We start from the raw sequence: 120,468 nt of genomic DNA on the forward strand, positions 1-120,468 counted from the left end.
GTAATCTCAGACACCCCTACGAGTTTATCCAGAAATCTTCTAAACTGTAGTCAAACAAGCTGTAAACTCTTTTCATACCATAAGTCCTCAATTATAATATTACAGGCAGTACCCGGGATACGAACAAGTTCCATTTTCAAGTCTGTCTGTAAGTCGAATTTGTATGTAAGTCGGAACAGTTACGTACGGTTCACATCTAGCGTCAATTAGTCAAATGTTTGTCTCAGTATATAGTATATATTCTACCTAAAACATCTTAAATATAATAATACAGTAATAATAATAAATTGCAATGACACAAAACTTGGATTATTTTTATATTTATATATATGTGTGTGTGTGTAGGTATAAAAAACATTAAAGTAATTTCTTAAAGTAAACATCAAGGGAGGCTTGAACAGAGCTTTTCTTTTTCTCGTTATAAATGGCCTTGTAGCAGCTGAGGCCGTCGGTAACTATCCGGTAAACTTTGGTGAACCTCTCTGCATTAGGATCTTGCTCCTCTAACTTTGCCATCCCTGCTTCAATGAGACGAAAGGCTTCAGCTAACTCCTTTGTCAAAAACTTCTTGGGTTCTGGGGTTTCTAGGTCCCGGCCTTCTTCCTCAAATGCTATCATCTGCTGCTCCAGCTCCATAAGGTCCTCATTGGTCAGTTCTTCGGCATGGGATTCAAGCAAGTCTAAGACATCGTCTTCATTGATGTCTAACTGCAGTTGATTATTACCAATATCAACCACAGCTTGCCTGGCTTCGGCGATGTCCTCTGCTGTAAACCCCTTAAAACCATGTGCGAATTGGGGGCACAATTTGTTCCACACTCCTTTCATGTTGGTTGTCTTCACTTCCTCCCAAGAATCTGCAATGTTTTTGATGCCACCGTAGATGTTGTAATTCCTCCAGAACTCCTTTAAGGTCACTGCATCATCTTGGGTAGCCCTGACTGCTTGTGAGAAGGTCCGGCGTAAATAGTAAGCCTTAAAGGAGGCTATGACCCCCTGATCCATTGGCTGAAGTAGTGATGTGGTGTTGGGTGGTAAAAAGACGACCTTTACATTGAGGTGAAGGTCATCTCAAGTGCTTGGATGTCCGGGGGCGTTGTCAAGCACAAGGAGAATTTTGAAAGGAATCTTCTTGGCCAAGCAATAACATTCAGCAGCAGGAACAAAATAGTTCAGGAACCAATCTTCAAAGAGAGCTTTTGTTACCCAAGCCTTTGTGTTTGACTTCCAAATAACGGGAAGAGATGCCTTGATGATTTGGCTAAGTGCCCTCGGATTTAGGGAGCGATACGCAAGCATAGGCTTAAGCTTGCAATCCCGGATGCGTTACCACCAAGCAATAACGTTAGCCTATCCTTGGATGCCTTCTGCCCTGGAGCAGTTTTTTCCTTTTTTGAAATGTATGTCCTTTCAGGCATTTTTTCCAAAATAAGCCAGTCTCGTCTACATTAAATATTTGCTCAGGTACATAACCTCCCTCCTCAATAATTTTTTCCAACATTTCAGGAAACTCTCGCAGCACTTACATCGGCACTCGCTGCTTCACCTTGCGCTTTAACATTGTGTAAATTTACCCTCCCTCTGAAACGCTTGAACCAACCCCTACACGCAACAAATTCTTCATCACAAGCATCTTCACTTGCTGCACGTGCAGCTTTTAACTCACTGAAAAGGCTTTGAGCCTTTTCTTGCACTAAGCCAAGGCTAATAGGAATATTACGCTGATTTTGATCCTCTAACCAAATTACCAATAGCCTTTCCATTTCGATAATTAAACCACTGCGTTGCTTAGTGATAATTGTCGCTTTCATCGGGACAGAGCCTTTTACATGCTCCATTACTCTCCCCTTGTCCTTTATAATTGTCCTGATCGTTGACCGACTGTAGCCTAACGCTTTTCCAATGTTTGTTGGCGTTTCACCTCTGTCCGATCGCTTTATTATTTCCACTTTTGTTTCATTCGTGATCGTTTTCCTTTACTTCGATGCATCACCCTCACTTGCATCAGATTTACGCTTTGGAGCCATGATTACGAGGGTAAACACACAAAAATTTAAGTCAAAACACAACGCACACAACAGTGTTTATGCGATCCGACTTAAAATGGCGACGACGGCGTGGCGTTGTTCTCCCTCGGGCTGACGAACCGTTGAAAACGCGCAGTGCTTTGAGCATCGCGCAATGTAGTCCGCCCGTTCGTTAGTACGAACCATTGTATGTAACTCGATTTTAAAAAATAATAAGCTTTACGGAGGTCGGTACGTAAGTACGTGCGTTCGTAAGTCGGGCGTTCGTAACCCGGGGACTGCCTGTATCCTAAATTGATCCTCCACATTTTCCATTCTTTCTTCATTTGCCTTAAATTGGGTGCCGTCTGCTTTATTAAATGCCCTTTTCTACTTGTACTGCCAACTTTAATAATCTGTGTATCCGCACATCAAATATTGCCTGCTCCTTCACTCAATTTAATTATTTTCTTGCTATTTAAGATGTATTTTCTTTCCCTATTCTTACTTTCAAAAATGTCACATTCTCCTTCTTCATTGAACTCCCTCTGCCAGCTAAATGCAATTTGCTGCTGGCCATTCTAGCTTCACCTACAGTTTTTCACTATCATTCCAGGCTGAGAAATATATTTTTAACCTTAAGATCTATTGGCTTTCAGATATCTATGTGACCACATTCTCTTCAATTGCATGTGCTATTTTCATTGCCTTAAGTATCTTATGTGACACCTTAGCAAATGACAATCATAGAACAATTCTCTACCCACACTGTCACTTCTTCAGTGGTCAGTTAAGCACAAGCTCTCCATTGGAAATGAATGTTGACTGGCACCAGTTAGGTCACGTTCCTTCAAGTGCTTTGTAATTTCAGTTTGTATACTATAAATTTTAGTCATTTATTAACAACTGAATTAAGACTAAATGTTTGTAATTTCCTGCATGATATGCTTCCTCTTTTGAAGATGTGAGCCATATTTGCACCTCCCTAGTCATTTTGGGTAAGTGTTATCAAACCCATTGCAATGTTTCAGAATCCTCAGAGGTCAATCATCACAACTTGGTAACCTCTCTACTTTAACTTCAAGTAGCTTCTTTAGTAGCTTCTCGAGTAGAAATAAATTTTGGGTAAAAGACCACTGGTCCACTTACTTTACCATTTCAAAGCACATCTTGGTTTCTTTATTGTGATTTTGGAAATAACAACCTTTTGTCTTCTTTACAAGTAGAAATTCATCCAATCTTTTTAAAAAGTAGCTATGGTGTTCTGTTCTATTATTCCTGATTGTCATTTGTTGCACAATGCAATGGCACCTTACTAAAAAAAAATTCCTATTAATTTTTCACATCCTTGACTTCAACAGATGGTTCTGCAATTTTCCAGTTTTCCCTGAGTGAAAGTATTTGGAATCGCATCCATTTCCTTATTTTCCACACACAGTTTTACACTTCCATCTCTTAGCAGCTGTGCTATTGCCTTGATTGCCATATTATGACAACAATGCCTCGATGAAACCTTTTAGTTTCCTGTTAATTTTCCCTCATATTCCTTTTCATTCTCCATTTTAGCAGCTTTCCTCTTTTTTCATTCTTATCTCTTTCTGCTGTATTTTTAAATTGTAAAGTATTTCTAATTTTCCTATTCATCTGGAGAACCCTAGCATTTTACATATATATTTCTAAGCACACGCTAGATCTGTACTCATTCTATCTTGTGTTTAGATATTTCACATTGTTGATCTATGATTTTATTACCAATTTTTACTTCCTCTTTTGAAATATACATTGTTATTTTGAGGCAAGTATCATTGCCTTTGACTTCTTCCTTTTCTATCCTTTCACAGAATCCACTTCTATTGTGATCAATGTTTTCCAGATTTTCCACCTCTAGGCTTCCAGCTTTTTCCCTTTAGTGCCTGGGACCAATTGAAGTATTGGGCGGGATTTTGTGCATAACCCTCTGCTTGTTTCATGGCGGTGGGAGGCAACCTGATGATGGTGAGATCTTCCCGTCCACAGTTGCCTACGTAGTTTCCCATTGAATGCACCCCTTGCCGCCAGCAAACCCACAGCAGGGATATTCTGTCGGCGGGACCGGAAGACCCCACCAGTGTGAATGGCCAGAAATTTTCAGCACTTATTTCTTTCCTTCATAGAATAACAACACATTGGTTGGGACTTTGTGCTCCTGTTTGCATCAGGCATGAATAGTGACATGAGTGTAAAATATCGTGAGAGGCTCAAATCACGTTATACGTTGGCAGGAAGTCTCGTCGCGATTTGCCCCCTCTCTCTCCAATGACATAACGACATTCCTGACATTCAATGCCAGAAACCTCATGAGAATAAATTTAAATCCAATTATCAGACCTCTATGCCTGATTATTCCCCCCAGTTGCATTATCCATTGACATCCGCATGAGGATCCTGGCGTGAATTATGACTGGTCTCCCACATGGCATGCAGACCCTCTGGGGAGCTCAGTTGAATACATCACTTGGAGGGAAGAGGGTCACATCCAAATAGTACCTGGGGCAATGCCAGGGGGCAGTGCTGGGGACAGTGCCCAAGGGGTAGTGCCAAGGGGAGGGGGCTGTTGCATGTGGGGGTTGGTGGCGACACTCTATTTTTACTTTTGTAACGGGGCAGCCTTTAAAAAAGGATGGCCCGATCTTTAAAAGACTGATTTGCTGGCAGGGCAGGCTCATTCATAGCCTACCCTCCAACATGAGAACATGGAATCTGTCCCTTGGACTTTTTTTCAAAGTTCCTCACAATATGATGGAAAAAGTCGCTGATGGGGCTGATGGCTTCAACTCTGCTTTTCTTGCCCATTGCCATACTCTGGAATAAAATGGAAAAATTCCTCCCATTGACTATGATATATGGCAAAAAAAAATCCCTTTCCCACAACATATATTTTCTCTTTCTCAGACTACTATTGAGCAGAATTTTCACAAACATGACTCTTATTAATATTTCCACTTTGTCTACAAATTTCATACTCAATGTCCTTTGCACTGATTAACAGACTGTAAGATAAACCCAGTAATGCTACTCTTCAGCATAAGACAAACACAAACTTCATAAGATTATTATGTGTTGAGGACGGTTCTTTAATTTAGTTTGATAACAAGTCTGTGCGGCTCGGCTGCACAGAGGAAGAGAGGCCAAACTCAGGTGAGTTGCTGAGAAGGTGCAAGATATATACAGCTGTGGACAATGGCAAGAGCAGTTGTGCTGTCTTGGGTAGATAGTTAGGCCTGAATTCTTGAAGTCTTATCTACAAACCATTTCTGCAGGGCGTGGAATGGGGCAGGTTGCAAATCGCGCATCTGCGGTTCATGGAAGTAGCCACCTAAAAGAGCTGTTGCCTCCAGTCATGTTGAGTTTTCATCAGCTGGGAATGGGAAACAAGGAGTGCACTGATTTGACCTGGTAGGAGCAGGTCTAAACTTTGTGAAGGTGCTTGAATAGGGATGGTGCACACTTTTGGAGAGATAGCAGATGAAGTTCAATGCAGGGAAGTGTGAGGTGATTCATTTTGGTAGGAGGAACATCGAGAGTCAGCAAAAAATAAAGTATACAGTGGTAAAGGATGTACAGGAGCAGGGAGTCCTGGGTGTATTTGTGCACAAGTCATTGAAGTTTGCAGGACAGGTGTAGAGAGGTGGGGAGAGGCTTTATTAATAGTGCATAGAGTACAAGAGCAGGGAGGTTATGCTGAACTTACTACTGTAGAATCCTTACAGTGCAGAAGGAGGTCATTCGGCCCATTGAGTCTGCACCGACTCTCTGAAAGAGCATCCCCCTTCCCCTGCCCCTATCCCGTAACTTCACACATTTACCATGGCTAAACCAACTAACCTACACATCTTTGGACATTAAGGGGCAATTTAGCATAGCCAATCCACCAAAACTGCACTTCTTAGGAATATGGGAGGAAGCTGGAGCACCCAGAGGGAACCACACAGACAAGGGGAGAACATGCAAACTCCACACAGTTACCCAAGGCCGGAATCAAACCTGGGTCCCTGGCACTGTGAGGCAGCAGTGCTGACCACTGTGTTACCATACCACCCATTTGTATAGGACACTAGTCAGATCCCAGCTGGAATATTGTGTTCAGTTCTGGGTGCCACACTATAGGAATGATGTGAACACATTAGTGAGAATGTAGAAGAGGTTTACAAGATGGTTCCAGGTATGAGAAAACTTCAGTTATGAAGAATAATTAGAGAAGTTGGGACTGTTCTCCTTGGAGAAGGTTAAGATGAGATTTGATAGAGATGTTAAAGTTATGGGCGAGGTGGACATAATAGCGAGGGAGAAACAGATGATTTTGTTGAGGGACAATTAATTCAAAAGCATCCAGCAAACTCTGAAAGCAGTAAAACCCATAAATATCTGGGTGTTTGCCGGAAAAGATTTTTAGTTGCAGTTTGGACCTGGTGAAGTTTGCAGCTCACTGACACATATCTGAAGTAAATGGAAGTTAACTAGGCCTGTGCTATAAGCAGAGTAAAACAATAACTTCATTATTGACAACATGGAAGGCAGGTAAGACCTAATCTCAGTTCGAATCTTGTGAGGAACAGAAGCTGGAAGATTGCCCAGTTTGATGTGAGTTGGAGAATGTATAGTGGGTCCTGACAGTGTCTTATTGCAAAAGTAAGTAACCAGCAGATTAGCTTGGAAGTATTGAAAAAGTAATCAAAACAAGAGACTGGGGACACCACAGCCAAGAGATCTGAATTAAAGTTTTACCTCTGAGAACAGCTGGAGCGAGGAGAATTCTCCAGAGATCTGTGCTATCCTTCTTTGTGGTCCCTACAGAAGTAAATAACTTTAAGATTGATGTGTCTTTTAAGAGAATCGTTGAGGGAAGTAAGAAGTAAATCTGAGTCTGTAATATACATAGGTTATAAACTATAGTCTTAACTTGCATTTGCTTTGTTTAATTTGTTTTATATACAGTAAAGTTGATACTTTATTACTAAAGATAAATTTTGTAATGAGGTTCTGTTGGCTAAAACGTGGTGTTCAGATTTCTATTTAAATGTTAACAACCCCTAACTGGATCATAACAATTGACTCATGATTTTTGCTTCAGGCAATGATTATATTACCTCTATAATTTTATAACATTGATGAACAGATATTGCATATGGCTTGATTGTTTTTCACCTTTTATTACCTCCTCACATCCTTTTACTTTTTTGTTTTGCTATCTTTCCATGTTCAATTTGTATCTGCTTCCTTTATATCTTATTACACCCATGAGTTGTTTTCTCACAGATCTCTATCATGCATGCAAATTTGGCCACAACACTTGATTACACCTCAGAAATAATTTATTGGCCATGAAGCTGATGTTGTAAAAGACTTAATAGAAACGCTCTTACTTTCTTTCAACATGACAGACATTGTAAATGAAAGCAAATACTAGGAATATTCTTAACAGTTTCTGCTTCTACTTCAGACTTTTCCCTTTTAAAAATGTTATTGCATTTCCTGAGTTTATTTATTAGTGTCACAAATTGGCTTACATTAACACTGCAATGAAGTTACTGTGAAAATCCCATGGTTGCCACACCCTGGTGCCTGTTCGGATACACTGAGGGAGAATTTAGCAGGCTATTGCACCTAACCAGCACGCCTTTCGGACTGTGGGAGGAAAGCAGATTACCCAGAGGAAACCCACGCAGACACGAGGAGAACATGCAAACTCTGCACAAAGAGTGACCCAAGCCGGGAATCGAACCAGGTTCCCTGGCACTGTGAGGCAGCAGTGCTAACCACCGTGCCACCATGTCACCTGATTTTTTTTGTATGTATCTTGTTCCTGTTGAAGCATGCTATATCATTATATCTGCCCAGTTTTCTAAAATGACTGACCTGGTCCATGCGTGCATGTTTTTATAGGTGTTTATCAGACAAGAGACCAGGACAACAAGCAGTGATGCCATAAATAATCTTATTTGGTATTATTCGCTAATGTGAAGTGAAAGACACCAAAATCCCAGAGGACCATAGGTTGCTCTTCCCCATTTTGAGAGAGAGAGAGAGATGACTGATGGCGAGTTAACCTGATGGTCACTGCACCTCAGGCAAGGGGTAAGGCTGAGGAGGCGAAGCCTTCATGGATGACGGGTCCTCTTGTTCTATCGAGGCACTTCTTTCTGAGTGCAAAGGTCGCCTGAGACATTGACCGAAATGTTCAGTCCTTGTTCGCGGCTGGGATTTTCTGGTGATGCTGAAAGTGAATGAAGCTTTGGCTGGAACTCCAAATTTTCCGTTCTCTCTCGCAACGGATCCCGTCACACGCAATACGGGAGAATCCCACCCACTGGGGAAAAATTTTTTCTTCACCGGTGGGGATGAAGTATCACGCTCCAAAGAAATTGGCTATGTTTAAAGGCTGTGATGTGTTAACATGACTGTTCCTGCTCTAAGCTTAGCACTTTATTGTGGCTCGTTCAAAACTGATTGCAATACCTTTATCGCTTTTCCATTAATTAGGGCAGAGTCCTCCCATCCTGCACGTGGCGGATTTGATTATGGGCGGGATTAGAGAACCGAGCGGGGGCCAAAAAGACAGAAACCCATTGGTGCAAAAATGCGGGGGGTGGGGGGGATGATTCATCCATTCATCCATTTTTATCATCTTTCTTTCTCAGTTCCATTTTTCCATCTCTCCATTCCCGCTCTCCATCTTGTCCCCCGCTCCCTTTCAGGGCAACTTTCTTAACCATCTGTATCTCTGCTCTGCCATTCACACATTCTGATCACTTTTAGCACCTTTCTCAGCCTTCTGCATCCTCATTTACATTTCCTTTGTCCAATTACAGCTCCCCCCTCGTATAAACCTCTTCTGATTTTCTTTGCTCTTAGCTCTGACAAAGGATCATTCAGATTCAAAACATTGGCTCTATTCTCTCTCCACAGATGCTGTCAGACCTGCTGAGATTTTCCAGCATTTTTAGTTTTTGCTTCAGATTCCAGCATCCGCAGTATTTTGCTTTTATCCGTACTAGGTTGTTGGGAGAAGCCAATCTCCACTTCCCCACCGGAGAAATCCCTATCCTCCCCTGTAATCTCAGCTGCAGCCTCCTTGAATTCGATGATAATGAGAATCTCTGCCATCCCTCCCCCCAGACTAGACTCACTCTCGTTTTTCGTGTGTCAGCTTTCCCTGCATGAAGACATAAGGCATGTGATCAGTGGGGATAGAGCAGAGGTAGTGTGCTGAACAGCCCCCAAAAGGACCAGAGGATGCAGAGTGAGCAACATGATAGATGGGATGATGGTGATGTGCAAGTCTCCATAAGAGAATGAGACCACTGCCAATGGATGTGAGAGATCCATGAAGAAAGTAGTCATCTGAGTACATGATGTCATGACGAGAGGTTGATGTTGGTGGGAGTTGAAAGATGACTTAAGAGATAATTCATCCACTTCCTGCACTGCATGATGCTTCAGGCATGATTGCCAGCCGCGCTGACCTTCTGGGCCTCCCAGGCTGGAGAGGTGACATTTGGGTGTTTCTTGGAGTCATCCCTGGGGCAAAGGATATGTCTTTGCACCCAAATTCCATGGACCAGGGAGTCATGGGCCTGGTGGCTGAAGCAGAATACTACCTTTTTCTTCTGGCTGGATTCCATCTCAGGGAGTCTCCTGGTGACATTTGGGCTGGAGAGAGTGATATGTGTGTGTTGCATGAGCATTTAAATATGGCGCCCAGACCTTTGATTCCCTGGCTGATGAATCAGCTCCTGACTCACTGGGTGATTCAGAGAGATACTCACTCATGCATAAGTAATGAGGATTCAAACGATGGCTGAGTCGTATTATTGCTAGACTATGAATCCAGAAACTCAGTTCCTGTTCTGGGGACCCAGGTTTGAATCCCACCATGGCAGATGGTGGAATTTGAATTCAATCAAAAATATCTGGAATTAAGAATCTACTGATGACCATGAAACCATTGTCAATTGTTGCAAAAACTCATCTGGTTCACTAGGAAAGGAAATCTGCCTTCCTTACCTGGTCTGGCCTACATGTGACTGCAGAGCCACAGATATGTGGTGGACTCTCAACTGTCGTCTGAAATGACCTAGCAAACCATTCATTTTCAAGGGCAACCAGGGATGGGCAATAAATGCTGGCCAGCCAGCGACGCCTATGTCCCACAAATGAACGAAAAAAAGCAGGGAATTGGGCACGAGTTACCGCCATTCTGGCCAGCGGGAAACATGCCACCAGAACTGCCCACCATCGTACTCAGGCCTTAAAATGGAGAATCTGCCCCCACCATGCAAACAAATTAAAATGCTTGTAAATATCATTAATATGTACTTGACAATGCAGGACCACAGCAACCAAGAGGAGCACAAAGAGTTAGATCAGTTGAGGAGGATGCCTCTCACGTACTGACATCCATGCAGCCTGTGATGGATGAAAGTACGCCTGTATGATCCTTCTCGCCTGATTTTCACCTTCCTGTGCTGTCTGGGCAGTGACTTATTCTGAAATTCTAAGATGAAAAATCTGCCCCTTACACAACGACAAAGAGGACTTACCAAACATTTGGAGTCTGGAGTTAATGGCCCAGATCTTCCAATCAGCATGATCTTAATGATGTTATTAATCCATTTGAAATAAATGGGCTAATTCTGGGTTTTAAAATAACACAGATCTGAAAAACCACACCATTAAGCTCATGGTTAGCAGCTTAATATGTGTATCAGTGGCATTAATGTAGATGCATTTTGATAAGCTCCTTGAGTGTCCTTTACTTGCAGTCGGACTGAACTCAGAAAATGCACACTGAACAACATGATGCTGAACTACCAGTTCACGAAAATGGGAGTGAGATTAATTCTTGTTTAATGTATTTGAAAGAGTAATTTCACCTTCTCTGCTTCTCATGTAACCTGCATTCATAATTAAATTAAAATAGATCTTAAATATTAATTACTGTTCATGTAACTACATTTTTATTATCTGCCAGATCAGTACAGTAATCTAGAAATATAAATTGCATCAATGCGCAGCTATCGAAACTAAATAAAGCATCAGTTTGTGTTGAAAATACACATTAATCAAAAATTTCCTTGGTGCTATTTCGACTTACCTGGTTAATGAAATATTAAGTACAATCAAATCAATGAAAGTACTCCAAATTAAACAGAATATTAAAACTGCAAGCAAACATGATGAATTGGTACACATTAAATTTAGCATTTTCTATATATTCCTGTCAGTTAACATTAAACTAATTGCAATATATTTCAAAATTGATGTGCACTGAGAGACTGCTTTGAAAAAATTAAATGGTGAATGATTCAGGTTACCAAAAATGCTTTCATTCCAATCTACTCACACTCTTTAAAGTTTAAAGTTTATTTATCCGTGTTACAAGTAGGTTTACATTAACACTGCAATGAAATTACTGTGAAAATCCCCTAGCTGCCACACTCCGGCGTCCGTTCGGGTATACTGAGGGAGAATTTAGCATGGCCAATGCACCAAACCAGTACATCTTTCAGACTGTGGAAGGAAACCGGAGCACCCAGAGGAAACCCACGCAGACACAGGGAGAACGTGCAGACTCTGCACAGACAGTGACCCAAGCCAGCAATCGAGCCCTGGTCTCTGGTGCCGTGAGGCAACAGTGCTAACCACGCTGTCACTGTGCCACCCACTACCTTGCACCTTAATCCCATCTCTTTCCACAAACACATCTAATTGTCCACTGAAATAATTTATATTGTCTGCTCTGATGCTTTGCTTGATAACAATTAACCTAATTTTCCAAGAATATGCTGCCAGCGGGGACCTTACTCACTGATGATACACATTGAACGATATCAGGAAACATGCCCATGTTCCTCCAATACACAATGCCAGCAGGTTAGCTTTTCCCACTGTCTCCCTGCATTTTTATAATTATCATTATAAGTCTCCTACTCCTTGGCTAAAGACATTGATTCCCATTGTGGGCGAGTTTAGGACCAGAGGGCATAATCTCAGAGTAAAGGGTGACCTATTTAAGACAGAGATAAGGAGGGATTTCACCTCTCAGAGGGTAGTGAATCTGTGGATTTTAGCCCAGAGGGCAGTGGAGGCGAGGTCATTAGGTATTCTCAAGGCTGATTTTTAAACAGTAAGGGAATCAAGGGTTATGGGGATAAGACGGGTAAGTGGAGTTGAGGATTATCATTTCAGATCAGTCATGGGCCGGGATTCTCCCAAAAAAAACTAAGTACCCAATGGGCAGGAAAACGACAGTATCTCCGGCCCATTTTTGGGTGTACTTACCTGAATGACTCTCCGACAATCTGAGCAATACAGAGTGCCATAGCATGATCCACTCTGAAAAGTGGTGGGCAGGGCCTATTCCTGCCCGTGATGCTGGCGGCATAGTGCTGAGCGGACCGCTGTGCATGCGCCGAATTGTCAGTGCGGAGATCGGTGCATGGGGACTGGCCCCCCCAACACCAGTCTCCCGATCGCTGGCCTTCCTGATCCACCCCCCATCGTTGGCCTTCCCCACTCCCCGATTTCCAGTGTGGAGCTGATTGTGCTAAATAAAAGCACCTGGGAGACTCACAACAGGCGTCTCCTTGCCATGATCTCATTGAATGGCGGAGCAGACTTGATAGGCTGAATGGCCGACTTCTATTCCTACATTTTGGGCCCTACTTTACCATTTTGATTCTAAGTGCTGGGTGGATTTGAGTCTGGGACTGTTTCATTTGGGCTGCCAGCCCTCCAGCGCCTGGTTGGTGTTCCTTGGCGTGCTCTTCCTCTTCTTCCTCCTCCTCCTCCTCCTCTTCCTGCTGGTCATCCTCCCCAGAGGCGCCCAGCTGTTCAGCCTCCATGTCCTCCTCCTCCTCCAATAGGTCACCTCTCTGTTGAGCCAGACAGCACATGACTACTATGTGGGAAGAGATCACAGCACTGCATTGGAGGGCCCTGCCAGATTGGTCAAGGCACTAGAATCGTATTTTGAGAAGCCCAATGTACCTCTCCACTATCGCACGGGTGGCTAAATGGGCCTCATTTAGCGGGTCTCCGCCTCAGTCACAGGCTTCCACACAGACGTCATCAGCCATGTCCGAAGCGGGTAACCCATAGCACCCAGGAACCACCCCCGCAGCCTGGGCTCCTCCTCAAATGCCTCCGGGATGTCCGAGCTCCTGACAATGAAGCTGTTGTGAACACTACCTGGATGTCTTGCGCAGACATGCATAATGTTCATGTTATGGTCGCACACAAGTTGAACGTTCAGGGAGTGGAACCCCTTTCTGTTGATGAATCTTCGCAGATTCTGTAGGGGGGTCTTGAGAGTGATGTGTGTGCAGTTGATGGCCTCCTGTACGTTAGGCATCCCTGCAATGGCTGCATCCCTGCAGCCTGGGCTTTCTGATGGGCCTGGTCCAGGTTAAATTTGATGTACTGCCCAGCCCGGGCACACAGGGCTTCTGTGACCGGCTTGACACAGGTGTGCACAGCTGATTGGGAGATGCCACAGACATCTCCACTAGGGGTCTAGAAGGAGCCGGTCACATAAAAGTGGACCTAGGTGCCAGATCCTGCAACAGGTTGCACAGGTGTTGCACTGTCTCCTTTTGGAGGCGGAGACATCAGCAGCACACGGTGTCTGACATCTGTTCAAATGACCCTTGTGCACGGAACTGCCGGGGTTTCTGCTCCCTCCTTCTCCTGCGCCTCCCTCTGGGTGAATGGAGGCCACCTCCTGCCTTAGTGACCGTCTCCCTCTACTACTGCAAGTGGTAAGACCAGGGCCTCCTGTGCCCACAATTCTTCCTCCAGCTCCTCCTCCTCAGCTCCAGCAGCAACCAAAAGAACAGCAAGATTGATTGGTTGTATCGCAAAAGCCATCTCGTCACTCTGGGAGGGAGGGAGGATGGAAGAGAACACATGTAGAGGTTAAGGAACATTGCTTGTCCCTAACACATCAACAGTCACAGCCCACCCCCCCCAATTTCCTCAGCCACATGCTCCACACAATCACAGCCACCCCCAATTCTCCCAGCCACATGCTCACCACAATCACAGCTCCTTGCGAAGCTGAGAGGCTGCAGCAGTGCAATTTACAAGGTCTTTGTGCACATCCTTCAGTTGGAAGTGAGCTGAGTGCACTAGGACCCAGCAGCACCACAGGACCCGATGTCAGTGCTGAAACCCGGGTCCATGCTGCAAGTTGAACATCGGAGACCCTGCTGAGCAACAGCCCCTCCCACCCTCTCGCAGAAAGAAAATGGCTGCAACAAAAGGACACCCGTGAGTAGCAGAGAGCCATCGGACGCTACGCACTTACCTTCTCACTAATCCTGACTGATGGAGCGCCCGAATCGGACTTTTATGGAGCATGTCTGCTTTGCGCTGATTCTGGATTGGCAAATGCAGTTGTAAAGGGGGAAGTGCTGGTAAAATTGCGCGTACAGCCCATGAATTCAATTTAAATGCATTTAAATGGCCATTTCGCCCATTTCGGGCGCGGTTCCGATTGTGCCCATTGTTGGGCCTTGGTAAAGGGGGAACCGGCGCGGAGGCGGGCGCGGATCGTGCTACTCGCCTCACGTCCGACTTTATCAAGTTTTCGTACCCGAAAATGGGTGCAACTTGATGGTAAAATCGGGCCCCTTGTGTTCTTCTGGTCTTATTACTCCCAATGTTCTGACTTGATTTGCATCCATTGATATTTGTAACCTCAACATATTAAACTATTTGTTTGGATCCTTGCAGGATCCTTTTAAATATTGGAGCTGAACTGGACTGATGTGGGATGTCATCACACCCACTCACATTAATTAGTTAGCAAACCCTGAGGCCAGATGCAAATGCAATGACTGAGTTAAAAAGTCATTCATAAATGTGCCTGCTGAGATGTTCATGTTCCTGATGCACTGCAGGCACCCCCTCTGTGAGTGGGTCAGTAAGTTAAAATTCAGCCCAGCATTTCATTGCAATGACCGGATGACCCAAGATGTTAATTCTGTTCCTCTCCTCACAGATCTGCTGCCAGATCTGCTCAATATTTTTGAGCATTTAGTTTAAATTATGCATTATTTTCAGTCTTTATGTTAAATTTACAAATCTATATTTACAGGATGTCCCTCGGCTCTTTTCTATGTAATAAATTCTGTTAAGTATTTTGTTCTTCTTCTAAGCTTTTCTGAAATATGTAATTATAAAATTATTTTGGTCACATTTTCATTAGTCTGTGTCCCCATCATCATAAAGATTCTTAAATGTGCATTGTGTATTCACTACTATTTGAAGAGCATCTAATTTGGTTAGGTAATTATCCTTTGCTATTTGTACATTTACTGGCATTGCCATTGGTGGAATTTGACTTAGACAGGCTCTTGTTTCCTTCCTAAGCAATATGATAGTGAGATTAACTGGTTAATAACCCAGAATCCAGCTTCCCAATACCATTAAGGATCCAATGTTTTTCTTGACCCCTTTGTGTATTGCATATTTGTTTGAATGGGAAAATGTGTTATTAACAATTATTATGTTATTAACAATATTACATTACATACACTTCTTGATTTATTTCCAACTTGTACTTCATAGAATCCCTACAGTGCAGAAGGAGACCATTTGGCTCATCAAGTCTGCACCAACCCCAATTTCACCTGGGCCCTATCCTCATAACCCCATATTAATTCCTTGCAGGCCTGACACTAAGATGCAATTTAGCATGGCCATTCAACCTAACCTGCACACCTTTGGAGTGTGGGAGGAAACCGGAGACAAGGGGAGAAAGTGCAAACTCCACACAGACAGTGACTTGAGGCCGGAATTGAACCTGCGTCCCTGGCGCTGTGAAGCAGCAGTGCTAACCACTGTGCCACCTTTGTGATTGTACTTTACCCCTTCTTTTTGAATGCTTTGCACATCTGAATGATCTCTCCTTAACCTCATACTACTCCTTACATCCTTGCTATACCACTCAAGACCTCTGTTGTTTTGCTTCAGTGAAATGAATTTTTCATAACATTATCCTCACTAACTTAGTGAAGCAGGATCTTCCAGTACCCCGACAACCCCTTGACTCAACCCTTCACCCATGATGTAACTGCAGTTGTTTCATTGGCAGGGAAATCTGAACAGTGTGTTTTTCTTTCAATGACAACACTACAGCGAGAGCTACTGATAGAGGATCTTACCAATGCAGCTGTGTTCATCTTCCGAAATGATGTAAGGGTCAGAGCAGACACACATGTAATTTCCTTTGGTGTTCACACAGGTTGCAGAGCTGTGACATGCAGGCCTTGTAGCATCTTCACATTCATTAATATCTACAATAAGGAAACATATCACAAGTATTATAAATACATAAAACATAACGCTCACATCTGCTTTCTCAGATGCCTCACTGCTATCTCCCGCTCCCACCATCAGTCAATAGAGTAGAGACTGTCTCGGCTGCTTTTATTTTTTCAACAACTGCCTTTAAATCTTGGTCTGCGCTGCTCATCTAAGATGAAATATGTGAATGCAACCTGGTGCTGTCTTTATCCCCACCTCTAATCTTAAATATTACTCTGCCATCATCATAATCTATTCAATCACCCCAGTCAGCAATATGTTAAATTCTGCCACTGTAGATAGGCACATTTACATATCAGTTCAGACTGTCACTTGATCAAAGCTTTCTTGCTCAAAATTGGGAGAAATGATGAAAAATTGATTTTCTGTGATTTGTTAATTTGACAGGGACTTGGGACTGAACCCAGGATCTTCTGGTTTATATACCTCACATGCTTTTACCAACTAGGCCATGAGGGGGAGATACTAACTCTTCTATTTAGTCTTGAGCAGAGTTGCCATCCTCATCTGATCCATACTGCTTCAAAATCTTAAGTAATATAAGTACAATTCTAAAAGGATGCAGACGCAGATGGACCTGGGTGCACATGTGCATTAGTCATTGAAGGTGGCAGGACAGGTTGAGAGAGTGATTAATAAAGCGTACAGGATCCTAGACTTTATTGATAGGGGAATAGAGTCAAGGAGATTATGTTGAACTTAGAGAAGACATTAATCTTGAGTTGGAGAATTGTGTCCAGTTCTGGATGTCACACTTTAGGAAGGATGTAAAGGCACTGAAGAGGGGAAAGAGTCACAAGAATGGTTCCAAGTACGAGAACTTGAGTTATATTAAGGGTGATTGAAAAAGGTCGGACTGTTTTCCATGGAGAATAAAAGGTTGAAAGGAGATTTGATAAAGATATTCAAAATCAAAAGGGGTCTTGACAGAAGAAAAAGGAAAAAACTGTTCCAACTCATCAAAGAATCAAGAACAAGAGAGCACAGATTTAAAATAATTGGCAAATAAAGGAAAAGTAACATGAGAAAAAACATGGGGGTAATTTTACCAAACAAACTTCTCAGCATTGAATTTGTGTAAAAACTGGAGTAAATCCCACTGGTTTTTCCAGCGGGAGTTTCAAAATGAATCTCCCACACTCCGTGCACTGCAGAGTGCACTAGTGTAAAGCCCGTTGAAAATCAGTGGGCGGGGCCTATTCCTACTGGAGAGGCCGGCAGCACAGCGCTGATCTGTCAGCGCCGAGCTCGGCGCAGGTGCAGTAGCCCATGTCTTCTGGCTTCCTGATTGCTGGCCAGCTTAATTGCTGGCCAGCCCCATGACTCCCGCATTGCCGCTGTACGACCCACCCACGGCCCGATCGCTGGCCCCCCCGAACATGCACGGGCCAGCCTTGACCCCTCTCCCCCCCAACCCCTGCAACTCCGAACTCTCGATCCCCCACCACCCACCACCAGCAGCCCCGCCCCCACTCCCCAGCAGGCTGCCCCGGCTCCACCTCAATGGCCAGCCCCGATCGCTGGCCTCTCCCTCACTCTGTCACCGCTGACTGCAGAGTGGCAGCGGGACCCCGCAACCCCAACGATCACCCCCCCCCCCCAGAGACCCCATCAGGCCCCACCCCCATCAGGCCCTGCCCTATGCCCAGTGGGCAGTGCCAAGTTGCCCTCTAGGCATTGGCACTTTGCCCCTTAGGCAGTGCCAGAGGGTCCAGACTGGCACTGCCAAGGTGGCAATACCCATAGGGTACCTCCCTGGCACCAACCCTCTGGGGGGCCTCGATTGCCCCCCCTTCACTCCAGTGGGGTCAGGCAGCCTGCTCCCCGTAAGTGGGAAGTTATACTAAACCCCGCTGGTGTGAACGGGGGCAGGGGGAGAGGCTAACGGGCCTGGAGATTTCAGTATCGGGACTGTTAATGCTATTTAAATTGAATGCAAATTAGAATTTGCATATACTATACAGCTCCACGCCGATCTCCGGCACAATGCCGACAGTGCCGGAAATCTAGCTGCTGGAGACGCGAGGAGGCCGTGCCACCCAGCAGGGAGCCCATGAAACAGCCTCTGTTAGAGTCTCCTGGCCCACTGTGCTACATACTAAAGCAGCGCAGTGGGCTGGGAGAATCACCCCCATATTCTTGCAGTGAATGCTTAAGGTCTGCAATGCACTGCCCGAGAGTGTGGTGGAGGCAGTTTCAATCAAAGCATTCAAACAGAAATTAGACTGTTGTCTGAAAAGGAAGAATGTGCAGGGGTATGGGGAGAAGATGGGAGAATGACACAATGGGAATTCCTCCTTTGAAGAGCTGGTGCAGACACAGTCTGCTGAACCACCTCCTTCTGCACTGTAACAATTGTGTGATATTGAATGATTATCGAAGGAGTGGAGCTGAACTCTGTACAATCATCAACGTCCAACTTTACGGCAGAAAGAAGTTAATCGATGGAGCAGCTAGAATCAGTTGGGTCAAGTACATTTCAGTGATGAGGTCCAACATAGCCAAACACCCCTTTCTCTGAGCTCCTTCACCTCCGTCACATTTGCTCTGATGATGCCACGTTCCAAAGTGGTGCTTCTAATATGTGCTCCTTTTTCCTCAATCGTGGATTCCCATCAACAGTTGTCAACCGGGCCCTCAACAGCGTGCAATCCATCTTCCGCGCCATGACCTTCACCCCCTCCCCTCCCTCCCAGAACAGGGATAGAGTCCCCCCTGTTCTCACATTTCACCCCGCCAGCCTCCGCATGCAAAGCATAATCCTCCGCCATTTTCGCCAACTCCAGCATGATACCACCACCAAACACACCTTCCCTTCACTCCCTCTGTCTGCAGAGGCCGTTCCCTCTGGGATAACCCAGTCCACTCCTCCACTGTACCCAACACCTCTCCTGTCACTCATGGCACCTTCCCATGCAATCGCAGAAGGTGTAACACCTGTCCCTTTACCTCTTCTATGCTCACCATCCAAGGCCCAAAACATTCATTCCAGATTAAGCAGTGTTTCACTTGCACCTCTTTCAATTTGGTCTATTCCATTCACTGCTCCCGATGTGGTCTCCTCTATATCAGAGAGACCAAGCGTAGACTGGGTGATCGCTTTGCTGAGCACCTTCGGTCTGTGCGTAGTCAGGACCCTGACCTTCCGGCTGCTTGCCATTTTAACCCACGATCCTGCTCCCATGCCCACATGTCTGTCCTTGGCCTGCTGCAATGTTCCAGTGAAGCTCAACACAAACTGGAGGAACAGCATCTCATCTTCCAGCCAGACACTTTACAGCCTTCCGGTCTCAACATCGAATTCAACAACTTCAGGTGATTTGCTCTACCCCAGCTCGGTCCCCTTTGTTTTCATTCTATTTTATTTAATTTTTTACTGTTCGCTACCTTTTATTTCTTTATGGTCTTTCCTGATTTTTCTTTCCCACCCCCACTCTTTTCTTTCCTCTACTTCATCCCCCTTCCCTTATCTTTTCTCCCCCCCCCCCCCGACCGCTTACCCTTTTCTACATTCTACCTCTGTCCCATTTCCCCCTCCTCCTCCCCCAACATCTCCATCTGTTACAGCTTACAGCTTGTGGTGAACCATAGATGGTTACCACTATGGGTACTTGTATATATGTTACTCTCGTTGCTGTTGGGGTTAGGGTTGTTGGGTGTTCCACCTGTTATTACTGTTTATGTGGTACACTCCGTTCGGCTCCGCCCAGGACTCCGCCTTCTTACAGGAGTATAAAGGTCACTGCTATTTCCTAGTAGTCTTTAGTCTGGGATAATATTGTTGAGTAGTGTGCTCCTATTTGTAGTGAATAAAAGCCTTTATTCCCGGGTACGTTCTAGCCTCCCGTGTGAATCAATCGCGCATCACAGCTTCTCTGCCGTTTGGCCATCCACACCCTTTATTGTCTCTGTGGACTGCTATTAGCAGTCTTTTCCTTTGGTTTATATGGCTTTGATTCATCTTTCATTCCCTCTCCCTGCAGTATAAATAAATATCTCCCACTTTCTATGCCTTTTAGCTTTGACGAAAGGTCATCTGGACTTGAAACGTCAAACTTTTCTCTCTCGGCCTTTTGGCTAAAATCAAATGTAGCATCAACATGCTACTTGGTTGAAGTCATGAGATTACATTGTGGCTTCATTTGAAGCAATTTTTAAAAGCGGCATCTCGGCCTTTTGGCTAAGATGCAAATGAGATTGAGCTTTGGAGGAGGTGCAATGCTTACTCCAATCTGCTTGGATCATGTAGATCAAGCTCAAGACAGGAGGTGAGAGCCCTGTCTTGTCAGCTTGGATCGGGAATGTCTCACTTGTTGAGACTCTGAATTGGACTTTGATTAGATTGAATTGGATATATAAACAAAAAAAAATCTTTTCTCTCCTTACAGATGCTGCCAGACCCGCTGAGATTTCCCAACGTTTTCTCTTTTGGTTTCAGATTCCAACATCCGCAGTAATTTGCTTTTATTTTTGCCAAACAGCTGCTTTGTGTCAGGTATCACTCCAGCTGCTAGAGAACATTTCCTTTAGACTTCCATTCACTTCTGGTTTTGTTCCTATGCTCAGTTGACCGCTGCTTTGATGTTGAGGATAGCTGTTCCCATTGCTCTTGCATTAAGCGCTGAAATCCATGTTCAGATCAAAGTTGTGACGGTAATTGGAGCCGAGCAGTTCTGACAGAAACGAAACTAAGCACTGATAAGAGGGTTACTGCTGAGCATATCCTTGATGGCACTATGATGACTCCTATTACAGAAAAATTAATAATAGTGTGGTAATTAGCTGGCTTAGATTTATCTTGTTTTTCTAGCTAGGGCATATATTTCACATTGTTGGGTAACTGTTAATGTTCTATCTATACAGGAACAAATTTGATTAGGGGAACATAGGGAATGGGAGAAAGAGTAGACTTTATGACATCTCAAGCCTGCTCTGCCATTCAACAAGATTTTCTACCTCAATGCCATTTTCCCCCACTTACACCATAGGGCGGCACGGTAGCACAGTGGTTAGCATTGCTGCTTCACAGCTCCAGGGTCCCAGGTTCGATTCCCAGCTCGGGTCACTGTCTGTGTGGAGTTTGCACGTTCTCCTCGTGTCTGCTTGGGTTTCCTCCGGGTCCTGGGATGCGTAGGTTAGAGGGATTAGTGGGTAAACATGTGGGGGTAGGGCCTGGGTGGGATTGTGGTCGGTGCAGACTCGATGGGCCGAATGGCCTCCTTCTGCACTGTAGGGTTTCTATGATTTCTATGATTTCTATCCCTTGATATCTAGAAATATATCCGTTTGTGTCTTAAATTTACTTCTCCTCACAGCAGGATTTGAACTCATGTTGCTGGAGCATTAAACTGCGTTTATGGATTACTGGTCAGTGGTATTACCACGATGCTACGATGCCTCTCATCTGATCCACCGGATTTCAGCACTATAGTTTTACTGTTCTAGAGTGCAAAATCTTTGTTGCGTCCAGTGCAGTTCCAAATGGTTAAACTTAATTGGTTGATTCCTGGGGCTGGGTTTTCACGATGGAGGTGGGAACTGTGAGTTGGAACAAGTTCTGCATGCGATCCCACCTCTGTCTTGAGACTGTCCACAAATGGAAACTTCTGAAGGTACTAGGCCCTAAGAGGCCAAGAGGTGGGCCTGGCACCTTGAAGTGCTGTGGAGGCAGGCTGAGTCCAGAGCAGACAGGGTAAAAGCCCTGCTTCCATTCCCAAAAAGCATTTGCTTGGTGCTTTTGAGGCAATCAGTGGCTCACTTGTATATAAGTTTAGTCTTCTGACCACTTCAAACCTCCTCACCAAAACCCCTCATCTTATCCTCTCATTCTCCTTGCTCTCACGTACTTGTCACCCTCACTCTTTATCCACTTGATGTACAGAACTCAGAAACCCTATTATAATATTTGGAAGCCATTGAATAGCCCATAAAGCTCCCGAAGTAAACTAACAGATTCTTCATACCAACTGAGTCAAGCGCTTGTAAAATGATTGGGTGGTTGAATTGCAGTCAAGGAACCATAAAACTGCCTGAGTAAACAGACTTCAACAGCTATCTCAACAGATGTCTCGAGGAAATAGGAAGCAATAGAAAAAGATTATATATTTACATTTGGTTATCACAGTAGGCGACCCTTTTAATCATGTGGACTGTACTCTACCTTTTTATTTATTAGATGAACTCTTCTTTGACACATCTGAAGACATTTCTGCATTAACAATGTTATTGTTTTACTTGACAGCTTGCCTCTTGGTAGAAGTAACAATCTGGCAAACAAATTCTTTAAAAAGTAGTCACAACTTCTAATCACAGCACTGTCATAATTCACCTTACTGAGCACAGGTACAACTCATGCTACAGCATGTAATGATGAACTGTGAAGGAGTAAAAATCATTTCACTTACCTTTTAAACTCTTCCCACCTCTAATCCATGCTTCTTGCCCCCTATGCAGCTGGCATAAACTCAATTGCTGCTGATGTTCTGCCGTCACTGTGAAAAATTAAAGAACTTACCCCGGATGAGCACTCAATGAGCCCACAACGCTGTCAGTTGCATATTCCATAGGAGCGAATGGATTCTAAGACCCATTCCCTCATCCACCATTGTGGAAGTGGCTAAGCAAGGGGAATGGACGTGTGACCTGCTTAATGGCCATTACTTTTTCTTGGTCCCTGCATCTGTTTGAAGATCTGGTTCTGACCTTTCTGATGGTAGGAATCTGAGGAGGAGTGTCCACTTGGCATTTTGAGTCTGAAAATGCTTTTAAGTGCATTTGCTTCCAGTGCATGGACTCCATCACAGTTTAGGATGTAAATGCTCATGAATTAACCCCAGATCAGATGGTTTCATGGTGTTAAGAATCTTTGTGCATTACAACAAATAGTGTTGCTTGATTTTGACATTGTAAGAGAGTTGTACAATATTAAGGAGAAAAACATGAACTGTAGAAAACTAATCAAATAATCAAACAAACACAATTACTGATGGTCCATTTTGTATTTCAGTGAACAACATTCAATCATTTCCCCCACCATTTTTTACTTTATTGAAATGCAATATTGCAGACTTTGCTCTAGTTGGGCATGGATCATTGTATCAATAAAACACATTGTAATTTATTCAAAGTGAAATCCTTTAAAAATTTGAGTAAGAAAAATAGGACTGAAAAGAGCAATTATCATTAATATGTAATTCTGCCAATTAAAAATAACTCAAGGTGAAATCAGATTAAAGCAATGTTAAGATACAGAAATGATGCAACAATTGTTTGTTCCACATGTCTGAATACCTTCAAAACTTAATGATCTTAATCATTACCTTTGCAGACTGGTGGATCACTGCTCCATCCCTTGAAACTGCAGGTTAACTCCTCTGGTCCAAACAGGTGAAATCCATGATGGCAAATATATGAAACAGTGGATAGTCCAGAACTGGTGCATAGCACATACGTTCCATCTTCTATTGGTGGGGGAGGCCCACATGATCCAACTAAAAGCATAGTGATGGAGATATCAAATATAGCAAGAAAATTCATCTCATAATTCTTCTAACAAATTGTTCTAACATGATCCTCATTCGCCGTTTTTAATCTGGTCTTACTCTTAACGTGTTCAGTTTTGACCTTTGTGGCTGTAATATTTTCTTCACTCCTGCCTATGGTTTATAAAATCAATGAACTTTTCTTTTAATATCTTCTTGAAATTAGTATTTTTAATAACACAAATAAATGTATAGTTTACAAATTAGTAAACGTCTGTTGATCAGCTCATTTCTGGCATTCATGTTAAAAATCAGTGTATCAAATTAATGTTAAAACGTTACAATTTCCATAAGCATTATAATAACATGTACTGCACAGATGATAATGTCATCTCTCAATCTTTGACATTCTTATTTGTGTAAAACAGCACAGTGGTTAGCACTGCTGCCTCACAGCGCCAGGGGCCTGGGTTCGATTCCCGGCTTGAATTTCTGTCTGTGTGGTGTCTGCAGGTTCTCCCAATGTCTGTGTGGGTTTCCTCCGGGTTTCCCCCACAGTCTGAAAGACATGCTGGTTAGATGTATTGGCCATGCTAAATTCTCCCTCAGTGTACCCGAGCAGGCGTCGGAGTGTGGCGACTAAGGGATTTTCACAGTAACTTCATTGCAGTGTTAATATAAGCCTACTTGTGACACGAATAAAGAAACTTGAATTAAAACCAGGAAAGAGCTGTTAGTAAAAAAACTCATTGATGCCTCCCAGAGAAAGAGCAGACCCAAGGAGTAAGATCATCACGGGCACATTAAGGCTTGAATGATTATTTATATCCAATAATGTGGGCAAAAAATCCACCTGTCTTTTTCAGTGTACATATGGTAGATAAAGTCTTGATGATTAGAGTCTGATCTGCACATTTAAAGTGGACCTAACTACCTTGGTGCCCCTGCTACCACAATGTTAAATCTGTTAGAGCAGGATGAGAAAGAAAAGGCTAACTCCCCTGCTCCAGTCTCGTGACGGGAGCTAAAATAAATTGGCAATAATATTGAACAACTATGAGGCGGACAGTACCTCAGTGGAGAATTTTCCTAAGCAACACGGAGTAGAGGTCTACCCACGGAGGTTAAAGGCAATTGGGACACAAAAGAATGGTCGCTACAGCAGATTCTAGTCAAAGGAATATTACGCCTCTTTTTGAAACAGTGACCAGGAATCCTGAATGGTATCTTGTCTCTCTGGTATCTCGGTGCACGACATCATGGAGCGAGTGAAAAAGTTCTGTGAATGGAGAGAGAGGGCAGCCAGTGCCATAAGAAGAATTATGACAAAGATGGAAGTATGCTTGAGGTTCTGCAAAGGGATTTTAAGAAGTTTAACCGGAAGCTTGAAAAATAAGACCTCAAGAGTGTTGTAAACTTCTCTGGCTTTATAGTCATAGAATGCATTGTCAATACATGATCCCATTGTATGCTCAATTTTCCACCAACTGATCAGCTGGACTTTCTCTGCCTTTGCGACATTTATTACAGCATGGCAGGCAATCTTGGGGTCTGTAATAGCGAGATATAAGAGTCAATTACCTTGTTGTGGATTTTCATGCCATGCCTGAAGGTTCAATCCAGGAACTTGATCACAAGGTACAAAACTGTGCGGGAACTGCCCTAATCGGAAAGCATCTAAGGGCACCTCAGAGATTGCAGTGTTGTCACAAATGACACGGGACAACGAATGTCGGGAAAGTTCATGCTTCTGAGCTGATGTGAAGACACCAGGGTTTTCCCACCAAAACCTATGGAGCAGAGAGCAGGTTCCATTACATTATCGGCACAGTGCAGGAGTGAATACAAGTCCCTTTTTATTTCCCAGAATTTCAATTGACAACAGAAATCCCAAGCACCAAACTCAAACACCTGACTATCATCCGAATCCTGGGATTATTTTCAAACCACCTAGTCTCCTGTTACTTTCATAACTGCCAGACGAGAAAGTTATTAATTTCATGTTGCAACCTCATGACAGACGTTGAGTAGCACTTCTGGTTATGTGAGCGGCACTAACGGTTGTGGCCGTTTCGCAGGGAGGCTTATAATGATTTATAAAACAATCATTGAACATTGACGTGCACTGACACACAAGATTGAACTACTGGCAAAAGAATAGGAGAAGGGTGATGATCTCTGCAGGGAGCTGTCAGTAGAGGAAGAAAAGGTTACCAGATACCTAAACATATGGTGCACTGCATCATTTTGAGAAACTCCATTGTTACAAAGCCTCAATACTGAATGTTGCTGTAAGATCAGCAGAAACCAGATACATTAAAATGCAAGCAGAAGCAAATTGATTAGGGATACGTTCTTAAACAACACTTCAGTTGAGGAGAAATAAAATATCTATAAAAGTATAATCCTGAGCTGGAAGTTACACAAAGAATGATTAATACGTGGAATGTAGTTGCAGTTAAAATAGTGGAAGTGAAAACACTGGGATTACATGAAAAATAACTGTGTATAATACTCAGAGAACTTAAAGGTATTTCTTAATGACTCAATTAATGTGGGATGTATCTGTAATTATATTGCTTCTTGCGGCTAAGAAAAAGTAAGGATACAGTATAATATAATAAAATATATTACATACATATATATGATCTAAAGAATATATTTATACGATGCTTTTCATGCCTCACAGTGCTGCAAAGAACTTAACAGCCCCATGAATTGCTTTTCAAATGTAGTTACATTTTTCATGAGATTACACTTGCTCTGGCAACACACTAAAATTGTAAGGAATGAATCACAGGAAATAATAATAGATTTTTCTGTTGTCTGCAGCACATTTCCCAGATTTTATTTGATTACATATGCTGAATAGGTGATTGGAAAAGGCAGACCCAGTGATTGTCTGAAAATGATTTTTACGCTTCAGGACTATGAGAGTTGTGAGTTGGTTGTCTTGATGAAGCTTATTGCTTGGGCTCAGAGTAAGATCAACCAGTTTGGTGGCCAGTGCCAGCCTTTATGCAGGATCTGGGAAGGTTGGGAATGGAAGCTATTGGGTAGGGGGAGGGGGAGCGGGTTGTTTGTGGGACAATGGGGCTGACAAGGTGGGCAGAACTGTGGTGCAGCCAGAAGTACTTCATTGTCCACTGCCATCACATTCAGGTAAGTTTAAAAATGTTTCCTTAACTTTGGTGCAAAATTGTGCTCCCTCTCGTGGGGCGGCACGGTAGCACAGTGGTTAGCACTGCTGCTTCACAGCTCCGGGGACCTGGGTTCGATTCCCGGCTTGGGTCACTGTCTGTGTGGAGTTTGCACATTCTCCTCGTGTCTGCGTGGGTTTCCTCCGGGTGCTCCGGTTTCCTCCCACAGTCCAAAGATGTGTGGGTTAGGTTGATTGGCCATGCTTAAATTGCCCCTTAGTGTCCTGGGATGCGTAGGTTAGAGGGATTGGTGGGTAAAATATGTAGGGATATGGGGGTAGGGCCTGGGTGGGATTGTGGTCAGTGCAGACTCGATGGGCCGAATGGCCTCTTTCTGTACTGTAGGATTTCTATGATTTCTCTCCAGGTGTGAGCATAACTGGAGAAGACAAGCAGGCAATTGGGTCAAACTTAACCCCTACCTGCTGCCTAGACCTGTTTATGGTCCCATTGGCCAGGCCCAGGAGCAGACTAACAAGGAGGTCTTCCACCCTGCCCCGCCTCCACGCCAGGCAGTCAAAGATCAAAAGCATGAGGCTAAAGTGTAAGCAAAACTTGAGGAGCAGTCCCCTAAGATAGTGAAACAGGCACCACAGCCTTAAGTTTTTTTTAATACTATTTGACTATGAGTATACCACATGAACAAAATAAACTAATTAACTGATAAACCACTCCTTAAAGTGGCACTGCAAGAAAACCATTAAAAGAAAATTAGCAAATTAAAATAAAATGTGATTTTGGGTGGAGATAATGCATTGCAGTCCCTGCAGAAGGCCTCCAGCATACCAGTGGCCACTGTGTACTTCCTCTCTAATGCCGACATAACTGTGGAAGAGGGGGCAGGCAATTGTGTCGAGTGACCCTCTCAACTGTACACTACAAGCGTTTTTGTAGGGGCACAAGTAATTATCTGATGAGTGCCCCAGATCTTAAATTTTTTCTTTGCTCTCAAAAGGCAAACTTTAGAGTGCTTCATAGTTCTTCATTCCAATCTGCAGAACTGAAAAGATGAAGAGTGACTTGCAAATCAGGTGTAGAGTGAGTAACAACAGGCATCAGCAAACTGTAGATCATATATGTTTGAAGGTGTTTGCTTTGTATCACCCAGACAGGACAGTTGTAGTCATATCATCCGAAAGCAAACTCAGAGTTGTGATGAAGTTTCTTGAACATCCAAATCTTCAGAGCACAATCCACAAAGTCTTGTGATTTACCGAGTCAATTGTTTTGCTCAGGTGATGAGTGCATGAGGAGTTCTGGACATTGTTCTCAACATTATTGTTGGATTAGTTTGGCAAAAAACCATGGGTGGAACGTTCGCATGATTTGTCAGTGTTAGGCACAGACTGGAAATCGGCATGTATCTCTCCAAATGCACAGCTGAGTTTTCAGACCAGATCTTCAGCCACTCTGACAAAAAAATCTGGGGGTGCAATTAATACCTTCAGGTTGACAGGACAGGGCCTAGAGCTGGCAAGGCTGGCTCCACAGAGATCCGGGTTCCATCATTAAACGGTACTTCGATTAGCTAGCCTCTCCCATCTCGCCAGAGTATTTCATTCCAGCGGGGTTTACAGTAGGTCCCCACTTTCGGGGAACTAGCGGGACAACTCTGCTGGAGCAGAGGGGGGGAAATCGGGACCTCCAGGTGGTCGAGCGGTGAGAGGTGGTGCCCTGGGCATGAGCACCCTGGCAGTGCCAGCTTGTGCCCTCTGGCACTGCCCATTGGGGATGGGGCAGTGCCAAGTGGATGGGGCCTACAGGGGGGCAATCAGTGGGGGTGGGGGGTCCTGCTGCCCCTCTGCATGGGGATTGGTGGGGACAGGAGGGTGGCCAGTGATTGGGGCTGGCTGGGGGCTGGTCACCTGGGGAGGGAGTCTGCCATGGGGTGGGGAGGGGACTGGAGATCAGGGCGGTCTAGGACAGGGGCGCGGGAATGGTCGAGCAGGCTGTGATTGGACCATGGTGGGGTTGGGGGGCAGCACAGCGGGTGTCCCGGGCTGGCCAGTGATCGAGCTGGCCAGCAAGCAGGAGGCTAACAGTTCGGAGCCACTGCGTATGTGCAGTGTTCCACTGATTTCAGCCTTCCGGGTGGGAATAGGCCCCACTGCTTGAAATCTAATGAGATTCATGCTGGTCGCCTCTGCATTGCAAAGTGTGGGGGAGATTCTAGTCTGAACTCCCACTGAAAAAAACAGTGTGACTTACTCCAGTTTTCCCGCAAGTTCGACACTTTTTGGGAGAATTCCGCCCATACTATCCCATGTCCCTGTCTTTCCTGTCCTTGTGTCTTTTAAGTTAAAAAGGTATGATTTCAATCTTTCCATTTCTTTATTGCTTTCTAGCTTTGCTCACTCTTTCAATCTTACATAACTATCTTTATGCTTTGATCTTTAACTCAGGTCTTCTTTGTAGCTCCCCTCTGATTACCACACTGGTAAATGAGCTGTGGCTCTACTATTTTCAATTCTCACTAAATCCCCTGTTTTCCACATCCCACATGAAAGGCAAAATGTAAAGGTAAACTATTGTTATTGAAAGTGTTGGTGGAATATTGGCTGCATTACAAACAATGTCTACAGTCATACTTAAAAAAATGCTCCATTGTCTGTGAAGTGCTTCGAGACGTCCTGAGGTAAAAAATGCTGGCCTGAATCATCAGGATTGTGAGTGTTTGGTGTCCATCATCTAGAGAGGCATCAGGCAAGACATCCCCGCCGACTCCAGGCAGGCCTGCTGCCATTTCGCGCTCAATTGAGTATTGATTGGCAGTAGCCAAGTCCTTTGTATGCACTTGGACGAAGCTCCACCTTGGAGAGATGTCGGCTGATCAGATTGTTCGAAAGCTCTCCAGCCTACACAGTTGCGGCACTGCAGTGGCCAGAAAAGAGCCTGAGGCTAAATCCTGGGAGCTCTGGAAAGTACCAGGGGTCCCTGAGAGGGGGGGGGGGGGGCAGTCGGGAGTGCCCTGGGGGGGGGGGGGGGGTGTGCAAGGACGCAATCTCACTGTAGATCAGTTAGGGGGAATGGCGGGGGCGGAGGGTGGCAATGGCAGGGGAAGGGGGGGTAGTGGCGGGGACGAGGGAGGCCGGAGATGGAGGGCCGGAGCACTCCGATCCCCAAGGGGAGGGAACCTCCAGTCAGAAGGAACCTTCCAGGGAACCATAAGACTCTGACCACTATACTTGCGGGTTCTTTCCTTTCTTTCAGGCACTGGCTGACTTGCTGCACACATTGAGCATTTATTATTTTCCCTAAGTCATATCAGTTATACTCTTCACAATTTACAATTTGTATTTTCAATTTAATTTCATCTCCTTGCTCTGCATGTGTTGCAATAAACGGTGTCTTTGTTAACTACTAACATATCCCCGCCCACTAGAAAAAAATAGCATTCCTTTGACCTTCAGGGCTGATTTTTACTGATGTAGGTTATTGTTCTTAGCATAGCACTTTCACAGCACTTGAAATATTTTGCTTTGGGCTGGTAACTATGGCAACAGCGTGTAAATGGGGTCACTCAAAACTATTTTCGGAGAACACTGATCAAACTGGAACGTTTGAAAGTCTCTATGTAGTCAGTGACATGGGACATCTGAAGGTCAATTGTCCCTTCAGTTATAATAGGTTGCATTCGTTTTGTCTTAGTTTTAGTTTAACTGATTCAAACATTTGACATTATTACCATGAAATAAATCTATTAGCAAGGCTGCATATCACTAATACTAGGTTGGAGATTCGATAGTAATGCAGCCCAACTAAAATAATGCCTGTATTATGCACTTTCTTATAGAGTTCTTCTATGGTTTCTGACATTAAAGGTACTACCATGAAGATCTCAAGATTATATATTGACCTCAAAACCAGAAATGACCCCGTTCCTCTTTCACATATAACTTATGACCAGCTCCAAAAAAGGAATCCAATCCTCTTTTTCATTTTTGTTACTCAGCTTTGTTTTTCCGTATGTACATGTGAGTACCGCATGATCTAATATTTCTGGTCAGACAAAATGATTTGTAATCTGTGGAACTTTTTCTCAACAATCTTAAAAACGGCTAGTTTTACTGCAGTCCAATTTTTAATCTCTTCCCCTGAAATTGCAGGCACTACAACCCATCACTGTCAGGTAAGTGAGCAATCACCAATGTTTGTGCCAAAGAAAAGTTCCAAAAATAATGTTAAACTTACATCCTTTGAAAGTAACGCAAATAATTACTGGGAAAAGTAATGTGGTTTTCAGTGTTCTCTGCTTTTGTTTAGTGCTATTTGTTCTGCTCCATAGTGCTTGATTAATCTGTGTTAAGATGGTTAATAATATTAGACCAGACATTTACCAGAATAGTTTGAGCTAACAGCCTGTGTATGCGAGTGGATTGGGAAGGAACAACGTAATATAAAACTTACCTATCGCCTTCTCTTAAAGCTTTCATTTGTTTTCCAATTAAACAGGCAAATAATGGGCCAATTCTGGCTCCAGGGAGAAAATCTTCTGCCAAACCACCAAGCCAGATGTCAATGTTGTTTGGATGCCCATAGAGATCCATTATCTTTTCGACTAAGTCTAAATCAGATATTGCTTTCCTTAAATTGGCTTTAGTTTCTAATCTTTCCAGTTCACAGAATTCCCTCCAGTCATTGTATCCTAGAAGTAAAGTCATGCATTCTCTGTTAGTTTAGGAAGTCAACAATAAACTCTAGTCCTGAAATTATCCTGTAATGGCTTAATGTGTCTATCTGTGATTCCTTGATGCATTATTTTAACAGGTGCATTAACATTATGAACAAGTCATTGCATTCACTAAGTAGCAGAGAGAGGAATTTCAAAGATAGTGATGGTACATCACAATGTAATTCCAATGCCTCTGCATTGATCGTTAGTTCATTAATGCCATTCAATTTCAACTAAATATGCAGCCATGTATATGATGGATATAAGCACCATCTCATCCAAGGCATTTAAATGGGTCCCCTTTCAAAACTACTTTCAACAAAGTTAAATGTCATCTGTTGAAAGAATCACTCATATCATGGGCACTAAAGAGGTAGAGACCAGAAAGCCGTGGTGACAAGTTGTTTTACAGACTGCAGGGGAATGTGCAATGGTGCCCCTTCCCACCCCCCACAGGCTTTGGTTTTACAACCACTGGCTCTTTTTTGATACATTAGTAACCTTGGCTTGGGTATAGGGGCGTAAGCTCAAAGTTTGCAGATGACACAAAAGTCAGAAATATGGGAGGCAGTAAGAAGGGTAATAACAGATTTCAGGAAGATCTAGATCTAGACAGACTGGTAAAATGGGCAGGCACATGGCAGATGCAAATTTAATGCAGAAAAGTATAAAGTGATATGTTTTGGCAGAAAGAGTGAGGAAAGGCAGTATGTAGTAAATAGTGTAATTTTACAGAGGCTCCAGGAACATAGAGATATTGGAGTGGATTACATAAATCTTTGAAGGTGATAAGTTAAGAAGGTTCTCATAAAAGAATATGGTGTCCTTAGCTTTATTAATAGAACAATAGACTACAAAATATATGAAGTTATAATAAGTCCTGATAATTGCTAGTTAGTGCCTCAAAGGTGTACCGCATTCAATTCTGGGAATCCAATTCACTTTAGGAAGATCTCAAAGAGAATACAGAGGAAAATTATTGGAATGATATTGGGGTTGTTCTACTTCTGTTATGTGGAGACTTTAGACAATCAATGGTTGTGTTGCTATAGAGGGAGTGCAATGAAGGTTTACCACACTGACTTCTGGGATGGCAGGTCTGTCATATGAGGAGAGACTAAGTTGGTTAGGATTCTATTCATTGGAGTTCAGAAGAGTGAGAGGGGATCTCATTGAAATTTATAAAATTCTAACAGGATTAGACAGGGTAGATTCAGAAAGAATGCTCCTGATGGCGGTGGGGGAGTCCAGAACTAGGGGTCACAGTTTGAGGATAAGGGGTAAACCTTTTAGAACTGAGGTGAGGAGAAATATTTTCACCCTGAGAGTGGTGAGTGTGTGGAATTCACTATCACAAAATGTAGTTGAGGCCAAAATGTCTGATTTCAAGAAGCAATTAGATATAGCTCTAAGGGCTAAAGAGGTCAAAGGATATGGGGGGAAGGGGGGATCTGGATATTGATTATGATGATCAGTCATGATCAAAATGAATCGTGGAGCAGGCTCGAAGGGCCAAATGGCCTACTCCTGCTTCTAGTTTCTATATTTCTATGCTTAGAACAGAGAAGGAAGTGTGCATATCATTGCAGTGATGCCTTCACCTAACTTAGTCCCACACTCTGGAGTTTCCATTTTAGACTCTCCTCCTTTCTTCCACTTTAAAAGACACTAATTAAACAATAATACTTTGACCAAACTTCGAGTCAACTCTAAAATCCCTGGTGATTTGATAGAGGTGTTTGAAATCATGAAGAGTATCGATAAAGTAAATGAGGAGAAGCTGTTTCCAGTGGCAGAGGGCTGTTAAGCAAGGGACACAAATCTAATCTAATTTACAAAAGGACTGGAGGCAAGATTGAAGAAATTGTTAAATGGAGCGAATTATTAAGAGCTGGAAAGCTCTGCCTGAAAGGGTTAATGTGGAAGCAGATTCAATAATTACTTTCATAAAGGCAATTGGATAAATATTTAAAGGGGACACATGACATGACAATGGGGAAAGGGCAGGAAAATTGGAATAATTGAATCTCTCTTTCAAAGAGTCAGCATGGGTTGAATGACAACTTCCTGTATCGTTTAATGATTCCGTGGTTAACATCTCATAAAAATACAGGATCCCTACAGTGCAGAACGAGACCATTCAACCCATTGAGTCAGCACTGACTCTCCGACAGAGCATCTTATCCAGACCCTATTCCCATAACCCCTTGTATTTAACCCGCTAATTCCCCTAACCTACACATCTTGGGACATTAAGGGGTGATTTAGCACAGCCAATCCACCTAACCTGCGCATCATTGGGGAGGAAACCACAGCACCCAGAGAAAACACACGCAGGCACAGGGGGAATGTGCAAACTCCACACAGGCAGTGACCCAAGGCCGGAATTGAACCCGGGTCCCTGGTGCTGTGAGGCAGCAGTGCCACAGTGCCAAATGCTCCTGCCTCTTTCACGATTGAGTTCCAATCAGCACTATCCAGGTCTATTTGAAAATCAGAATGGACAGGAGCTTGGCAGAAGTTGGCATTTTAAACAAACACTTTATTTTGGTGTTGTGACCACCCAATTTTAAGTGCAAATAGCGGCAATGACACAAAAACCAATACAAGCTAATTTTCCATCTGGGGTATTTTGGTATAAATAATTAATGCACTCCCCCCCACCCCGCTGTGTGATTTTTTTTTTTGCTGGAGGCCAGAATCCATTTAACATAAACAGATGAACGGTTGAAATGAAATAAGGCGCACTGAATAATTTAGTACATGCCTGCAGAACACTTGTACCACAATAGTGCCAGTTGAAAAATAAGTCCCGTTACATTTTAGGTTACTAATTGGCTATTAATTAGTTGCTGAGTGGACTTAAAACATAGACAGAAATGTTAACCATTGAGAAAGAAGATTTCATGGTTGCACCATTTCATTTGCACCAAATCATTTGCACCATATCATTTGTCCTGAAAAGAGAAGTTGTTACTTTAAAGGAGTTCCCTTGAAGACCTCACCGGCTCTGATGTTTCGGACAGTGTGTGGCAGGCAGAATATAGAAACATAGAAACATAGAAAAACTACAGCACAATACAGGCCCTTCAGCCCACAAAGTTGTGTCGAACATGTCCCTACCTTAGCGATTACTAGGCTTACCTTTAACCCTCTATCTTACTAAGTTCCATGTACTTATCTAAAAGTCTCTTAAAAGACACTATCGAATCTGCCTCCAACACCGTTGCTGGCAGCCCATTTTACCCTCTGAGTGAAAAACTTACCCCTGACATCTCCTCTGTACCTACTCCCCAGCACCTTAAACCTGTGTCCTCTTGTGGCAACCATTTCAGCCCTAGGAAAAAGCCTCTGACTGTCCACTCGATCAATATCTCTCAACATCTTATACACCTCTATCAGGTCACCCCTCATTCTCCGTCTCTCCAAGGAGAAAAGGCCGAGCTCACTCAACCTATCCTCATAAGGCATGCTCCTCAACCAAGCCAACATCCTTGTAAATCTCCTCTGCACCCTTTCTATGGCTTCCACATCCTTCCTGTAATGAGGTGACCAGAACTGAGCGCAGTACTCCAAGTGGGGTCTGACCAGGGTCTTATATAGCTGCAACATTATCTCACGACTCCTAAACTCAATTCCTCAATTGATGAAGGCCAGTACACCATACGCCTTCTTAACCACAGCTTCAATCTGCACAGCTGCTTTGAGCATCCTATGAACTCGGACCCCAAGATCCTTCTGATCTTTCACACTGCCAAGAGTCCTACCATTAATATTATATTCCGTCATCCTATTTGACCTGCCAAAATGAACCACCTCACACTTAACTGGGTTGAACTCCATCTGCCACTTCTCCGCCCAGTCTTGTATCCTTTCAATGTCTCGCTGCAACTTCTGACATTCCTCCACACTATCCACAACACCTCCAACCTTTGTGTCATCAGCAAACTTACCAACCCATCCCTCCACTTCCTCATCCAGGTCATTTATAAAAATCACAAAGAGTAAGGGTCCCAGAACAGATCCCTGGGGCACTCCACTGGTGACCGATCTCCATGCAGAATATGACCCATCTATAACCACTCTTTGCCTTCTGTGGGCAAGCCAGTTCTGGATCCACAAAGCAATGTCCCCTTGGATCCCATGCCCCCTCACTTTCTCAATAAGCCTTGCATGGGGCACCTTATCAAATGCCTTGCTGAAGTCCATATATACTACATCTACTGCCCTTCCTTCATCAATGTGTTTAGTCACATCCTCAAAAAATTCAATCAGGCTCGTGAGGCATGATCTGCCTTTTACAAAGCCATGCTGACTATTCTTAATCATATTGTACCTCTCCAAATGTTCATAAATCCTGCCTCTCAGGATCTTCTCCATCAACTTACCAACCACTGAACTTAGACTCACTGGTCTATAATTTCCAGGGCTATTTCTACTCCCTTTCTTGAATAAAGGAACAACATCCGCAATCCTCCGGATCCTCTCCTGTCTCTATTGATGATGCAAAGATCATCGCTTTAATTAAAGATCATTTCTTTAATCCTGCCTGCCAAGGCCTTCTCATGACCCCTCCTGGCTCTCCTAATTTCCTTCTTAAGATCCTTCCTATTAGCCGTATACTCTTCTAGATCTCTAACATTACCTAGCTCTCTGAACCTCTTGTAAGCTTTTCTTTTCTTGACTAGATTCATTACAGCCTTTGTATACCACGGTTTCTGTAACCTATCATAACTTCCCTGTCTCATTGGAATGTTGCTATGCAGAACTCCAGACAAATATTCCCTGAAAATTTGCCACATTTCTTCCGTACATTTCCCTGAGGAAACCTCTTTCCAATTTAAGCCTCCAATTTCCTGCCTGATAGCCTGAAATATGCAGCCTGAAATGTCAAGGCTTACCATTCCTTTTCAGGAACGCTTTTAAGTTAATGATTGCTCTTTTTGGTGTAACCATAAAATCGTTTTACTCAATGTTACCTTGAAAATCTTCAAACAGTTTTTAATATTAATCAAATTTGCAAGGTGCAACCGCACAGGGGTTTCAGTTACCAGGAAGTCCGTGGTCACGTCCTCGTTGCAGATTGAGCGATGCCAGATCCAATGCCACAGCACTTGTCAGAGTAAATAGTTTCTCTGTCAGCTCTTCAATCATCATTTGATCCGATGTCTGCAGTTTTGCTGGCTTTGCCAGCAGACCCCTGAACAAGGGATTGAGACCACCTACCAATCACAACAGAAATACTGATTTAATTAGTAGCCTGTTGTGAGCATGATGTGACATTGGTTTAACCTTCATAACAACTAAGATATTCACCTTCTTTAATGATTCTCCAAGGCTGGAAAAAGGTGTTATGCAGATTTATGCTCAGGTACTTGGGATGCTCCTTATAATTTTCATCAAATCTTTGTATCTTAGGACTGATAGTGGCATGACCAAAACGGAAAGCTGCAGTTGCAAACACATTGGATAACGTGGGATTCAGTGCTTCATTGTATCCATTATATTTTCCAAGCAACTGATCAAAAGCTTGATAGCCGAGGATTTTTGGAATGTAGTCTCTCATTGTAAGGATCTGCAGCAAATACAGTAAAACCCTCCTGTGAATAATGGTTGGAGGAATGGTAGAACTAGATAGAGCCATGCACATCGTTTTTGAATCAGAAAAGATAAGAGCATTATGCCAGGAAGGACCTTTTATTATTAGACACGTAATTGCAAATATTGGACTTGTCAATAGCTAGAGAGCTTTCAAATACTGCACAGTAGCAAGTAATGACAGGGCCTTTGAAGCTTCATTGAAATATTATCAATAACAGTAAATAGTCAGAAAGCCATCACTGGCTCTTTGCCATGTTAGGTCCATATAGCTAATGATACAAATCTGCAGTGTTTCTGTCTTTGTTCATTTCTCTCATTGTTGAGTGTGAGCCCTCACTGTGCATAAATTGGCTGCAGTGTTCCCCTTTCACAACACTTTTACTGCATTAGCTGTGAGTGCTTTGAGTCTTCTCAAGATCAGTAAAGGCTTTCATACACGCAAATTCTTTAGTGCTTTCTTCCTGGCTTAGGTGTTAGATCACCAGCAACCCGATTATTTCAATGGCGGAGGTTGGCTGGAGATAAACTTGAAGTCAACAGTGTTGCTGTGTTGGGCCTGAGTTTGCAGAGGCAGTTTTCCTCTATTACTGTGAGGTACGGGTTCCAAATCTGTGGATATGTTTGCTGGGATAATAAGAGAAATGAGCAGTTGCCTTAAAATTGCTGCTTTGATGTCTTATGCCCTATTGCATGTGACCTGTGGCAGGGATGTGCTAAAAAAGCAATTGATGTATATTTTAATGAAATGATTGAAAAAAAGCAGCATAGATTTAGGTGGTCCCTTCCTGACAGGTAGCCCTTTAATAGCTCTAAACCTGTATAAGTTAGTGTTAGGTGAGAGCAAGGTGGCAGCATCAATCCCTCAGCTGAATAATGTTTTTGTGATGGGCAAATTTTTCATACGTTCTGAGTGAATGTTACATTTTTTTATATTTTACGATATTTCTCTGTATTCAACATCACTCCTATGGGAATTTTTGTGTGCTTTTTGCTCAGTATTCCAAATGATACTATTTACTGCTGTTATTCATAGACCAATATGAATTTTGACAACTCAATTTGCTGAATAAAAGTGATTCTGAAGTCATATTCAACTCAAAACATTAACACTGTTTCTCTCTCTACTGATGCTGCCAGATCTGCTGGATAAATTCAGCACTTTCTGTTTTTATTTCAATTTGCTTGAAAGAAAGTCTCTAAAGAATGATAAACCTCTAACTAGAATTAGAATTAGGCAGTGGCACAGTGGCTAGTACTGCTGCTTCACAGTACCAAGTACCCAGGCTTGATTCCCAGCTTGGGTCACTGTCTGTGTGGAGTCTGCATGTTCTCCCCGTGTCTGCGTGGGTTTCCTCCGGGTGCTCCGGTTTCCTTCCACAGTCTGAAAGACGTGCTGGTGAGATGCAATGGCTATGCTAAATTCTCCTGAACAGGCACTGGAGTGTGGCAACTAGGGGATTTTCACAGTAACTTTGTTGCAGTGTTAATGTAAGCCTACTTGTGGCACGAATAAATAAACTTTAAATCTTAGGATTCTTGGATTGCCAGCCTTACTTCAAGACATTTCTGAGATGTCATCAGGCCCCCTGTGTGGAGTTTTCAAATGTCAGTGGTAAATATGGGATTTTTTTGTGTTTCTTGCTTGGTATTCCAAATGTTCCTATTTACTATTCACTTCATATACTAATATGAATTTGGACAACTCAATTAAACAGGAGCCAGGGTTGTGCAAGCATATGTAATTGCATTTGACCAGTATGAGGATTGAACCCACAACCGTGGCATTATTAGCACAATTCTATTACTATCTGAGCTAGTGAACCTCACACCTGTAGGCCTAGAATCTTTATAAAATCTAGATAGATGCAATACGACCTAAGTGTTGATAGGGACCACTGTCATTCTACTCTAGCTTAAAGTATAATCACACACTGCCACATGATCTCCTTGTCTTTGGAAGAATATACCTTTGATCAGGTCGCAGCTGAGATATGAACCAACACATTAAATTAAACGAGAAAATGCACAGTATGCAGTAAATTTATAAATTACCTTTTTATATCACGTCAAAATGTCTAAAAGAACTAAGCTACTTTTGCACTGTCAGCGTTGAACTGAATCTATATGAACAATATTTTCTGTATCATTTGCTTGACATACACTATCACAAAGTCACTGAATTACATCATAGCAAATTAACAAGTTAATTTGTTAAAATATTCCTGTGCTAGACTATGTCCCACTTGCTCATCATTCCCCTCACAGTTGACCTAAACTGGTTTCCTGTCCCGCAATGTTTCCAAATCTCTCCACGACCTTGCACTTCCCAACCTGTACAAAATCTATGGAATGCTGTCCGTCAACCCTCCAACTCTCGATTTCTCTATTCCTATTTAAAAACCATTTTAACTTGGGCTTTAGCTGTCATTGCAAATTTATATCCAATGGCACAGCACCAGTTCATATTATTCCTCTCTCAAATGTCTAGAAACATTTAGTACATTAAAGACATGTACAAATGCATTTCATTGTTAAGAAACCGACAGCGTTTTGAACACTTTCAGCCCTGTTACTTTTGCATTTCTGCCCTCTTTAGTCAGGTTGAAAGTTACTGCTTTGAATTAATTTTTCTTCATTTTTAATCTCATGGGATAGATTTTCAGCTGATCTCTCATGTGTAGAAAATTGAAAGAAAGAGTGAAAACTTGCCAAAAAATGGCAGTGTGTTGGTTCCAGTGTGAAAAATGTAGGCCGGGATTCTCCCCCCAAAAATTCTAAAGTCCTCAATTTGCGTGAAAACAGGAGTAACCCCCACCGATTTTTTGAGCGTAATTTTCAGATTGAATCTCCCACACTCTGAGCACTACAGAGTGCCCTGGTAAGATTCCCTCTGAAAATCAGGGCAAGGACTATTCCCACTGGAGAGGCTGCAACACAGCGTTGAGCAAGCCACTGCGCATGCGCCAATCTGTAAGTGCCGAGATTGGCGCGTGCACAGTGGCCCCGCATCATCGGCCTCCCAATCACTGGCCAGCCCTGCAAACCCCATTGCTGGCCTCCGAACCCCCCCTGACCCCCACCCAATTTCTAGCCTCCTGGACGTGTCCGGACCAGCCCTGATGTCCCACCTGTCCTGGCGCCAGTCCCAATTTCCCCGACCCCTGGCCAGACCTGATATCCCTGACCCCCCGCTCCCCATCGGCATTCCTGACCTCTCCCCACCACTGCCGGTGCCCCCCTCCCCCTCCCCCTCCACCGCTGCTGGCAACCCCAACCCTGCAGCCCCAACCCCCCGACAGCCCAGGCAACCCCACCCCCCCTCCTGCCAGCCCAATGGCCAGCCCAATCACCATCCTCCTTTCCTCTGCCCACAATCCTAGTGCAGAGTGGCAGCGGGTCACCCCCTCCTCCACTGAATGCCCCTCAATAGACCATGCCCCGTCGGCACTGCCCAATGCCCGGTGGGCATTGCCAGTTTGCCCCTTGGGCAGTACCAGGGGGCCTAAGGGGCACTCCCGATGGCCTCTCTTCACTCCAGCGGGGTTGGGCCGTCTGATCCCCATTACTGGGGAGCTGTTGTAAACCCCGCTGGAGTGAAACACTCCCAGCGGAGTGGGGGGAGAGGCTACCGTGCTCGGAGATTTCAGTCCCAGGCCTGCTAATCATATGGAAATCCCAATTCCCGATTTTGTTAATGTGGTGAACCATCGTTGGTTCCCACTGGATAGTACTGAGCCAGGGTCTGGCCAGTACTACAAGGATGTAGATATGTTACTGTTGGGTTGTGCTACTTGTTGCTGTTGGGGTTAGGGTGGGGTTGTTATACCTTTGTACTGTAGTGTTGTGGTACATCCCAGTCGGGCTCCGCCTCCTGGGAGAGGTATAAAAGTCCCTGCTCTGGCCGGGACCCCTTCAGTCTGGGATAGTGTATATAATTACTGACTGCTTCATTACAGTAAATAAAAGCCTTTTATTTACCGAGCATCTGGCCTCGTGTTTGAGAAGCGCATCAATTTTATTTACTGTTGTTAAACTCTCGTCGAAGAAAAAAAAAGAGAGTATGGAGCAGATCCTGAAGCCGGAACGCCTTACACTAGATCCACTTGCGGTGGGCGCTTCTAACACCTTCGACCACTGGCTGAAGTGCTTCGAAGACTACCTGGCAGCCTCCGCAGCGGTCACCACAGATGATGACAGACTCCGGGTCCTCCATGCGAGGGTAAGCGACACTGTCTACCTCGCGATCCGTGCGGCCACCGATTATACTAAGGCCCTCGAGCTTCTGAAGAAGCGTTATATCAAACCACCCAATGAAATACACGCTCGTTACCTCCTAGCCACTCGACGACGGCAGTCTGGCGAAACGATGGAGGAATATGCGAACGAGCTCCTACAGCTAGCCAGGGGCTGTAACTGCAAAGCTGTGTCGGCTGAGCAGAGCATGAATGACCTCGCCCGAGATGCGTTTGTGGCGGGAGTCGGATCGTCGTACATTCGACTTAAACTACCGGAGAAGGGTAACCTTAACCTTACCCAGGCAATCGAGCTAGCGGAGATGCTCGAGACGGCCTCCAAAAGCTTAGTATTATATCCGGAGGACCATGTGGAGACAACGTGGCAGGAGCAGTCGCCAATCCCTCCTCGTCCCTCGGGTTCGAAATGCTGCGTAATGGCGTGCTCACACTCGGGCCAGACGACGGCAGCAGCTCCGGGCGGCCCGCGGTGCTACTTCTGTGGGGGAGTGAAGCATACTCGGCAACGGTGTCCCGCTAAGGCTGTGTTGTGCACTGCATGCGGTAAGAAAGGGCACTATTCGAAAGTGTGCCGATCTAAACCTAGGAACGGCAGTGCGGCCTGCGATTCTTCAGAGCTCGGGTTTTCGTCGTCGAAGTCATCGAGGGGTTCGTCCACGTGCGAGGCCAGGACGACGCCGTTACGGTCGACGGAGTCGGAGGTGTGTGACCACCAGGGGTCGCTGAGTTTGGCGCCATCACCCACGTGCGACTCATGGGAGCGGCCATGTTGGTCGACACTGACCGCGAACGACCAGCAGGGGTCCTCCTCATCGATTTCAGCTGCCCGCAGTGGCGCTCATGAACCAACGGTGGCGTCAATCATCCTGGACCAGGCCAAGCCTCATAGACTTGACAAATCTATGATGAATATCCAGGTAAATGACCACGTGATTTATTGTCTGTTTGACAGTGGGAGCACTGAGAGCTTTATCCACCCAGACACTGTGAAGCGGTGTGGACTCCAGATTCAACCTGCCAAACAGACAATCTCTATGGCTTCGGGGTCCCGGTCTGTCACCGTGCTAGGGAGTTGCGTGGTAACTTTGAAGGTGCAAGGCACAGTTTACGAGCGTTTCAAGTTCCTAGTGTTGCCGTATCTTTGTGCGCCAATATTTCTCGGACTAAACTTCATGGTCCACTTGAGGAGTGTAACCCTACAGTACGGTGGGCCACTCCCTTCACTGGCAGTGGGAAAACAGCAGCAGCCTCCAAATTGCCCAACGCGCCCCGCCTGTAGCCTCTCGACGCTGAAGATCACCACACCCTCCTTGTTCCAGAATCTTGTGCCAGGCTGCAAGCCCATCGCGACTAAAAGTAGGCGTTACAGCTCTGAGGATCGGATCTTCATTAGATCTGAGGTTCAGCGGCTCCTCAAAGAAAGGATCATACAACCCAGCGCTAGTCCGTGGAGAGCGCAGGTCGTGGTGGTCAAGAGCGGGAACAAACCCCGGATGGTCATTGACTACAGTCAGACCATTAATCGATATACGCAGCTGGATGCGTATCCTCTCCCGCGCATATCTGATATGGTCAATCAGATTGCGCAGTACCGGGTGTTCTCCACCATAGACCTCAAGTCTGCCTACCACCAACTTCCCATTCGCCCAGAGGACCGACAATACACGGCCTTTGAGGCGGATGGTCGCTTGTATCACTTTCTCAGGGTTCCCTTTGGTGTCACCAATGGGGTCTCGGTCTTCCAGCGTGCTATGGACCGAATGGTGGACCAGAACGGGCTGCGGGCTACCTTCCCGTACCTGGATAATGTCACCATCTGCGGCCATGACCAGCAGGACCATGACACAAATCTCCTGAACTTCCTACGCACTGCATCTCGCCTGAACTTGACCTACAACAGGGAGAAGTGTGTGTTTCGTACGCGCCGTTTAGCCATCCTGGGATACGAGGTGGAAAACGGGGTCATTGGCCCTGATCCAGACCGTATGCGCCCCCTTTCTGAACTTCCCTTGCCTGCTAGTGCAAAAGCACTGAGAAGATGCTTAGGCTTCTTCTCTTATTATGCGCAGTGGGTTCCCAATTACGCGGACAAAGCCCGTCCGCTCATTAAGTCCACGACTTTTCCCCTAACACCAGAGGCCTGATTGGCCTTCGATAAATTGAAAGCCGACATCGTGAAAGCTACGATGCACGCTGTTGACGAGTCCATCCCCTTTCAGGTGGAGAGCGATGCATCTGATTTCGCCCTGGCCGCCACACTTAACCAGGCGGGCAGGCCCGTCGCCTTTTTTTCCCGCACCCTCCAATGCCCCGAAATTCGGCATTCAGCGGTGGAAAAGGAGGCCCAGGCCATTGGGGAGGCCGTCAGGCACTGGCGCCATTACTTGGCGGGAAAACGGTTCACCCTGATCACGGACCAGCGGTCCGTGGCGTTCATGTTTAACAACACGCAGAGGGGCAAGATCAAGAATGACAAGATCTTGCGGTGGAGAATTGAACTCTCCACCTATAACTACGACATCATGTACCGTCCAGGGAAACTCAATGAGCCCTCGGATGCCCTCTTGCATGGAACATGCGCCAGTATACAGGAGGACCGTTTGCAGGCTCTCCATAATGACCTATGCCATCCTGGGGTCACTCGGCTCTACCACTTTATAAAAGCCCGCAACCTGCCTTACTCGGTGGAGGACGTCAGGTCAGTAACAAGAAGCTGTCGGGTTTGCGCGGAATGCAAACCGCACTTTTACCGACCTGACCGGGCACATTTAGTCAAGGCCACTCGTCCCTTCGAGAGACTGAGTGTCGATTTTAAGGGCCCCCTTCCCTCAACAGATCGGAATGTGTACTTCCTCAGTATCATTGACGAGTACTCTCGGTTCCCTTTTGTTGTTCCCTGCTCTGATACATCCGCTGCCACGGTTATCAAGGCATTCCGTGATCTCTTTACCCTGTTCGGGTACCCCGGCTACATCCATAGCGACAGGGGCTCGTCGTTCATGAGCGATGACTTGAGGCAATTCCTGCTCTCATACGGGATTGCCTCTAGTAGGACCACGAGCTACAACCCTAGGGGTAACGGACAGGTGGAACGTGAGAATGCTACAGTCTGGAAGGCTGTCTTACTGGCGTTGAAGTCAAAAGGTCTTCCAGTCTCCCGTTGGCAAGAGGTGCTCCCTGATGCGCTCCATTCTATTCGCTCCCTCCTGTGTACGGCAACCAATGCTACTCCCCACGAGAGGATGTTCTCATTCCCTCGGAAGTCTTCCTCGGGGACCTCATTACCGTCTTGGTTGACGTACTCAGGACCCGTCCTCCTGCGGCGACATGTAAGGGCCCGCAAGTCCGACCCGTTGGTCGAACAGGTCCATCTCCTCCACGCCAACCCTCAGTATGCCTATGTGGCATACCCTGACGGGCGAGAGGACACGGTCTCGATCCGAGACCTCGCGCCAGCAGGGGATGTAGCAACCCCTGTCGCTCCCATACCCCCTGTTACAAACCCTTTATCTCTTGTTTCTCCCCCGGACATGGCACGGGCAGCATCGGGACCATTGCTTAACCCTTTTACTCCCGTGTACAGCTTGCCTGAGCCCAGAAGATGGTCGCCACTGCAGGGCGTGTCAGGATCCCATGGACGACCGTCACCTCAGGGTCAACCGGCCTGTGAGTCCATGGAAGAACAGCTGGACGCCGCCTTGGGGAGAACGCCACCGCAAGTGCCTACACCGGTGTCACCTCCGGTATTGAGGAGGTCACAACGATGGTGCGATCCCCCTGACCGTCTGAACTTATAGACTGATGACACTTTATTCTGTTTTGTACCCCGCCGGCCTTTGTTCTCAAAGGAGGGGTGAATGTGGTGAACCATCGCTGGTTCCCACTGGATAGTACTGAGCCAGGGTCTGGCCAGTACTACAAGGATGTACATATGTTACTGTTGGGTTGTGCTACTTGTTGCTGTTGGGGTTAGGGTGGGGTTGTTACACCTTTGTACTGTAGTGTTGTGGTACATCCCAGTCGGGCTCCGCCTCCTGGGAGAGGTATAAAAGTCCCTGCTCTGGCCGGGACCCCTTCAGTCTGGGATAGTGTATATAATTATTGGCTGCTTCATTACAGTAAATAAAAGCCTTTTATTTACCGAGCCTCTGGCCTCGTGTTTGAGAAGCGCATCAGTTATCCGTGCTGATTTCCGGTGACATGTTCTTTCAGGCAGTCAGTGCAGACCTGATGGGCCAAATGGACTCCTTCTGCACTGTAGGGGTTCCATGGTTCTCAGTAAGGGTGACAATGTAACTATCACTGATTGTCAGAAAAACCTATCTGGTTCACTAACGTCCTTTAGGGAAGGAAATCTGCTGCCCTAACCTGGTCTGGCCTACATGTGACTCCAGACCCACAGCAATGTGGGCGACCTCTGAAATAGCTTAGCAAGCCACTCAGTTCAAGGGCAATGAGGGATGGGCAACAAATGCTGGCCCAGCATTGCCCACATCCTATAAAAGGTAAAGAAAAGAAAACAATAATCTCTAATACAGAGAGGGATGTCTATGGTCCATTGTGCACAATGATTCATTGCCAATAACGAGCAGCCGATCCACAAAACCAGTTTTATACGCTGGTGATAAGATGAAACTCCAGTTAAATGTCTCGGCACGGTCATTGCAACATGTGGCATAAAAATAGTGAAATGCCAGAAATAAATGGAAAAACATTAATTGCCATGATCCAAGCCTGAACACATTTAGAAACATAGAAACATAGAAAAACTATAGCACAAACAGGCCCTTCGGCCCACAAGTTGTGCCGAACACATCCCTACCTTCTATACCTACCTATAACCCTCCATCCTATTACGCTCCATGTACTCATCCAGGAGTCTCTTAAAAGACCCTATTGAGTTCGCCTCCACCACCACTGACGGCAGCCGATTCCACTCGCCCACCACCGTGTGTGAAAAACTTACCCCTAACATTTCCCTGTACCTACCCCCCAGCACCCTAAACCTGTGTCCTCTCGTAGCAGACATTTCCACCCTGGGAAAAAGCCTCTGAGAGTCCACCCGATCTATGCCTCTCAACATCTTACACACCTCTATTAGGTCTCCTCTCATCCTTCGTCTCTTCAAGGAGACAAGACCGAGCTCCCTCAGCCTATCCTCATAAGGCACACCACTCAATCCAGGTAACATCCTTGTAAATCTCCTCTGCACCCTTTCAATCTTTTCCACATCCTTCCGAGGCGACCAGAACTGAGCACAGTACTCCAAGTGGGGTCTGACGAGGGTCTTATATAGCTGCATCATTATCCCCGCACTCCTAAACTCAATCCCTCGATTGGTAAAGGCCAGCACACCATACGCCTTCTTAACCACCTCCTCCACCTGCGGGGCCGATTTCAGAGTCCTATGGACCCGGCCCCCAAGGTCCTTCTGATCCTCTACAGTACTAAGAGTCTTTCCCTTTATATTGTACTCCTTCATCCCATTTGACCTACCAAAATGGACCACGATGCATTTATCTGGGCTGAAGTCCATCTGCCACTTGTCCGCCCACTCTTGCATCCTATCTATGTCCCTCTGTAACTTCTGACAACCCTCCAGACTATCCACAACCCCAGCAACCTTCGTGTCGTCGGCAAACTTACCAACCCATCCCTCCGCTTCCTCATCCAGGTCATTTATGAAAGTGACAAACAGCAAGGGTCCCAGAACAGATCCCTGGGGCACACCACTGGTGACCGACCTCCATTTAGAAAAAGACCCATCTATACCCACTCTCTGCCTCCTTTGGGCAAGCCAGTTCTGGATCCACCGGGCAGCAGCCCCTTGGATCCCATGCCCTCTCACTTTTTCTAGAAGCCTTGCATGGGGGACCTTATCGAACGCCTTGCTAAAATCCATATAAACCACATCTACTGCCTTCCCTTCGTCAATGTGTTTAGTCACATTTTCGAAGAACTCCACCAGGCTCGTAAGGCACGATCCGCCCTTGACAAAGCCATGCTGAGTATTCTTGAGCATACTAAACCTCTCTAAATGCTCATATATCCTGTCCCTCAGGATCTTCTCCATCAGTTTATCAACCATTGAGGTTAGACTCACCGGTCGGTAATTACCTGGGCTATCCCTATTCCCCTTCTTGAAAATAGGAACCACATCCGCAATCCTCCAATCCTCCGGCACCTCTCCCGTCTCCATCGACGACACAACGATCATCGCCAGAGGCTCTGCAATCTCTTCCCTCGCCTCCCACAGTAACCTGGGGTACATCCCATCCGGACCCGGCGACTTATCTATCTTGATGCCATTCAAAGATTCCAGCACAACCTCTTTCTTAAAGTCCACATACTCAATCCTTTCAGTCCACCGCACGCCCGCAGTACATCCACCCAGGTCCTTCTCCTCTGCGAAAACCGAGGCAAAATACTCATTGAGCACCTCTGCCATTTCTACTGGTTCCGTGCAGACTTTCCCGCCTCACCTTTTATAGGCCCTATTCCGTCACGTCTCATCCTTTTACTCTTCACATATTTATAGAACGCCTTGGGGTTCTCCTTAATCCTACCTGCCAAGGCCTTCTCGTGACCCCTTCTGGCTCTCCTAATTTCCTTCTTTAATCCCTTCCTGCAAGCCGTATACTCTTCTAAATCCCTATCTTCGCCAAGCTCTTTGAGCCTTTTGTACGCTTTCCTTTTCTTCTCAACTAGGTCCCGCACAGCTTTCGTGCACCACGGTTCTTTTAACCGACCAACACCTCCCTGTCTGCTCGGAACGTTGTCCTGTAGAACTCTAGACAGACGTTCCTTGAAAAACTGCCACCTCTCTTCAGTACATTTCCCCGAGAATACCTCCTTCCAATTTACTCCTCTAATTTGCTGTCTAATGTCTTCATATTTCCCCTTACTCCATATAAACACTTTCCTAGCTTGCCTGATCCTCTCTTTTTCCAATGCAAGCCTAAAGGAGATAGAGTTATGATCGCTATCCCCAAGATGCTCTCCCACTGAGAGATCTGACACCTGTCCAGATTCATTGGTCAGTATCAGATCAAGTACAGCCCCTTCCAATCCCCTTACCCTAGGGATATTCTAATTATTTAGTGAAATAATGTTAAGTAATATTTTAGTAAATGGTGGCTTCATAATTACATACCAAGTCCAAGATCAGCCTGTCCTAATTGGCTGAGTAACCACAGACAGCAAAGGCATTAATTCCAATATTAAGTTGCAAAGCTTTAAGTCAACATCACACCAGTATACTGAAGAGGAAATCACTGGCCATTATGAAGGTAACTTAGCATTCCATTTCTGAAATGGAATAGTGAAGACAGTATAATGATAGTTCATGGAATGTATCTTATGGGAAATTTAGTAGAATCTGGATTTTAGCATGAGAAGAGCTGAAGATAACATGGGATCTTATGTCTTGAAACGGCACATTGTACGTGTAGCAGGCAATAGGGATAAGAATGCTGTATCTTGGAATTCCCAAAGCAGGGATTCCTCCTCACTAACCGCTGGCTTTGCTGACTCTGTTGGGATTTGTAAGCTCAGGCAATTGGAATAGAGTAGGTAGCTGTCTCTGCTGGTATCAGTGCAGCTAAAGGTGCAGTAAGGGGAGGAGATGGCCTAGTGATGTTATTGCTGGACTGTTAATCCAGAAACTAAGCTAATGTTCTGGGGACCCAGGTTTGAATCCACCACGGCAGAAGGTGGAATTTGAATTCAATAAAAAATATTCAGAATTAAAAGTCTACTGATGCCCATGAAACCATTGTTGATTGTTGGAAAAACCCATCTGGTTCGCTAATGTCCGTTAGGGAAGGAAATCTGCTGTCCTTACCTGGTCTGGCCTACATATGACTCCAGAGCCACAGCAATGTGGTTGACTCTCAACTGCCCTCTGAAATGGCCTAGCAAGCCACTCAGTTGTATCAATCGCTACAAAGCCTCAACAAAGAAATGAAACTGGACCACGTGGCATCGATGTAGGCACCCACAAAGACAATGGCAAAACAAACAGCCCTGTCGACCCTGCAAAGTCCTGCTTACCAACATCTGGGGGCGAGTGCCAAAATTAGGAGAGCTGTCTCACAGATTGGTGAAGCAACAGCCTGACATAGTCATTCTTATGGAATCATATCTTACAGATAACACCCCAGACACCACCATTACCGTGCCTGGATATGTCCTGTCCCAGTGGCAAGCCAGACCCACCAGATTTTCGACACAGTGGTATACAGTCAGAAGGTAGTTTCACTGGGAGTCCTCAACATCAACTCCATCAACTTCAGGTTAAACATAGGCAAGGAAACCTCTTACTGGTTATCACATACCGTCCTCCTTCGGCTTTTGAATGAGTACTTCTCCATGTTCCTCCTTGGAGGAAGCACTGAGGATGGCAAAGGTGCAAAATGTACTCTGGATGGGGGATTTCAATGTCCATCACCGTGAGTGGCTCGGCAGCAGCACTACTGATTGAGCTGGTCGGGTACTAAAGGATATAGAGGAGTGGCACATTGACACAATGGTTAGCACTGCTGCCTCACAATGCCAGGGACCCAGGTTCGATTCCCAGCTTGGGTCACTGTCTGTGCGGAGTCTGCACATTCTCCCCGTGTCTGCGTGGATGTCCTTCGGATGCTCCGGTTTCCTCCCACCATCTGAAAGACGTACTGGTTAAGTGCATTGGCCATGCTAAATTCTCCCTCAGTGTACCCAAAACAGGCGCAGGAGTGTGGTGACTAGGGGATTTTCACAGTAACTTCATTGCAGTGTTAATGTAAGCCTACTTGTGACACTAATAAATAATCTTCGGGGCAGCACGGTGGCACAGTTGTTACCACTGCTGCCCCACAGCGCTAGGGACCCAGGTTCAATTCCGGTCTCGGGTCGCTGTCTGTGTGGAGTTTGCACATTCTCTCCGGGTCTGCGTGGGTTTCCTCCGGGTGCTCCGATTTCCTCCCACAATCCAAAGATGTGTGGGTTAGGTTGATTGGCCATGCTAAATTGACCCTAGTGTCAGGGGTATTAGCAGGGTATATTAGCAGGGCTTGTGGGCAGTGCACACTTGATGGGCCGAATGGCCTTCTTCTGTACTGTAGGGATTCTATGATATAACTGCTTGACTGGTTCTGCAGCAGGTGGTGGACGAACCACCAAGAGGAAATAACATACTTGACCTCATCCTTACCAATCTGCCAGCTGCAGATGCATCTGTCCATTACAATATCAGTAAGAGTGACCACCGCACAGTCCTTGCGGAGATGAAGTCCCGCCTTCACATTGAGAATAACCTCCATCGTGTTGTGTGGCACTATCAGCGTGCTAAATGATTCAGACTTCGAACCGATCTAGCAACTCAAGGCTGGGAATCCATGAGGCGCTGTGGGCCATCAACATCAATGGAACTATACTCCAGCACCATCTGCAATCTCATGTTCTGGCATATCCCCCACTCAACCATTACCATCCGCCAGGGATCAACCCTGGTTCAATGGGGAGTGCAGGAGGGCATGCCAGGAGCAGCATCAGGCATACCTAAAAATGAGGTGTCAACCGGTGAAGCTATCAAACAGGACTACGCGCATGCCAAACAGCATAAATAGCAAGTGATAGACAGAGCTAAACGATCCCACAAATCAGATCTAAGCTCTGCAGTCCTGCCACAACCAGTCGTGAATGGTGGTGGACAATTAAACAACTCACTGGAGGAAGAGGCTCCACAAAAAGAACAAAGAAAATTACAGCACAGGAACAGGCCCTTTGGCCCTCCAAGCCTGCACCGACCATGCTGCCCGACTGAACTAAAAGCCCCTACCCTTCCGGGGACCATATCCGTCTATTCCCTTCCTATTCATATATTTGTCAAGACAGCCCTTAGAAGTCACTATCGTATCTGCTTCCACTACTTCCCCTGGCAGCGAGTTCCAGGCACCCACCACCCTCTGTGTAAAAACTTGCCTCGTACATCTCCTTTAAAACTTGCCCCTCGCACCTTAAACCTATGCCCCCTGGTAATTGACTCTTCCACCCGAGGAAAAAGCTTCTGACTATCCACTCTGTCCATGCTCCTCATAATCTTGTCGACTTCTATCAGGTCACTCCTCAACCTCCGTCGCTCCAGTGAGAACAAACCAAGTTTCTCCAACCTCTCCTCATAACTAATGCCCTCCATACCAGGCAACATCCTGGTTAATCTTTTCTGTACCCTCTCCAAAGCCTCCACATCCTTCTGGTAGTGTGGCGACCAGAATTGAACACTATATTCCAAGTGCGGCCTAACAAAGGTTCTATAAATCTGCAACATGGCTTGCCAATTTTTAAACTCAGTGCCCCAGCTGATGAAGGCAAGCATGCCGTATGCCTTCTTGACTATCTTCTCCAACTGCGTTGCCTCTTTCAGTGACCTGTGTACCTGTACACCCAGATCCCTCTGCCTTTCAATATTCTTAAGGATCCTGCCATTTACTGTATATTTCCCATCTATATTAGACCTTCCAAAATGCATTACCTCACATTTGTCCAGATTAAACTCCATCTGCCATCTCTCCGCCCAAGTCTCCAACTGATCTATATCCTGCTGTATCCTTTGACGGTCCTCATCGCTATCCGCAATTCCACCAACCTTTGTATCGTCTGCAAACTTACTAATTAAACCAGTTACATTTTCCTCCAAATCATTTATATATATTACAAACAGGAAAGGTCCCAGCTCTGATCCCCATCCTCAATGATGAAAGAGCCCAGCACATCAGTGCAAAAGATAAGACTGAAGTATTTGCAGCAATCTTCAGCCAGAAGTGCCAGTGGATGATCCATCTCGGCCTCCTCCAGTGGTCCCCAGCATCTCAGATGCTAGTCTCTAACCAATTCAATTCACCCCATGGGATATCAAGAATTGGTGGGAGGCACTGGATACTGCAAAGACAATGGGTATTGATAACATTTCAGCAAAAGTACTGAAACTTGTGCTCCAGAACATGCCGCTCCCTTAGTCAAGCTCTTCCAGTACAGTTACAACACTGGCATTTACTCGACAATGTGGAAAATTGCCCAGGTATGTCCTGTGCACAAAAAGCAGGACAAATTCAACCCAGCCAATTACAGCACAATCAGTCTACTCTCGATCAACAATAAAGTGGTGGAAGGAATCAGTGCCAACAAGCAGCACCTGATCAGTGATGCCCAGTTTGGGTTTCGTCAGGGTCACTCAGCTCCTGATCTCATTACAGCCTTGGTTCGAACATGGATAAAAGAGCTGAATTCCAGGGGTGAGGTGAGAGTGACTGCACTTGCATTCAACCAAGTGTGGCATCAAGGAGAAGTAGCAAAACTGGAATCAGTGGATATCAGGGGGCAAACTCTTCACTGGTTGGAGTCGTACCTGGTACAAAGGAAGATGGCTGTGGTTGTGGAGGGTCAGTCATCTCCGCTCCAGGACATCTCTGCAGGAGTCCCTCAGGATTGTGTCCTAGGCCCAACAATCTTCAGCTGCTTCATCAATGACCTTCCCTCCGTCATAAGGTCAAAAGTGGGGATGTTTGTTGATGATTGCACAATGTTCAGCACCATTCGCAAATCCTCAGATACAGAAGCAGTCCAACGTTCAAATGCAACAAGATCTGGACAATATCCAGGCTTGGGCTGACAGGAAGCAAATAACATTTGCGCCACACAAATGCCAGGCAATGACCATCACCAATAGAAACACTCTAACCATCGCCCCTGGACATTCAATGGTGTAACCCTCACTGAATCCCCCACTGTCAACATCCTTGGGGTTACCATTGACCAGAAACTCAACTGGACACACCAGATAAACACAGTGGCTACAAGAGCAGGTCAGAGGCTAGGAATACTGCGGCGAGTAACTCACCTCCTGATTCCCCAAAGCCTGTCCACTATCTACAAGGCACAAGTCAGGAGTGTGATGTAAAACTCCCCACTTGCCTGGATGGGTCCAGTTCCAACAACACTCAAAAAGCTTGATACCATCCAGGACAAAGGAGCCCGCTTGATTGGCACCACATCCATAAACACCCACTCCCTCCACCTCCTCAGTGGCAGCAGTGTGTACTATCTACAAGATACATTGCAGCAATTCATCAAAGATCCTTAGACAGTACCCTTCAAACCCATGACCAGTTCCATTTCGAAGGACAAGGGCAGCAGATAAATGGGAACACCACCCTCTACAAGTTCCTCTCCAAGCCACTTGCCATCCTGATTTGGAAATATATCGCCGTTCCTTCGCAGTTGCTGAGTCAAAATCCTGAAATTCCCTCCCTAACGGCATTATGGGCCAACCCACAGCACATGGAATGCAGCAATTCAAGAAGGCAGCTCACCACCACTTCTCAAGGGCAATGAGGGATGGGCAATAAATGCTGGCCAGTCAGCGATGCCCATGTCCCACGAATGAATAAAAAAATAAAGCTAAAGAGTTAGCTTTTACCTAAAGGGCATGTCTTGAAATCAGCAGGACTGGCTGCAGAACCTTTGTGGGAAGATCGGTCGCTCCCTGTTTCAAAGGAGGCCTCTTTCCATATCCTTTGTGATCCTTTGCTGTTATGAATATGGACTTTACTTGGCCACTTCCACTGCAGGATCGCACTTTGTGTCTATTTCATATGATTGTCCAGTCCATCATGTAAACCAGCCTCCCATCCATTGATTCTGTCTACACTTCCCGCAGCCTCGGAAAAGCAGCCAGCATAATTAAGGACTCCACGCACCCCGGACACTCTCTCTTCCACCTTCTTCCGTCGGGAAAAAGATACAAAAGTCTGAGGTCACGTTCCAACCGACTCAAGAACAGCTTCTTCCCTGCTGCTGTCAGACTTTTGAATAGACCTACCTCGCGTTAAGTTGATCTTTCCCTACACCCTAGCTATGACTGTAACGCTACATTCTGCACTCTGTTATTTCCTTCTCTATGAACGTATGCATATCTGTATAGCGTGCAAGAAATAATACTTTTCACCGTATGCTAATACATCTGACAATAATAAATCAAATCAACTCAAAGTTTGGTCAGCTCTCTGGAGACATGATTGAATGGCATTCTGGTGGGTGATGCCAGCCAGTCAATCTCACCTTTTTTTTCTGACAAGAGAGGTCGCCTGCCCCGATTCCTCCTCAAGTACCAGTGCTGATCCAATGGGATGGTAATGGAGAATCATTGGGATTTCATTACCCCAAGTTTGACTACCCAATTTCTGCCCAGCTCATTTATTTTAAGCTCTGAATCTGCCTTAGACATGGTTGGGTATTTGGGGGCCAATATCTACCATGAACAATCCCTGTAACAACCTTTAAAAATGTAGAAATAATGAATTTACTAACCTGGTGCAAAGCGCCAATGATTTTACGTGCCTCTTGGTATATGGTTTCTGAATTCCAGTGAGGGTTTATCCTGTGTAAGGCTTTTGCTAAACGATTATGTTCACGCATCCATAATGTGTGCATTGAAGCAAGAGTAAGAACTTCATTTGCTCGACTTTCTCCTGCCAGGAAACATTCTATTCTTTCATTCTGAGTAACATTAGGCTCTTGTACACATGGAGATGGTACCTGATCAACAAAAGGCAACAGTTCATGGTTGCCATCCTTGTATTTTGTGTTGGTGAGAAGGAGGCCCTCCTTACTTGAATGATCCCTTAGCTTTTTCTCATGGACCGGAGTGCTCCCATAGACAGTTGAGGCATCAATAAAGGAAGTTACTGCATTAATCTGTTGCCGCGAGTTCAGGCTTGACAGAGTTTCAAAGGTCGTTCCTTGATCTCCAGTTCCACAAGTAGGTGAGGAACGATAGAATGTGATACATTCATTTGTTTTGAAACGGGGATCACTTTGAAGTATCTGATGAATATTAAAATATGACAAGATTAAAAATATCATCTCTACTCTGCTTTTATAGCTTCCAGTCAATAAATCAAAGAAATTGCAACATCACATACTGTGGGTCTATATTTAAAGATCACCTTTTAGGTCCTCTGTCTATCTACAGCAATTACCTAATCTCAGCTGGAATCTTGACAGAACCACAAATAATTTACAATGCAGAAGGAGGGCATTCACCCTTTGTAGCTGGGTTGGCGGTTTGCAAAAGCAATCAAAAACCAATCATATAATCTTACTCGAGCCCCATTTACCTGTATTTTCCTCTGCATCAAATGTTTACCCACTCTTTTAAAAGTTGTGATGTTGCTGCATTAAAGAGCCATTGTGGTAAAGAAAATCATGCTCAAACAATTCACCACATGAACATGTTCTCCTTACTCTATCCTCATATGCTTAGTGAAAATGTTAATAAGATGTTGATTGATGTCCTCCCACTCGTACAGAGGGCATTTTTTTTCCATAAAAACCTTTCATAAGTGCAAATACATCTCTTAAATCAGCTCTGTTCTTGTTGAAATATTCCAGTATCTCAATTCTTTGTTCTTAACTAGACTTTCTTACACATAGAATGACCTTTGGTGCATGCTCTTTATTCCTTAAATTTTATGTCCTTTCTATAATGGGCACTCAAAATTGCATTCAGTACTTCAGATGTGGTTGAACCATTGCCTTGTACAGGTAGTAAGTGAGCAGCTTCAATTTAAACATACATTTAGGGACACTTGGCTATAAATATCATTGGAATTCAGTCTCTGAGGCTATGGAAGGGGATTTCCAACCAGCTAATAAGATTTATAGGCAGAATATAGTCTTTTAGAGGACAAGGAATCAGTTAAGAATTAAATGATTATTGGACAAGCTAACACAAACAGCTTACACATATGTGAATGCAGTAAATGAATCAAAACAAATAATAATGATTTTAAATCATTCAGGTCAGCAATCATTGGTATTTTAAATGTATTTCAATGTAATATATGCTTTAGTCAAGTAAAGTTACTAAAAGGCATGGTGGTTGGAGTCAATAGTTTAAAACCAAAGGTCTGGGAACAGGTTAGTCAGCAAGTCTAATCAGGTAGCTTTCCTAACACAACATTATGAATAAATGTATTCATTTCCCAGACACAAAATAGATATGAGCCTGGACACAGGAATATATGTCTATTCAACTTAGCAGTGGGCCAGTGGGAACGTGCATTGCGGTAGCGTCTGCCATTACCAAGTGACAGGGAGTTAGTTAGTGCCAAAGGGGAGACTACGTCCGGAATCAGCTGGACGAATAAGATATATAAAAATAAGATAGGGGTGGCATGGTGACACAATGGTTAGCACTGCTGCTTCACAGTGCCAGGAACCCAGGTTCAATTCCGGCCTCAGGTCACTGTCTGTGTGAAGTTTGCATATTCTCCCTGTGTCTGCGTGGGTTTCCTCCGGGTGCTCAGGTTTCCTCCCACAGTCCAAAAGATGTGCTGGTCATGTGGATTGACCATGCTAAATTGATCCTAGTGTCAGGGGGACCAGCAGGGTAAATGTGTGCGTTTACGGGAATAGGGCCTGAATAGGATTGTTGTTGGTGCAGACTCGATGGGCCAAATGGCCTCCTTCTGTACTGTAGGGATTCTATGATTATACCATGCCATTAAGTATCTTATGATTGGCTGAGGTACTTGACAGAGATTTGTATTGATATATAATTGTTAAATGGAATTGATGTTAAGCTAATGAAAGGTGGAATTATTGATTATGAAAAAGTATAATTGATCTTTATTTGACTTTGTAATTCAGTTCTTTTGGAGAGGTTTTGTCACCCTTTCCTTAGAGCTACTTAACCCTTTGTGAGACTCCGGTCTGTTTGTATTGTATTGTCTTGTGTTTTCATGTTCTATGTTAAATGAATTTGTTACGTCTTTTGCAGAGATATTTGCCTTGCAAGTTTTGAATTGTCTTAGTTTAAGACATAAATTGGCCACCTCTTGAAATTTCCCCACAACAGAGGCCCGGCCCTTTAATGCAAAAAAAATCCACTATTGATGATGCTAAATAATTATTTTCTCTATCCCTTAACTGTGCTAGGAGACAGGACTGTAGGGAATCATTGAGGTCAGCAATCATTGGAAGAGGGAAGACTTGAAATGATTCTGCAGTTCAAAGTAAAAGCCATTCGGAACGTTTTCTTCAAGCCCATCCAAAATCTCTATCTCAAAAATGCTCAAGAGGGCATCAAGGATTGGGACAGTGATATCCTTGGTGCAGATCCATGGTCAAATCTCAAATAACCAAATTCAAATATTTCTCGACTGTTGCCCATAATCTAAAAGAGTGCAATGGTCTGTTAAAATTCCACAATACCTTTATTGGAAAACAGGGATTCAGATTCTGGCAGATGTTTCGACAGTCAACTCCTCCCATGAAAGTTGCTTGACTGGTGCTCTGAGGTGTGAATGCAAAATCATGGTCAATATATTGACCCCATTCAACTAGGATATGCGAATATAGGTGATCTTCTGTCATATTTGTCTTACTGGATGTACGTAGAATTCTGTTGGTTATATCTCGGACCTGTCAGAGAAATAAACTGTTTAATATAGAGACTGGGACACACCAGTTTACCACTGGCATAAAATGGCTGATAAAATGTGCATTATGTGAAATGGATTGAGCCTGAGTTCAAAGCTCAGGCAGGCACTTCACTTAGGCAGCTTTCCAGAATAAAAATGACGAGATACTTCTCAGAATAGGCTTGTTGGAAGAGACCATTGTCCACCTCCTAGTGGAATGTGCCTTTGCAAAGAAGGTCTGGAGAGAGATGTGACTTTTTTTGTTGAGCTTCATCCCAAGCAGCTCCGTGACGCAGGACTCTGTGCTCTATGGGCTGTCCCCAGGGACACACTCCGAGACAAATATCAGCTGTTGTTGGAGGATTATCAACTCTCGGAAAGACGCTCTTTGGTCTGCCTGAAACTTGTTGGTCTTTCGGTGTAAAGAATTGGCTTCAACCAAAAATTGCAGACTGGCACATTCTAAAGCCCATTACTATGTGCTGAGGAATGCACTAAAGGTTGGGGCAGCTGCTGCGGAGGCACAATGGAGACGGTTGCCGTCTAAGATATTTCAACATTAGTGAACTGAAGGGAGGGGAATTGTATAGAACCCTTCAGGCTGTACGGCTCATGTTGAATGTGTACAGTAAATATCACAATTATATTGAAACACCTCAGAGTCCAACTTGAATACACTTGCACCATTTGTAATGTCTGTAACGTTTCCTTGACTGTATTGAAGCACCTCAAAGTGCAACATGATATATGTAAGGAACATTAATATTGCACTTTGTGTGATGGCCACTTTGAAATATTTGTAATGTTCTTTCAGATATCTTACAAATAAAGTATATATTTGCAATAAAAAAGTGATATAAGGAGAAAGAACTGGGGTTGTCTGTCATGAAACAAAATAGATGCTTAAAGCAGAGTGAGCAGCAGAATAGATTAGATTGTAATGCACAATGTGATTGCGAAACTGTAAGAATTAATATGATTAACAGTGGACACATGAGTTGAAGGATACTGAGGAAAATACTGAGGTGGAGTAACTAAATGTTGCAAGGTATCAAGGGGTGTATAAATTATCACTGAGAGAAAATCCAGTTATGGCTAACTTCTCACCAACAATGGCACTGAACATCAAGAAGAGTCAAGTTTCATCGCTGCAATTCTATTTGGTATATAAAGTGCGAGCAATTCATTATAGGTTAGGAGTTTAGGCTTAGGATCTTGAAGATTAATTTCAAAGCATCTCAAGTTCCATCCACTGGGTTGTCCAGGTGGAAGCAACATGAATATTTGCTGTTGCTGAAGCTGAACCTTGCACTTCATCATACAGTATTAAATCTGTTGCAACTTGAAGGTGAGTGGGAAAGCGAATTGCGTGGAGGACGCGGAAAGTCTGCAGAGAGATTTGGATAGGCTGAGCGAGTGGGCGAGGATCTGGCAGATGGAATATAACGTTAGCAAATGTGAGGTTATCCACTTTGGAAGAAATAATAGTAAATTGGAATATTATTTAAATGGAGAAAAATTACATCGTGCGATTGTGCAGAGGGACCTGGGGGTCCTTGTGCACGAATCGCAAAAACTCAGTCTGCAGGTGCAGCAGGTGATCAAGAAGGCGAATGGAATGTTGGCCTTTATCGCGAGGGGGATAGAATATAAAAGCAGGGAGGTCTTGCTGCAACTGTACAAGGCACTGGTGAGGCCGCAACTGGAGTACTGTGTGCAGATTTGGTCCCCTTATTTGCGAAAGGATATATTGGCCTTGGAGGGAGTGCAGAGAAGGTTCACCAGGTTGATACCGGAGATGAGGGGTGTAGCTTATGAGGAGAGATTAAACAGATTGGGTCTGTACTCGTTGGAGTTTAGAAGGATGAGGGGTGATCATATAGAGACATATAAGACAATGAAGGGGCTGGATAGGGTAGAGGTGGAGAGATTCTTCCCACTTAGAAGGGAAACCAGAACTAGAGGGCACAGCCTCAAAATAAGGGGGGGGGCCGGTTCAGAACAGAGTTGAGGGGGAACTTCTTCTCTCAGAGGGTAGTGAATCTCTGGAATTCTCTGCCCATTGAAGTGGTGGAGGCTTCCTCGTTGAATATGTTTAAATCACGGGTAGATAGTTTTCTGATCGATAAGGGAATTAGGGGATATGGGGAGCAGGCGGGTAAGTGGAACTGATTCGCTTCAGATCAGCCATGATCTTGTTGAATGGCGGGGCAGGCTCGAAGGGCCAGATGGCCTACTCCTGCTCCTATTTCTTATGTTCTTATGTTCTTAACTAGATACTCTCACACTTAGTAATTAATAAGCCAAGATGTTGACAAAGGATTTGCTTCCAGGAACTATCCCTTACATTATATTATAAAGCCAATTTAATACAAATGAATTGGAAATCGATAATTCTTGTTCAAACAAAACAAAATTAAAACCCACGATGATTACAGCTTGGCCTATTGTTATAGTAAAAATTCTTCCAATGTTTAATTTGAACCATATTTATGCATGGACTGGAATAGTAAAGAATTGAAGAATCCATTCAATGCCCCTTAAGATGATTAACACATCTGCTTAGTAGTGAAAGCTATGGTGAAGCACTCGTATCTCACAGAAAAAAAGTCAACGGGCGGGATTCTCCGGCTACACTCGCCACAAAACCAGAAAATCCCACCCGAGGTCAATGGACCTTTGCGTGCACCCCCTGTCCCGCTACGATTCCCATGGTAAGCGGGGTGGGAGAATTCCCCCCAACATTTATTACCCAATTAACTTCTTTTTATCCTTTCCCCTGTTGAAGACTCAGGCTATAAAATGGTTTCACAGGTCTTGTCCCTCCACCTCAAGCAAGTGATCACTTCTCACACACAAATTTTATCAAAGTCTTTGAGCATTTGGGCAAGGTGAGGTGGAGTAGAGTGATGGGCCATCACAGCCAAATATAATTCTATTCTCATCTGAACGCACACGTTTTAGCAAGAATCTCCAGATAGTGACCATGAGGGGGACATTCCTGTCTGATTATCGCCTCCTCTGCATGTGGGTTTACTGAGGCTGACTATCATGCTTTTATCTCCATCTTAACTGAGATCAGCAAACTTAGTGAAGTCAAAGGCCACATCACAGCTCAGTTCTGTTCATTGTGGAGCCTTCACTCATCAAATGTTTGCAGTGGAAACCCCAACACCGCAAATCTCCGATCGCGTTCTTGGCTGGGATTCTCCAGGGCCGCTGCAACAAAAGGAGTTTTGGCTGAGCATCAAATTCTCCATTGTCGGTCACAGAATCCCGCCCCAATTCTTTACACACTATCCTCCTAAAGCACAAATTGGGCATTTTCAATGAGGACACAGTGACTGCCCATTACAAGGACTGATTTTGGAGGTGGGATGCATTATTTTCCTGAACATTATTATTTTGTTTGATTGTGCAACTAAAAAGAGGGCATTGAAGAATAAAATGATACCCTGTCTGCTTTACAGGATTGAACACTACAATTCTTAATGTTGGCAGGCACTCATGCTCTATGTGTCTGTCAGTTCCACTGATGATGCAGAATTGATATCCGGGCCCGAAAGCTACACTTATCCCTGCCAGATTTATGGATTCACTTGCTGACGCAGACCATTGAGGTGGGCTAAACTGAATTGCCAAGGCATCTAGCAGACTGAATCACTCATTCTAGTAGCCATCATTATGGCTCTGAAATTAATACGAAAGCCTCTTTCCAGCAAGTTGTGGGATTGGGGGGTGCACAGTTGGTGATGAATGGAATTGCTGGGAGGGAGGGAGGGGAGGGACCAGTAGTCAATTCGGGGAGTGACCCAGACTCAATTGTATCAATGCATTTTGACTTGCGGGACTCACATCTCCGAGCTGTGCAGTGGATGGGGTAGTGTGCCCAATCTCAGCTTTATTTAAAGTGAAAGTGCACACATGGAGATGTTCAGGATGAATGATCGGAATAGAGCAAGGACGCTCCCCAGATTCAGTGATGCTTTGCTGGAATTACTGCAAGGAGCAGTCAGGAGGAGAAGGGCCTTGCCTTTCCCCAGGACTGCAAAGAAGAGACCGACAGCTATCCCAAGGAGGCATGCTGGAAGGTAAGTGAGGAAGGGAGCAGTGGGACTGTTATGCTCAAGGTATGGATGCAGCCGAAGAAGAAATTTAAAGACCTAACCAGGTTAGGAAGAGATACTAAAAGAGAAAATGCTGGAAAATCTCAGCAGGTCTAGCAACATCTGTGAGGAGAGAAAAGAGCTGACATTTCGAATCGCTTTGTCAAACCACTTAGGAAGAGAAACTTACTGCTTCACCTAATCCCATGATCAAAGCCCTGCCCTTTCATTCTATCTTGCTAAGTCATCACATCACTCCTCACATCCATCCAGCTTTCAGCAGCAGTCAGACCAGCTTCTCTTTCTATGCACATCCTACCTCCTCATGTGTCCAGCCTCCATTGTCACTCACTCCACTCCTCACACAATGTGATATACCTGCCTGAGCATCACCTTCACTTACCTTCCAGCAGGTCAAACCTCATCTTCACTCACTCACACATCTGTAACTGTACCTCACATAAGAGAAGGCAGCACAAATGCAAGAGTGAGGAGGAAGACCAGGTATGGAGCACCTCAAATTGTTGAGCAAATTGATGCAAAACGAGGATGCCCTGGAAACAAATAGCACATAAGTAACCAGAAACTGAACTGAGCTAACCATTTTTGTTTACTCATTTACAGGAGGTGGGCATCGCTGGCTAGATCAGCTTTTATTACCCATCCCTTGTTGCCCTTCAGAATATGGTGGTGAACTGCCTTCTTGAACAGCTGCAGTCCCTGTGGATGTACATAGTAGGCTTACATTAACACTGCAATGAAATTACTGTGAAACTCCCTCAGTCGCCATACTCCGGCCCTGTTCGGAAACACTGAGGGAGAATTTAGCATGGCCAATGCATCTAACCATCATGTCTTTCTGACTGTGGGTGGAAACTGGAGCACCCGGAGAAAACCCAAGCAGCCACGGGAGAATGTGCAGATTCCTCACAGACAGTGACCCAAGCCGGGAATTGAACTCGGGTCTGCGCTGTGAGGCAGCAGTGATCTTACCTCCGTTTCCTTGGCCATCCTCCTATGCAATAGTAAACTTAGACTACTATAATGATATTTTCCAGGAGGCTTCGTTGGTAGAACAAAATAAGTTTGTTTACAAGGATTTTGCATGAGCTGCATGCTTGCATCTAACCCATAGCAAAACCTACATTAAGGAAAAACTCATTCCCTTGGAGAGATTGCCCACTCAAGGTCTTGATTGCTTGTTCAGATCTTGTGAACCTTACTCTGTTCTGTTGCTCTTAAAGGGACAATCACCACAGCTACACACAGTTATTTTGGTGCAAAGCAAAGGCAATTTGCAAAGACATTACTAACATCTCCTGAGGATGTTAATTGCATCAATATCTACCTGACTGCCTGCAATAATTAAATCATTGATTTTGCTGAGTCAATTTCTTGTTGGCACCTAAATGTGCTTCCATTAAATCCGAAATGGACACAATGGAACTGGACTGCTATCTTGATTAAATATTTATTTTAATTAATCTCTTGTCTGCTCCCCACCTATCAGTTCTTGGTGGTTGAAATTCTGCATTTCTCACCCCCAATATATCAATCTCGGGAAATAGCTTGCATTTGAAAGTAGTTTCCAAACAATAAAATTTCCCTTTAGTTTCACAATATCTAACTACTTAACATGTGAATGCTGCTGACATAATTGGGCAGAATTGACCTGGTAGAGTTATCAAGCCTAATGGGTGTGAAGGTACTGCATACACATTTGCTACTTAAGTGGGATCTCTAAAGCACTGTGTGATCAATGCCTGCATTAAGTCATGCACTGAAACTCAAAATCCAGATGGCATTGTATAATATTCTGCATCACTAATATCCTGTTTCACATTTGTGTGCAGAGACCCTGAAGGTTGCTCACCGGCAGACGTGCCAATGTTTTGCTCCGTTAAGTAAATGTAACCTTTAGGCACCAATACCCACTGGCACATTGTTGTCCTGGAACCGATTTGCATGCATTGAGGACACTGTCAAAGGAAGTTTAGTAAAAATAGCAGAGCCATTGAGTTCTGATTGCCTTCCTGAACTTTCTCAGGTGACCCCAATCATTAGATTGGGCAAGTGGCAAAGAGCTGCCCAATGCATCTCAGTGATAGATCAATTAATCATTGGGTGCTTAACATCCGATTGTCTAAGACCTACATTAGGTTTGCTGTGAATACACAGAGTGTGGTAACTAAGGTTGGTAAGCTGCAGGTGCAGAGAGCTAAGTGAGAATATGATGATGTGGCCATAATAGAGACCTGGCTCAAAAAAGAGCCTCTCTGTTGTTGTGAAAATGGCAGAAGGGTCCCAAATCCAGAAGTCCCATCCCCAAACACGACACCTAAAGTTTCTGCAAGGAAGAGAATGGACCCGGGTCGGGATTTGTGCATGGGCATATCTTGGAGGCAGCTGCCTTCACTCATGTATGATTTTGGGGTTAGATGTTTCAGAAAGCTAATGTGTGCAGATCTGATAGGAGCAGGTCTGAAATTTTGGATTTATTTGGGCAGGGTGAAAAGGGTGGTGAGGTCAGGTCAGGCTGGTTGGGGGTGGGTGGAGAGGAAGTTTGGAGGGAGTCAGAGTGTTGGGAGGAGGGGCGTTGAAGAATACGAGGTCTGAGGGTTGGGGGGAGTCGGAGGTTGGGGGTGTGAATGTGGCTGCTTTATTCCTGTCTAACATTCATGCGAGTCAGAACTATCCAAAGTCCCAAACTGTAACTCAGTGTTGGAGATTTTATCTGAGGTTTCCAGATGCAAGGAAATTACACTCGGAATTTGAAACTTCTTGAGCTACCCCAATGGGGTCCTTGTATTGGGATTTTTGAAGGGTCCACAGTGCCTCATCAGGGATGCCTCTGGGATATGGCCACCTGGAGACCAGAAGATCTGGGCCATGCTTTCAGGAATGAGGGTCTTCATGTACATGAACTGATTGGAGAAGCCAGGGCTGCTCTCTGAGAAAAGAGAAGAGAAGATTAAGAAGAGATGTGAGATGTTCACAATTATGAGAGATCTGGCCAGAGTAGATAAAGAGAAACTCTTCCTTTGGCCGAAGGATCAAGAATCAGAGGACACTGATTTAAGTTAGTTGGCAAATTGCGACGTGAGGAAAAATCATTTTATGTAGTGAGTGGTTGGGATTAGAAATTTTCTGGCCCTTCCTGCCAGTGGGATTTTCCAGTCCTGTCTATGGTGACCCCTCACGGCGCCTTCCCCGATGACAGAGGGTGCACTGAATGCAAAACCCCGTTGGCATCTGCAGGACCGGAAGATCTCATCGCTGGCTAATGCAGGCCTCCTCCGACACTGGAAAATATCCCGCTGGGCTGGAAAATCCTGCCCACTGTCTGAGAGTATGTTAGAAGCAGATTCAATCGAAGCCTGCAAAAGTAAATTGGATAATTTTCTGAAGATAAAATAATGGCAGGCTGCAAGTAAAAAGGATGGAGAGGGAGTAATTTATTGTTGGACAGAACCTGCATGCTCATAGCTGAATGGACTCCTGTGCTTTAACCATTCTATGATTCAGATAAGCATGAGTAGTGTCCACAAAAGTGAGACAAGAATGATTATGGTGACAGAGCGATGATAGCAGGTGTGGAGTAAGAGATGGATTGCCTGTCAGGTAATAGTTTTATCTTCCATGATTCTATGACATGTGGTCCAGCACATGAAGCTTCCACTAGAGATGCTGAAAACCTAAGTTTACCTCAAAGTAAACTGGAAAGTAACTTAGAAATCTCTTGAATAGCAAAGATAAACCAACATATAAATTGAAATTGTAATGTACCTTCAATGTACATAGAACCATGGAATCCCTACAGTGCAGAAAAACGAAATCCAGCACATTAAGTCTGCACTGACTCTCCAAAAGAGCATCCCACCCAAGTTCCACCATATCCCCATAACCTCTTACATTTACAATGGCCTATCCACCTAACCTGCACGTGTTTAGACTGTGGGAGGAAACAAGAACATCTGGAGGAAACCCACGCAGAGCGTATTATAAATGGCTTGGTGTGTTAATCTGTATGTTAGCAACCTCAGCTCAAGTACAAGTTTTGTATAGAATTACAAAATTCAGATAATATCTGCAAAAAAATCTCCTGAAATAGCCAGTTGGGCAGGTAGTTTACAAGTCCTGCTGGCTGCTTGTTTGATAATGAACTATTCCCAAGTTAAAACAGAAACAAAATTCACTCTGAGCTTGCTGTCAATGTTGACAAAAACATAAATACTTCCTGCATTACTGCAAGCTGCACTCACTGTATCTGGGACAGTGATTTTCCCATGACAAGAATAATAGAAAAGGAAGTCAACTATTTCAGTTAGCTTTCTTTAATGCATTTTTCCTTTGGTAATTTTTCTCTGCTGACAAGTGTAATAAGTAATTATCCCCATGCTCTGTTAGATCAGTTAAAGAAATTAGCCATGGCAACTGTTGATAAGGACAGTGGCCTTTTGTAGGAGCTGTAATAATTGTGTAGATTGGAGAAGATCAGCTATCAATGTCAGCTCAACTGTATTTTATGATTAAAAGCCATAAGATTTTGGGGTTTTGCCTTTTTATTGCTATAAATCTTGCAAATTAAGCTGGCCGAATAATTTGAACAAACTTCATCTATGAGAGAAATAGAAATCTATTGTTTTATTGATATAAATGAAATTCCCAGTACATAGTATGTTCAGCAGTAAAGATCAGTTGAGAAACTAATAAAGCAGAACAATTGCCGACATCAAATTTTTATTTCATTCAAGAAAGGATTTTTTCTTTCAGTTTTTGAGTTATTTCAGCTATGATCTACAGAACTTGCCCTTTACATCTTACATGGAACCCTAGGTTACCATGGTCACTAGGAATAAAAGGTCATATGCTTCACCATTTTTCAAAGGCTGTCTTTGCCCATTCTCTCAAATGTAACATTTGCTAAAAGCATTTTTAACCATTTAATTACTGAATACTGGACTACCTTTTTCAACACTCTGGATTTGATTTCTTTTTGTATCCTGTGCACCCTGAATATATGAAACCACACCAGATTCCAAGTGGTCCAGTTTCCTCCTTCATTTCAAACACCTTCCCCTGTAACACACCTCGCACTGATGATCAAATAAAACCAATAACAAGATCTCAGTGTTCTCAACTTCCATTCTTCTTGTAGTGCAAATCTCTACAGAGAATTCCATCAAGATCCTTGAAAGACCATATGGAACAACAAGGGCAGCAGGTGCATGGGAACACCAACACCTGGAAGTTCCCTTCCAAGCTCCCCACCATTCTGGCCATCAAATATATCGCCGCTCCTTCACTGTTGCTGGGTCAAATTCCTAAAACTTCCTCCCTAACAGCATTGTGAATATATGTACACCACATGGACTGCAACAGTTCAAGAAGGCAGCTCACCACCACCTTTAAAAGGGCAATCAGAGATGGGCAATAAATGCTGGCCAAGACAGCGAAGCCCACATCCCTCAAATGAATTATTTTTTAAAATTAGTATCGCCTAAACATTACTCCCATCTTCCTCCTTTAACCTTTTCAACTTTGGTATTACCCCATGCTCTTACATGTGTAGCAGGATTTTCTGGCCGCGCTCACCCCAAGATCGGAAAATCCCACCTGAGGTCAACGGAACTTTGCATGATTCCCGTGGCGGGTGGGACGGGAAAATTCCACCCTTAGTCTCTCACATTGGCTTTTAAGTCAAAAATTTAGTTTTAGTTTGTACTTTTAATAATGGACCAGAAATTGAACACTGAATCCTAAAGGTACTGGTTAAGATTGGTATCCACTAAGAGCAACAGAGAGTCAGCAAATCTGAACTTTATTGTTTATCTTTACGTTTTGCTATGGATAACAGAGAGCTGGACAATTACTGTGATATTGCAACCACTTTTTATAATGGAATCAACCATCACTCTGACCATTGTTGACAGAAGGTGACTGGAGGATTTTGAGATCACAAGAAGGACTGTCTTATAATGAGGCAACCGGCATTATGGGGGTGATTCTCCCAGCCAGGAGAGATAAGGGAGGCCATTTAGCGGGCTCTCCGCTGGGCACCACGGCCTCCACGTGTCTTCAGGGACAGGATTTCTGGAGTCATCAGCACAGCGTCGGATTCGGCGCAGAGCTGATTTAAATATTAAAATTTGGATTTTAATATCATTAGCAGGCCCGGGATTGAAGTCTCCTGGCCTGCAAGCCTCTTCTCTTTTTCTCCCTTCCCTCCCTCCCCCCCCACACTCTGCCAGAGGTGTGGGGGGGGGGGGTGGGAAAGAACTCCAGCAGGGTTTACAACAGCTCCCCACTAACGGGGAACCAGCAGCCCAACCCTGCTGGAGTGAAGGGAGGCCATTGATGCCCCCTCAGGAGGAGGGATGGGGGGGTGACCCTGGAGAATTACCAGCCTGTCAGTGCCAGCCTGGCCCCCTGGCACTGCCCAAGGGGGATCTTGGCACTGCCCACTAGGCATTGGCAGTGCCAAGGGGGTGGGGCCTATTGGAGCAAGGCCTTTAAGGGCAATTGGTGGGGGTGGAGATTCCTGCCACTCTGCACTTGGGATCAGTGGATTGTGGGCAGAGGGAGAGAAGTGGATAGTCAGGTGCTAGTTGGGGGGGGGGAGAGACATTGGGGCTGGTCCAGGAGGCCAGCAATTGGGGGGTCGGGGGTATCAGGAAGCCAGTGATGTGGGGTCACAGGGCTGGCCCGCGATTGGACTGGCCAGCGATTGGGAGGCCGGCATGCGGAGATCTCTGTGCTGACAGATCGGCGCATGCGCAGTGGCCCGCTCAGCACTATGCTGCCGGCCTCCCAGCGAGAAGAGGCACTGCCCCCAGATTTTCAGTGTGAATCTCTCTGAGGCACTCTGTGATGCACAGAGTGTGGGAGATTCATTTTGAAAATCCCACTATAAAAACAGTGGAAATAACTCACATTTTTACGCAAATTCAGCACTTAGAATTATTTTGGCAGAATCACCCCCTATATCTTAGGAGGGAAATTTGATACGGCTCTTCAGGGGGGTTTAAACTAATTTGTCAGGGGAGTGGGAAAAGGAGTTGTAGTCCAGAAGTCAGTGAGGGTGGTGAGGTATTGGGGAAGGTATCAGGGTCAAGGGTGGGTACCGGTAGACAGGAAGGTGGGTTGAAGTGTGTCTACTTCAATGCAAGGAGCATCTGGAACAAGGTAGATGAACTTGGGGTGTGGATTGGTACTTGGGACTACGATGTTGTGGCCATTACGGAGACGTGGGTAGAACAAGGACAGGAATGGTTGTTGGACGTTCTGGGGTATAGATGTTTCACTAAGTGTAGGGAAGCTGGTAAATGAGGTGGAGGAGTGGCATTGTTAATCAAAGATTGTAATAGAGATGCGGAGGAAGAAATTGCTAAGCAGATTCTGGATATGTGTAGGGGTCACAGGGTAGTTGTCATGGGGGACTTTAACTTTCCAAATATTGATTGGAACCTTTGTAGGTCAAATAGTTCGGATGGGGCAGTTTTTGTGCAGTGTGTGCAGGAGGTTTCCTGACACAATATGTGGATAGGCCGACAAGAGGTGAGGCCACATTGGATTTGGTACTGGGAAATGAACCGGGCCAAGTGTTAGATTTGGTTGTGGGAGAGCACTTTGGAGATAGTGACCACAATTCGGTGTCTTTTGTTATTGCAATGGAGAGGGATAGGGCCGTACGGCAGGGCAAGCTTTACAATTGGGGGAGAGGTAATTATGATGCGATTAGGCAAGAATTAGGGGGCATAAGTTGGGAACAGAAACTGTCAGGGAAAGGAACTAATGAAAAGTGGAACTTTTTCAAGGAACAAATACTGGATGTCCTTGATAGGTATGTCCCTGTCAGGCAGGGAGGAAATGGCCGAGTGAGGGAACCATGGTTCATGAAAGAGGTGGAATGTCTTGTGAAAAGGAAGAGGGAAGTTTATGTAGGGATGAGGAAACAAGGTTCAGATGGCTCGATTGAGGGTTACAAGTTAGCAAGGAATGAGCTGAAAAAGGGGCTTAGGAGAGCTAGGAGGGGACACGAGAAGTCCTTGGCGGGTCGGATCAAGGAAAACCCCAAGGCTTTTTACTCTTATGTGAGGAATAAAAGAATGACCAGGGTGAGGTTAGGGCCGGTCAAGGACAGTAGTGGGAACTTGTGTATGGAGTCAGTAGAGATAGGCGAGGTGATGAATGAATACTTTTCTTCAGTGTTCACCAAGGAGAGGGGCCATGTTTTTGAGGAAGAGAAGGTGTTACAGGCTAATAGGCTGGAGGAAATAGATGTTCGGAGGGAGGATGTCCTGGCAGTTTTGAATAAACTGAAGGTCGATAAGTCCCCTGGGCCTGATGAAATGTATCCTAGGATTCTTTGGGAGGCAAAGGATGAGATTGCAGAGCCTTTGGCTTTGATCTTTGGGTCCTCGCTGTCCACGGGGATGGTGCCAGAGGACTGGAGAATGGCGAATGTTGTTCCTCTGTTTAAGAAAGGGAATAGAAATGACCCTGGTAATTATAGACCGGTTAGTCTTACTTCGGTGGTTGGTAAATTGATGGAAAAGGTCCTTAGAGATGGGATTTACGACCATTTAGAAAGATGCGGATTAATCCGGGATAGTCAGCACAGATTCGTGAAGGGCAAGTCGTGCCTCACAAATTTGATAGAATTTTTTGAGGAGGTAACTAGGTGTGTTGATGAAGGTCGGGCAGTTGATGTCATATACATGGATTTTAGTAAGGCGTTTGATAAGGTCCCCCATGGTCGGCTTATGATGAAAGTGAGGAGGTGTGGGATAGAGGGAAAGTTGGCCGATTGGATAGGTAACTGGCTGTCTGATCGAAGACAGAGGGTGGTGGTGGATGGAAAATTTTCGGATTGGAGGCAGGTTGCTAGCGGAGTGCCGCAGGGATCAGTGCTTGGTTCTCTGCTCTTTGTGATTTTTATTAATGACTTAGAGGAGGGGGCTGAAGGGTGGATCAGTAAATTTGCTGATGACACCAAGATTGGTGGAGTAGTGGATGAGGTGGAGGGCTGTTGTCGGCTGCAAAGAGACATAGATAGGATGCAAAGCTGGGCTGAAAAATGGCAAATGGAGTTTAACCCTGATAACTGTGAGGTGATTCATTTTGGTAGGACTAATTTAAATGTGGATTACAGGGTCAAAGGTAGGGTTCTGAAGACTGTGGAGGAACAGAGAGATCTTGGGGTCCATATCCACAGACCTCTAAAGGTTGCCACTCAAGTGGATAGAGCTGTGAAGAAGGCCTATAGTGTGTTAGCTTTTATTAACAGGGGGTTGGAGTTTAAGAGCCGTGGGGTTATGCTGCAACTGTACAGGACCTTGGTGAGACCACATTTGGAATATTGTGTGCAGTTCTGGTCACCTCACTATAAGAAGGATGTGGAAGCGCTGGAAAGAGTGCAGAGGAGATTTACCAGGATGCTGCCTGGTTTGGAGGGTAGGTCTTATGAGGAAAGGTTGAGGGAGCTAGGGCTGTTCTCTCTGGAGCGGAGGAGGCTGAGGGGAGACTTAATAGAGGTTTATAAAATGATGAAGGGGATAGATAGAGTGAATGTTGAAAGACTATTTCCTCGGGTGGATGGAGCTATTACAAGGGGGCATAACTACAGGGTTCGTGGTGGGAGATATAGGAAGGATATCAGAGGTAGGTTCTTTACGCAGAGAGTGGTTGGGGTGTGGAATGGACTGCCTGCAGTGATAGTGGAGTCAGACACTTTAGGAACATTTAAGCGGTTATTGGATAGGCACATGGAGCACACCAGGATGATAGGGAGCGGGATAGCTTGATCTTGGTTTCAGATAAAGCTCGGCACAACATCGTGGGCCGAAGGGCCTGTTCTGTGCTGTACTGTTCTATGTTCTATAGACTTCTAGCTTAGAACTTTCAGTGTTCAGGTCCAACAACAACATTCAAGAGAGCCTACCATTAACTTTCATTCACACTATTTTAAGTGTTGACTGTTCAGAAGCTTCTGTACAAAAGTGTTATTGTGAAACACTTCACATCAGTACCAATTAAAAACAAAATTACAGCACATGCAGAGGTGATCTCTATTTTAGCTAATGCTGGGTATTTCAGTGAATGTGTTACTATACAATTTCTGCCTCATCACTAAGAATATGATTCTCCTTTAAACAGAAAACATTTTTATTTTCTGATCAGTCTTTTCTGAGCTAAGCAAAGAGTTTGTTGAACAGGACAGTACTTACAAGCGGTAACTTAAACCCTCTGTACAAGTGTTCAGGATTCCATCCTTTAGGTTGGCTGAATCCATCCTCATAATCTGGTGGAAGCCATCGTGCAAGAGCAATATTTGAGGTTCCCCACCTGGGATTATTTCTAAAAGAGAATGCAGAAAATGATGACTAACTCGTGAGGGTACAAGTCATTTTTATAACTATCAAGTAATTTATTCTCAAAGAATTCCTGGTTATTTATGGAAGTAACCTTTTTCCAGCCACTAAACTGCATTGTGATTGCTTTCGCTGAGAATAGAAATGTTGCAAAGGGAGTGATGAAACTGTGCATTCAGCCAGTGGTAGATTTTCTGGCTTAGTCACTATACTTAGTTCAGTGTCAGCATCACTGTGAATTACCAGAACAAAGAAAAGTACAGCACAGGAACAGGTCCTTTGGCATTCCAAGCCCACACCAATCATGATGCCCTAATTAAACTAAAAAAAACCTTCTGCCTTTACTCAGACCATATCCCCCTATTCATGTACCCATCCAGATGCCTCTTAAATATTGCTAATGTGCCTGCTTCCACCACTTCCTTTGGTAGCGCATTCCAGGCACCCACCACTCTCATAAAGGAGATGGCACTCCTTTTTACAAAGATTTTTTTTAAGATTGTCAGATGGAAAAGGTTTGTATTGTAGGACATCACCAAAGAGCAAGATAAAAAGGTAATTTAAGCACCAGTAATTAGATGACATCAAACTAGTTGATTTCAGGGAAAAGGATGTGCATCATAACTGGATATGGTAAGGCAACAGTTATGCTTCTGGGCTAGTAATCTGGATGGCTAAATTACCCGAGTTCGAACACTACCATGGCGGTTTGAGAATTTGAATTCAGTTTTCTAAAACAAAAACCTGGATGTAAAAAGCTGATACCAGTAATGTGATCACAAAGCTGTTGGACTGTCGTAAAAACAGGTAGAAAAGAAACCTGCCATTTTGGTCTACATGTGACTCCTGTCCCGCACCAGAGGTTCAAGGTGGGCACATCTTGGCAGTTATGCTAAGGTGCACATTTCCCAATTTTTGGCACCACAGTCTTCACTTGTTTGCTCAAATATTTGTTCTTTTTGAATTGTTATTTCAGAGCCTTGCTAATCAGATGCAAGACCTTTCCTAATATAAACTCTATGGACAGAACTTCACGCTTCCCCCCTTGTCCCACTTCCCTGACGGTTATGAGATGGCAAGGGAGGGGATGACACTGGGGCACCTTCCTCTTCAGGCACAGTGACCTCTGAACCACAGTTCCCCCACCAGCCTATCCCCCAAGACCCCAACTGCTGCCCTTGCGACCAGATGTTCCTGTACCCTCCTAACCCAGGAAACCCTGCCACTTATCTGTCCTCCAGGTCCTGGGGCAGAGTTCTAGGCAGCTCCCAGGAGTGCCTTTCCCAGCCACTGCAGAGCTGTTCCCGGCGGCACTGGAGAGCTGTCAGTCAACCAGTTAGTCAATAGTTCTCCAAGGTGACACTCTCGATAAAGGACAGAAGTGATCCCCACCAACTCTTCCAGCTCCCGCCATCCTAAAAATTCAGGCACATGGCCCTTTGCTAATATTAGGGCTGAAGTGATCACTTGTGCTTCTCCTCAGCTAAACTCTTGATAGATGTCCACTTTAATACTTCTAGTCCCAGTTAATTCAATTTTTCAATGCATTAATTGCTTAATCTCACCTCAGATTTGTAATTATAACACACTTGATATTTTGTTATAAGTTATGTGAATTATATTCTCTCTGCTATTTTCTCCCATCCTCACCTGAAGTCACTGGGGGGAGGAGGAGGCGCGGGGGGAATAACACAGATCAAGGAAGCTAAACTGTGCATTCCTCACATTCAAATCATATCCCATTACTGTGTGTATTAGTCAATTTGTTCACTATAAGCGATCACCACAGCTTGGGTTTAATAGAGATGATCTCATTTAATGTCTCGGTTCATTCTTTTGGGTTTCTTTCTGGGATGAGGTAGCAGACTTGGCCAAGTCTTTAAGGTTTATTTAGTTTTTAGATGGTTAGCTCAAAATGAGTCAAATTGATTTGGAATCTTTGTGTAAAGGAGACTGCTGGTGACACTTGGATAGATGATCAACAAATAAAAATTGATACCTTCTGCAAAAACATTTATGGATTTGATTTACTCTTCTGACAGAATGGTACTTACATGCCCAGATACATGACTGGTGAGGTTGGAAAAAGAATACTTGTAGGGAATTGAGGGAGAAAAAAAGAGGAAGGTAGAATAAAACTGTTAGCATGAACTTGTTCAAAGCTATCGGGATCTGTGGGACAAGCAGCAAAGTAGACTGACATCAGGTCTATGTTTATCTGGATCTTAACAGATTGCAATCTACTTTTCTAGACTATCTTATGCTCACTGCTGCTCTGCCGCAAATGTTGACTCCAGGATGGAGTTAAGTTCTACGGGAATTGATAGCTTCTAGTACTTTCAAGTGACCGTAGGAGCTTTGGCAAAGAATGTTAGCCGACTATCAGCAATTCATTAAGCTATTACTATTCTTCTGGGTGCACATTGAATATACAGATGGCAAAGCTGAGCCATCAATAAAATGGATCGCATTACTGCATGTGCATTGTCAAGAAGCCCACTGAACAAAATTAGATGCATCATCTCTGGCATTGGCTGAAAGTTGAACCCAAAACGCTGCTCACCTTACATAATTGTCCCATTCATTGGATACCTTGCGGAGGAGAGCAATGTTACATTTTTTTCCAACATCCCTTTTCCTCAATTCAGCCAAACTAAGTGGGTAAGTGAACGTAAACAAAATGGATTTCCCAAAATGTAATGTAATCCATTTTATTGATAGCTCAGCACTGCCATCTGTATACTCAATGTGCATCCAGAGGAATAGCAATAGCTGAATGAATTGTTGATCGTTATCATCTTGTGGGTCTCTTGTCGAAACCAAAGCAATATAAATAACCTACAGTGGAGCCCCTGAATTTGCGAGTAGCTTTTACAAATATGGTGCTTTTTCCCCGCTGTTGAATATTACAGCTCTGCATTGTTAACAACCAAAAGGCAAGGTTGTTGGATTTATTTAAAAACAATGCCTTTCAGAACCCCCAGGGCATTCCAAAGTGTTTTACAACCAATTAAGTACTTTTGAAATGTAGATGGCGTTGGAATGCAGAAAGCAGAGCAGCCAATCTGCACACAGCAATATGTGCCCTCAGCAGAATGGAGATAAATGACCAGATAATTTGACTGACTGATACTTGTTGAGGGAGAGCCAGAGGGTGGTGAATCTATGGAAGTCATTGTCACTGAGGGCTGTGGAGGCCAGGTCATTGAGTACATTTAAAATAGAGATAGATAGGTTCTTGATTGGTAAAGGGATCAAAGGTTACGGGAAAAAGGTGGGAGAATGGGCTTAAGAAACTTATTAGCCATGATTGAATGATGTAGCAGACTCGATGGGCCAAATAATCAAATTCTGCTTTTATAGCTTATGCTCTAATGGATAAATATTGGTCAGGATATGGGAAAGAACTAAAGTAATGCCATGGAATCTTGTACATCCACTGAGAGTGATGCTTGATTTAAATTTGCAGACAGTGGCTCTGATAGTGCAGCACGCATTTCGCACTGCACTGCAATATTAGCTTCAATGTTGTGCTCATTTCTCTGGAGTAAGGTTTGAACCAACGACTATCTGATTTACTGCGCCATGTCTGACATCCTAAAAACATTGCAACTAATTTGAGTTTCACTTCTGGATGCCTCTTTATTTCCTGGTTTACTGGTGGCTTCCCTCATTAAACCACCTTCATTCACAGTAATGTAAAGAAAACAAATAATGGTGGCTACCCACAGCTAATTTTTTGTGGTCCCTTGACATTAGTTTTGGGTCCTTCATTGTGAGTGTTTTCTATCATCAAAAAATCACCATGTTTTGGATTGTGAGGAACAAGAGATAGGTTAAGGTATTTAATCTTAATGACAATGGTGGAGGGTGGCACAGTAGTAGAGTGGTTAGCACTGCTGCCTCACAGTGCTAGGGACCCAGGTTCAATTCCTGACTTGGGACACTGACTTTGCAGAGTCTGCACGTTCTCCCCGTGTTTACGTTGGTTTCCTCCAGGTGCTCCTGTTTCCTCCCACAGTCCAAAAGATATGCTGGTTAGGTGCATTGGCCATGCATTAGGGGATTTTCACAATAACTTCATTGCAGTGTTAATGTAAGCCTGCTTGTGACACTAATAAATACATTTTAAAACTTCAAAAGATATTTGTAAAACAACTGCAAGAGTTAGACACCTGGAGCATTAGAATTCTAATAAAGTTGCGAATAATGTGCTGTTATCTCAATGAAAACATCCAAACAGAATAATAAACCAGGACAACAATTTCAGTAAATGAAGATGTTTTCAGTAACCTGTTGTTGCAGGTTCCATTAATCAATCTGTATTTTTTGGCCAAACAACTGTTGGAGCAGGTTAGAGGCTGCATGTGAAGTGCACATCCTGATGTGGTTGCAAGAGCATTCAAGACTTCTGGTGAAAGGAGATCTAAGACAAAATGGAAATTAAAAAAGTGCTGTAAATAAGTGATTCAGGAGAATGTGAAATCAATAAAATTTATTGTTAGATAACAAAGGCAAATTCCCATTGGGAAAATAAAGAGGCCTCATTTTGCATGTTTTCTGGCAAAATGTCTTTCAACAGATAAATTGAAAGTTTGCTGATACGTTTTCTTCAGCTTTCTGAAACTAAGATACTGAATTTTGAACAGATTTTTGGGAGACAGTTCTTCTAGAAGGTGAGCCTGCCTAGAAAATGATGGGCCAGAAAATTGATAACACCATGCAGATGTTCAGGTGCCAAACAATGAAGCCTCAAATATATATATATATATATACATTTATGTGAACTGCACATTCATTATGAGCTGGAAATGTATTCATGGAATCATTGAATCCCTTCAGTGCAGAAGGAGGCCATTTGGCCCATCAAACCTGTACCGACAACAATCCCACCCGGGCCCTATCCCCCAACCCCATGTATTTACCTTGCTAATCCCCCTGACACTAAGGGCAGAAATTTATGAGACTGATTCTAAGTTTACAGCTAGCGTGAAAATAGGAGAGTTCCTGGTCCATTTTTTGGGTGGGTTTTCACACCCAATCTTATGCAGTTAGTCATTGAAAAAATGGTGTCGATTGTTTTGAGCTGGTGCAGGCAGTGGGCTGGGCTTAATTCACCAGCCAGCCTATAGAGGGAGCTACTGTACCTTTGCAGACCTCTGATGCTGCACATGCGCAATTGTAACAGCAGGGGCCTGACAGACAGAGACAGAGTTGTCAGGCCCCTGCTACTGCAGGCAGCCTCAACCAGCTCCTCCCTCCCCACCGCAATTGTGGGGGCCCGCGGCTGATTGCAAGCCCAATAATGCACAGGCATCTAACCACCGCCACCCTACCTGCCACCCAAACCGATCGGGGTCCCCCTCCCATCCCAATCATTCCCATTGCAGAGTGGCAGCAGGCCCCCTCAATTGGGCTGCCTCCTTCATGCCCTGCCCCCATAAGCCCCATCCCATAGGCACTGCCCCCTTTCATGCACCACCCCATAGGCCCCACCCCTTCAGATCCCACTCCCATAGGCCCCACCCTTCCAGCCCCACCCCCAGAGGCTCTACCCCCTGCCATTGCCTAGATGTCCAGTGGGCATTCCCAGGTACCAGGCTGGCAGTGCCAAGATACCAGTGTGGCACTGCCAGGCTGGCATTGCCCAGGGGGCACCCCCCTTTGCCCTTGGCCTCCCCGGGGCCCTCAATGTTCTTTGGTTCCACCAGCAAGGCCAACATAACTGTTCCCTGTTCATGGGGAGCAGGTGTTTTCCTCGCCAAAGAGTACCTCACCTGGGTAGGCCTTAAAGCAAGTGAGCCTGGACGATTGAACGCAGGGCTCACTAAACACTTCGAAAATAGAATTCAAATATATTTAAGTATATTATTCAGCCTCGCTGGAAATCCAGCTCTCATAAAGTCATGAGAGTCGAGAAATCAGGCGTGGACCTGATGTTTCAGCTCTTGTGTGATTTTATCGGCTCGCTCCGCCCATCGGTGGGAGAGTTCATGATCCATTTTTACGGCCCAATCTTATGCACTTATACATTGAAAAAAATGGGGTAGACTGTTTCTTGCCTAAGAGTCAATTTAGCATGGTCAATCCACCCAACCCACATATCTTTGGACTGTGGGAGGAAACCAAAGCACCCAGAGGAAACCCACGCAATCACGGGGAGAACGTGCAAACTCCACACAGTCACCCACGGCCAGAATTGAACACAGGTCCCTGGCGCTGTAAGGCAGCAGTGTTAATCACTGTGTTAACCACTGTGCCACCCTCCGACTTCGGTATGGATAAAAAACACAGGTATTTAATCCAAGTCCAGTGCCTGAAACAGAAAATGGTAAGTTTGCTCATTAAATAATAATGGGCCTAATATCTGTTTGAGACCATGTCTGTTGTATTGGGTTTTCTGAAGCTGACAATGCTGATGCCAATTGCCTTCAGAAAATGCATGTCCATAAAGACACTGCTGGAGGGTGCCATCCAAAAGAGTTCCTTGAACATGGGACTGGGGTGGTGGGGGGGGGTAAGATCTGACGAGGGACATGATCACTACCCTCCCTGTCCCTCTGCACATCTTGTAACTGTTCACCTTTCCTGAACTGCTGGAAACTCTGGCGTTAAATATCCACAACTCACCGCTTCAACCTCATTGAGGCCTGAGGTCTAACATTAAGGGCATGTTGAGCCTCACCATTCAGGTACCTGGGCTATCACCTTTGCTTGCTGGTTGCCCCTTTTAGGATGGGGGTTAACTTATACTCTCTAAAGTGCTCATAACAGAGCTAATGCAATTAAAATAGCACAATACAGAAACCTTGCTGGAACACTCTTATTGCTAAAGTAGCAAGGCTACTTTAGCCAGAGCGATAATATGCATTTGTAAGAAAAAGGTTCACGTCTAATTCACTCCAAATATTATAAAAGCTGTATTATTTACCATCAACACAATTAACAATGACTATTTCTCCTCTGTTTTCCAGCATACCATTCATCCAAGCTCTGAGTGTGAATATATGGTTAAACACAGTTGATGAATTAGTCTATTTCTGTTGTCAGCAGCAACAAATTGCGGAATACTGACCATAACAATGAGCAACCTTTCAGCTGTGTCCTCATTCTAATAAATCTATCAGTCTTTCCGACTGGAATGAGGACAAGTAACTAATTACAGTTGATGCGATTCTATTCAACCCTTGCAAACTGCACTCATTACAGACAAAGTATGCTCCAGGTAGTACTGTTTAAGAGTTTGTGCAGCACTGGGTAGACATGATCGACTGCCAAGAACGGAGGCTCTGTTATTCATTAATATCTGCTATCTTGAGGGATCAGATTTATTGATAGCAATAATCTATCTACTAATTGGACTTAGATACTGCCAAGGATGCTGCAGATTAATATAAAGTACACGATTAGCAATGGTACATTCAGATCTTGGTGTCATGCTATGTAATAAAACCCTTTGATGTTTCCCCATCAGTAAACTACCTGCAGCACAGTTACACCAGCAGAATTATTATTACTGATAATAGAGATTTGATGAGATTCTGCAACTGCCTAATGTAAGTGATAAATCATTTGGTCACTCTCAAGTAATCAACTGTACCAACGCTGTTAACCTGTTGGCAAATGTATTTTCAAATAACTTTGCAGTGAAAATAACTAACCCATGGGAGAATCCACAGGGAACTGGAAGGGACATTTAAATAGGTAGTGCACTCTTTAAATACTCTGGCACTCTTTCCAATGGTTTGTTTAATGGAATTTCTAAAGATTTTGCTATGTTTTATTAAACGAGCTGACAGAGTGGATGTGGCACATGATCCTGCTCACAGAACCACAGAATTGTTGCAGTGCAGAAGGAAGCCATTCTGCCATAGTGTTCGGCTCTCTGAATGAGCAATCTATCCAATACAGTTCCCCTGCTTTCTCCCCATATTCCCTGCTCATTCTCCCTTTTCAGATGATAGTCCAATTCCATTTTGAATGCTTCGATTGATTGTGCCTTCTCCACACACTCAGGCAGAACCTTCTAGACCTTAATCACTCGCAGCGTGAAGAAGATTGTCCTCATGTTGCTTTTGCTTTATTTGCCAATTACTTTAAAGCTCTGCCCTCTCAATCCTTTCACCAGTGGGGACAGTTTCACCCTGTGTTTCGCACTGTTCAGACCATTCGTGATTTTGAAGACATCTAACAAATCTCTTCTCCAAGGAAAACAATCCCAACTCCTCCAATCTATCTTCCTAACAGAAGTTCTTTATCCTGGAACTATTCACCTCTGGAAGCTAGGTTTGTACAGATTGATAGGGTGAAAGCCATTTCTTTCTGCTGGCAGTGGTGTTTTGTCAAGTAAAAGTCCAGTTCCAGACTAGTTAATATCAAATTAAGAGATCTGGTAGTGTAGAGGTGTTGTTACTTAATAACTGATCCATATGCTAGACAAATAATCCAGGAACTGTGAGCTGGAACCTCACTGGAGCAGTCTGAATTCAACTTCAAAATTCTGGAACCACAAAGAGGAAGTGACCTTGAATCTGTCAGGTTGTTGAAAAAGGCCAACAGATTCACTGATGCCCTTACCCACTCAGGCCTTCATGTGACTCCAGTCCAACAGCAACATGGCTGACTCTTAACCATTCTCCAGGTTGACCTAACTCAGTCCTATCTCTGTCTTCTTTGAGGAATTAGGGATGTGCACTAAATGCCAGCCTTGCCAATCATGTCCAGAGCTCAGCTTTTTTGTCAATGTTTGGACAAAGGCTGTAATGAGGTCAGGAGCCGAGTGGCCCTGGCAGAACCCAAGCTTGAGCATCAGCGAGTACTTGAGAGTACTAGATAATGACACTGGGTAACAAAATGGATCCTGACTCAGCACCCAGAGTCTAGGGTTGAGACTCAAATCCCCGCACCCACACACATCCTTTCTGATGCTGCGGATAAACGAGAGCCACTTACCAGTCGCATTGGTTGATCTCCTGTATTTCTGATGCACTTTCTTTTGGATCAGATACAATGACATTTCCATGATTTCAGCTGCTCTTGAAATCTTCTTGCTCTCAATTTGCGGCCTCTTGGAAAAGGAGAGCAACTCGATGGAAGAAGACAGTTTACCAACATCAATTTCTCTGATAAATAAAGATAAAGAGAAAGGAATGCCATGACTGAGATGGAAAGGCATTGCTTCAAATCATATCCAGTCTTTGTTTGCTGTGTTTCGTGAAAGGTGTGAAAAATAACGGAAGGTGCAAGGAGACTTGAATCAGTCTTTTCTCATTTTCAATGTGTTAACCTGATTGTTGGTCAATTATGCTTTGAATGAGGTTGATTGTGAAACACAAGGGGTGATTTTACCATTTTGATTCTGAGTGCTGAATCTGGGTGCAATTCAGATCCGATTTGTGAACCCTGTTCTCAGGCGCTCCCACACGCACTTAGCCTGAAAAAAAAGTCGCGAATCTGAATTGTGCTGTGAGCGAGGCTTATCGCGCCCGAAACGCTGCTGCTCTGATCGAAGCTTTGAACTGGGCATGGCAAGTTAAAAAAATTGAAAAGCACTCCCCTGCCACGTCACGCCCGGGCCGATTAATGCCTCCGCCTGGCCCCCACAGACATTGCCCCACCCCCACAACATAACAGACCCACTTATCCCACACCCCCCTGCACCCAGACTGATCGCGGCCCCCCCTTCCCTTCCCCCGCACTGATCTTAGGCAGAGTGACAACATAACCCCCTTCCCCCTCACTCATCTCAGGCAGAGAGAGCCATCCCTCCCCCTCCACCCTACAGATATCAGGCAGGGTGATCCCCCTCACCCCCACCCCGGACCCTCCCGCACAAGGCCCCTATCACCTCCGGACTCCGATGGCTGTGTGATATCTCCCTCTCTCTCCACTGTCCCCATTCATTGAGGCACTGATCCACCACCCACCCCCCTCCCCATCAGCACACCTGCAAGTGCTCACTTGCCTTCCCCTCAATGCTAACAAGCAAACTGAATGGAACTTGCTGGAATGCTCTGCCAAACTGCCTGCAGCTGATCTGCCCTAACGAGGGGCCGCTCCATTAAAAACTCAACAATGGACAGGCAGGCAGGCATTCCTGCACAAAATGTGCACATGACCAGCTTCCTGATTCTCTGAGGGTGACCTGGGGAGGCTGCTGGATGCAGCAGAGGTGAGGCGGGACACCCTCTTCCCCCAGGAGGACGCAGACCCAGGGGGGCTGATGGAAATGCGGCCTTGGAGGAAGTCGCCACCTCGGTCTGTGCCAGGACACTGGCCCCCTGAACCGGGAAGCAGTGCCAGAAAAAACTCAATGACCTCATCCATGCAGCAAGGGTGAGTGCTGAACCCCATCTTGCATCTTCCCCCAAATCTCCCCCAGATCCCCCCATCCCCAGCATCCTGCATGCTTCCAGTTCCTGACCCCCAAGCACCTCCTTCCTTTCCCCCCAATGAGCCCCGCTGTGCTTGCCCTCTAAGGGTCACCACCTGATTCTCTGCAGGAGTCACGCCACCATTTCTTTCATGGTTCCTTTTGTCTCCACAGAAGCAGATGGAACACAACACCCATGAGAGGGCGAAGACAGAGGGTGGTGAGCCAGACCTCCGGGTCCTCACCCTCTTTGAGGAGCGGACACTGGAGCTCTCCAGAGAAGGGAAGACGCGGGCTGTCAGTGACAGCATGGTCGGGCTGCCGTCAAGACGCGAGCGCCTGTCATTCCTCCACTCACTTTGAGGCAACTTCTCGGGGGCACGAGTTTCGGGTGCAAGGGGTAAGGTGTAAAGGAGATGTACGAGGGACCTCCGAGGGTGGCACAATTTTGGCATCAGCTTCCACCTCACAACTCACCATCCCAGATACTGACACGCGGTGGGTCCAATTAGTGGTGAGGCTTCTGGGTCACTCTCAGGTGAGTCCGACACATCTGATAATATACATCGGGTGGAGGAGAGAACTTCCGAGGCCTCTGGCAAGTGGGGGCCTGCTGGAGGTGAGGACTCAGCTGTCCCCAGACTACATGCTGGGCCTCTAAGATCACTTCTCCCTCAGCTGCTGGAGATGCAGCAACAGAGCCAGGGAATGCAGGAGGGGCTGACGGCCACACTGGACGGACTGCGAGGCTGTTGGGAGGAGTTGCAAAGCTTTCAGGTGGACCAGCTATTGCCTGTCTTGCGTGTTTCCTAGGCCAACACTGCAGTGGAAAGCTTGGGGCAGGGGATCCTCACCATGAGTGGCAGGCTGAGGGACTGAACAGGGTTCTCGAGATTCTGCAGCCCATGGCTGAGAGGCTCAAGAGCTTTCAGGAGACCCAGTGAGACAGCACTGAGACACAGTGGGCTATGGCAGCAGCCTTTGAGAACGTGGTCCAGTCTCAGAGTGCCACGGCTGAGGGCTTGCAGAGTGTGGGCCAATCCCAGAGGGCACTTGCTGCAGCCATTGAGAGATGGCCCCTGACTCAAGTGGCCATCGCAGAGGGCTCGACCACCATGGGTAGGACGCAGGTGGTCCTCCAGGACTGGCAGTGCCAGGTGACACCGGAGCTTATGGAGCTCACTGCAGAAGCACCACTGTCCCATGGGGTGACCCAGGAGCCCACAGGATCCCCAAGGGAGGAGGAAGGGCTCAATCCCATGCCAGGGCCTTCCATCCAGGAGACTGTGGCTATGGCAACACCTTCTGACTCCCCCCTTCTTGACAGCGGGGCACCTCAGAGGCAGCCGGATAAAGAAGGTGTCATGGAAACATCCCAGACACCTGGAAGCAGGCCAGGGCCCTCAAGGTCCACGGCCTCCAGAGGATGCCTGCCACGCGCTTCGCAGACCACGGGGCGAGGTCGGCAGCTGGCCCCCTCCACCTCCGATGTACATTCTGGGGAGTCACTGAGACGTAGAGGTAAGGTTAGGAAGTTGTAGTTGCACTGGAATGGCACAGGTGAAGAGCTGCACTAGTTAGAAAGAAATGTAAGTGATGCACGATTAATTCACTCGAGAGGCTGGATCGTACCCGGGAATAAAGGCTTTTATTCGCAACAAGAATAGAGCATACTGCTTAACAATACTATCCCAGACTAAAGGGGCACTAGGAAGTGCAGTGACCTTTATACTCCTATAGGAAGGCGGAGCCAAACGGAGTGTACCACAGAACAATGCTAACAGATGGAACACCCCAACCCTAACCCCAACAGTAACAAGAGTAATATATGTACAAGTACCCATAGTGATAACCATCTATGGTTCAGTACCCATAGTGGTAACCATCTATGGTTCACCACATTCACCCCTCCTTTAAAAACAAAGAAGTGGTAAAGACGGCCATCCGCCTCAAAGGCCGTGTATTTTCGGTCCTCTGGGCGAATGGGGAGCTGGTGGTAGGCTGACTTCAAGTCGATGGTGGAGAACACCCGGTACTGCGCAATCTGGTTGACCATGTCAGATATGCGCGGGAGAGGGTACGCGTCCAGCTGCGTGTACCTATTAATGGTCTGACTATAGTCTATGACCATCCGGGGCTTGTCTCCAGTCTTGACCACCACGACTTGTGCTCTCCATGGGCTCGTGCTAAGTTGGATGATCCCTTCCCTGAGGAGCAGCTGAACCTCAGATCGAATAAAGATCCGATCCTCAGTGCTGTAACGCCTGCTCTTAGTTGCGATGGGCTTGCAGCCTGGCACGAGATTTTCAAATAAAGAAGGCGGGGTAATTTTGAGTGTCGAGAGACTGCATGTGGAGCGCGCTGGGCAACTTGGAGGCTGCTGTTCTCCCACTGAAAGTGGAGGGAGTGGCCCATCGTACTGCAGGATCACACTCTTCAGGTGGACCATAAAGTCTAGCCCCAGGAGTACCGGAGCGCAAAGGTGCGGTAACACGAGGAGCCTGAAGTTCTCATAAACTGTGCCCCGCACCGTTAGAGTTACCACGCAGCTCCCAAGAATGGTAACAGATCAGGACCTCGACGCCATAGAGATTGTCTGCCTGACAGTTTGCACGCGGAGAGCGCACCGTTTCACGGTATCCGGATGGATGAAACTCTCCGTGCTCCCGCTGTCAAACAGACAATGCGTCAGGCGTCCGTTTACCTCTCTGTCCATCATGGACTTGTCGAGTCTGTGAGGCTTGGCCTGGTCCAGGATGATTGATGCCACTGTTGGATCCCGAGTGCAACTGCAGGCAGCTGAGATGGTCGACGACAAGGACCCCTGCTGGTGGTCTGCGGCCGGTGCCGACCAAAATGGCTGCGCCCACGGATCGCACGTGGTCGATGGCGTTGAAACCCGCAGGTCGCACGTGTCTTGCGTCGTCGTCATCAGGAATGGCGGCGCACGTGAATCGCACATGGTTGAAGACAACGACGAAGCTGGAGACGAGGAGACGGATCCTGGGGAGTCACGCGCAGCACTGCTTGGCTTCGAAGGGGGCTTTGCTCGGCACACTTTAGCATAGTGCCCTTTCTTCCCACAAGCAAAGCAAAATACCGTCCTGGCCGGACATCTCTGGCGAGGGTGCTTCGCCAATCCACAGAAATAGCACCGTGGGCCTCCTGGAGCTGCTGCTGCCATCAGGTCCGAGGTTGAAAGCACAATCGCGCAGTTCCTAGGAGCCGCCGGTTAGAGCTGAGTCGGTGGCTGTACTTGCCACGATGTTCCCACGTGGTCGGTGGGGTAAGTTTCAAGACTTCTGGAAGCCATTTCCATCGCATCAGCCAATTCTACCGTCTTAGCTAGGTCCAGGTTACCTTGCTCTAGCAGCCGCAGGCGAATATAGGATGAGCCGATTCCCTCCACGAACGCATCTCGGATCAGATAGTTAGTGTACTGAATAGCCGACACCGGCTTGCAATTGCAGGCTCTGGCTAGCTGCTGAAGTTCGCGCAGGTACTGTCCCGTCATTTCGCCGGGCTGCCGCCGTCGAGTGGCTAATAGGTGACGAGCATGGATTTCGTTTGGCGGTTTATGGTACAGCTTCTTGAGTAATTCGATGGCCTCTTTGTAATCTTGGGAATCACGGATTGTTGCATACACAGTGTCGCTTACCCTTGCGTGGAGGACCTGCAATCTGTCGGTGTCGTTTTGGGCTGCTGTTGAGGCGTCGATATAATCCTGGAAACACTTCAACCAATGGTCGAAAGTGTTCGACGCTCCAGCGGCACGCGGATCTAAGGTTAGCCGATCGGGTTTCAGCATCTGCTCCATTTTTTTTTAGAACAAAATTTGTTGCGAATAAAATTGATGCGCGATTAATTCACTCGAGAGGCTGGATCGTACTCGGGAAATAAAGGCTTTTATTCGCAACAAGAATAGAGCATACTGCTTAACAATACTATCCCAGACTGAGGGTCACTAGGAAGTGCAGTGACCTTCATACTCCTATAGGAAGGTGGAGCCAAACGGAGTGTACCACAGAACAATGCTAACAGGTGGAACACCCCAACCCTAACCCCAACAGTAACAAGAGTAACACATGTACAAGTACCCATAGTGATAACCATCTATGGTTCAGTACCCATAGTGGTAACCATCTATGGTTCAGTACCCATAGTGGTAACCATCTATGGTTCACCACAGTAAGCACCTTAACGTTTTCTGTTCACAAGTTTTTATGTTCGAATGTCTTATCTAAACACCATATTGTAAATAAATGTTTTTTCACCACCCACCTGCGACTAATTTGTCTTGATTATGATTCCTGTTCCATTGATGATCACCTGACGGATGCGTCATGTTGATGTCAGTTGGGGAGGTCCCTCACTGCTATGTCCCTGAGAAAAGGAAGTCATTGGTTCCCCAGGCCCCATGAGTGATTCCCTCTCGTCCCACACCCCACCCGCCCCCAGGGCCCTCTATGAGGGTTTCAGATCCCTTACTCACTACACAGACATGGGCCCAGGTGCCAGCGTGCATGCAGAGCTCAGGTAGGAGTCAGACTAGTTTGCACCAGGGCATCATCATAATGGTGCTTAGCGAGTCGTCATTACCCTTCTGCCTGCCAAAAAACTCGCGAACACAGAGTGCCCAGGCCCACCACTCTGGTGTGACAATATGCAGGATATATAGAAGGCATGGTGGGGGCGCCGGAGGGAATGGAACCCACAGATACCATCCCCGCCTGGTTATCAGAGCCTCCCTTGCTGCCCTCACATGCTTCATTTAAGCTGTTAGCCCTCCAGCGCTTGGCTGGTATTCCAAGGTGTGCTCTTCCTCCTCTTCCTCCTTCTCTGCTTCCTCCTCCTCCTGCTGATCATCCTCCCGAGTGACGGCCGGCTGGTCAGCCTCCACGTCCCCCTCCTCCTCCTCCTCCTCCTCCAAGAGGTCACCTCGCTGCAGAGCCAGATTGTGCAAGGCACAGCACACCGCCACAATGCGGGCGGAGATCTCTGGGTTGTATTGGAGGGCCCCGCCAGACCAGTCCAGGCACCGGAATTGCATCTTGAGGAGCCCAATGCACCTCTCCACTATCGCGCGGGTGGCTACATGGGCCTCATTATAGCGAGTCTCCGCCTCAGACACAGGCCTCCGGACAGGCATCATCAGCCATGTCCAAAGCAGGTAACCCATATCACCCAGGAGCCACCTCCACAGCCTGGGCATCTCCTCGAATGCTTCCGGGATGTCCGAGCTCCTGATGATGAAGCTGTCATGTACACTATCTGGATGTCTGGCACAGACGTGCATGATGGTCATGTTATGGTCGTACACCAGCTGAAGATTCAGGGAGTGGAACCCCTTCCTATTTACAAATCTTTGTAGATTCTGTAGGGGGGCCTTGAGGGTGACGTGGGTGTAGTCGATGGCCCCCTGTACATTCGGCATCCTCGCAATGGCTGAGAACCCTGCAGCCCGGGCTTCTTGATGGGTCTGGTCCAGGTTAAATTTGATGTACTGCCCGGCCTGGGCACACAGGGCTTCTGTGACCTGCCTCACACAGGTGTGCACGGAAGATTGGGAGATGCCACAGGCATCTCCGCTCTGGGTCTGGAAAGAACCAGTCGCAGTAGAAGTTTAGAGCAGCTGTCAATTTGACAGCCATCGTGAGTGGGTGCCCCCCCCCGCTGCCTCTAGGTGCCAGGTCCTACAACAGGTTGCACAGATGTTGCACTGTCTCCTTTCGGAGGCAGAGACTTCAGCAGCACACGGTGTCCGACATCTGTTCGAAGGACATTCGTGCACGGAACTGCTGGAGTTTCTGCTCCCTCCTTCTCCTAACCCCCTCCTCCAGTTGGGTGAATGGCGGCCACCTCCTGCCTCTGGTGGTCGTCTCCCTCCGGTCCTGCAGGTGGTAAGGCCCGGGCCTCCTGTGCCGCAATTCTCCCTCCAGCTCCTCCTCCTCAGCTCCAGCAGCAACCAAAAGAACAGCAAGATCGATTGGTTGCATCGCAAAAGCATTCTCGTCACTCTGAAGGCGGGAGGGGGGAATGGAGAGGAACAAATGTGGAGGTTATGCAACACTGCTTGCCCCTAGCACATTGACAATCAGAGCCCCTCTGCTCCCCAATTCCCCCAGCCACATGCTCCCCATAATCACAGCCCCCCAAATGCTCCCAGCCACATGCTCCCCACAATCACAGCACCCCCCAATTCCTCCAGCCACATGCGCCCCACAGTCACAGCTCCTTGCAAAGTTGAGAGGCTGCAGCAGTGCAATTTACAAGGGCTTTGTGCACATCCTTCAGCTGGAAGTGAACTGAGTGCACTAGGACCCAGCAGCACTGCAAGACCCGAGGTCAGTGCTGAGACCCGGGTCCGTGCTGCAAATCGGACATTGGAGACCCTGCTCAGCAACAACCCCTCCATCCCCCCACACACTCGCAGAACCACCACCGACCTGGGAAAGAAAATGGCCACAACAACAGGACATCCATGAGCAGCAGAGAGCCGTCGGATGCCATGCACTTACCTCCTCTCCAACCCTCACTGATGGAGCGCCCGAATCGGACTTATGTTGAGCATGTCTGTTTCACACCAATTCGGGATTGTTGGACACGGTGGGAAAGGAGGAAGCGCTAGTAAAGTTGGGCAGGCAGCCCATTAATTCAATTTAAATGCATTTAAATTGCCGTTGCACCCGTTTCGGGCGCAGTGCCAATCGTGGCTATTTTCAGGCCTTGGTAAAGGGGGAATTGGCGCAGATGTGGGCATGGATCGCGCTATTCACCTCACGCCCGACTTTACCAAGTTTTCGCGCCCAAAAACGAGCGCAACGCAAAGTTGGGCCCACAGTGTGAATTACCCATTTAGAAGTCTTAGTTTATAATAGACAATAGAAGCTAAACTTCTTGACTTTGCCTTTGGTCACATTTTTGATGATGAAGTCAAATATTTTCCTTTCAGATTCTATCAACCTAAACAATCTCTTGAATATTTGATAGAATTAAAGGAACTTTAGTTTGGATTAAAATTCAACTTGAGATCGTGAATACGCATGCGGGGGGGGGGGGGTGGATTTTCTGGACGTCCCGCAGCGTGTTTCTTGTGGCGGGAGGTGGCATGCCGTTTGCCGGTGGCACGATCTTCTGGTCCCACCGCTGTCAATGGGATTTCCCATTTCCCTGCCAGGAAACCCATGGTGGGAATGCGTCTTCAGTGGGACCAGAAGATCCCGCTCGCACGAACCACAGGAAAATTACGGCCATAATATCCACCTGTAGCTAAATTTCAAGTATGTTTCCTCAATTATAAGAAACCTTTTATCTTGCATTCATTAATGGGAGAGTGTCATTACACTGTGACAAGTTTACATAAATTGTTTCCATTATAAATGTAACAGAGAGATTGATAATGGAAAATAAAAGAAAGGACAAAGAACCCAAAATTCCTTATCATCCCAATTGATGCCATTTTGGCAGTGTGTAGCTAAGGTGAACCGGGATGGAGAGGTTTGAAGATGGAGGTAAATTCATCCTTGGGTCTCCTCAGAATAAACCAGATGAATTGCCCCACAGTTCACCTGTGGAGTTTTTCCATATGTCGGCCTGCAGATCAGTTTTCAGTCGCAGTGGAGGGAGGTGATTGGGAGGGAACAGGGGATTGCAGTCCATAGTTGTTAAAATCCTAGAAACTTTCCAAGCTCTTGGCACATTTTCCATCTCCCTACAGCTGTCCCTTTAAGTAATGCTGGTCAGTTAGTCCAAGTCCGGGAAATGCTCCTTGGAGCAAGATTGATCCTTGGAGCAAGGTTGAAATAGATCAAATAAATTTAGGAATCCGGTTTCTGCTGACCCCTTGTCAAAATCACAGCAGGGGTTCGAGTCAGCATTTGTGGAAATTCAGGAACCCTCTGTGCAAGGGCCACAAGAGAACTATTCGTCAAACTTAAATTTTAATGGCAATGTTTAAAATAGGTTTTCTAGTCTTTGTATTGCTCTTACCTTTTCATTGTTTGATGAATTGCACTGTCCACCATCTGTAATCCTTCTTGTACCGCATTAGGTAAAAAAGAGTCACCCAGTTTTTCTAAATGTTCTTCATAATACAAGGAAAATGCTGAGTTACACAGTCACAACATATAATATATCATTTAACAAAGACTATAAATTGTTGATTTATTGTACTAATAACTCTGATTATTGCGTTACTTGTCCAACTTTCTAATTGTTTTTAGTCATTCGTGAGACATGGGCGTTGCTGGCTGGCCAGCATTTGTTGTCCATCTCCAGTTGCCCAAGGACAGTTGAGCTCTGGAGTCACATTTGATTTGATTTATTATTGTCACATGTATTAGTAGGCAATGAAAAGAATTGTTTCTTGCGCGCTATACAGATAAAGCATACCGCTCATAGGGAAAGAAAGGAGAGAGTGCAGAATATAGTGTTACAGTCATAGCTAGCATGCAGAGGAAGATCAACTTAATATGAGATAGATCCATTCAAAAGTCTGATGGCAGCAGCTGTTCTTGAGTCGGTTGGTACGTGATCTCAGACTTTTGTAGGCCAGACCGGGTAAGGACGGTAAATCTCCTTCTCTAAAGAACATTAGTGAACCAGATGGATTTTTCCGACAATCGGCAATGGTTTCATGGTCACTAGTAGCTTCTTAATTCCAGATATTTTTTATCAAATTCAAATTCCACCATCTGCCATGGCGAGATTCGAATGCAGGTCCCCAGAACATTAGCCAAATTTCTGGATTAATAGACAAGTGATAATACCACCAGGCCACCGCCTCCCAATTATTGAAGGATTAGTATGATTATAACTGAGCTGATGGTAATTTCATTAGTTAAATGTTCTCATTCCTTTTCATTTTTCTATTTATCACTTCCTGTATCAGCTTCAACTTCCAGAAAGTAAACTGCAATTCCACCAATGTTTCTATTTTCCCCGCTAACCATCCCGCAGCCGTTCTGAGCATAGAATCATAGAATCATAGAAACCCTACAGTGCAGAAGGAGGCCATTCGGCCCATCGAGTCTGCACCGACCACAATCCCACCCAGGCCCTACCCCCACATATTTACCCGCTAATCCCACTAACCTACGCATCTCAGGACTCTAAGGGGCAATTTTTAACCTGGCCAATCAACCTAACCCGCACATCTTTGGACTGTGGGAGGAAACCGGAGCACCCGGAGGAAACCCACGCAGACACGAGGAGAATGTGCAAACTCCACACAGACAGTGACCCGAGCCGGGAATCGAACCCGGGACCCTGGAGCTGTGAAGCAGCAGTGCTAACCACTGTGCTACCGTGCCGAGCAAGGATCGCCTTTGTAATATGGGCCAGTTTGGGACAGAAATTGGATTTTTTTGTAATATTTCCTTATCCCTGTCTGAGTTTTTGAGTTGGGCAAAGAGTTGATGTGAAATTTTCACAATCACATTTATAAGCAAATGTTCCTTTGGGCACCAACATGAAGATTCCCATTTTTCACCTAGCCTGTCTGAATACGTTGAGGCAATTTTGGTCAGTGACTCCTGAAAGTGTATCAAAAGTAATACTCTACTAATATTCTGGGACTGTTGTCTGGATACAATGCCTTTTTAAAAATAACGTTCTTGGGCGATGGAAAAAGCCATATTAATTGCCCCTACTTAGTTGCCCTGAGAAGCTGATAGTGGTCCTTCTTGAACTTGCCAAAGCAGTTTGATACGATAGACCCCCTTTTTTTATTTATTCATGGGACATGGGCGTCACTGGCTGGCCAGCATTTATTGCCTATTCCGAGTTGCCCTTGAGAAGGTGGTGGTGAGTTGCCTTCTTGAATCGCTGCAGTCCATGTGCTGTGGGTTGACCCACAATGCCGTCAGAGAGGGAATTCCAGGATTTTGACCCAGTGACTGCGAAGGAATGGCGATACATTTCCAAGTCAGGATGGTGAGTGGCTTGGAGGGGAACTTGCAGGTGGTGTTGTTCCCATGTATCTGCTGCCCTTGCCTTTCTCGAAGTGGTCATGGGTTTGGAAGGTGCTGTCTAAGGATCTTTGATGAATTACTGCAGTGCATCCTGTAGATAGTACACACTGCTGCTACTGAGCGAAGGTGGTGGAGGGAGTGGATGTTTGTAGATGTGGTGCCAATCAAGCAGGCTGCTTTGTCCTCGATGGTGTCAAGCTTCTTGAGTGCTATTGGAGCCACACCCATTCAGGCAAGTGGGGAGTATTCCATCACACCCCTGACTTGTGCTTTGTAAATGGTGGATAATCTTTGGGAAGTCAGGAATAAGTTGCTCGCTGCAGTATTCCCAGACTCTGACTTGCTCTTGTAGCCACTGTGTTTATGTGAAGAGTCCCGTTGAGTTTCTGGTCAATGGTAACCCCAAGGATGTTGACAGTGGGGGATTCAATGATGGTAACACCATTGAATGTCAAGGGGCGGTGGTTAGAATGTTTCTTATTGGTGATGGTCATTGCCTGGCATTTGTGTGGCATGAATGTTACTGGCCACTTGTCAGACCAACCCTGGATATTGTCCAAATCTTGTTGCATTTAAACATGGACTGCTTCAGTGGCTAAAGAGTCGCAAATGGTGCTGAACATTCTGTCATCATTGGCAAACATCCCCACTTTTGACCTTATGATGGATGGAAGGTCATTGATGAAGCAGCTGAAGATGGTTGGGCCTAGGACACTACCCTGAGGGACTCCTGCAGAGATATCCTGGAGCTGAGATGACTGACCCTCCACAACCACAACCATCTCCCTTTATACCAGGTATGACTCCAACCAGTGGAGAGTTTGCCCCCGATACCCAATGATTCCCCCCATAAGAGGAGAATTAAGAACTAATCACATCCAGGCTAGACCAGGCAAGATTTTCTGTCACAAAGGACATTTCAGACCAGCAGATTTTACATGCCATTCCAATAGCTTCATGGTCACTTTTACTGAGAGCAACTTTTTATTTCCAAATTCTTTTTAAAACTGAGCTTACGTTCTCAAACCACCATGGTGGGAATTGAAAATCAACTTCTCTTAATTAATGATTTTTTGGATGTAACCTTTAGGGTGAGGTTTTCATTTTGCTAGTGTTGGAACAGGAGAAAATAATTTAACAGCTTAACAATTTGCTGATGCTATACTAAGTATACTAATACTTTTCTGGCTTTGTAAGCTGTATGGAGCTGCTCCAGCATTGTAATGGTGACAGATATGCTAACCCTAATGGATAAGATTCATTATCATCTGGCTGTTTATGGGATCCTGTTTTGCACAAATTGGCTGCCAAGTTTCCAACATTACGACAATGACTACAGGTCAAAAAAACTTCATTGGTTGTAAAGTGCTTTGGGACATCCTGAGATAATGAAAGGAACTACATAAATGCAAGTCCTTTTTTTAATTGGTAGGATCAACTAAAGGACAATGCATTAAATGCGACCATAATAGATAACAGCATGTGTGGATCCTCAGAGAGCAAAGCCCATAAAACTATTTAGTGCATCTTTGCTTGTTTGTAGTGAATTGTCTTGTTTATTTCTCATTCTCAGTCAATGTGGGAAATGCTGCAATTGAGTTCCTGCAATGAAATTATCAGCAAAAGGAAGTTAAAGGTTAAAGAGTGTGATGATTTCAATCAGGCCATCGAGGTTGCTTATTGGAAAATGAAGTCCCTGATTAAGGAGTCAATTGGGCCAATCAGGGAGTCTTTTCCTTGTATTTAACCGGGAATGTCAGTTCCTCTGGCACTCCCGAAGGCAGCCTGCTGACTGATAGCACCCTGCGTGCTGCTGTTGGAATTGTAAATAAAGGGATTTTGATGAAGGGATTTCTGCCTCCGAGGACTTATTACAAAGTGCACAATGCCCAGGTTGAGGTCACGCTGTGTGAGATGAACAGGCAAATACTGACATATAATGGCATTTCAATCTTACACCAGCTGGTGTTTCCATAAAAAGAACAGGGCAAGGGAATTTCAGACAAACTTGTTGAGATCTTATTGCAAAGTATGATTTCATCCCAATGTTATTTTGGGTGACATGTTTACTCACATACGATTATATACACTCACATAACATAGGTGTAACTCAGGAAGTAGCACTGGACTAACATAAGTTAGGAGTGAACTGGTATGTAAGAAAATATGTGAAATGAGCAAAGAATACGGAATAATAATCATGGAGGATTTCATCCACCCCAAACAAGTTGGCAAGTACAGATATCAATAGAGGTTTTGCAATGTTTGCCCTTTCTTATAATCCTTTCGTACCCAGGATATACAAAATCCAACTAAAGAGAGAGCTCTGGTAGATCTAATAATGAAAACGAATTAGAACAAAAGCGAGAAATAAAATGAAATTACGTTATCAAGGAATGTAAAAAGGAATAGTAAAATATTATTCATTCACATAAAAAGCAATGAAAAATCAGGACAGTGATGGGGCTAATAAGGTTTACATATGACTAACCCACCAGATAATGACAGCAAAATGGCAGAAATATTAAATAATTTGTTTGCTCTGGTATTTACCAGAGGAAATAACATTGTGGTCATTACATTAGAAGAAGAGATCAAAAAAGTTACAGGGCGGGTTTTCTCCAGCCTCATACATGGTGAGACCCATCACGAGTGAGAACAAATGTTTAACATTCTCACCATTCACTTTCAGCAGCACCGAAAAATCCCAGCCATGAACCAGGACGGATAATTTCAACCATAAAGACATTTAAGATAAAAAGCGGGGAGATGATTGACAAACTAAACAAACTTAAAGAGGACAAAACCTCTGGTCTGGATGGATTGTACTTGCACATATAAATAAAGGTTAGGGGAAAGATAACACAAGTGATGTTATATATTAGCAATTAATCAGAAAGGGAATAGTGCCAGAGGATTGATAGACAGCCAATGTGATTCCTTGATGTAAAATAGGAGATGGAACAAGCTTAGGAACGTTTAGACCAATTTGCTTAACACAGGTAATAGGAAAGATAATTAAATCTTTCACCAGAATGTAATTATAAATCATCTAGAAATTGAAAAGATGGCAAGCTCAACATAGATTTCAGAGAGAAAGTTATGGTTGATCAGCTTTTATCAATTTATGTTGAAGTAACAGAAAGGCTAGATAAGGGTAGTCGACATCATCGGCTGATTTTACTGAATAACTCGAAGTCCCAACGCGGGAATCTTTCATGGGTCACATGGCCATAAGGGCATGTGATGGGACTTCCTTGGTGATCTTCCACTAATGCAGGCCAGTAGGAGATCTGGTCAATAATGACTAGCTGGCAGGAGTTACCGCTGTCAGGGATGTTATTGGTGCAATTTTTAAAGGCCTGTATGCTGCCTTCATACTAACTATGATGTGGAGATGCCGGCATTGGACTGGGGTAAACAAAGTAAGAAGTCTCACAACACCAGGTTAAAGTCCAACAGGTTTATTTGGTAGCACAAGCCACTAGCTTTCGGAGCGCTGCCCCTTCATCAGGTGAGTAGGATTTCGAAATCTCACTCACTTGATGAAGGAGCAGCACTCCGAAAGCTAGTGGCTTGTGCTACCAAATAAACCTGTTGGACTTTAACCTGGCATTGTGAGACTTCTTACTGTTCATACTAACTGAACAGAGAGAAGGCGCGCAGCAGAAGAAAGCTTGTGGAGAAATGGCTGCAGTCAGAGAAAGGATTGCTCCATGTACGGTGATGGCTCACTCGAGGTCCTGAAGTTGGCAAAGGAACAGAAGGTGGAGGGGAGTTGGGCACCAGCAAATCTCATTAAGAATACCTGGTTCTAGGTGGCCGACATTGTGAGAAGCCGTGGGGTGGGTGCTGTAAACTGCTTCAATGATCTTCTGAGATGTGTCAAGGTAAGTGGCATACATGATGGCGACATTCCTGCATGTCGTATTTGGCAGCCATGAGATGCGAAGCATGTGACTGACCTGTGCACAAGCTCCACAGTGTGCAATGAGCTACAAAGTGGCCTCACATCAGAGGAGCATTGCCAGTCAAAAATGATCAGTGAACACTTGAAGAAGGTCTAGTGGCAAGACGATGGTCATTTAAAGTAGCACAGCCTGATGAGCATAGCTGGGCCAGGAGAGTTTTGTGATACTTGGTATTTATGTTGTTACGGGTGAAGTGAGCTCATGATATTAGACAGTGGAGATGACATGTGATCTTCATTGCTGTAATATTGCAGTAGGAGTGGGAATTAAGTGATGGAGCTTGGATGTGTAGCAGCAGGTTAGCCTGTTGTAGAGGGCAAGGTTGGTATGGAGCCCAGAGAATGTGAGAAAAGCAATGGTCAGAATCACCAGACCTTCTCATTAGTTTTTGTAGTGGCAATTCTGTTACCTGTGATGACCACATGAAGATCTGGACCATGGACAGGCAAGAGAAATTGGGTGATCGTTGTTGACTGTACCTTGCTAACACTACTCTTGTCACTCCAGCATGGCCAGGAAGGGTTAGTCAAAAAGGGTAGTGGAGCCACCTGAGTCAAGATTCACCACCTGTGGAGGCATACCCTTCAGCGGTGCAGATACTCACAGATCAGTAGGCGTTGACATGCATTTAAAACAGGTGGCACTTGCTGCTGAGTGTGGTAAAGGCTCTCAGGAATAGGTAACAGAGGCAGCTACTCCCAGTCCTCATCAGTGTTTGAGAACAGGCCAGCAATGCGCAGCGTCATGCAGCTGGTGAGTCTTGGGAGTTATCAGCGAAAGTGAAAGATTCTGAAGCAGCGTGAAATTTGTGGATATCTGACAGAGTCTGCAGAGGCTTTTCAGACACTGGTGCTCTGACATTTCCAAGAGGTATTTACAATCTTTACCCTGGGTGCCACACTTGATTGGCTTTCTGCACCTATACGCACTCCATGTCGGCATCCCATTTCAGCGTGTGCTGCTGGTATTTCTCTGACCGCCTGCACTCTCGGGAGTGGAGGAGTCAAACACTGAGTGCAAGCACCCAGCTCCTTTCACGGTGTAATGGCTTTCACTCCCAGTATGTTGCCTTTAGTCACTGCAAGTGACAAGAGAGAGATCTGTCCACTTACAGCTCTCCCCACTGATCTTTCAAATAGTCTTCGAAAGGGTCCTGTCTTCTAGTCTTGACCTCCTGGTTGCAAATGTAGCAGAACCAAATGACTTTTAATTCCAGCCACTCAGCTCTCACCTCCTTTGAGCTGGTGAGCCACTGAAGCTCCACGGCACCCAGGGAAAACTCTAAATGCAGTGGAATATTGTGATCATCGTAGAATCCCTATGCTACAGAAGGAGGCCAGTCTGCCCATCAAGTCTGTGCCGGCATGATCCCACCTAAGCCCTATTCCTGTAACCTGACGCTAATCCTGAAAACTAGGGTCAATTTAACATGGCCAATCAACCTAACCCGCACATCTTTGGACTGTGGGAGGAAACCGGAACACCCGGAGAAAACCCACGCAGACATGGGGAGAATGTGCAAACTCCACACAAACAGTGACTCGAGGCCGGAATTGAACCCAGGGCTCTGGTGCTGTGAGGCAGCAGTGCCAACCACTGTGCCATGTCTTCAATTGACAGTTTAAAAAGATCAATTGAATGCCCGCTGCAAGACAGCGGGGTGAGAGATATAGGACAGATGTTAGAGGTAGGTTCTTTACTCAGAGAGTAGTAAGGGAGTGGAATGCCCTGCCTGCAGCAGTAGTGGACTCGTCAACATTAAGAGCATTCAAATGGTTATTGGATAAACATATGGATGATATTGGAATAGTGTAGATTAGAGGGGCTTTAGATTGGTTCCACTGGTCGGCGCAACATCGAGGGCCGAAGGGCCTGTACTGCGCTGTAATGTTCTATGATCTATGTTCTAAGACATAATGTAAGTTTCTATATTTCTGTATTTCCGGGGGTAAGGGGGTTATTTCTATGCTAGGCACAGGGTTGGCACACCCTGTCAAATAAGCTGGGGAGTGTCCCTCTGCTTGGCTGACTCCCTACAGTTATTAAGTTCACTTGAGCTGAGTTTTCCACGCACATCAGGGAGGAAATCCCACCTCTGACAACTGCTGGACAACCAAATAACCAACAGTTCTTTGCCCCAGGAGCACCACAGGAACAGTGACCACTGCTGAAGGAGTTGGTCTTAAAAGTAAGTCCAGAGTCTTGCCAGGGCTGGGCCTGGTGCCCAAGTGAGGGGTGTGGCGGGTGGTGGTTGGGGGTGGGGGAGGATAGTGTCCAGGATCATCTGCATGGTGGGGGTGCGGTGGATTGGGTGGGGGGTGGGGGTGGGGGAGGAGGAGAAGAGAATTATCCATGAGGAGGTTCCTGATGTGCACACAGGGCCCAAACAGGAGGCATCACCTCCATTGCACGGTTAACAGTCTGCAGGGTGAGCTTGGTGGCTGCCTCCACATTGTGGGTAAAATCTCAGCACCAGTGGAAAGAGGCCCCTAAATGGCTACTTGAGGGCCTCAATGTCCCATCAATGAACCTAATTTGATTCATTATGCCTTTATTTATATGATATTAAATTAGCAATAAATTAGTGAATGGTTGAGATTGTCAGCAAAGGACTTGCCCAACAACGCATTTTGACCTGGTTGCTAGATAGCTCGGATTCCAAAATAGCATGTACACCAATTAAAAATCAACAGCTGAGAAAAGATGTTTTAACATTCATGCACTGGGAAAATATTAATATGATACAATATTTATGTATCCCATGGTGAACAAATTAGATATTTATACGACTTACAGATTCAATCAAACATAACAATCTCTCATTTTATATCAGGTAAATAATAATGGAAAAAATGCTTATCCCATATCGATAGATATCAATGTAAAAAAAAATCAATATTCAATGAAACACTATTAAGAGATTTCACTTAATTGCCTTGGACTTAATATTCCATCAAAAATAAATTGCTACAGTTTGGTTGCATTTCTCATTGCCAATTATCTCTTCACTTTCCTTCTCTCCTAGAGGCACTGGAATAGAAATTGGTCTTTGGGTGATTTTTAGGTGTCCCAGGTGGCATATAGTTCCCTGCGTTTGCTACAGAGGAGATTAACACCATAAGGACCCTTCAGCAAGTTAGGGCTGAGTGAAATAGGCTGCACTGTTCAAGCTTTGCTGGATTTTCAGCAACTGAGCCAGCATTTTTTCCTTATCTTTCTGTGCGAACAGGAAGAGCAGGAGCGCTGCTCCTTGGCTGCACTGCACTGCTGAGGACCACTGCTGTCTCGAGATTGCCCTCTTTGCGTTCTCACTAATGCCCTCTAGGCCCCCACCCTTTGCTTCCTCAGGAGTAGCACACAAGCTGGAGTTGAATTTCCTGGAATTTAGAAAGTCTAAGAGGTGATTTGGCCAAGGTTTTCAAGATATTAAGGGAAACTGACAGGCTCAATGGAGATAAATTTTCACCGATTGGAAAATCCAGGACTAGGGAACATAGTCTAAAGATTAGAGCCAAATTTTCAGGAGTCAAATTACATGTAAAAGTGAGAGAAGTTGTATCTCTGCCATAAACATCAGTTGATGCAAAATCAATTGTTAATTTTAACTCCTGAGGTTAATAAGACTTTTGTCAACCCAGTGGAATTGAAGGATTATGAGACAAAGAGTAAGGTATGTCAGCCATGATCTTATCGAATGATGGAACAGGAGATGCCAAATGGCCTACTCCTGTTCCAGTGTTCCTCTGATTTACCCGAGGGCTGCTGCTAATGGGACGAATTGGATGCTGTGATTGGAGAAGCTGCTTTGAGAGGCACAACTAGAGGGGCCAACTGACCTCCACCATTAAAGTGAGGCCCAAAGACAATTTCATGTGAGCTTTGGTCCTGCTGCTTCTGGCATTTGCTAGCAGCACCTTCATTAATGGGCTCATTCACATTTCTACCCCACAGTCTCACACTGAAGTATTGATCCATTGCTGGGTTACCTTCCAGCACTTTGCCTAATTAACCACTACTCATTTATTAACCTCTATATTAATGTTGAAGGTCCATTTTAACATGGTTATCATAATCCTCTCTTTATCTGCTGTCCATAGATGTGCATGACAGCAGGGGGTCACTACAGGGCAACCAAGCGCAAGAAGGGTGACTGATGCTTCCCTTCCTAACTCAGAGGTGCCATGGTCTATTGTAACACCAGGATTTCCACCCCAGCCGAGTTCAGTTAACTCAGAAAGTAACTTGTGACCTTTTTGGTTGATATGGTTTAGTCAATGAGCAGGAGAACTTATTCATATTTATTTAACTTGATTTTGGATTTTTCCCAAATAATGCAGACATTTATTTCTACCAGATGAAAATATTCCTTAAATTTCTAAGCTTAGTGATCCCACAAACATATAGTTAAGAACATCCCCTGAAAAGTAACTTTGGATATAATTTCCAGTACATAGATGCTCACTATCACTTCCAAAATAAGTTATTTTAATGCAAATAGTACTTGCACACTAATAATAAATTGAAAACTTACCTGTCACAATCATTTCACCTTCCCTATTAAAAGGGAACAGTATACCTACACAAAGGGTCGTGATTACAATCCCAAGAATGGTCATTAATTTCATTTTGAAGGATGAGGTCAAACCTAGTCATGTGGAGAGAAACATAGTAACACAGCCTGCAAACATTTCAAATGAGTTATCTAATTAGATGAGTAAGTTAAGGGCAGCCCAAAGACCTCTATTAACACAGCAGCAGGTCCACGAGTGCAGCTCTGGTAATTGTCTTCTATGTTGATCAATAAAGTTATTGGGGACAATTCTCCCAGCTCGAGCAGCGCAGTGGGCTGGGAGACATCAGCAGGGGCCATTTTGCAGGCTTCATGTTGGACATTACGGCCTCTAAGAGTCTCCAAGACTAAGATTTCCAGCATAACCAGCGGTGCGGAGCTGATTGCAATATGGAAATCGGCATTTGCATCCAATTAGCAGGCGTGGGACTGAAGTCTACAGGCCTGCTAGTGTCTCCCCCCGCCCCCAGGAGTGGTTCACTCCAGCGGGATTTACTCCTGCTCCCCACTAACAGGGAATAGGCTGGAGGGAAGAGAGGCCATTGAGGATCCCCCAGGAGGTCAGGGTTAAGGGGGGTGCCCCCTGGACAGTGCCAGCCTGGCACCCTGGCACTGTCCAAGGGGTAAACTGGCACTGTCAGTTAAGGGATTAGACATTACTTTGCTGGGAAGCAAAAGGAAAACAAGTCATTGAGAGATGAGTATATCTTTGGACTGGTTCCTGAAGAGTGAAATATCCATTTAAAGGACAATATAATGTGAGTCAATGGCATTGGGGTTTTCAGCTGTGTTAGAAGTTAATAAGAAATACGTTGTTTGTAGTTTATTTTTATTTAGTTGCCTACTAGATACTATTTAGTGGATGTTGCTTTTAGTTTGCTTTTTACAGTAAAAGCCTTAAGATTTAAAATCTTGTTGTGCAATTACTTTAAGTCCATCACTGGAAATTCAAACTTCTTCCTAAAGGTTATGGTTCCTAAGAGGATCGTAATAAAATTGGGATGGGGGGGGGGGGGGGGGGGGGGGGGGGGGTGGGGGGTTGGGGGGGTCATCTGGTATAAAATCCATAGGCTGAAAACCAATACACAGGAATTTTAGACAATGATTTAAATGAATAAGATTTCATAGTTACTTCTTCTACATTCAATGAAAATGTAAATCATATCCCTCAATACTAAAGCAGAATAGAAAAGCGTTGAGATACAGATACCAATAACAGTTTCAGCAAATATGGCAGTCAATTCACACAAAGTAAATTTGCATAAACTGTAAATTAAGTGGAGTTTGCTTTTTATTTGAGTTTCAAGGGTTACTGCTTAAACATTTTTAAAAATTCTCTGGAATGATCTTCTGGAGGCTATCTTATTCTTTCAGAAAGCATGGACTGTACAAACATTCTATAACATATTAAAGCACTGTTAGAATCCAATACTCCTGTAAGGCTATTTATTCTGTTAATATCATAAATTATCCCCTTCAAATAATTGATACCTGTTCATTAATTATTTGTGACTCTTGAAATTGTAGTTTAAAATATACATGCGAGAGAGTTTCTGCGTTGGACATAATCATGGTTTCAAATTGTGCTTAAAATTGTGTTGCCTTTTGAATTGTTTTCATTTATTTGTATATCAACAAATGCAAAATCTTCTATAATCATCACATTGGGACAGTGCTTATGAACATAATTTTAAAAAAATGTTTCAAATTGATAATGTTCCTTGATACATTTAGAGAGGTCATCTGCTGCAGTTTTCGGAATACAGTTGAAAATTGATTTATTGCAAAAAATAATCAGAGCATAGATTCCTGTGGGTTAGTTGATTTTAAATAACTGAAAATGACTTTAAAAAGCTCCAAAGAAACTGTTGCTAGTTAGGTGGCATGCGCCAATCAGTTTTAATAAATTTAAAGATGAATTTATTTAATATATATTAAATTTCTAGAACCATAGAACCATAGAATATTACAGCACAGAAACAGGCCTTTTGGCCCTTCTTGGCTGTGCCGAACCATTTTTCTGCCTAGTCCCACTGACCTGCACCTGGACACCCCTCTCATCCATGTACCTGTCCAAGTTTTTCTTAAATGTTAAAAGTCTCCAGGTGTGATAACATTCAACACTTAATCTGGCAGCTCATTCCACACTCCCACCACTCTCTGTGTGAAGAAGCCCCCCCTAATATTCCCTTTAAACTTTTCCCCCTTCACCCTTAACCCATGTCCTCTAGATTTTTTCTCCCCTCGCCTCAGTGGAAAAAGCCTGCTTGCATTCATTCTACAGGCATATATATTATATATATTTATATTTATAAGCTTATACATTTACAAGCTTATGGAATAAACCTATTAGTCTTATTGCACCTCAAAAATGTTTTAGTTTTAAGACTCACATCGAAGGCCCACAAACAGCTGTGATTAAAAGAGACTCACAATTGTGATTAAATTGGTCAAGAGCAGGGTAGCTTCCAGTACAACAATTTTTAAACCAGTGCAAAAGATCACAGATGGTTCTCCCATCCTGACACACGTGTTTTTTGGCGTGTCAGGTTGGGAGATGTGCATATCGGCCATTTCACGGGATTCACACGTGTTCCCGACACATGCGCGTCTCCCACAGCTGAGAGCAGGCGCAGTAGGGACCGCTCTGGAAACCGGCGGGAAGGGAGGTAAGTGATTTAAATCTGTTTTTAATCTTACCCAAATGTCATTATTGGGCCGAGGACTGAATTCTCCAGGTGTGATAGCATCTCCCACCCCGCCAGAAGTATTTCATTCCAGCAGGGTTTAGAGTAGCTCCCTGCTTGCGGGGAATGAGTGGGAGACCGCACTGGACTGAAGGGAGGGCAATTGGGGCCCCTCAGTGAGGTAGGGCGGTGGTGCCCCCTGGGTATGGACACCCTGGCTGTGCAAGACTGTGCTCCCGGCACAGCCCAAGGGTCAAAGTGTCCATGCCCTGGGGCACCTTGGCACTACCCATCAGGCAATGCCAAGGGGTGGGCATGGGGGTGGAGCCAAGGGGGCAGGACCTATTGTGGGTGGGGCCTATGGGGCAATCGGTGGGGGTGGGGGGGTCCCACTGCCACTCTGCAGACAGGATCGGTCAAGGCTGGAGGGAGGCCATATGGGGCGATTGGGGCAGGCTGGGGGGAGGGGGTGGTTTGCCAGGAGGGTGAGGGTTTGCTTCCCAGGGGGGTGCGGTTTGCCTTCCGGGGAGGGATTGGGGGGGGGCCGTCACTGCTGTGGGGGGACTGGAGATTGCAGTGCTCTCGGATGGGGGGAGGGCATGTTGGGGCTGGCCCGGGAATGCTTGTTTGGGCCGCAATCGAGTTGGCCAGCAAACTGCAGTCTGACAGATCGGGGCCACTGCGCATGCGCAGAGTTCTGGAACTGTCAGTCTCCGGCGCGAATAGGCCCCACCCCCCCCCAAGCTTTTAATGATATTCACGATTGGGACCTCTGCATTGCACAGAGTGTGGGAGATTCAAATCTGAACTGCCACTGAAAAAAACAATCGTAAATTACACCATTTGTCTCGCCAATTCCGCACTTAGAATTTTTTTGGGAGAATCGGGCCCATGGTTTCTGCTGAATGTAATTTAGCATTAAAATCCCTTGAATTGTTTGCACTGGTTTGGCTGAATTACATTGAAGAAACAGGTATAACTAATGGAAACTCCTGCCTGCCTTGGAATTCCCCTTTTTTCCATTCATTCATGGGCCGTGAGTTAGCGATCCTTAGTCAACTTTTCTGCAGCGGTTTGATACAATTGAATGGCTTGCAAGAGCATGTCAGAGGATAGTTAAGACTTAACCGCATTGCTGCTTTTGTTCATTTCTGGGATCTGAGCTACCCTGGCTAGGCCAGCATTTATTGGCCATCCCTAATTGCCCTTGAGAAGGTGGTGGTGAGCTGCCTTCTTGAACTGCTGAGGTCCATGTGGTTTAGAAATACCCAGCATGCTGTGAGTGAGGAAGTTTCAGGATTTTGACCCAGTGACAGTAAAGGAAAAGCTGGTGTTGGAGTCACATGCAGGCCTTCCCTAAAGGACATTAGTAAATAATTATTGAGATCACTGCTTTTCAAAAACTGATTGCAAGTACTTTCAAATGGCTGGTTGCAAAGCAGCATGAAGGGAGAGCTGATTGTCACACTTGTCCCATCCACTGAAAGTTTTGCATATAAAAATGGGAACTTAAAAGGGAAAAACATCAACAACCTTGAGCGAATGCAGTTCACTTAAGATTTCAATACCAGCACAAACACAGGCTGAATTTTACACTTTCTCAGTGGCAGGTGTGGAGTTGGGGTGGCATGAAAACTCCAGCAGGTGGACTTCCCACCATCTATCCCCCCATCCCCAGCCTGTTCGAAATTTCACAGGGCTTGAGGAAGGTGTTGGACATGCCACTCACCCTTGAGTCTAAAAACCCCTAAGTGGCAATGGTCATTTAAGGGCCTCAACCTGCTTCACCAGTATTTTACCTATGGCGAGGGGAGCCTATGCCATATATATAACCTTAGCTGCGACACTGGGATTAGGCAAGTGGGGGAAACCTCCTTAGCAGGCTTCCTGGGCCCAGCAGAGACACCCCTCCATTCAAAGTCATTCTTCCTTTACCCCTGTCTCCAGCCTTTTGAACTCAGCCCTTCAATCCCCTCACCAAGACCCTCTCACCTCGGATTTAAGTGAGTTCCTCAGCATGGTGGGATTGCTTGTAATTCCATCAGTGGCCACTGCTCCTGGTTGGTGCTGCTGAGACTACAGAGTTGTCAGTCATCTGATTAGCTGGGAGATACTCAGGTGGACATTCTGACCAAGATATCAGTGGAATTCATTCCTCAAAACAATGAACGCTGCTCCCAACACTAAACTGTTGCAAGGCAGCTGTCAAGGTTGTGGGCTGGATTCCCCCAACATTTTAACTGGGGTCGGTGGGAACCATGGTGCCCTCTGAAGTCCAGCCCAATGCCTTTATTTACTGAACATATAGTATGAACTAGAATCATTTTCCATGGCCTTGAGGTACATTAAGTTGAATTTAACTTGCTTAATGACAATCAAAACAGTAATTAGAAATTGGATTCAGTGATGACAGTATATAAATTTGTTGCTAATTTATTTGAATTCTATCCCCAGTATTTTAACAAAGACATTAGCTCCTCAATTTTAAATCTGTTAACACCTCAGTTAAAACTGTAGGCAGAAGAATTTTATATTAATATATTATTGTATAATGCAATTTGAAATTTAATGCTTGAATTTATTTTTTGGGCACAAAAAGACAGTACCAATCCATTCCCAAACATGAAATATTCTTTATAGTGTTAGCTACTTTCAGCTGAAATGTTATTGGGCTAGAAAAACAATGGCACGGTTAATGGAGTTTGCTGTTAGCATTGTGTAGATCACCTAGCAACTCGCTTCTCAGCCTTTTGGCTAAGATGAAGCATAGGATCAAACACAAGAGCGAGTGTAATAACTGTTCCTGTCAGCTTGGATCTACTATGTCTCTTTTGTGGGAACCATGAATTCAATTCAATTTGAATTGGTTTTTGGATCAAGCAAGGAAATGGAATAAGGGTTTACCCCATCCACTCTAAGCGTTGGCTTTGTAACTTAAGAAAATTTTTTTTAAAAACCCGTGGGGATGAAGAGCTTCGCTGTGAACTGTGAACTACAACAAATTACGGGATGATGCGCTCCATTATTAGCCATGCAAAAGTGGCAGCTCCTCCTCAAGTTTTCAAGAAATTGCTGCATTTGTGCTTTAAATTCATGACAGAAATTTAAGTCTAGTAGTTAGTAGTGTATGTACCCTCTTAATGATGAGGTTCATATTTTATTCCACCTCTTTGGCCCAGAAAGGAAACAATTGAAATGATGGAATCTCATTCTAACAGGCAATAAGTTGTTAATAGTGATTATAAAATTAATTTTTCATTCTGGTTCTTTTTCCCTCTCTTAATCCAATATTTCTTTTCCTCTCTTTACTTCTTTCATTGTACCTGATTTCAGTCTAATTCCACTCCCCCTCAATTTCCTTTCCCATTCCTTCCTTTCTTTCTCAATTGTTAAATCTCAGTGGTTAAGGAGATAGACTGTTGGTTCCATCTTTTGCCAAGGGCCCAGATACCCTATTGTCCATGCAGATCTATCAGCACTCACTTACCTCAACGTACAGTGCGGATAGGTTTTGAGTTGGAGGGCGAGGGAAAAGTCTAATTAATGGAACATGCCGCAAGATTGCAGTGCTCCAGAAAATTTGTTGTTGCCAATGGTTTGTACAGTAATTTACTTCCAGGACAACTAAAAGTTATCTGGTAAATAGAGCACTGCGCGAGCTAAAGTTCTTTCACCGTAACTCTGGTCTTTTCACAGATGACAAAGAACATCCATGCCCAGAGTTGCTGAGAAATCAATCATCGTATTCAGAAGTGAGTAATGGGGGATAATGAAATGGGGAGAAATATACAGAGAACATATTGATTCATTTTCTTTTTCACTACTTTGGACAGTTCAAGAAATCATTAGTGAAAAATAGATGTTTACTTTAAAAGATGTTCACATAGCATTTAAAATGAGATGAGATGATTGTAATTACAATTCCACCCTCTTCATTACAATCTCGTGTGATAAAGCCATTTATCACACGAAAGTTTTGAAATATCCCATAATTTTAAGTAGCAGATGTGGGGATTTAGTGTCAAAAATATGAATGAGTTGCCAGATAATTTGAATTAAGTGACTTTGAATTAAGAGTAGTTGGATTTAGCTGCATATATGTCTAAATAAAAGCTTTTAGTAAAAATAACAAGCTTTTAATAACATTATAAACCATGTTGATATTATTAAACATTAGAAATAATACAATCTACCAGAGGCAAAATATGAATTTAGATTCCAAAGTAATACTGACCAGATTGCAAATCAACGTCTCTCCTTTAAGACGTTTGGATTCCTTTGGCTTTTTCTGCAGCTGTGGCTCTCGCAAATTTAAGCCTGATATTCTTTGAGTTGCCCTTTCATGTTGCCTAAATGTCTTGACTTTTTAAACACCCTTCATGCTTTGTTACCCAAGCTTTTCAGAAAGTGTTGTCAAAGCGACATGAGTGCTCATATAGACCCTTCAAACCAAAGTCAGAGTCAGACTCCTTGTCGCAATTGACGTCAAGAAAGAGCAGTGTAGTCAAAATGACCAGCTTAAAACATAATAATGGTTGAAAGTGTTCTTTGTACCTAGTGGTTTTTGTGTAACTTTCTAACTATTTAATTTGTCTGATTCAACTGGCTTGTGAAGAGGTATTTTTTCAATGTAGATCAGCCTCTTTCCATGTTGTTTGAATATTGTGCTCATGATCCCCAACCCAGTCTGATCATTTATACCCAGGCCTGCTTCAAACTCCTGAAAATATATCACCTTTCCACCTCCACAGACAAATCATTCTGCTCCAGGGCCTTATAGGAGGGTGAGGAAATGTTCCAAACTTGGAGTTTCTGGGTCCCTTCATACCGATGCTATAGCCTTCTCAGGAGACGAAGGAAATTTGGCATGTCCACTATGACTCTCTCCAATTTTTACAGATGCACCATAGAAAGCATTCGTTCCGGTTGTATCACAACTTGGTATGGCTCCTGCTCTACCCAAGACCGCAAGAAACTACAAAATGTTGTGAATGTAGCCTAGTCCATCACGCAAACCAATTTCCCATCCTTTGACCCCGTCTACACTTCCCACTGCCTCAGAAAAGCAGCCAGAGTAATCAAGGACCCCACGCACCCCGAATGTACGTTCTTTCACCTTTTGCTGTCAGGAAAAAGATACAAGAGTCTGAAAACACATACAGACTCAAGAGCAGCTTCTTCCATATATTAAACTGATCTTTCTCTTCACCCTAGCTGTAACTGCAACACTATATTCTGCACCTTCTCCTTTCCTTCTCCCCTGTGTACTCTGTGAACGGTATGTTTTGACTGTATAGCATGCAAGAAACAATGCTTATCACTGTATCCCAATATATGCAACAATAATAAATCAAATCAAATCCTTTAAGTTCCGTTCTCAAATCCCACCCTTTTCAACTCTCATTCTAGATTGGATGAGGAGTTTCTAGGATTCAAAATTGAAGCCATGGGCTCGACTATCTTTCTTTACATGATAGTTATTTGACAGGCATCTCTCAAATTATAAATCAATGCCAGTGATTGTCACAATGTACTTCGACATAGAACATATGAAGTGTTAATATGCAGAGCCATGTAAAGAAACAGGTGATGTCTTACTGCATGCAATGAGTATTAAAAAGAAAACAATGAAGAACTTGCATTTAAATAGCACCTTTCATAATCTCAGGTCCATCTATTATCTTCAATAGTGGGTGAGTGATTGTGGGCACCTTTTCAATTAACACTCAAAACACTCAGTTGCATAATTAATGGTTTGGAAGATTTGGCATGTTTTCCCCTTGGCCTTTGTCGTGGGAAACACTCCACGTTCCTATTCCTACAATGAGACTTGGTCCCCAGATGTGAGAATTCCAACGTAAGTCTTTATTAACTGTCCAGTAAAGTGTACAGGTTAGGAATTGTCTCCATGCTTAGGTTAATACACATTTCTGCTCTCATTAACCCTATATTAACTAGATATGCTCATCTTTCATTCCCTCACCCTGCAGTATAAATATCTCCCATTTCTATGCCTTTTAGCTTTGACAAAGGGTCATCTAGACTCCAAACATCAGCTCTTTTCTCTCCTTACAGATGCTGCCAGACATACTGAGATTTTCCAGCACTTTCTCTTTTGGTTTTAGATTCCAGCATCTGCAGTCATTTGTATTTGATCCTATATTAACCCTCTCTGTGCCAGACCCTTATACTACAGCAGTCAATTTGTACAAGCCCCACAAGAGCAATGCAGTAACAAACAGATCTTTGTTTCAGTGGTTATTGGAGAGTGTTGAATATTGTCCAAGGCACCAGGGAATGCTCTCCTGCTCCTCTTAGAATAGCATCACAGGATTGTTCATCTTCTCCCTGAAAGGACAGATGGGCCTCTGTTTAACATCAAGTTTCCACTAGGAACACAATTAGGTAAATGAGCCAGAACATATGGTGGAATCTATGCTAGTTTTAGTGAAATGAAGTTATCCTCCAATTGCTGTTCAAACTCATTAGCATAAACCCAAATGTAACATTGCCCTTGAATCAGCACAACTGAGCAGCCATGGTCGAACATAATTGACTTGTGTCTGGAACATGCTGATACGGCCTAATGGGGCTAGCATGGGCTGATATAAAAGATAATGAAATTAAAAGTTCCTTTCAGGGTGAGGATGAAGATCACAAGTTATTCACTTTTCTCTTTCCCTCTGCAAACTTTTTCCAACTTTTAGATTTTAAACACTTGCCAGAGAAAGAAATTAGACATTTGGTCTGGTGCAGCAACAGTCCCTATAGTTAGAATTATTGCTATTCACTGAAGTGAGTAAATTAGTTAGAACAGGACATTTGACTGCTGGCTGGTAAGGGCAAATAAATAGTCTGAAATTAAACTAGTTTAAAGTTGATTAGTTCAAGCATTTGTGGCAGGGAAGTAATGGGTTTGTAGACTGATTTGCTGGTTAGTCAGGTGATGAAAGCTGGATTCACATGATTGTGGGACCTGTCCAAATCTGTTTCTCTTCCTTAACCAAATAAACTAAATCAACAAACTGTGGGATAAATTAAAAATGCGGTTCCTTAAAGGGATACTGCATCAAAGTGAACAGAATCGCAAAGGAAACTTAAAACTTCAAAACGTCCATGTGTGTGGGCACAATGAGATAATATTTCTGAACAGGCCTAATCGGTGGAATATCTCCTCTTCAGCCTGGCAGCATGCCCAGTTTTGTATGTGGGAATGCCTCCAGTGTAGGAATTTTTGACCCAGCATTAAGCATCACAGATACTCGTTTGCAAAGTGGTTATGACCACAACTAAGCCATGCTTAAAATCCGACCATCTCCTATTTCAGCTCATTCTTCTCAGATTCCACAATTGCACGTGCCAGTGGAGGTCATGAAGAACCCCAGGCTCTCATCTGATAGTCTCAGCTGTGTTCAAGTCTCAGAACTGGGAATTGATAAAAATAGGACTATATCAAAGAAAGACACTTGATTCGAGTCTCAGTACTTAACTTTTTAATCTTTGTGAAAATATTTTGAAAATGCTATGCTCAATTTTCCAGAAACCTCTGATGAAGGGTCATTGATCTGAAATGTTAACTTTGTTTCTCACCCACAGACCTGTGCAATATTTACAGCATTTTCTGTTTCTAATTTGCATTTCCATCAATCTCAGTGCTTAAGTTATTTTATAAAAACTGTATGTCCCCTATGGGATGGAAACTGTTTTTTATTTCTTTATAGGTTCACAATCTGAGTTCTGCCGAAAATGTGTGCCCCACTGCTACGAGACACAAGGCCTACCTGCTATTGGTCCTCAGGCCTTTTAACATTTCTCACAGCAGTGGTAGCGCCTGCTGCCTCTTCACAGGCAGTTCACGCATTTGACATTGCTGACTATTAGGTTGCTTCTCTTGTCGACTGTGACCAAAGAACAAAGAAATTTACAGCACAGGAACAGCCCTTCGGCCCTCCAAGCCTGCACCGGCCATGCTGCCCGACTGAACTAAAGCCCCCTACCCTTCCAGGGACCATAGCCCTCTATTCCTTTCCTATTCATGTATTTATCAAGACGCCCCTTAAAAGTCACTACCATACCCGCTTCCACTACCTCCTCTTGCCAGTGAGTTCCAGGCACCCACCACCCTCTGTGTAAAAAACTTGCCTCGTACATTTCCTTTAAACCTTGCCCTTCGCACCTTAAACCTATGCCCTCTAGTAATTGACTCTTCCACCGTAAGTTCTGGGAAAAGGTTGCAACAAAAATGTGCTGGGCTAGTGATCAGGACACTGTAAAATGCTGCTTGCCCTAGCTCTGTTGCAACTGTTTTTAAATGGGCAGACAGGTCGCTGGCAAAGAAGACTCAGAGACTGAGTTGCTGTGACTCAGCAGCACCCCTTAAACAGGCTTTTAAAATGGGGAAGAGAGGACGGTCAGGAGTGAGAAAGAACCTGCAGTTTATCAGGAAGCAAGGCGGTTGTTGTCATTGGAGAGTGCGGTCAGCTCCAGAGGGAATGTGTTTGGATTGGGAATGAAAGTGATCAGGAAAGAAGGAAGGAGTGAGGGAAATGAAGTCATGCTGTAGGGAGGGCAGTCAGATCAGGAGGAAGAAAAGGAAGTTGGTCAGGTTGGCAGGGAGGAGAGGAGGATGTTCCGTCAGGTTTGGAGGGTGGGTGGTGATCAGTGAGGGTAGTTAGTGATCAGGGAAACTTGGTCGATAGTTAAGTGATGCAGAGGTTGTGACCTGGTGCAGCTTTTACTGTGTCTGGCACTTGAACGTTGCTGCTCCCTTTAAAGCTAGCATTTCCCCAGATCCTCCTGCCCTTCAGGGATTTGTGGCCAATACTACACCACCAGATTTGCTCAAATTTCACTTCTTCCATGATAGTGAGGATTTTCATCCCTGGAACATCGTATCCTATTTTTGACTGCATGCCAGTGTAAACTTCCATTGTAAAATACTGCAGATGCTGGAATCACAGAAATCACAGAAACCCTACAGTACAGAAAGAGGCCATTCGACCCATCGAGTCTGCACCGACCACAATCCCACCCAGGCCCTACCCCCATATCCCTACATAATTTACCCACTAATCCCTCTAACCTACACATCTCAGGACACTAAGGGGCAATTTAAGCATGGCCAATCAACCTAACCCGCACATCTTTGGAATGTGGGAGGAAACCGGAGCACCCGGAGGAAACCCAAGCAGACACGAGGAGAATGTGCAAACTCCACACAGACAGTGACCCAAGCTGGGAATTGAACCCAGGCCCCTGGAGCTGTGAAGCAGCAGTGCTAACCACTGTGCTACCGTGCCGCCCATCTGGAATCTGAAACAAAAACAAAAATGTTGGAAAATCTCAGCAGATCTGACTTCTAAATCTTACTTTCCATCTTGTTTCATCTGCCACGTTCCTCAGTTTGTCCTTCAACACTCCGTACCTTCGTTCTGCCATTTTACACATTCCAATCTCTTAACGGACACGATCAGCACCACTCTCAGCCTTTACAACCAGCGTTTACATTCCCTTTGTCCTTTTGTCAATGACATATTGGGCAATTACGGAAGCCACACCCCTCCTCCCCCCTTCCCCTCTGCTCCCTGCCCCCACACTTACAGTATAAATCTCATCCTATTTTCTTTGTCTTTAGTTCTGATGAAGGGTCATCCAGACTCAAAACGTTCGCTCTATTAGCTCTCCATAGATGCTGTCAGACTTGCTGAGATTTTCCAGCGTTTTCTGTTTTTGTTGTAAACGTACATTGTGCTCTCCTCAAATTCCACATGCTTAGGAATTCCTGCCAAATAAAATTGCTTTGCAATAACAAATTTATTTTTTGCATCATATTCTGTCCATGGAATGAGCATAAAGGACAGGAGCAAATGAGTTGGGCCTCAGTGCTAATCTTTCTTTCACAGTGGAAGCTAGCTGTTTCTAAATAAATCATATTGCAAAGGAGGGATTTCAAAGTACTGACCATCACCTCTATCACTAAAATATCGAGATTGCTGAATGAGCAGAGACAAAAGGAAAGCTCAGTTTATTATTTGGATGAGAAGGAGCTAAAGGCCAGCGGATGAAATCCTAAGTTAGTTTTGTCTATCTTCCCATGAGGCGAATGAGGTGGATTTTTCTGTTTGTGTGATTGGGTGTTATATTTTGTATTACATGTAACAATGATACAATGCTCCATTTTCAGGAGATGTCGGTCCCTTTGTGCTTTAAGATCCTTCCCAGCCACAGGAGCCATTGTGTGAGCGGACCTGCTAATACGTTCCATGGATCTTGTGAAATACCTGGTAATGGCTGAGTGAGTCTCTATGGGAACTTAGTCTCAGCTGGGCTGCTGCACGAAATGCCAATGATTAGCTGTGATGACTGGAAATGGGGAAAAGATTCTTTAATACAAATACACAATGTTCCAGTGTCCATTGGTACTAACCAGCAAGTGCACTAAAAATATAATAGCATCGAGTCAGGAAGACGTTTCTGCTCCCTTGTTTTATCTACTCAGATCACCTGCGCTTAGGAAGATAACTTTCTCTGATGAAGGATATGTTATTTTGATCAGAGGTGTAGTTACTTTTATAGAGAATGTTAAAACAAAAAAGTGCAACGGTGGAATATTACAGATGTTGGACATGAGTCTGATGTTGAGTATTCAAGTTAGCCTCTTTCGACATGCTATTGGGAGAATCAGGCTGGGTACTGACTGCTGGTTCTTTCCAATGGGCAGTGCATGTGAACATTGAGTGAGATCTGGGCTTATAAAATTTCAGCTCCAGTTGTGTGAAAGTTTTATAGCTGTTTGCTTTGTTCAAAGAATAAGCAGAAAGCAAGAACGATTCAAGAGTTGCCTCCCCAATTTCCTGTCGAAGGCTCCACACACAGTGCAGCTAGCGCCAGCCTGAACCACAGCTCAAGATTTGGCCAGACAATATCCACTTTGGTGAAAAACACCAGTTCTGCTAGCCAGGAGAGAGATCTGTGCATGAATACACCCCCTCTTCCAGCAGTTATAGGTCATTAGAGGATATATTTTTCTTGAAATGCAATACTATTATGAAAGGAATGAGTGGGCAAGAATTGGAACAAAACCCAAATCCACTAGAAATCTTCCTGTCACATCTTCTCCAGGGCATTGTGCTATGAAGATCATTGGTATTTCTTAGGTCCTACCCAGTCCTTGTTTGCACTCATGTCAGAGTGGCAAAGAGCAGCAGCAGTGTGGAATGTACTTTGCTGCTATCATCTCAAGAACGCATATTGAAGATTTAAATAACTTCTTTCCTCGGCTTTGCTATGTAATGAATGACAGATCAAAGCAGTGGGCGGAAGTCTCACCCTGTACTCAAAGGGCTCACAGAACCATTAGGCTTAAGCGTTTAGAGCGTATACGTAGCTGCAACTTCAATCTTCAAATGTTTAAACTGCTGACAGGAGGTCCCATGGAACTTTTTACAGCTCTCTTGAACCTCACTGACATTCACACAAGTCCTAGAGCTGCGGCCACTGCTGAATGATCCTGTCAGGGGCAGATTTAGTGGTCCGAACCGGGTGTCCGCAAGATGAGGTTTATTATTTGATCCACGCTCCTGACTGGAGAAAGAAACACCGGTTCTTCCGCCTTAAAGAAATATCACAACTAAGAAACCCTAATTTACGTAGACCTAGAAAAATTTAAAGTGACCAATGTGAGATTGTTACAATGGAACCTGCTCTTACAACTTTCTAATCTAAAGATGACACAAATTGTTGGCAAAAATATTGTCATTGCTGGTGCACTATCCAGAGTGCAAGCCGGCAAATGAATGTAACAGATAGGGGAATCTGTAGCAGTACTAGATGTCAGAATGCATATGTTTGTATTTTCTTGCTTCACAAGAAAGCAATAGCATTAAAATTCCATTTTTCCCCATGAAATAGAGGTGTGTCATGCCCAGTAAAGGCATGTTATATTCAGAATTTTGACAGGGACTGAGCTCATATGGAAGCTTCTGGAATTGTCTTTCATTTGTTTAAAAGTGACACTGATGAACTGCCAAGATGATTGCCAAGAGGTCAGGTGAGCTTTGCTTCTTCAACACAGACTGTCAAACTTCCAGGAAAGTCCAAATTAAACAACCCCTGCTAAGGGGTCACCCTCTGGAATAGTCATCCCAAAATGAATGTTATTTGTGAAATTAACATCTACCACTTGTTTGAAGTTTACTGAAAGCACAGAGCAAATGGATTCTGAGACTCAGGTTTTCTGTTCAACAAAGGAAAGTTAATGAGACTGATTATCCACAAGTTAGGTGTGAAAGATGACCACCTATCTCCTATTGTATACCTTTTAGTGTTAAGTCATTCTGGGTGAACAATAGCCATTTACCATATGACTAAAACTGGCTTCTTATACTGAAATCCTTTATTATCCCAAGTCCCACAAGAGACCTCAGCAGACTTCACAAGAATACCAACAAAACCACATCTGCAGAGAAGGGCTGTGCCATCTTTGCCTTTTGCGAACCATCATTCATTAGCCAGACTCCAAATCAGACTCTGAAACCAGCTACAAATCATCAAACAGCCCAAGGACTGAACCAATTCCAGTATCAAAGTTCACCTGAGAACCAACCTCCTAGATATTTGACTACAAGAAACCTTGCAATGTCTGTTAACCCTTTCCTTCAGCAAACCCTTACTTCAACTTTAAATCATCAAATCCATTCAATAAACCATAGGTCTACCTCATGAGAGACTGGAAATCGTGAATCAGAGACTGAAGTAGCTGAATATTGTAGATGTACATTATCTTTATCAGTATACAATGGCCAGAATTCTCCAGCCTTTAACACCCCACCACTGCTGCTCGAGAGGATGGAAAATTTAGTGCTCAGCCAGATCTCCTATCACTTTGTGTGTGCAAGAGACCAAGGCCGCAATTCTCCCATCCTGCTGCACTAATTTCTTAGCGCATCAGCCGATTCACGGGATTCACATGAGCGTTCGTGCCCTGCTTGCTTCTCCCAGTGCCGGATTTCTGGCGGTGCCTGTTCCACGACAGAAATCATTGGGAGGTGCAAAGACCATTTACATGGTCATTTTAATATAATTTAAATATGAATAGCAGGACTGAGGTCTATGGGCCCGCAACAATCTCCCATCCCGCCAGAGTATTTCACTCCAGTGGGGATTACAGTAGCTCCCCACTTTCGGGGAGCTAGCAGCCCGACCCTGCTGGAGTGAAGGGGGACTTTAGGGGTCCCCCTGAGGGCCTGGTGGTAGGAGGTGCCCCTGGGCATTGACACCTTGACAGTGCCAGCCTGTGTCTCCTGGCAGTGCTCAAGGGGCAAAGTGCCAATGCCCATCAGGCATGGGGCAGTACCAAGGAGATGTGGCATATGGGGGGCGGGGCCTAAGGGGCGATCAGTGGGGGTGGGGGGGGTCCCACTGCCACTCTGCATAGGATCAGTGGGGGAAACAGGGAGGCCAGTGATCGGGGCAGGCTGGGGGGTGGGGTCAGGGCTGGGCCCGGGAATCGTCAGGGGGCCAATGACTGGGTTGTGTGGGGATGGAAAGGCGACGTTGCGGGGTCATCAAGCAGGTCAGCGATCAGGAGGCTGGCAGTGCAGGGCCACTGTGCATGACAGATCAGTGCATGCACAGTAGCCCGCTCAGCACGCTGATTTCAGCCTCCCCAGTGGGAATAGGCCCCGCCGCCTGAAACTTAATGATATTGACGCTGATGGCCTCTGCAGTGCACAGAGTGTGGGAGATTCTTCTCTGAACTCACACTGAAAAAAAAGCATGAATTACTCCAGTTTTCACGCAAATTCAACACTTAGAATTTTTTTGGAAGAATTTCACACCAAGTGTATGCTGCTGCTTTAATTTGGAGTAAGTTTGTGTGAATAAATAACATGCTTTGTTTTAAATTCATGAAAGCTTGCTGCTGAATTATTTAACTGGAATACAAGGATAGGAAAATATACACTTCTTTTCAAACAAAGCCTACTGATTAGAGGCAGGAGGAGAGTAAATACTGCTCGGCCATGGCAGAAGTGGTTACTTTGCAGTAACTTTCAGAGAGGCTCATTACACTACACTCCACAGCAGAGATGTCAAACACCCTTTATCTGATGGGTAAGAGCATGCTGGAAACATCTAGGCCCCAGGCAACCAGAGTGCGGCTGATAAGATCATGCCAAATCATGAGATGGCTTGATCAGCAACAAGTGTAGGGTTGCATAGCATAAGAACACCCATAAGAGAGTTAAGAAGAACACTTAGTTGCACCTGAGGATCACAGAAGTTATTTGGTCACAGTGGGTATAAATTAGTACACAATTTGTCCATGTCATGGGTATAAAATGTGCACAGCGGATGCTAATGCCTGGGCATGAGTTCAAGCACCTGATCTGTACAGCAACATATTCAATTTCATTTATATAAAAGGATGGAGTTCACATTGGTTTTTGGCATTATTAGATCAATTTGAATATTCAAAAATTGTTTTTGTGCCTGATTGAGGACCCTTCTGCAAAATGCATGAGAAACTACATGCAGCATGTGCAAATCAAGCTCCAACTAAATTTATTTTCCTTGTTCTACAGTGGCCTGAACAGCAGTGTGTAAAGGGACTGCTGAAGACAGCTGTAGCAAGGTTAAGGGAACTATTACTTGTCCTTCTGTGGAACATGGAAGAGCAGAAACCTGTATTGCTGCTTCACCGCATTGCTGCCGGGCAGTGCTGACCTAGACTCACCATCCTGCATCTCAATACCTTCATGTATTGGAGCTTGTGATGTAAAATCAGTTTGTGCAGCTACCCGTGTGTGACAAGAATCCTTGGTTTGCGTTTTGTTTTCTGTCAGCGCATTTACAAAGAACAAAGAACAATACAGCACAGGAACAGGCCCTTCGGCCCTCCAGGTCTGCACCGACCATGCTGCCTGACTGAACTAACACCCCCTACCCTTCTGGGGACCATATCCCTCCATTCCCATCCTATTCATTTATTTGTCAAGACGCCTCTTAAAAGTCATTATCGTATCTGCTTCCACTACCTCCCCTGGCAGCGAGTTCCAGGCACCCACTACCCTCTGTGTAAAAACTCTGTCACCACCCCCACTCCTGTCCCCCCAAAAAGCAGTAAGAAGTCTCACAACACCAGGTTAAAGTCCAACAGGTTTATTTGGTAGCAAAAGCCACCAGCTTTTGGAGCGCTGCTCCTTTGTCAGGTAAGTGAGAGTTCTGTTCACAAACACTCTTCTCGTCCTGTTGGGGAACACTTCAGCGGTCATGGGCATTCGGCCTCTGATCTTCGGGTAAGCGCTCTCCGAGGCGGTCTTCACAACACACAACTCAGAGTCGCTGAGCAGAGACTGATAGCCAAGTTCCGCACACATGAGGACGCCTCAACCGGGATCTTGGGTTCATGTCACACTATCTGTAACCCCCACGACTTGCCTGGGCTTGCAAAATCTCACTAACTGTCCCAGCTGGAGACAATACACATCTCTTTAACCTGTGCTTAACCCTCTCTCCACTCACATTGTCTGTACCTTTAAGACTTGATTACCTGTGTTGTAGGTAAAAAAACCTCTGACACTATTAGTGGATCAAAGTGCAGGTTTATTTTCACAATTGTGGGAGAAGTGAGGTTCCTAACAGTGGACCCCCAGCCTTCTCATCGAACACAAGTAAGAACAGAGTTTATATATGTCCCTGTTCCCGCCCTCATTACATTGCAATTCTCTAAGATGTCTGTCATTGTTCATGGTGAGATTCTTGTTGCATCAGCAGTATCTTCCTCTGCGTAGTTTGTTTGATCTCCAAGGCCACGATTGTTCGTCATTTATAGCCTTGAAGCAACATCACAGGTTTTGCACAAACATACAAGTATAATAATACTTTATATCAGGATAAGATGAATAACGTATGATAAATATATATATATGAATCTATGGTTATGCGATCACAGAAGGCATACATGTCAACTCCATCGTGTTAAACAGAGGTACATGAAAATGGAGACTGTCTAGCTTACTTCGAGCTGGGTTAACTGCATTTCTGAATAACAAGTGGAGACAGCAAGAATAGCTGTTCCTCTTATCTGGTACAGACATGAAAAACACCGAACTCTGACGAAAACATGAACTCTGCAGTGTTCTCAACAAAATCACAGAGTTCGGGTCTTAATGCTTAAGTGTGACAAAGTTCATTAACCCATTCCCGACTTCACCTGTAAAGACTCGCATTCTAACCATTATTTTGTAAATTGAGTTTGTGTCTTTATATGCCCTTTATATGTGAACAGAACTCCCACTCACCTGACGAAGGAGCAGCACTCTGAAAGCTAGTGGCTTTTGCTACCAAATAAACCTGTTGGACTTTAACCTGG

At 44.8% G+C, this 120,468-nt stretch overlaps 1 protein-coding gene across 1 annotated transcript; it reads right to left on the bottom strand.

Annotated features, from left to right (window-relative positions):
- Positions 1 to 357: 357 nt before the first annotated feature.
- On the bottom strand, positions 358 to 96,773 carry tpo (thyroid peroxidase). The gene is made up of 14 exons (XM_078213507.1): positions 96,677 to 96,773; positions 90,887 to 91,001; positions 81,478 to 81,647; positions 76,819 to 76,951; positions 72,382 to 72,511; positions 57,838 to 58,047; positions 54,931 to 55,446; positions 37,046 to 37,304; positions 36,781 to 36,951; positions 31,465 to 31,702; positions 25,439 to 25,647; positions 23,696 to 23,866; positions 16,214 to 16,345; positions 358 to 941 (listed from the first exon to the last, which is right to left on the bottom strand). The coding sequence occupies exons 1-14, from the start codon at positions 96,771 to 96,773 to the stop codon at positions 358 to 360; spliced, it is 3,135 nt and encodes a 1,044-aa protein (XP_078069633.1).
- Between the last annotated feature and the right edge of the window lie 23,695 nt (positions 96,774 to 120,468).

The sequence above is a fragment of the Mustelus asterias genome, chromosome 5 (assembly GCF_964213995.1).
Source record: "Mustelus asterias chromosome 5, sMusAst1.hap1.1, whole genome shotgun sequence".
NCBI lineage: Eukaryota > Metazoa > Chordata > Chondrichthyes > Carcharhiniformes > Triakidae > Mustelus > Mustelus asterias.

Bases quoted from the DNA above. Each gene is read 5' to 3' on its own strand.
- tpo (XM_078213507.1), bottom strand. From the start codon at position 96,773: ATGTATGCCACTTACCTTGACACATCTCAGAAGATCATTGAAGCAGTT. The intron at 72,512-76,818 runs GTTACTGAAAAC...ATTCTCTTTTAG, and splicing joins AATGGAACCTGCAACAACAG to AAATAATCCCAGGTGGGGAA. The intron at 55,447-57,837 runs GTATTGTGGAAT...AATATTCATCAG, and splicing joins ATCCCTGTTTTCCAATAAAG to ATACTTCAAAGTGATCCCCG.